Below are 116,365 nucleotides of genomic sequence, written 5' to 3' on the forward strand. Positions count from 1 at the left end.
ATTTAGTTTACTTGTTTTACACGCCATTAGACGTCGTACTTTGTGGTTTTTAGACGACGGTTTTAGTCCTTACCGACGTAATAGACAATTACCACGACGTTTATTATTTACCATCGTTTAATAATTTTAAGACGTCCATAATTCTTACATACCGTCTTATGTTATGCCTTACCACGACGTTTTGATTTAATTTTTTTACTTTCTGTACAATCTGTCTTATATATATATTTCTTTATTACTTAAAACAAAAATCTGGGGCTTTAGAAAATCAAGATGAAGAGAAGAAAGAAGAAAAAAAAGATGAAGAGAAGAAGGGAGAAAAAAAAAGATGAAGAGAAGAAGGAAGAAAAAAAAGAGAAAAAAGATGAAGACAAAAATGATGAAGAGAAGAACGAAGAAAAACAAGATGAAGAAAAGCATGACGAAGAGGTATATTCTCATAACTTTGCCTTTTTTATTTGTTTTTCACATTTCAGACGTCGATATTTTTCTTTAAACCGTCGTTTGTTTTCAAATTAGACGTCGGAATTTATTTTCTATGACGTAATAAATTATTTAAAACGACGGTTTTTTATTACCATCGTTTAAATTATTATCAGACGACGTTTTTTAATTTAAACCGTCGTTTTTATTGAATTACCACGTCATTTTATTTTGCTTTATTTCTTTAAACAGGGTAATGAAGTAGTTGATTATTCAAATGTGGAGGTGCCATCTTCCTTACAATCCCTTTGTCGTTATGTGGAAACGACACTAAAGCCGGGGAAGATCATGACCTTCAACATTGAGAAGGAGGTGTTTGGTGCAGATCGCAGTACCTTCGTCTTGCATGAAGATATTACACAGTTTGCAGGCATGGAAGAAATTGGGGCTACACAGTTTGCAGGCATGAAGATATTACACAGTTTACACAGTTTGTCCTTATCAAATATCAAACATTATAGCATAAGACGTCGGTGGTTTAATTATTGCGTCGTTTTAAACCTAAACCACGTCGTTCTTTTTTTACCGTCGTGATAAATTAGTTATAACGTCTGTTTCTATTTCAGTTCGTCGTGTGAAATTGTATAATACGTCGTTTGTTTATAAATAACCGTTGTTTGTTTTATATATTTAGGTGCTTATATGATCGTTTGAGAGAAGCAAATATGTGCAGCATGGTTGGCTTTATCGACTGCTCAAGTTAGTGCCAACGCTGGGTCACTAACTAATGATCACTAATTGTAGCCAATCAACTTCAGAAAACAAATGGTGAACAGATTTTCATAATGCCTTACAATCCAGGGTTAGTCTTCTTAAAAGGATTTTGTTTGTATGATTTTCACTAACTGACCACTTATAAAACTGTTTAACTAATTTTGTGTCGTTTGAAACATCTAACCACGTCGGTTATTTATTTATTGAGTCGCTTGAAACAACTAACCACGTCGGTAGTTAATTACCGTCGTGATAAATTTATAATGACGTCGATGGCTACGTTATTACGTCGTGTGAAACTATATAATACGCGGTTTTTATAAATAACCGTCGCTTGTTTTCTTGCACTGACTTTTATATTAACCGTCGTTTTATTTTAATTTTGTGCAGCCGTCATTGGGTCTTGCTGATTGTGAGAGCAAAGAGGGAAACCGTCTATTTTCTGGATCCTCTGCCGAAATCGTGGTTGATGAGGAGGGCAAAACATCGTGAACAGTGCTTTAAAAATTTATAATTCCCACATAGGCGACCAGGCCGTAAAGCACCAATTTGGAAAACTCGCCAGCACACCAAAGCAACCCAGCAGTGTCGAATGCGGGTATTATGTGATGCGCTTCATGAGGGACATCATCATGGATCGCTTCCTTGGAGTTTGAGAAGAAGGTAAGAAGAAAATTTTCAGAAACATTTTATGTGGTTTTTTGTATTATCAACGACGGTCCTTTAAAATTACCGTCGTTGAATCGATAGACTACGTCGGTTATGAAAAAAAGCGTCGTCTGTGACTGAATTTCTTTTTATTTTGTAAAGCTTAATAATCATTGTTTATGGATTGCAGTTTGCCAAGGGAAAAGAGCAAGCGCCATACCCCCAAGCAGCCATTGATGAAGTCCGGAATGAATGGGCAGAGTTTGTTTGCCTTCATATGGAATAGAGGATTTTTGGAACACTTGATATTTTTATATGTACTAATTTTGTCTATAATATATAATGTACAAATTTTGTCTATAATATACATCCTTTTTTTCCCTGAAAATTTGTTGAGGTTTTCATAATATAAAAGAAAAAACAAATTGCGTAACCGACGTGTAATAACTTTCCAACGACATAATTATGTAAAAAACCACGTAGAAATGATATTTAGACGTGATATACCGTTTGTACGTACATGGGACGTCGTTTTAGTGAACATTTCGCCATGGTTTCGCTTTTAAACGATGCCCTTTGAACAAGTAAGTCGTTTATTATATAATTTAGAGTTTAGGGTTTAGGTTAATACTTTTTAACGACGGTGATTCAGTTGTGGAATATGTATTTTACGTCGGATGGTGAAACATCCGCCATGGTTTCTCTTTTAAATGACGTCCTTTTTACAAGTGAGTCGTTTATTATTATTTACAACGTCGTGGTTTGTTGTTGATAAAAGAATATTTTATTATTTTTAATTCAAAATAAATTTAAAATAAATCCAAAAAATGCAACTTCAACTCCTATGAAGTCATTGATATATTTTCTTCCCCCTAAACCTCAAAAAAATGCAGTTTGAGTAATAAAAGTTTAAAATGACCACCCAAAATTAAATTGTTTTGATGAGTCATAACATCACTTATATAGTTTGATGGTTTAGGGTTTAGGGTTTGGGGTTTAGGGTTGTTATTTATTAGGGTTTAGGGTTAAAGTATAATTTTTGGGGTTTAGGGTTTATGTTTGTTATATATTAGGCTGTAAAACAATAAAAAATTTATAAAATTAAATTTTACAAATATATAATTTAGGGTTTGAAAGTTTAGGGTATTACTTTTAACGACGGTGATTAAGTCGTGGAATATTGAGTTTACGTCGGATAGTGAAAAATCCGACATAGTTTCTCTTTTAAACGACGTTTTTTTTACACGTGAGTCGTTTATTATAATTTACAACGTCGTTAGTTACTTAACCCCGCCGTTGTTTGTTGTTGATATAAGAATATTTTATTATTTTTAATTCAAAATTTTAAAAATAAATTTAAAATAAATCCAAAAAATTCAACTTCAACTCCTATGAAGTCATTGATATATTTTCTTCCCCCTAAACCCCAAAAAAATGCAGTTTGAGTAATAAAAGTTTAAAATGACCAACCAAAATAAAATTGTTTTGATGAGTCATAACATCACTTATATAGTTTGATGGTTTAGGGTTTAGGGTTGTTATTTATTAGGGTTTAGGGTTAAAGTATAATTTTTGGGGTTTAGGGTTTATGTTTGTTATATATTAGGCTGTAAAACCATAAACAATTTTATAAAATTAAATTTTACAAATATATAATTTATGGTTTTAAAGTTTAGGGTATTACTTTTAACAACAGTGATTAAGTCGTGGAATATTGAGTTTACGTCGGATAGTGAAAAATCCGACATGGTTTCTCTTTTAAACGACGTTTTTTTACACGTGAGTCATTTATTATAATTTACAACGTCGTTAGTTACTTAACCCCGCCGTGGTTTGTTGTTGATATAAGAATATTTTATTATTTTTAATTCAAAATTTTAAAAATAAATTTAAAATAAATCCAAAAAATTCAACTTCAACTCCTATGAAGTCATTGATATATTTTCTTCCCCCTAAACCCCAAAAAAATGCAGTTTGAGTAATAAAAGTTTAAAATGACCAACCAAAATAAAATTGTTTTGATGAGTCATAACATCACTTATATAGTTTGAGGTTTAGGGTTTAGGGTTGTTATTTATTAGGGTTTAGGGTTAAAGTATAATTTTTGGGGTTTAGGGTTTATGTTTGTTATATATTAGGCTGTAAAACCATAAACAATTTTATAAAATTAAATTTTACAAATATATAATTTATGGTTTTAAAGTTTAGGGTATTACTTTTAACGACGGTTATTGAGTCGTGGAATATTGACTTTACGTCGTATGGTGAAAAATCCGTCATGGTTTCTCTTTTAAACGACGTTTTGTTTACACGTGAGTCGTTTATTGTTATTTACAACGTCGTTAATTACTTAACCCCGACGTGGTTTTCATAGTTTTGACGACTTCTGTTTGATTTTGCGTCGTACATAGTTTTACCACGACGTCCTTAATGTAATAAGCGTCATGTTTAATGTGAAATTTTAACGACGTTTGTTTTTTCGGTCGATGTTTTAAAGAGCGCGCTTTCTTAAAATATTCGCGGGACCTAAAATTTTCAGATTTGGCTCTTAGTTTTATACTTCTAACCCTGAACCCTAAAATTTTCAGATTTCGCGCAACATAACATTTCGCTCTCTCACTTCATCTCTAATTCAAAGTTGGGCTCTCCAGGCTGTGTCAAATCCAATTTGGTCATAATCTGTGAGCTCTGCCAACCTGTAAGTACAAACCCTCTCTTCCCCTTGTAAATTCATTGAATGATATTACGTTGTTTTGTTAAAGGGTTTTAGATATATGTTTTGCGATCTGTTAATAATGTTGTTGGAGGTATGGATTCATGGATTTTCTGTTTAATGTTTTCTGGATCACTCTCTGTTATGTTGAATAGGGAATTGATTTCATTTTGTCGGATCTTTTAATCACTCTCTGTTATGTTGAATTGGGAATGGATTTATTGTTTTCATGCTTAGTATATGTTGGTTTCATGTATATGTTGGTTTCATGCTTGGTTTCATGTATATGTTGTGTTCTTAATAGGGTTTTGGGATCTTGAAAATAAACTGGATATCGACGCGTTTTCAGGCATACGACGACGGTTTTTACTTTAAACCATCGTTTTTATTACTTATACACGACGGTGTTATTTAACTACCGTCGTGGTTATAATTAGACGACGTTTGTTGAAAATCCGTCGTCTATATATGTCAAATACGTCTGTTTTTGTTTAAAAACCGTCGTCTCTGTTGTATACTACTTGCTATTAGACTTTATATAATCTGCTATAGTGATGGTCATTGCTTGTCTTTTCACTTTATTATATATAATAGGGTATAGTGTCGGAGATGGATAACTCATGGATGCACTCGGATAGAAGATCGAAGGCATATGAGTTAGGGGTGGAAGCATTTTTGAACTTTTCTGTAGAAAATCTTCTAACTACAACACATATCCGTTGTCCATGTGTTGAATGTGTTAATTTGAAATTGTTTGGGGTTGGAATTATAAGGGATCACTTATACTTTAATAGAGTTGACCAAAGCTATAAGAATTGGACATTTCACGGAGAACCTTGGGAAGCAACTACTAATGCTAGTAGAAATGTTGAAGAAGATGATGACCATAGTAGATACAGTTTTGTGTCCAAGAAATAGAGATGGATGATAATGATTTTGGTGATGTTGGATCCGATCCTTATGAGTTTGCCAATGTGATTGGGGATGGAGATCAACCATTGTACCCTGGTTGTAGAAAGTACACGAAGTTATCGGCATTAGTGAAGTTGTATAATTTGAAGGCAAAACATGGGATGAGTGATGTCTGTTTGAATTATTGATACTTCAAGGCGATTTGCTTCCAGAATGAAATACAATACCGGCCTCTATGTATGAGGCAAAAAAGACTTTGTGTGCATTGGGGCTAAGTTATGAGAAAATGCACGCATGCCCGATGATTGCATCTTGTATAGGAAGGAGTATGAGGATTTAACTCATTGTCCTACTTGTGGTATCTCAAAGTGGAAGGAAGGCAAAGATTCAATCTTGAAAGAGGGTGTGCCAGCGAAGGTGGTGTGGTATTTTCCTCCAATTCCAAAGTTTAAAAGGATGTTTCGATCACATGAGACCGCTAAGAGTTTGACTTGGCATGCTGCTAGAAAATCAATTGACGGTTATATGTCTCATCCGGCGGATTCCCCGTCTTGGAAACTTCTTGATGATAAATGGCCCGAGTTTGGTAATGAGCCGAGAAACTTGAGATTGGCTCTTTCATCTGATGGATTCAATCCCCACAGTTCTCTAAGTAGCAGATATAGTTGCTGGCCAGTTATCTTAGTTACATATAATCTCCCTCCATGGCTGTGCATGAAACGAAAGTTCATAATGTTGACCTTATTGATTTCCGGTCCTAAACAGCCCGGAAATGATATAGATGTCTACTTGGAGCCTTTGATTGATGATTTAACATCTTTGTGGGATGGGATTGGAGGAGTGTATGATGCACATAATAGAGAATACTTTACACTCAGAGCTGCATTAATGTGGACAATTAATGATTTCCCCGCCTATGGAAACTTATTTGGTTGTGTTGTTAAAGGATATAAAGCTTGTCCAATATGCGGCGATGATACACCTAGTCACAGGTTGAAAAATGGCCACAAAATTTGTTACATTGAGCATAGAAAATGGTTACCAATCAATCATCCATATAGGAGGCAACGTGCAGCTTTTAATGGGAAACCTGAATATGGCACGCCTCTGAGCCATTAACCGGAGAAGAAGTGCTGCATATGGTTGAAGATGGTGACAGAGTTTGTTGGAAGAAGAAATCAATATTCTTTGATCTCGAGTATTGGAAATACCTTCCTGTGAGGCATGTCCTAGATGTTATGCACATTGAGAAGAATGTTTGCGATAGTATCATTGGTACATTGCTGGAGATCCCTGGAAAAAATAAAGATGGGATTGCTGCTCGATTAGATTTATTGAACATGGGGGTCAAAACTGATTTGCAACCCGAGTATGGAGAAAGACGTACTCGTTTGCCTCCCGGGCCTTGGAATTTGTCAAGAGCAGAGAAGAGAGAGGTTTGCAATTCTTTCTATGGTATGAAGGTCCCTGAAGGTTATTCTTCAAATATAAAAAATCTTGTATCTTTACAAGATTCAAGACTTCTTGGCCTTAAATCACATGATTGTCATACCTTAATGCAACAATTGCTCCCTGTGGCAATTCGTTCTGTTTTGGAGAAGCCTGCAAGGTATGCAATAACTCGTTTGTGCTTCTTCTTCAATGCTATATGTGCAAAGACTGTTGATGTTTCCAAGCTAGATAAGTTGGAATAAGATGTAGTAGTTACTTTGTGTTTGCTTGAGAAGTACTTTCCCCCTTCATTCTTTGATATCATGGTTCATCTAGTAGTACATCTTGTTAGAGAAGTTCGTCTATGTGGGCCAGTATATTTTAGATGGATGTATCCGTTTGAAAGATATATGAAAGTGCTAAAGGGGTATGTTTAGAATCGTACTCGTCCCGAAGGTTGCATTGCTGAGCGGTATATAACTGAAGAAGCTGTAGAGTTTTGTACCGAGCATTTATCTGATGTTAGTACAGTTGGAGTGCCTTCAAGCCAAAAGATGGGAGTTTCAAAGCCATTATCAGGTTGCACAGTGAGCGTAGTTGATCGGGACTGTTGCAACCAAGCACATCTATATGTCTTGGAGAATACGGAGGAAGTCCTACCTTATATCGAGTACGTATGAGTTTTATTCTTTAAGTTTCCATTTTAAATTATTTCTTATGTTTATCTTATATGTTTGGGACCGTAATACTTGAATTTTGTGTGTCATGTAGGCAACATATGATCCACATCAAGACCGCTTATCCAAAATTTAGAAAAAGAACAAAGTGGTTGTAGGATAAGCACAATAGCACTTTCATTCAATGGCTACGCTTCAAGATATATGTTATTGAATAACATATTGGACTTTTAATTTTCTTCTTTCTATGTTAGATTGAATTAAGTTATGATTAATTTGCAGGTTCAAAGTGAACTTAATGAAGAAGACAATCATGGCGTGTCAGAAAATTTAAGGTGGCTAGCAGCTGGTCCAAACATGGCAGTGCCATTATATAGGAGCTATCTCATTAAAGGTATTAAATTCAACATCAAGGCACAAGATGATGTGCGGACAACTCAAAATAGTGGAGTTTATTTACTTGCACATACTATGCAAGTTGCTAGTGCCAAGGATAAAAACCCAATTCTCTCAAATATGGGTTTCTATGGTGTCATTCAAGAAATTTGGGACCTTGACTACCAAAAGTTTACAATCCCAGTCTTTAGGTGTGATTGGATTGATAATACTTCTGGTCTTGTAGTGGACGAACTTGGATTTACCCTTGTAGATTTGAGTAAAATTGGACATAGGAATGACCAATTTGTTTTGGCTTCTCAAGTCAAACAAGTATTTTTTGTTGACGACCCGATGCATCGTGGTTGGTCGGTAGTGTTATCAATGCCTAATAGAGAATATAATGATGTTATTGGTGATGATGTCTTAGGTGATGTGAGAATTGAGTGTGAGCCATTTACTATAGGGATGCCAAATGTTAACACATTTGATGAAGTGGTGGTTGAGTTAGGGAGTCAAAATATTCGAGATGAGTGTGAAGATATATGGGTTGAATGATGCTTTATGTAATTGGCAGTGTATGACATTAATTTTGTAATATATTGTAATGTGATTTCTTCACTTTCATTATACAGGTTTTGGCCACAAAACAATCAGTACAAAAATTACTGGTTTCAGATTACAATCACGACGGTTTTGATAAAATGTGAAAAACAAACGTCTGTTCTAATAAATAACGACGTTTTGGAGCATTCAACGACCGCAATATATTTACCGACGTCTTAAAGCAACGTAACAATGAAGAACCACGACGCTATTGTGAAACAGTTATCCAGGATAACACGTCGGACAAGCATAAAGAACCGCCATGTAATTCAAAATAACACGACTCCAATCCCATAATACCGACGTCTAAAAGACAAGAACTTTAACCTGAACGTTACAAAAGACGACGTCGTCATGAATTTACCACGTCGTATGTTCTTTCATAAACGAAGTGGAAAAAGATGAATTCACGACGGTATTTGAAGTCCATTAAATTTGTTGACGTTAAGATATATGAATTAGACGACGTTAATTTTTTTAATGAAGACGTATAAATTATTAAACACGACGGTCTTTTTCATGGTAACGACGTTGTATATAGACGACAACGTCGTCCTTATAAATTACTGTGTCGTAATTAATGACCCCATCATTTTTTCCACGTCGTTTATTTTCAAAATATGACGTATAAATTCTGTAATACGGCTCTCATTTATTTGGAACCGACGTTGTTTATTCATTTCAACGTCGTCTCTGTAAATACATGCGTCGTAAGTAATGACCCTGACATCTATTTCCACGTCATAATTCATAGAAAAATCGAAGTGGAAAATTTATTTTACGACGGTATTTGAAGTCCATTAAATTTGTCGACATTAAGATATATGAATTAGACGACGTTAATTTTTTTAATGAAGACGTATAAATTATTAAACACGACGGTCTTTTTCATGGTAACGACGTTGTATATAGACGACAACGTCGTCCTTATAAATTACTGTGTCGTAATTAATGACCTCATCATTTTTTCCACGTCGTTTATTTTCAAAATATGACGTATAAATTCTGTAATACGGCTCTCATTTATTTGGAACCAACGTTGTTTATTCATTTCAACGTCGTCTCTGTAAATACATGTGTCGTAAGTAATGACCCTGACATCTATTTCCACGTCATAATTCATAGAAAAATCGAAGTGAAAAATTTATTTTATGACGGTTAAGTTTTAGTTCTCGTCGTTGTATGTTTATCTTGCGGCCATATTCTGTTAATATATGTCATATGTTTCCTTTTTAACGACGTTTTTTTGTTGGAGTTGGTCGTCTATTCTCATCCTCGATGTTTTTTTATGTCTTTTTGCAGCACAAAGACGTCGGTTTTGATTTTTTGGTGACGTTTTTTGTTTTAACAACGACGGTTATTCACCGTCGTGGTTTTGTTATGGAAAAGATGTCGGTGGATTCCACGACCATTTGAAAACAGAATACACGACGGTGAATTCCCGTCGTGTTTTTCCTTTTTTGTAGTAGTGCTTGGATTTGAATCTGTGGCATGGGCTTGGACCTCTGAGGTTTGACTGGCATCTGGTGAAACATTGTAACATCCGGAATTATAGTATTGATTGAAAATAATCTTCCGATATTGAGTGACTTGAAAACCCAATGACTCTACCCGTATCCTTAAGGTTAATTAAGATATATATATATATATATATATATATTGTTTGGGCCTAGTTGAAATTTGATCAGGTCAGGCCCGAGATCCGACAATTAAATTAATTGTGAGCCCAAGCTATATTCCAATGGGCCTAATCAATAAGGTTGGATAGAAGCCCAAAATCATAAATGTGGCAAAATATCTACACGTGGTGGAATATATCAATCTAGCCAAACACATCAATATGGCCGAGAGCATAAAAGTGCTCAAGAGCCTATATGCGGCCGAAAGTGTAGATACGGTGGAATGACTAAAGGCAGCTGAATACATAAAATCAGACAATGCTTAAATAAGGAGAGAGAGATAATCCGTAGGAGGATTTTCTCATTGGTTACAATTCAAATATAGGAGGAATTATGCCAACTTGATGGTCAACCGAAGTTATTGTGGGAGAGCTCAAGATGGAAGGAAAATCAAATCAAATATTATTATTCAAAATTAAATCACCTGCATGAGACAAGGGATTGAAGACATTCTGGAGCAATTATGATTGATTAATTTGAAGGCTAATGGACGACCGACCAAGTTGAGGCGCACCGAAGCCCCTATAAATGCTAAGCTTATGAAAGAGATGAAGAAACCCCTGAAACAACATACAACTTGTCATTTTACATTCTCTTCAATTGCTATCGTAGGAGTAGCATAATGTAGCCCTAGCCTAGTTCTTATTTTTTTTGCTCTAGTCTCCGTAGATTTCAATTATCCCTTTACATTCTTGTTCTTATTTTTCAATTCTATTTTAATTACAATAACTTCAATTCATGTTATCTTTATTGTTCTTCGTAATCTAGTTTACTTTCCGCCCTTTATTTTACGCACTCGCATTTCAATTATTTAATTTATGCAAAATGAACAATTGATGACACGTATCGACTTTGCACCAATAGAAATCAACAAAACCGGAGTTTCTATGTTCTCCATTGCTTTATTTTGGCTATTTCTCATATCGGGTATGTTGGTCACATCTGACGGAACTACGCTTATCTTTGGCACAGAGCATTTTGATCTCACAGCTGATCCACCAACATGCTCCCCAAGCAATTTTGATGCAGACCAATTCTCAACACCTGGCATATACCTAAGTGATCATTAGACAATTAGCTAGTCTTGTATAAGAGCAACTCCACCCATTTGCCCTTAGCCATGGCAAGGGGGGGAGCTAGGGCTGCCACTATTCACGCGAATAGTGGTTGCCCTTGCAAAATCCGAATTTTGTGTTTCCACCCGTTGCCCTTGCTAAGGGCAGTTACTATTCATTTTTTTGTTTTATTCACAACTTTTTTTACCTCAATAATTAATTTGGATAATATTTTCGGATAAGATTTTCGGGTTCCTACGTGTCAATACTATTCATATCTCATAATCGGATAAAATTTTCAATTTCAAATTTCAGATAAATTATTATAAAAAAAAAGGCTGGTATTTATAGAAAAAAATTCATTAATTTTTGGGTATTTTTAAAAAAATTTCCGAATTTTTTCCAGTATTTTATTGCAAAAAATTGGCTGCCGTTGGATTGGAGGAAAAATCGATCGGAGAGCCAGACGACGCCACGTGGCAACAGGAAAAAATCAAATCGCCGAGTCGTGGCGTTCTTGTAGCGATCTTGTAGCGTTCATCAGAGTGCATCAGAAGCGCTGATAACCCCCTCGCTTTGGACCTCGGGTAAGACTTGCCTTGGGCGGCCAGGAGGTGGGTCCCACACCCCCGGGCTGCTCCGAAAGCCATTTTTTCCCCTAGCCTTGGGTCAGAGTGGAACCGCTCTAAGCACTGATAAATCACACAGATGCCACCCAGGCGGTTCATATGTTAAATAAATATCATGCATATATTCATTTTTATGTAGGCTACAACGTATATGTATACTGTCAACTCAGTTCCCAAGGTTAACAAAAGTGTAAATACATTCAACTATTTTTTCCTTTTCAAAAATATACAAAAAGATGATGATTTTCACAGATAATTTACAATTAAATACCCAAATATTTTAACCCTAAATCAAATTAGTGGTATAGAAATTGAATTTTCAAAAAACATATAAAATAATTCTAAGAGAAGGAATGACAGTTGTTACCTATGGAATGGAGGAAGGGAGGCTCTCATGGACAGAGAGCGTGACCGAGAGAGAGAGAGAGAGAGAGAGTCGTCGAGGCCAAAACTAGTCAACAGAAAAACAGATCACGATCCCAAACAATAACAAACGCTGAAATATCCCACACTACTCAATAAAAATTGTCCACACGAAGGATTTCTTTCCGCATAAATGCATTACGCACAAAAACACCTGCACATCATCAGGAAATAGACTGAACCAAACAAGTTCACTAATAATTAATAAACAAAACTACTAACATACATTCATTTTTATGTAGGCTACAACGTTTATTTATACTGTCAGCTCAGTTCTCAAGGTTAACAAAAGTGTAAATACATTCAATTATATTATACAATAAATTCAACTATTTTTCCCTTTTCAAAAATATAAAAAAAGATGATGATTTTCACAGATAATTTACCCAAATATTTTAACTCTAAATCAAATTAGGGATATAGAATTGAATTTTCAAAAAACATATAAAATAATTATAAGAGAAGAAAGGACAGTTGTGTAAGACCCGTGTCTTGGGGAAACAAGAACGGTGAGCAATCCCACATCGCTCGGGGAGGGAAAGGTGATGTGCTTAAATGTGTGGGCACTTCTCTTCCTAGCACGAGGCCTTTTGGGAGCTCACGGCATTCTTAGGAACTCCGGTTAAGCGAGTTGGAGGCTAGAGCAATCCCGGATGGGTGACCCCGGAAGTTGCTCGTGAGCTCCCGAAACAAAATCGTGCGGGCTGGTGAGAATGTAGCCAGCCCAGAGCGGACAATATCGTGCTAGGGGAGTCGGGCCGTGACAAGTTGTTACCTATGGAATGGAGGAAGGGAGGCTCTCATGGACAGAGAGCATGAGACCGAGCGAGCCAATGTGTGTGTGTGTGTGTGTGTGTGTGAGAGAGAGAGAGAGAGAGAGAGAGAGAGAGAGAGACAACAAGAGATAGAGCGAGAGAGAGCCGTCGAGGCCAAAACTAGTCAATGGAAAAACATATCACAATCCCAAACAACAACAAACGCTGAAATTTTAAATTCTGTCATTTATAAATTCCTTTGTACTTTTAAATGTCATCATCCAAACGCATTGTAAATCAAACTATACTTAAATGCGTATAGAAGAAAGAGATTCCAATCTAGACCACCTTATTATTAGAATGTTGCTAAACGAACCTTAAAATTAACTGAGTACACCATATAATCTAAGTTAACCCTAATATTTTAATCAAAATGTAAAATTAACTAAGTACACCCTATTTAACTACCAAAAATAGCCCTAGGTACAACACCCTAATACCAATCATAAACCAGGTTTCTCTTTTTACATGAATTTGTGCTCTCTTTTTCAGATTTTGGGTTTCATCAAAATCTTTAATTTCGTAATACCAATCCTAAACTAGTACTGGCTGTGTTATTTGTGAGCACCAAACAATATGAATACGTCTGATAAGGGTTGAATATAGTGAGCAAGGTGTACTTATTAAAATTTTATTTGTTTCACAATTCAATATATCTTTTTTGGTCATTTTATATTAGGGTAAATTAGTAATTCAATAAATAGTTTGGTAGTAGGGTGCACTCAGTTAATTATAGGGTTCGTTTAGTAGCACTCTATTATTATGAATTTTAGAAGTTAAATCATAAAAATAATAATAATAAATTGAAGAAAATGACATGCGATAGCATATGAAAGGCACTCCGTCAGGGTTTATCACGTCTGGCCTTATAAGATAGGGACATGTTCATTTATATTTTTTTATCTTACAAAATTTAGAAAATAAATAAATAAAATCAGGAAAAAAAAACATTGAATGGGAAAAGAATGACGCGTTTGCATAATATTTAGGCTTAAGTGCTACAATGCCCAAACATTGGTCAATTCTCACTTTACCCCTGGAAGTTAAAGTGACTCACTTTGCCTCCTTGACCAAGGTTTGATGTTCCACAATGCTCCCTACCACAATTCCATCCAAAAATCATTAAGTTTGATGACGTGGCAGGGGTGTTTTAGTAATTTTGTATACCTAAGTTTTTTATTCAAATTTGAGTGGGTAATGTGGCAAAGTGGAGCCCACCTCCATCATGGATAAAAAAAATTAATAAAAAATTAAAATACAAACATAAAATTTAAAACTTTAAAAAATTGATCTCTCTCTCTCTCTCTCTCTCTCTTGAAAGCTGATTAATGGGTATGGAGTTTGGGGTTTTGTGGGAGTGGGGTAGAAAAAACAAAGGGAGGGATTTTTGGGATGGATGGGTTGTTTTGATTTTTGGGTTGTTGTTTTAATTTTTGCCGAAGGGTGGGTTTTTGATTTTTGGGTTGTTTTCATTTTTGCTGAGGTTCTGTCCAGGGAGAATGGGTTACTGGGGGCGATGGGTTTTTGAGTTCTACGAAGGGAGGGGGTGGGTTGCAGGTTCTCACCCGCTTCCCGTGTAATCTCTCTCTCTCTGTGAAATAATTGGGCAAAAATAAAACTAAATGCATACGAAACTCCAATTCTCAATTTGTGCATTGATCCTTCTTATCTTTTTGGCTGCAGAGGGTGCAACTTGAGAGTGGAAAATTCAATGTTTTCCAACTCCTCCTTTAGGCCACAGGTTACAAATTGTTGTCATTTCTCAGTGTGTTTTTTTAGCTTTCTTCCCAATTTGGTTTTAATTATAAACATTTTGCAGGTAACTTCCGGAATGCAAAAAATGGCAGTAGTTGGCGAATGTAGTGCCGAAGGAAATTGGTACGAAAGAGAAAACTCCAATTGACTGCTTGCGTAATCTTTCTTGTTAATAGTGTGAATTATATGACAAAACAAAGAAATTTAATTTGGGAACCCAATTTTAGAGTTTTCACATGTCTAAATTGAAGTGTTTTTGTAAGTGAAAGCTCATCATGAAAAAGGTATAGAGTTATGTAAGTTATCGTAAACTCATGTTTTCATACTCTCTCTCTCCCTAAACCCAGCTTTTGGATGCACAGTTCTGCTTCTAATTGAAGCTTAATATGATTTGGAAATTAGATTCTTTAAAGTGGGTTTTTCTTCAGGGTATTCTGAAAGCAAAACCCAACAATCTCAGCTACATTTTTTTGAAAGAATTACATAAATTGGTGGTATGTTTCTGCTATTGAGTCAAATTTTGTTTTTGGTTTTTCCTAGTAGGTAGTAGTTTCTATGACGTGGCTCTTTTGCTATGCAATCATCACGCTTCTGGTTTGTAATCTTGAATACTCCATGATTTTAATTAACATTGGCAATTGGAAAAACTGGCTATGGTTTTCTTGTGCAATCGTTTTAGGAAGGTGAATTCCCAATGTGGTTTTTTCAAGGGCTTTCAAGAGACCAACTCAATCACTTGAAAAGCTAATGGATGTTATGAGGGAAAAGCTTCCTAACACAATGGTTGCTGTTCGTATATCCGGGATGGAGCTCAGTGTCTTGGGTTGACATTACCATTTCAAAGATTGTATTGCTAAATCTGTAAGTGTATGGTTCAAATGCGATTGGTATTGGTTGCTATGATTGCCATAACTGCTATATATTGGTTGCTCTGGCTAAGGATTCAGGAAAAGAGAAATTAAGAAAAGTGCATTTTTGTTACACTGAAATATGTGTTTTGAGATACCATCACAGTGTTTAAATAATCTCTCTCTACCTCCCTCGCATTTGCAGGAAGGGGTATGCTCACTTGGACTTTTCATGCATACTTGGTGAGATTCTCACCTTCTTCTGAGAGCCTAATATTTAGGGGCTAACATTTGTGTACTCGACAAGTTAAAATTGAGCTAAACGTATTACAAAATATTTTAGGTAAAGTGTTTTCCTTGCTTATGTTTCTTTTTTGAGATCTTATTTCTTATTTATGTGACATGTAGTCTTGGTTAGAGAAAATAGATGATATGACATTTAATTTTCTATAGCTTTTAGGTACTAGTAGATTATCCGTATTGTCATGCAAATGAACATACACACAAAAGAGGCCCTCTAGCCAAAAAGAGGAAATTTGGTGATCTTTGCATACATTATAAGAGTGTGAGCCAATGAGCCTTCTAGTAAAAACAACAAAGTTAAAAACCAAAAGAAGGGCGGAATGCAATTGCATATTGTAAACTAAGAATTGCAAACAGACATTACGAAATTGCATAAATATATATATGAAATTGCATATTGTAAAATGAGAATTGCACATAGATGCTACAAAATTGCATACAAGTATATGCATATGCATATTATAAACTGAGAATTGCACACATGTGCTATCAAATATGCGATATATGCCCAAAAACCATTAAACATGGCTAAATTGTTGATTTAGTCCTTGAACTTGTACTCAATTTTCAATTTATCTCATGACATTTTTTTATAAAATTAAGGATATGAATTTGTCTTTATCGCCAATATCTTCCCTGCCGTTTAATTACCTAATATTTTGTCCAATATGTCACTAAATATGAGGGCAAATTGGTCATTTCATACGTTAAACATAATTGAATTATGTAAAATAAAATAATATGAAAGGATGTTAAATATATGCCCTAAAGCCAAACATGTGATGTTGCTTTCTTTTCTGGATATTTCACCATCATTTATGGGTAAAATCGTTGTTTTCAACTATGATATTTAGTCTAAAATCATAATAGCACAACAATCATTGGAATATGGTTCGTATCAGGGCTATGCAATGAGACTCGATATAAGAAGACTTCTCATACTTCCACTTCATGTCATAAACATTCATGATCATATATTATCAATTGGGCATTGATCATAATCGAAAAAGTCCAATTTTCTTTTTCGTCAATTCAATGTGGCTTAATCAATCGACCATTAAGTAATAATTTTTGTTGAAAGTTTTTAAATTTATATTTGTATCAACAATCATATGTTTGATATTATTGATTTTTTTTCAATTAACAATATAGTAATAATTGGAGACAATCAACAAAGTTCAATTTTATTCCCAATAGTTCATTGGGTTAAATTAGTAGTAAATCACGAAAGTTATATTGAGTAATTTATGCCAACAAACCTACCTAAAGAAAGCTAAGCAACTCGTTCGTTGGGTAAATGATGTTGCCCATTGACCACATTACCCAACGAACTCCATGATTTACTCAACAAACATGGTATTTTACTTTGAGGAAGTAAGGAGTGCGTTCGTTGAATAAAATTGGCCATTCCTCATGAAATTGGACCCAACTAACTTACTTTTTCAAACAAATGGGCTATTTGTTCACGCGAACGCAAGGGTTGCGTTCATTGAGTAAAGTTGACCGTTCTCCAGAAAAATGAGTCTAACTAACTTACTTTTTAAACAAACGGGCTATTTGTTCTTGTGTTTGTTGACTAAAGTTGCCCGTTCTTCGGAAAAATGGGCCCCACTAACTTACTTTTTCAAACAAACGGGATATATCTTCACGCAAACGCAAAGATTGTGTTCGTTGAGTAAAGTTGCTCGTTCCCTGAAAAAATAGACCAAACTAACTTACTTTATCAAACAAACGGGCTATTTGTTCACGCGAATGCAGGGGTTGCGTTCGTTGAGTAAAGTTGCTCGTTTCCCGAAAAAATGGGCTCAATTAACTTACTTTTTCAAACAAACGGGCTATTTGTTCACGTGAACGCAATGGGCTTCGTTTGTTGAGTAAAGTTGCTTATTCCCCGGAAAAATGGGCCCAACTAACTTACTTTTTCAAACAAACGGGCTATTTGTTCATGCAAACGCATGAGTTGTGTTGTTGAGTAAAGTTGCCCGTTCTCTGGAAAAAAAGGCCCAACTAACTTACTTTTTCAAACAAACGGACTATTTATTCACGTCAACGCAGAGGTTATGTTCGTTGAGTAAAGTTGCCCGTTCCTCGAAAAAATGGTCCCAACTAACTTACTTTTTCAAACAAACGGGCAATTTGTTCACGCGAATGCAAGAGTTGCGTTCGTTGAGTAAAATTTCCTGTTCTTCGGAAAAATGGGCCCAACTAACTTACTTTTTCAAACAAGCGAGCTATTTGTTCATGCAAATGCAGAGACTGCGTTCGTTGAGTAAAGTTGCCCGTTCCACGGAAAAATAGACCCAACTAACTTACTTTTTCAAACAAACGGGCTAAAATACCCCTGCCACGTCATCAAACTTAACAGACTTTTGAATGGAGTTAACGGTAGGGGCAATGTGGAACATCCAACCTTGGTCAAGGGGGCAAAGTGGGTCATTTTAACTTTCAGAGGATAAAGTGAGAATTGACCAATGTTTCAAGGGGGGCACTGTAGCACTTAAGCCTAATATTTATCGGAACTTCAATACTATAATCTTGTGTCATATGGACTTTTCTCGGATATTTTCACTTTTCCTCCTTGGATTTTCTTTCGTACACGTCAGTCCCACTGCCATGGCAGGAGGAATTCAGAATCATTATTGAAAAGCAATTCAGATGCATTAGTGTTTCGGTTGCCCACCCCTACCTAACGTTAAGAGTTTGTTACAACATTTTCAACGGCATTAGTTATGTCATGTGGTCGGTATGGGTGCATAATTCAAATGACAGGAGGTTTCTTTTCTGGTGTTGGAAGGACAATATTTGCATTTGATTATGTTTAGTTGAAAGTATTTTTTTGGAACTCAAAAACTGAAAAAAAATAGAGATATATTTATGTTATACTTATCTCCTATTTCTTCGGGTGAATATCTAATATTTATCTAATGTAAACAGAAAATCCTTTGTGACCAAGCAGCTGGTGAATATATAACCACCCTTCTATTCCTCACTAAAGATCAAGAGAAAGTGTTGAATTTGAATTAGAGGAATATTAGCGATGAAGAAATCAATGTCAGTGCAAGTATGTTTCACTTTCATCAGGGTTCTGAAAGTCTTGTCTCCTCCTACTCCTCCTCCGCTTCCACTGCTCGCAAGAAGATTCATGGCTTCCAACTCCAAGGGTGACAATGACATGGCCAAGAACATCTCCTCCATCTCCCCTATTTCCTACGGTGATCCCTGCCATGATCTGTTCTTCCACGTGAAATCACCAGACAACGTCGTACGACTGTGTCTCCTACCACCAGATCCCAGTGATGAAGAGCGGGAGCAGCAGAACAAGGCCACCATAAACTATCTGAAGCAACTGCTGCCGGTGGCCTGGTCCCACAATTCCCTAACCACCCTCAAGCTCATCTTCAATCTCAACTCTCTCAAGAGTCCTGGCGAAAAATATTTTCCGGCAGCCTTCTACGCGGCCACAATCTGGCTCCACCACAACCACCCCAAGACGCTATTATGCAACATCCCCTCCTTTGCCGGCTCCGGCTCCTTCTACCTCTCGATAGCTCGTTTGTGGGACCTTGTCGAGATTCTCTACGGCCTTCTTCTAGAACAAGGAGAAGAAGACTCTGCGGCGCAGAGGCTCCACCGTGACGCGCACTATAAGTTGTTGCACGACCGGGTTATGGAGGTCTTGGCGGAGGAGTTGAAGTCTGATATTGACAAATTGAAGCAGCACAGGCTGGGGATGGAATTGGAATCTGAAGATAATGATAAAGAAGATGGTACTGCTCTGCTTCTCGTTAGCCAGGCTGCAGAATGTTGCACTCCCAGCAGCCCTGAACAAGTCCGGGCTACCCGCACCGTTTTGTTGTTTGAAAGCCTTGGGAGGAGGCTTTTCCCGCCAGAATCAGATCAATCAGAAGAATGGGAACGGCTTAGGAAGGAGTTTTTGGAGCCCTTGACGGAGTATAGTCGTCAACGCATGCATCTTTATATCAATGATATGCCCTGTGTGATCAAGAAGTACTTGGAGGAGGTGAAAGCAGGCGGCAGCATCATAAAGTCGGATGCATTGCTTCCAAATGATATCGTAAGTTATGTAAAAGATAAGGATGTTGGGGAAGCAGCTGAGATTCAATGGAAGGCAATGATGGAGAACATATACCAGGGGGAGGAGAACAAATTTAAGAACTGCTTGGCAGTTTGTAACATCACCTACGCCATGAGCGCAGCACCAACCACAGAATTGGCGGCAAGTTTGGGAATTTTGGTGTCTGAATTGAGTGAAGAGCCGGCATGGAAAGGAAAGGTGATCACTCTGGGTCCATTGCCTGATAAGCTGCCGCTGCTGCATTGGATACAAGGCAATGATCTCAAGTCCAGGTACGACTTTGTGGTCAGGACATGCAGCAACAGCGAGAGCCAGGGTGTTGATTTTGATCAGGTGTGTGATTTGATTCTGGAAGTGGCTGTGAATAATAACTTGAAGGCGGAGCAGATGATCAAGAAGGTGTTTGTGTTCACCGACTCCGTAAGATTTGGTGGCTGCAGCACATCCTGGAAGACTCTGTATGAGGCAAAACGCAGCAAGTTTAAGGAGCAAGGTTACGGGGATGATGCGATGCCACACATTTTGTTTTGGAATATTTGGGACATAGCGGGGTTTATGCATCGTGTAGAAGAACCTCATCCAGGAGTGACCCTCTTGAGAGGAAACTCGAAGACATTGATCAAGTCCTTCTTGGATAACGGTGGGGAAATTGGCCGGCATCAGATCCTGGAAGCAGCCATTGCCAACAAAGAGTATCAAACTCTCTCTGTGATCGACTGAACGTAAACTGAGATTGATTGAGATCAAGATCAAGATCACATCCATTTTGGAGGAATAGGACTTGGTGATGTGATAGTTTTAGTAATCTTTTAATGTTATTTGCTTTATGCCTGTCTGTCTTACCCTAGCCTATGCTTAGCTACTAGATTTGGATTCTGTTTAACAAAATGGTTATCTGGCAACAGAGGCACTGTTTTTTTCAATAAAAATTTAAAATTAGACCTACTGTAATTCTGTACCAGTTTTGTGTTGGCGCATAGTTTCACTTGAATTGGTCGTCTTGTCTTACAATTTACAAAAGATATTTTTTGCACTGCATAATATATTCTCCCCCCTGCCATGTTTTTTGTACAAAAGATGCAGCTTTTCAGTCATAAAAAGCTACAGTCCTGAGTTGTTGTTTTTTTTTTTTTTTTTGGGGTCAAAACAGTCCTGAGTTGATTGTACACTCAAATTTAGAAGAATCATACAGTGTTAGGTGATTTATTTTTCAAAACAATTCCTTATGTTTATTTTTCAGAAGACCCATTTCTCTTCTGGTTAGTTTTTTGTTTGTGCAGTTATATTACGTGAGGAGCTGTCTTAGGCTAGTTTATAGTGCTTGGTTATGACATATACTAAACATCTTCATCATTTTGATATCTTGTATGATGCACGACTATATGGTATTGTGCTTATAATTCCAAAATATTTGTGCAATTACTAACTCATGCAAAGAGGTAAACTGCTTAATCTATACTTCATCTCAGCATAAAATATTAAGAAGTTATTGGTTGAGAAGTTAATAAAAATGTTTTACAAGTACATACTTGTCATAGCCAGTAAATATCAAAATCATCTTGGCTTGCATTCACTAAATGGTTTTGTGTTTTAGCATCTATACATGCAGCTATGGAAGATCAAAGCTCACTATTCTGCATGCGTGGGGGGCCGTCGATTTTCGTTTGGGAAGGCGCGCTGCAAATCCAGCCGCCCTTTTGGTCTTTTGTTCCTACTTATCTTGCGTTCCCTTTTTTTGACTTCAGTTAAATTGGACATTTTAAGAACTATTTTCTTCACATAATTATGTTTATCACATGTCACATCCACCCATTGGTCTCTGCAAGGGTCTGAACTCATGTTCCAACCCCATTTGACATCTCTCACTGAATTTCCTGGTGAAAGTTTGTCCATGAATTGCACCAACACTTGCTTGAGTTGCTTTAAGTCTTGATCTTCTGAATTAGCCATTGGAAAGATGAGAAATATCAAAATGGCCAGTACCCAAGTGGGAAAACGATTCATTTTTTCTTATTTTTATGTACAAGTAGAGTTTTTCGTGGACAATGGTTACGTGGTTTTGGTTTCCGCTTTATGAAGTGGGCTTCATTGATGGAAGTTGCAAAACAAGAAGAAAGTAGCAATGTTGAAGTTTGTTTCTGGAATATGACTTGGTGCCAATTGGCTGATACAGACACAGAGTTTGAAGTATTCTTTATGGTTAAGGTTATAACTTATGTACCATGGGGAGCTTGCAGAATGAGCCTCACACCGCACTATAGCCTGTAACAATTCTGAAAAAATAAGTGGAGCCATTGGGAATTTGCGTGTGGTTATAGATTTTCTGTGTGGCTGATTTTTTATTTTTTATTTTTTTTGTTCTGTTCGTAATTATCTTGCCTTCCCTTTTCGGAGAGCAAGTAAGACTCTGTGCCTATTTGTTGAAGGTGGCTTGTCCTTGAATATGGGTACCAGATCTTATGATTTAGTTTCTTTAGTCTTCAAAACTCACTAGCATTGTTGTCACTTGCTTTGTTGACATTTTTTTTTCCATTTATTTGTGCAAGTGTATCTACAACGATGATCCTAACACCTGGACCTGTCATTGATTTTCTAATAACCAACTAGGATGTACGAGAAGCTCGCTACATTGACTGGGTTAAGGTAAAAAAGAAAACTGCTAAATTATATAGGGAAATGTCCCCCACTACCACCCATTTGCTAATATTAACTAAAAATACCACCCCTTCCCAATTTTTGTAAAACTAAAACCTATAAATATGAAATTATTGTCCTCCTATTGCTGATTTATCACAAGTTCATCAATTTTGGTCTCTCTTAGCTCACGCAGCTCTCTCTCTCTCTCTCTCTCTCTCTCTGCACAGCTCTCTTTCTCTTTGGTATATGTCTATCGCAGCTCTCTGTCTCTCTTGGCTCTCTCTCTCTGTAGCACAACTCTCTGTCTCTGTCTTTGCTCTCTTTCTCATACCGCAGCTCTTTCTCTCTCTAGATTCGTTATGTCTGTTTCTCCCCATATTCGGTCTTGCTCTCTGTTTGGAATCGCGAACCCCTACCTTTAGGTATGTCTTCTGAATAGCTGCTTGCAACCGTGAAGCTCTAGTGGATTGCCGACCTCGAAAAGGTAGTGTTGATGGTTATTTTCTTTTAATATCAGTGGGATTATGTGAAATGGGTTACATTTTGATTGTTTGGGTTTGTGTTAAATTTGTTTTGGCTTTAATTGCTTTGGGTTAGGTTTTGTTGAATATCCATGCTGATTCATCTGGGTTTGTACCAATTGCACTTAGATTGGTCTGGATATGTGAATCTTGAAACTTGGGATTTTCCATTTGATGTAGTAGATCTGTATAGTGTGATTCTGATGTGTTACACCAGTGTTCCTCTTATTTTACTGTCGTATTGTTGTTATGTTGCTGTTATATTGCCATTATATTGCTGTTATATTGCGGTTATATTGCTGCTATATTGTATGGTTATTGTGGTTATATTGCTGTTATATTGTATGGTTATTGTGGTTATATTGTGTTAATGAACTGTTGTTTTGTCATGGTCAGAAATGGAGACAATTGTTATTCTCGTGTGCTACAATGGAAAATGGGTCACCTCGAAGAAGATGTGCAAATACGAAGGGGGTGACTCAAAAGGCTTAATAGTTCCACGGACCATCAAATTTGCTGAACTGTTGGACCGTGTGCATCAAATTGGTAATACAAACAGCAGGGAAGACAAGGTTTGCTTAAAATTCTCAGTTTTGGTGGCCTCGAATGAGTGGAAGCACATAAAGATTGAGGATGATGATGATGTCAATTTTTTTATGAAGTACAATTCTGAGGTAACACCTTCAAAACTAGCTCCCTTACTCGTGAGTATAGAAGATAAAGGACTCACAAATGATGTAGTTGATAGTATGCATATCACGACAAATAGTAGTCGGATGGGTCGTTCTTCAGTCGCCATTGTTGAAAGCAATGAAGTAAGTTGGAATAATACAAATGGCAATGATGTGGGAGGTGAAGTAGGGACAGATTTTATGGATATGATTGATTTTAGCGAGGTGGAGGACATGCATGGTGGTGATAATGGTACTGAAAGAAATGAAGTGTCAGTGTACTCTGCCCCTCCTATTTTGGGCTGCTTGAACACATCTGCCCAACTGCCAATAATGCGTTTAGGAGGAGAATCTGAACCCATTCGTGAACATTATTGGAATCAAATAGGTGAACAGAACCGGTACAATGAAGCCGGTGTAAATGATGGGGAAGCATATTTGGATAGCGGGTGTTCGCGAAGTGATTGGAATCCGAAAATTACAGTTGGGCAAATTTTCTCTAGTAAGAAAGCATTGTTGACGGAGTTACAGTTGACGGCAATAAGAGGCCACTTCGAATTTAAGGTGCAATTCTCCTGCACAAAGAGGTTGCTTGTGGTTTGTTGTCAACGTCCATGCCCATGGCGGGTCCGAGCATCGAGATTTGGAGAATACAGCTTCATGATTGTGAGGTGTACAACTGTCCATGAATGTGATTTGAGGTTCATAAGTGACAACCATCGTCAAGCAACCGCAGCACTTGTAGCCACTTCATGTAAAAGGAAGTTGAAGGATTCTCGGACAATATACACACCAAGTGACATTATGAGAGATGTGAAACACAACTTTGGTTTAAGAATCCATTATTCGAAAGCTTGGAAAGCAAGGGAGTTAGCTCTATTGTCCATTAGAGGATCAGCGGAGGAGGCATATTATATTCTTCCAGCTTATTGCTATGAATTGGAGCGTATGAATCCCGGCACAAAAACACACATCCAAACTGATGAGAACAATCACTTTGTGTATTTATTTATGGCGGTTGGCGCATGTATTAGAGGGTTTTGTTCTTCCATGCGCCCAGTGATAGCTGTGGATGCCACTCATTTAAAATCCAAGTACAAGGGTGTTATGTTTGTAGCAAATGCATTCGATGGTAATCGAAATATATATCCTCTTGCTTTTGGGATCGGGGATTTGGAGACGGATGCATCATGGCATTGGTTTTTCACTAAACTTCATGAAGCCATTGGTGAGTGTCCCAATCTTGTTATTATTTCTGATCGAAATGTTAGCATACAGAATGTGTGGAACAAAGTTTTTCCAACTGCGCAACATGGCATATGCTTTTATCATATGAAGGGGAACATGAAACGCACTTGCAAGTTGAAAAAGCGTGATCCAATACTTATGCACTTTGAGCAGGCTGCGAAATCTTATTCCATTGCTGAATTTGATTGTCATTTTCGCAAGATCAAGCGAAAGGAACATGTTGCTCAATATCTTGAAGAGGCAGGGTTACATAAGTGGTCTAGAGCTCACATGGATGGACGCCGCTACAATGTAATGACAACAAATATTGCGGAGTCAATCAACTCAGTCCTTAGGTTTGCAAGGACACTGCCAGTGGTTCATTTGATAGGGGAAATTATGAATCTCCTTGTCAAATGGTTCACCGAACGTCGTGAGTTGGCTTTGAAGTGCACAACAACATTGTGCCCCAATTTTGGAGAGAAGAAGTTGAGGAACAGGTTGGAGGATGCTGCAACGATGAATGTGGTTAAAGTGAATAATGCACAGTTTAATGTTTTGGACGGTCATATGGATGGCCTCGTAGATTTGACGAACAACACTTGCAGTTGTAGAAAGTTTCAGCTTGAGCAGCTACCTTGCAAGCATGTAGTTGCAGTTTGCCGCTTCTTGAAAGTAAATGTATACTCAAAGGCTTCTCGGTATTACACTCGGAAAACCTGGATGGATGCTTATTCGGATAGCATCTACCCGATACAGCCTCACGGAATGTGGGATATTCCTGAAGATGTTCGAAGTCGAGTTGTGCTGCCTCCCATTGCAAGGGTCATGCCAGGCAGATGAAAGAAGATAAGAATTCCCTCGCAAGGAGAGGGCACCATTAGAAGAAAGTGCTCAAGGTGTGGTTCCGCAGGCCACAATAAAAGCACCTGTAAAAACACTATTCCAGTGCGCAATGTATCTTAGACAATATGATTTCTGTTGCTTTGGTAGATCATGTCAACTTTACTTTTATTTGTGGTGGGTTTCGTGTTATGTTGAATGGGAATTCTTTTACATTTGCATAATTTGGGTTGCATTGCTACAGCATGCTGTATTGCGTCCAGATTGCCATTATATTGTACTTTTATTGCAATGGTATTACTTCCATATTGCTATTATAATTTGAGTGCGAAATTAAAGGGCCTGGAATGTAATTCCAAATGGATCCAAAACATTCAAGTTCTTTGAATTCCTTTATGACACAGTTACCGTGATACTCCGACTATACCTTCTTTTGTGATTACAAATTCGGCCGATGCATAGGCCACATGTGGGGCAAATACAAGGTGAAATGTCCTATGTGTTTGACTACATATCGTTGTTGAAGGAGCATTACGAATGTTAACCCCAATAGATTGCTCATGTCCAATGGATAATTTAGGGGTTGAAAGAGGAAGGAGCACGAGGTTTTGGGGTTGTCATGTTTCTGTAATTTAGGGGATGTGATGGTGCTACAAGGCATGCATTATATATATAGAGTTCATTTTGAAGGTCTGTAATGTAGGTCATATGTCTTTTAAGGGATGTATAATTCATCCTTTTTCCAGGTTGTAATTACTTTTATTTTTTGTATTTTTGTATTTTTTTGGACCAAATAATTTTAAAAACATTCTGATGACTACGTACTGTAATATGATCATATTGTAACCCTATCACTACTCTATTGCACCCTTATTGACATAATATTGCCATTATACGCATGTTTATTGCATAGTTATTGCTGCTATATCGCCACTCAACTGGACACCGATAAACTGTATACGCACAAAAACAAAAAGAGGCATCATCATTCCATAAAATCCTATTTCCAAACTTACATAATACAACAACATTCGACCAAAAAAAAACATAATACAACAACAGGCCACCCCATCGTTACATAATACAAAAAGAGGCGACCTCATAGTTTCATTTCCCTGCTATTGACAAATTCGAAGTTGCATACTCTTCAAGTGCGGCGACCACGAACCCATGAAATTCATGACCCCGGCCACAGTCATGTTGTCCCAGTTTCCTGCGGATCCACTATTTTTGCAAACTTACGAAATAGTTCGAATCAACTTGGCCATTTCTTCTGATTCCTTGAATACCATAATTGCAGTGGCAGGGGCAATTTCAATTTTTCCTTTCATTGCCTTTATATGTAGGAGATGCATGCGGGCATGATAACGAGAGCGAATTGTGCGGTTTTTTATGACACCCCATCTAGCTTGGCCCTCCACAATTTTTGAAACTATGTCTGCATGGAGATTTTTCCAAAACATTGTATTGCCTCGACATTGCTGCATGCCATGGACCAAGTCTGCAGTGAGTGAATTGGGTGACTTGCCTTCTGTTTCAATCTTCCCTCCTTCAGTAATTGAAAGCGTTTGGTTTGGTGTGAGGTTATGATCCATGGTCTTCGATATTTATTGTAGGCTGCTGTATGACTTAATTGGAAATAAAGGGGTCTCAATGCGATGGAAGTGAGGCTGATGGGGAAGGTAATGGCTGCAGTTAATGTGATGGAAGTTTTCACCTTCCATTCAGCTAGGTTGATTAATATAGGCAGCCTTTTCAGCATGGAGTAATTGACAGAGTTATTGGCGGGAGGAATGAGGGGGAGTAATTGGCGGGAGGGATTGGCGGGAGGGATTGGAGGGATTGGCGGGAGTCTTAGGCGGGATAGTCTTGGCGGGAGTTATTACCCAGTTCACTGTATGACTTTTTCTAATATATTTCTATTTTGGATGTTCCGAACTTGGTAATTTTCCCATTATGTAATTCAAATAAGGGATTTGCCTATTTGCCTAATTGACCAACTCATTCAAATTGACCAATATGGTTATTGTCTTATTTCTCATTTCAGCAATCTCAATTCGTTTCCATGTTTCCATTTTTCATATTTTCCTATTTTCCATGTGTCATCCAATTTTTCATTATTTTTGCCTATTTTTCCTATTTCCCATTTTCGTATTTTGCAATTTCCCAAGTTTCCTTTTATACTATTTCCAGTTTTCCAATCTTTTCAATGTTCCTATTTTCCCATTATGTAATTAAAATAAGTTGCCTACTTTGCCTAATTGAGAAAGTAAATAAAATTGTCCAATATGGTAATTGTTTTATTTCCCATTTCCACAATTTCAATTCGTTTCCAATTTGCCTATTTTCCACGTGTCCCTGTTTCCTATTTCCATTTATCCAATTTTCAGTTTTTGTCCAATTATCCAATTTGCTTGTTTCCAATTGCCCTATTTTCTAAGTTTCCTTTTTTTCCTATTTCCAATTTTCCAATTTGCTAACTTTCCTTTTGTTCTATTTCCAATTTTGCTATTTTCAAAGTTGCCTTATTTCCTAATTTCCAATTATCCAGTTATCCAATAGTCCAATTTTCCAATTATCCAATTTTCAATTTTCCAATTTGCGAATTTGCCTATTTTCCAAGTGTCCTTTTTTCCTATTTCCTATTTCGATTTTTCGAATTTTCCTTTTTTCGAATTTTCATGTTTTCAGAGTTTCCTTTTTTGCCTTTTGCCTATTTTCCAAGTTTCCTTTTGTTCAATTTCCAATTTTCCAATTTTCCAAGAGTCTTTATTTTCCAATGACCCAATTTTTGAAGTGTCCTTTTTGGCTTTTTCCAAATTTCCAAGTGTCCTTTTATCCTATTTCCTAGTTTCCTGTTTCTAATTTTCCTTTTTTCCTATTTCCACTTTTCCAAAATTCCAAGCTTCCATTTTTTTGTATTTTCGTATTTTCATATTTCCGATTTTCCAAATTTCCAAATTTCCAAATTTCCAAATTTCCAAATTTCCAAATTCCCAATTTTCCAATTTTCCTTTTGTTCTATTTCCAATTTTCCAAGTTTCCTTATTTCTCATTTTCCAAGTTTGCACTTTTGCTAATTTGCTATTTTGCTATGTTCCAATTTTCTTTTCTGAAATTCGCAATAAATGCTTAGTTACATAGTCCTAGTTTGGGTTCAAATCCACACTTTCCAATTTCCCATGAAGGTTAGCTTTTTTCCGTTTGTCAGCCCATTTAATTGTTGTTAATGTAATGCTTTGTACTCTGTGAATTACAGCCAACGAGTTAATTGTCTCCTTTGCAATCCCATCAATTGAATGCACCACCTAAATACCGAATGTACTTAATATCAATTCCTACATATAACTCAAGCTTCCTATCAATAATTGCAACTTAGCCAACTTCTTCAACCTCAGAAAGGTAATGAGTCGTACTCAAATGCAAACATTCAGTCGCCAGGTGTGAATTGTCCCCATCAATAGTTCAAGATGTCGGATGTACGCCCTCCAAACGAGCATGGCAGTTACCCGGGGGACCAGCCATGGCATGTGCCATTCCCATCTCCACCTCCGACTCCCAATCATGATCCCACTTCATCTGGAAGTGAGGCTGAGAGCAGTGATCCGCTTGACAAAATCTCAGCCGTCAAGCACGACCTCCAATATTTGTCTAAGGCAACAGATTGGTGGGAGACTAAATGTGATATTCATGGCCAAGTTATGGGAAATTTGGCCAACAAGTTGAACAAAGCATATGCTGGAGAAGTGAAGCAAACTTTAAAAGCAAACAGTCGGAGCAAAGAGTTAGAGTCGTTGAAGTTGAAATTGGAAGAGATAAAGAAAAATGCCGTCGATAAATTCACCAAATCTGAAGAATATAACCATGAAATGGTTGAATGTTTCAACAACGGCTTCGAAATGTTCCGAGATTATGCGTCGGTCATCTCACCAGACTACAATTGGAGTGAAATTGATGTACCTGTGTTTGGCAGTCTTGAATATGGGTGCTTTGAGGGAATGGCTCATCATAGCCTCGTGCATGCAGCGAGGAGAAAGCCCAAAGACATTGATCTTTTCATGGACCTGTAGTAAGGGTAAGTGCTGCTGCAGTTCATCTCACCCGAGTACATGGATCTTTTGGTGCCTTCGTTTTTCCTTCGCGGAATAGGATTGTTAAGGTTCGGATGCGATTTGGTTTGCATGTGTCAAATGTAGTCGTACTTTTTGGATGTGTGTGTATTGTATGTAGATTCACTTCATATTGCTGTTATATTGCGTGTATATTGCTTAATATTGCCTTCGTATTGTATACATATTGCATGTATATTGTTTAATATTGCCTTCATATTGTATACATATTGTATGTATATTGCCACCCTATGAGAAGTATATTGTGATCATATCCATATGGTATTGTACTTATATTGCTTTAATATTGCCTCTACAGTGAAGTATATTGGCCTAATATTGCTATTACATCGTATGTCAATGCCATTTGGTCTAATAACAGTCTCCATTTCGTTCAAAGTAATCCTCAATTCAAATATCACGGACAGGACAATTGTTATCCATCCTTATATTACCATGAATTGATGTTTCCTTTTGAAATGATAGTTGGAGTTGCACATCGATTCATATTCAAAAGGAAAGTAATTCTCTCCCTCAATGAATCGTCCTTCAAAAGAAGGCAGCTTTGAAATATTGGGTAAAAAATGCAAGAGCCACGGTAAATTCATTGGGCTCAAACCACATCTTACAAAACCAGGATGATTTTTGGCATGCTTGAAAAGAAGGGTCAAATACAATAGAAAAGAAAATCCATTCAAGCTTGGCCAATGGAATGCACAATAACCCTTTTACATCTCCTTCCAACACCAGTGTTTTGCCTGCTTTAGGGTGCCATAAACATGTTTTCTTCCCCTGACTTTAACTAAATGAACTTTAGTTTAATTACTTGTAAGCTCCAGCTAGGTCCTTCTGTTTTCTCTTCTTCCTCTTCTTCTTCTCATGACTCTTAAGAGGCAGTTTGATGTAAAGAAATCCTAAGATTTCCATGTGATGCACACGCAATTGGAATAAATAAACAATAACAAATAAAGGGATCAGTTCATTAGTGGTTACATTTAATCTTATCTATGACAAATGTAAGAAGAAAAATACAAATTTTTTTCAAGTCTCATCGGATGGTACCGTAGACCTCTAGCTCCATGCGGAATTTGACAGAAGAAAACTGATTCCGAATCTTTCATATTTGTAACCACTTTGCTTCTTCTCCGAGCAGGAAACAAAAATAATAATAATAATAATAATAATAATAATAAACGGTGTGATTTCAATTATTTCAAAACATGTATGTCAAAACCGTTTGTTTGACATTATAAGGGCATCTCTCACAGAATTAAGGCCATAAAAGAAACTAAACATGCTATAAAGTCCACATTAATATTTACTTCATCTCCATAATCATAATATTGGGGGAAAAAACCACGGACAAATACATGAAATGTAAACCAACTCGGTACTGACTCTGAGATTGTGTACATACAACTTGGAACACCCAAACCAATTCAAGCTAAGCCATCTCATACGTATGCCTACATCAAATAACAGTGTATGGTCATCTTCTTTAGAATATTGCAATCAACACTTGGTTCAGACGGACCTGCAAAAACAACTGGCACACACATATGACACACATAGATAGAGTTTATGAATGGGAGTTCCAGAATTAAGACCTCTGTTAATTTGTAACTGCCACCGAGTCTGTTCATAGTGCCAAATGCAGCTATCTTGCACACAGATATGACAAGCCAAAAGAAAACAAGCAAAGTAACAAAGAAAATAGAGGATGGTGACTACAACAACAGGGTTGGTACAAGCATTAAACAAAAACAAATAACTGAAAACCAAAAATAGGCACTGCAATGGAACTACTGTCTCAAACAAACTCAGTCATCCAATTGTTGGATATAATCAAAGAAATTACTCAAAGTTTCTCCTCAAACTCGGATAGTGGGGTCATTTGCTCCTTCAAACCCTTCCTCTTACGGATATCTGTCACAAGTTCTGAAGCCTGGGATCCAGCTTCCAATGGATCGACATCATCATCTACCAATGATCAAAGACACATTGTGGGAAGGCCTGCCAAGTCGAAGCCCTCATTGACCAGAGAACCCAAAACATGCAATGACGGGTAGGTATGCCTTCATATTGTATGCAGTGGAGTACCAGGCCTCTGCATTTCAAACACGTGCCCACGTTTCGATTAAGAACACCGTAGATACCACTAACGATGCTCTGGAGCTTGATTTCAACAAGATATACTGAGTTCAAGGAGGCTTGGCTTGGCAGGTGGTGGGAAGCATAGATGAGTGTCCTAGCGGTGGGAATGACCTGACCACCTCCTCTGTGGATGGCATCAGCATGAAGAACCACATCACACACTTCAAAGCAAATACCCCTCATGAAGACATTTACCTCATAAATATGCCTCCCCCTTAACCCCTCTATTGCAAGCTTCAGTCGGTAATATTTGATCTTCGGTCAATTTTATGCACCGAAAGCCCAGGAGATGCTCGATGAATTGAACGGTCATGATTCCGCAAGACGTACTGTGAGGCCAATAAGTTGGGAAATTACAACTGCATTTATGTAAAATTTTGAAAAAATGAACTAAATTCACAATTCTTACCCATCTCGTTGTTGTGGCACACCTCCAATGATGCAAACTGAGAAAGGCGTAAACCTCGACATCTGCAGCCCCTTTTGCTTCACCTCTTCAACCTCAGAATCTTCATAAAACTTCATATTGTACAGCACTCGTGCAAGCGTATCGCTAACAGGTTGCGAAGTGTAACCACTTCGAAGATTTGGTATAATCAACATATGAGTCATACATTGCAGTATGTCGGACGAAATCAATTTCGATTGCAACCCAATGGGACTCTCGAAGATTATATGGAAAATACACTTTGCGGACTTTTTTCCAAGCTTGGGCATACCCGTGTTGCCACGTACCGTGCACAAAGTGATGTACATTCTTCAGCTTGTTGGCTGGAAGGTCACTGGTGTTTGAAGCTGCTGCCTTCTTCGATCCACGTGTCTTGCCAGTCGCTTTTAACGGCTCTAGAAATTGCTGCAGACATTGAAATGAAACCATATGACATAATGACGAAGGAAAGCAAATGAAGCAGTGAATGTAACATGGTAAAAAGTGTACCTGCAAGGCATAATCTGCCGTTGTCCAGATCGGTTCCAAATAGCAACGGATGAGAGAGTTGCCGTTTCCGGATAAGAAAGGTTGCCATTTCAGTGCTGATTGACATATAATATCAGCACATTTTCAGACAATTGTACACTTAAAAAAGGTGAGAAAACAATTGAATGATCATAATAAAGTAGAGATTTGTGTATTCTTACCCTTGAGCTAATCCATGCCGTTTCATCGATGAGTTTGTAGAAAAAATCAGCGCCCACTGAAAATGCTTCAAGCTGCACCTGCACACTAGAAAAGGCAAACTTGGAACGGTTACGTTTGTACTCATCTCATAAATCTGACTTTGTTGATGACAAATATACACATGCATATTAATAGGATGACAATTGGATTTCGAAGGTCAAGAATGCGAACCTGATATCGTTTTTCCAGGCAGTGCAAAAATCTATTACTGCCTTCACATCTTCAATGGGCAGCGGTTTTGATGGATCAAAACATGGCGGGGTTGCAGTCGCATCCGACACACTCATTGTCCTCTTCTTCCTCAAAGGATCAGTAAATGGACTTAATAATGTCCGGGCGGGCGCTCTCTGACAGCTTTACCTTCCACTTCTTTTTTTTCAACACTCAAACTACCTTCTTCATCAGCAGCCATACTAATTGTAGGTATACTTGGAGGATTCATCGGACCTCCCGATGGCACTCTGTCAGCTATTTTCCAATCTTCTAACAAAAACATAAGTATTTGGCAGATTTCGTCACACCCGGCCACATCTTCCGGGGTAGGCAGCTTCTCGGATTGTGCATGCGCAGCTTCATGCACTTGTAAGTCAGGAACTGGAGTGACCATGGCTGCGGAAGGTTCGGCTCCATCACTGGGGACTTGTGTTGCCATTGCTGCCGATTTTGTGGGCGGAGTGACATTGTCATGTAATGGCGACAATTCATTGTCACCTCCTTCATTCATATGAGGAGTATCGAGGTCCTCATGTCCTTCCCCAGCTTCTTTCACCCCACCATCTTGTTTTCGCAGCTGCTCTAGCTCCAGCTTAAAATAATGCTCCATTGATGCCACTGTGTTGCGCAAATCCTCCACACACTTGTTATTTCTTTCAACTTTGGATGACTCCCTCCGTACCATTTCTTCCAACTCATGCACTCTGTTGTGAAGCGCTCGATTTGAACTGGCAACTTTGGCGAATTCATCCTTCATCCTTTCAAAGTCACGCTTCAAAGTGCGTAACTCAGTGGACGCCATTTTACCCTGCATTCAGTTATAATGCAAGTGTTACAATATTTCCAAAATATATCGGAACAAAACAACAGTTCATTTCCTATTGTATTATGACATATATATTGGAATATTGGAAAATAGGTAATGCTTGCCTTAGAAGACGACGGAAGGCTAGCAGTTTCTTCAATGTCCTCATCTTTTTCTTCTACAGAGGCAGACGTGCTGGTTTTTTGTTCAGCGTCATCGCCAACCAACTCAACAAGTTCTTGATGTTATCAACACTGTCACCCCAAGTCCAATACGCTTGCTGCTTGTCAATTACAGATGGCCGGATAAGTTGCACATCAACCTGCAATTTACGCAGACAATAGAAATATCAGTAAACTTATAAAATTATATTTTCATATGCCTAAGATTATCATTACAAACTGAACTAACCTCACGGTTTTCGAAGACTTGGCTCATGAGCTCATAAAAACGCGGCAAAGTGTTGCTCCTCCAATGTAGTATACGAGGGATGTAGGCATTATGTTCGTGCACCACCAAATGTAGTGCAGCCAACGCTGGAAATACCTCATAAGCCCAAATCTGGTTTGAGGAAGAAAAGCCTTAGAGATCACATGCTATAACCTTAAATAGGGCATGAAAAGCCAAGAATACAATAAAGAGAAATAATTAGCATGTATTAATTGCAGTCTAAACCTTGCCCTATGATTGACAAAAGTTAAACGAAATACAGCCATCTAGAGATGCATAGAGGCTAAAAGTGGTTCGGGCCACATTAGTCATTAGTCTAAGAGCATTCAACACAAATCAGGAAAAACAGATTATTTCCTAATATCCAATATCCCCCACTTACATAAAGGGGTGAAAATGTAAACTTGTTTTTCTGACAACTTATTTCTATAATGAGGTCATTAGTGTTAACTTAGGGTTGTTGATAGAAAAACACGGGGCTCATCATCAATATTAATGATATAATATTCAGCAAAAACAGAATAATATTACTAATTAAATAAAATAAAACCTTCTGTCCATTTTCTATTCTTGAATTCCCTTCTACCCCTGACCCCCTCCCTTGAATGTTTCTCCCCTTTCCCATCAATTTTTTAACTTTGCAAATTATTATATTTCTTTGTAGAATTCTTTTTTTAAATACCACAGCCGCCCAGAACAGCCACCCAATTTGCTCTCTCTCTCTCTCTCTCTCTCTCTCTCTCTCTCTCTCTCTCTCTCTCACACAAAATATCTATCAACACACACACACACACAAACACAATATCATTAGTCAAAAGAATCTATCAAAAAACAATAACAGTGGACAGAGTTCCTTTTATTCGTCTTCATCCTTCAACAACTAAACCAATCAATCCCCCAAATAAGTAATAATTACAGAAAATAAACATGAACAAATGATGTTTTAGCTCCTCCAATGCAGCTCTCAATTTCTCTCTCTCTCTCTCTCTCTCTCTCTCTCTCTCTCTCTCTCTCTCTCTCCATTACTGTTTTAGAACCCATTACTGTAAACAAATGATATTTAACTTCAACAGGAATCGAAATGTGCTCACCTGAAGTGCAAAGGCAAAACCCTTTAGGTGGTACTCTCTTGGTCTACCGGTTGCCGTTGTCTTTACTTGCTTTTCAGATTTTTTGTTTTCGAAGCTTTTTTGGGCCCTTTCACTCACTGTAATCTGCACACAGTGCCCTCAGTGATGGCGCATTTGTCTTCGCATAAGACACAGCACCCCATGGATATTTACCAAAATCTTCAAGGTCTTCCGCCAACTTCAAATATCGCATGTCAATGTGGACATGTTTTTCACTGCCCAACAGCACAAACACAGCGAAGTATACAAAGCCGAGCTTCAATGCATCATCCGCATCAGCGCATCGCGGAAGGCTTTTTCTAATTCCAACAGGCTCACTGTTTTATTGTTGCCAAAATACTTCCTTTTCAATGAGCAGTTGTCATTACTGGGAATCGGAATAAAGGGAAGGTTTCCAAACCTTAGCCCTGTGACGACGCAAAATTGCTGGGGTGTGAATTGGATCACCTTATTGCCAACAATGAATTTGATCCCGTTCACTTGGGAAACAGTCTTCGGATCAGCTTTCCTCAGCAACAATCCGTGTACAATTGGCGACGTCCACTTCAGGTCCTCGATGAGTAGGAGATGCCCAAAACAACTCTGTTCGAAGGTTCGTAGCTGTTGCTCACTGAATTTCTCTTTTATCGTACTTATTGCACTCTTTGTATGGGATAGCGCCAATGCTTTTCCTTGGAACTTTTCTTCCTCTCCAATCATCAACTTAATTGGCGAAACCATGTTTCCCTGCACGGCATTATTATTAAAAAAAATTCAGTCCGTTGCAATCTGGACAATAACAAGCAATACACAATTCAACGGCCTATTATAGGATATTAAGTGAAAATTAAACACAAATTACAGCACATGAACCACAATAAATTCCCACACTAAATATGCATCATAAAATGAAACTGAAAACACGCATCACAAACGAACCAATCCTACATGACAAATAGCAACTTGAGGCACTTCGTCATCCATAGCATGAAAATCAATCAGACCAATAGAAGTTTCATCCAAGCATGAAGTAATTCACAGTTAAAATACAGAAATTTGCAATCTCTCTAATTACTAAACTTCACAAAATCAGTCACAGGTTAGTGAAATTATCCTTTTCAAATGAAAACCGTACAAAAAGACAAACTAGTCAATAACAAATACAAAACCTACCTTAGAATCACTCGTTTTGCACACAGACCCGAATTGGAAATCGCAGAAACACCTAAACAAAAGCTGGAATTCATGCTGTGAGAGGATTGAGAATGAGGAGGAAGTATGTGAAAAAGTCGAACCGAAACCAAGAATTTGGGTTTTGAGGCCCTGAAAGAGCAGAGAAGAAGAGAAAGGCGTCCATTGAAAACATGAAAAGAGAGGGAACGAGAGATTGTTGAAGGGAGAGAGCATTTAACGAAGCAACCCTCTCTTTCACCTTCAAGAACCCCCTCAACAAACCCTAACATTGACTACAAAGAGAGAAAGAGAGAGTGCCATTATATTTTCCCACTTCCTTCTTTTATATTTTCTCTTCACAAGGCTTCCTAAAAAATGCCATTAAACTACTTGTCTCTCACTCAGTTTTTCATGTGTCCTTCAAATTACTTGTCTCTCACTCCAATTTCTGTCTCACAAGGATTTAAGTCTTTACCTTACATGATCATTGACAATTAACTAAATATCTACACACACATCTCCAAACACCAGATAATCATCACAGCTGAAGCTACAATAGGAATGTGCAGTAGCAGAAGCCTAATTCAGAACAATTCAACAAGAAGACATCAGGAAACAATTTATTGACTTCAACGTATAATGTCATGGAACATCCTATCAATTAGTGGCAACCACAATCATGACTCCAATATGCCCTCCTTTCAAATGTAAGGAAATTAATGAAATTGGCACCATCCCTTCAGTTTTTCCTTAACAAAATCAGAGGTTTGTATGTATTGTATGTGTTATCAATATCAAAGATAAATGAATAAATAAACCATCAAAACTGTAAAAAATGTTTCTTACACATGTACAATTCAAAAATTAAAAGTTCACCTCATAAACAGAGTTGTCTAACTATCCATACACAAAAAAGACAAGCAAAAGCTTAAAGAGTTAGCTTATAGCAAAATCCATGGCCCCATTTCTCTAAACCACACCTGCTGGTGGCATGTTCCCATCTTCACTCATTTCCCACTTTGTTTTAAGCATACAATGATCAAGCACAAAACAGCAAACTTTTAAAGAACTCATATTACACCACATATGGTTCCTTGCCCTTTGTTTAGACATTGAATATTCATCCCCAAACTGAAATTCCAAATAATCACAAGAGAATATGAAAAACATAGAGAACTTATCCAATATGCAAGCCCTTAAGTTAGCAAACAGAGTTAAAGCAAAACCAATTTTAGTGAAACCCCTAAACCCTATACCCATTTCAGAAAACCCACTAAACCAATTTCAGAGAAACCCCCAAACCCTAAACCAATTTCAAACAACCCCGTCAACCAATTTCAAACAACCCCGTCAACCAATTTCAAACAAACCCATAAACCCTAAGCCGTAAAAGAATTCGATGAGCGATGCACATTTCTTTGTGAATGATGGCGTTGTTCTTGATGCACTGATTTATTTGGGAGAGGAAGGCAGACGACGAGAGATGAGAGAGTTAGAGTGAGAGGCGAGAGAGTTAGAGTGAGAGGCGAGAGAGTGAGAGCAGAGTGACCAGAGAGTGAAGATGAAGAGACTGAGCGACGGAGAGCTGATGGGCGGGAGGTCAATTTCAGAAAATGTGTTAGGAGAGCAATAAGGGTACAATAATTTTCTATTTATAGTTGATAGTTATAAAAAAAATTGGGAAGGGATGGTATTTTTAGTTAAACTTATTAAAGGGGTGGCACTGAGGGTCATTTCCCAATTATATATATACTAAAATTGAGTCCACGAATTCACTGTTCATAGACTGTAGCTTAGGAATAGTGAAGTGACGATTTTGCCCTTTATTGAATTTTTCCTTATGTTCCCTTTTTGCCCCTTTCCATTTGCATCTCTTTCAATTAGAACATTTCGTTCGCTCTCAGCTTTCCAGTCCGTTTCGAACCAGTTGGTTGGGGGCAGCCATGGAAGATCAGAGCTCACTGTTCTGCATGCGTGGGGGGCCGTCGATTTAGGTTTGGGGAGGCGCACTGCAAATCCAGCCGCCCTTTTGGTCTTTATCTCATCGGTTCTTCTCTCAGATGTTGCGTTCGTGTGTTGCCGTTCCAGATGCGCTTCATTCTTCTTCTCATCGCACGGGTTTAGCTCAAAGGATTTCTGGGTTTCATAAAAAAAAAAGGTTGGTTTTAACGTTCTTTTGGTTTTCTAGGTTGGTTTATTCATTTGTCATGTCGAAAATTGAGAAGTAAATCAGGAATTGAGTTTGGTTTGTTGTTACAGGGAGGAAGATCTAAGGAAAAAGAACTGGAGTAATCAATATGAGAACCCCCAGTATGCTCATCAATCTGGTAATTGATGTCTGTGTGGTTGATATTCTGTTTGCGTGTGGTTATAGACTCCTCCTTTTTTTTTCTTTTTTTCTTTTTATGACTCCAAATCAGAATTATAACTCTAATAGATGTTATAGATTTTCTGTTTGCGTGTGTGGTTATAGATTTTCTGTTTCAATAGTACTCTGATATATATATTTTTTTATGTTTAACTACGAGTTTGTCATACATATGTGTGTTTAATGTCATGAAGAGGTCTTTGCAAGTAAGACTTTGTAATTATTTGTTGAATGTTATGTTTCTTCTCTTGCTTGGCCTCTCCTTTAGAAGTAGTTTATGGGCACAAACCACCAAAGCTTAGTTACTGTGTTATTGGGTCAAGCTCTATACCACAGGTTGACAAGAGCTAAGGAATTGATTCCATTTTAAAGTAGTTGTGTCACAATTACATGAAGCTCAAGGCACATGAAATTTTGCAGATAAGAAGCGGTGAGATAGCATTTTTCTGGTTGGAGATTAGGTCTATTTCTCTGCCTACACCCACATAGAGATAGCATTTTTCTGGTTGGAGATTAGGTCTATTTCTCTGCCTACACCCACATAGCCAATGCTGTTACGCTTTCACCTTGAGGTTACAGCCCTTTTTAGATTTTGGAAAGAATTGGAGCACTGGCTTACAAACTAAAAATTCCTGCTTCAACCAAACTAAAGACTGTTTGAGGGTGAGATATGCAATTGCAACTGTGGGTTTCATTGTTACTTATTATTAACTATACAAATCAAGGAAACAAATAAGTTTTCAGCATCTGTTATTTCCATTGCCATGTAGTCTAATACGAATTAAACTGTAGTTACGCATATTATTTATTATATATTTCATACTATTCATATATGACCATGCCTAATTGGATTCATGGATACATATTGTTCATCGTTTAAGGATGGATATTATTATCATTTAAGTTCTTCAACTCTATAGGCTATATGATGAACAATAATCTAATTGATTTGAAGGTAAATTGTTAGGATATAGAAATTTTCTGGTGTAATATCTATATAAATTGTTAGTTTTAAAGGTACTGCACTCCTTCCCCAACTCTCTTGTGTATCGTCATATATAAAATCACCGGCTTATTTGAGTTGCTTTACCTATTTATCCTATGATTGTGCCCCCTTTTTTTTAAAATTAAAAAAAAGAAAAACCTGGCTTCTTGAACTGAACTATGGGAATTTTTTTTTTAATAAATTTTTTTTCCAGAGTAGTGCTGAAGTCTGTTTTTTGACATGGTTCCTTAACTTCAAATGCAATGAAATTTTGATGTGATGAAGTTTTATGTTTCTATTTCTGATCTGGAAAGTTTCGCACTATTTTGACTCACACTGAATTTTTAGTGAATTTCCCAAGTTGAAGTGTTCCTGCCCAAACTGTTTAACAAAATATTTATTTGGTCATCTTTGATTAACTGGAAAACTACTTCATACCCTTTTTGTTGAATTGTGTTTTATGCTTAGCAATGGTTGAAGACCAAATTGAAGTGCCTCGAAAATTATCTTCAAGACTTCTAGTTTTTCACTAGGATCATCCTCTGTTAGCTTGTGTTTTCACTTTTAAAGAATTTTTCATGTTATTTTATTTCAATTCAATCCTCTTTTTCTACATTTAGATCTCTTTTTATTTCAATTCTTCATTGTATTCTAGTGGCACTTGGTAATGTTTATGCAGGCATGTGATCTAAATTCCATTTTCCTTTTATGAAATTCAGGGTTTATTATGATGGGGTTTCTAAATATAGTTTGGATGATGCAACTGTTTCTTTCACAAGATGCAAAGATTTTCTTTATGGCTGGAAATGCCATGAATGTAGGTATGTTTTCCCAATGAGCGCGAGGGGTTGATAATTCTGATCTTGTTTTGATGTTCTTTTCCTAATTAGATTAGATCTTGCTGTTAGTTAAAGTTGCAAGCTCTGAGTTTGGTATCATCTTTTGACCATATAGTTTTTGGTTAGGGGTGGTTTGCATTCTTTCCTTGTTATTGCATTCTTGATACCCTCAGGTTCAGACATACTACAGCAGGTTGAGGCTACTAAGCTATAGAGGTGCAGACATACTATTACTACAGCAGATCTGTAAACACCTAGATGGCAGCTGAATGTGGAGACCAAGTACAAATTGTGGAAGGTACAACTATAGGTTAATGCTTTGGATATGGTATTTTGTAATTATAGGTTAATGCTATGGATATGGTATTTTGTATGGATATAGTAGGAATCAAGATTGGTAAACAATGTAATTACTTTTGAATCTTCAAGTTTTATGATATAAACTATTATGGTTGTTTTTCTAGTTAAAATCGTTGTAGAGCTGTTGAAAACTAAAAAAAAAAAACGAAGGGTCAATAATATTTGTAGAAAGTCAAACTATTTGTTGGCTTTTCACTTCAGCATAAGCACAAAAAACGAATGCGTAAACCATAATTTGCAACAGCAATGGCATATTTTTTGAAGTGGTAAGTCAGAACACGCTTTAGTATAAACAAAACTATTGATGCTATAATTAGTATTTAGCATCAGTTTTAATATATTCCCTGATGCTATTCAAGGTTTAAGGCATCGGAGGTCAACGCTTTTTTGGCACATGGTAACAACTTACGCATCGGTGATTATAAAATACTGAAGTTGTAAATAATCTTTAGCGACGGATAATATCCGAAGCGTATGACTATACCTTTTGCATCGGGTCCCAATACTTCGGTTTTGGGGTACCTTTATCAACGGATATTATCTGAAGCTAAAGGTCAATTTTCACGTAGTGTAGGTTAGACTGAGTTGAATGACAAAGTCGGCCTTTTTTTAGTTGTGTTACATTCTTAATTTTGAATTATAAATTATTTTTTATAGAGAGTAGCATAATATGTATAGATTGGTTTGAGGCCCTAGGCGGTTGCTTGCCTGCTTATGCCCAAGGCCTTCTGTGGCATTATCTCTTCGTTTGCTGAGGGTTCGTCCATTCCTCAATTATCAAGTTTTTCTCTCATCTCAATGGTCATGGGTTTTCTTTTTCATTTTAATTTTGATGGGTGAGGCTGGATTTATTAGTAGGGTCTCAATTTTACATCGCTTCCTTGTCAAGGCTGGATTTATTAGTAGGGTTTCATTGTTACTTATTATTAACTATACAAATCAAGGAAACAAATAAGTTTTCAGCATCTGTAATTTCCATTGCCCTGTAGTCTAATACGAATTAAACTGTAGTTACTCATATTATTTATTATATATTTCATACTATTCATATATGACCATGCCTAATTGGATTCATGGATACATATTGTTCATCGTTTAAGGATGGATATTATTGTCATTTAAGTTCTTCAACTCTATAGGCTATATGATGAAGAATAATATAATTGGTTTGAGTAGGAACCCATCCACAAAAGAGCGTTTACTTCCTATTTGTAAGGTTTCTCATTTTCTTATATAAAAACAAAACTGCTATATTTCTAGTCCGCGGATACTTTTAACGAAAATTCTGTGGTGCATCGGCTGTACTGGTGCAGCCAGTTATCCAAGGGCCAGTATTGCATTTTAAAAATGAAGGGCTAAGATTGAATGACCTGAAGACTTGTTGTGCCCTTTGTTATTAAATTTCACGTGACATACACGTGACTGAGAAAACAAGTAAAAGGCTTCAACGAAAGCGTGGAAGCCCTCGCATGCACTGGAGCTGCTTATCTCTTCAATCCATCTCTCTCTCTTGGAAATCCAATCCTCATCTATGTCCCCAAATCAGAATCTGGGAGTCTCACCTCTGCCGACGCCGAGATGCAACAGTCATCGGACATCCACGCAAGGTTTGCCGGCTTAGTTGTCTTCTTTTTCCATCGGTTCAATTCAGAAGATTACTCGGTTTTTGTCTTTGAAGAATCTTTATCAAGAAGCTTGGAAGCAATTGGGTTTTGGGGTTGATACATCTGGCAGATCACCACATGCTCTCCATTTGTTTGCTGAAATGTCACACTCATGTTGGGTATGCAATGGCGGTACTGCACTTCTTGATTTTGATCTTGGCTGCCATATGGGCATTCGAGACAATGGTGGTGGTGAGTTTCTCACGAGTTGCTTCATTGGAGGGTTCATGACAGAGAGCTTCGCCAGGACTTGTACTTGCTTTGTTTTGTTCCTGTTCAAGAAGCCTCTACGCCAACTCAAAAATTGCTCAAGGTTATGGTGATACAGGGCTTTGTCAAGAATTGTTCAGTTGTCATTTTCCTTGATTCTGGTAGTTCACGAAATTTCATTGGTTTGGCACTATTCAAGTGGTTAGGGTCCAGGATTATGATTTTGTCCACACTGTTTTTACTCTTCCGTTGGGTAATTGCATTCTTGATTTTGACCTTGGCTACCGTCCGGGCATACGTGACCAAGGTGGTGGATTTGAAGTTGATAATGGGCATACTGGAAAAGAAGAAAATTTCTGCAAGGTTTATGGCTATGAGCTTGAGTCGTTGAGAGCTTTACTTCTTTCTCCCAGGGCTCATTCCAAAGGACTTGGAGCCATTGATGTGTTAGTGAGCTTTCCAATAATTGGGGAGTTTTATGTGGGTGGGCTGCCAATCCAGCAGCAGTGAGACCATGAGTATTGTTTGGTTCAGCATCTTTGTAATTGCATGCTCTGATGGTGGCCTTGTTCAAGCCAACCAGTTGATATATTGCTACAACAATATGAGTTCAATGGCACACATCCATCACTGAAATGGCAGCAACTTGTTGGTTCGAATTCCAGAATTTCATCCTTGAGGACAAGGATTGTTTTTGTGGGGAGGGTAGATAGGAATCTCTATATAAGCTGGAACTAGGGTTAGTTGTTAACCATTAGTTAGGCTATGTTTAGTTGACAGTTGGTTAGGTTAACTCTATATTAACTAAGTGAGTCTGTATTTGAGGGAGTTAGTTGAGAAATTGTATCTTGTTCTTTGTGAAAGAAATAATATCATTGTTCTTGAGATATTGAGTTAAGGTAGAAGGCAGGTACTATCAATTTATACCTAAACCTAAACCTAAGATCGAAGTGGAGGATAACGCAGGGGCCAACGCACAACGATGGCTTCCTGCACACTAGGCTTCACTTTCTCACCTGCTTCCCGTGTAATCTCTCTCTCTCTGTGAAATAATTGGGCAAAAATAAAACTAAATGCATACGAAACTCCAATTCTCAATTTGTGCATTGATCCTTCTTATCTTTTTGGCTGCAGAGGGTGCAACTTGAGAGTGGAAAATTCAATGTTTTCCAACTCCTCCTTTAGGCCACAGGTTACAAATTGTTGTCATTTCTCAGTGTGTTTTTTTAGCTTTCTTCCCAATTTGGTTTTAATTATAAACATTTTGCAGGTAACTTCCGGAATGCAAAAAATGGCAGTAGTTGGCGAATGTAGTGCCGAAGGAAATTGGTACGAAAGAGAAAACTCCAATTGACTGCTTGCGTAATCTTTCTTGTTAATAGTGTGAATTATATGACAAAACAAAGAAATTTAATTTGGGAACCCAATTTTAGAGTTTTCACATGTCTAAATTGAAGTGTTTTTGTAAGTGAAAGCTCATCATGAAAAAGGTATAGAGTTATGTAAGTTATCGTAAACTCATGTTTTCATACTCTCTCTCTCCCTAAACCCAGCTTTTGGATGCACAGTTCTGCTTCTAATTGAAGCTTAATATGATTTGGAAATTAGATTCTTTAAAGTGGGTTTTTCTTCAGGGTATTCTGAAAGCAAAACCCAACAATCTCAGCTACATTTTTTTGAAAGAATTACATAAATTGGTGGTATGTTTCTGCTATTGAGTCAAATTTTGTTTTTGGTTTTTCCTAGTAGGTAGTAGTTTCTATGACGTGGCTCTTTTGCTATGCAATCATCACGCTTCTGGTTTGTAATCTTGAATACTCCATGATTTTAATTAACATTGGCAATTGGAAAAACTGGCTATGGTTTTCTTGTGCAATCGTTTTAGGAAGGTGAATTCCCAATGTGGTTTTTTCAAGGGCTTTCAAGAGACCAACTCAATCACTTGAAAAGCTAATGGATGTTATGAGGGAAAAGCTTCCTAACACAATGGTTGCTGTTCGTATATCCGGGATGGAGCTCAGTGTCTTGGGTTGACATTACCATTTCAAAGATTGTATTGCTAAATCTGTAAGTGTATGGTTCAAATGCGATTGGTATTGGTTGCTATGATTGCCATAACTGCTATATATTGGTTGCTCTGGCTAAGGATTCAGGAAAAGAGAAATTAAGAAAAGTGCATTTTTGTTACACTGAAATATGTGTTTTGAGATACCATCACAGTGTTTAAATAATCTCTCTCTACCTCCCTCGCATTTGCAGGAAGGGGTATGCTCACTTGGACTTTTCATGCATACTTGGTGAGATTCTCACCTTCTTCTGAGAGCCTAATATTTAGGGGCTAACATTTGTGTACTCGACAAGTTAAAATTGAGCTAAACGTATTACAAAATATTTTAGGTAAAGTGTTTTCCTTGCTTATGTTTCTTTTTTGAGATCTTATTTCTTATTTATGTGACATGTAGTCTTGGTTAGAGAAAATAGATGATATGACATTTAATTTTCTATAGCTTTTAGGTACTAGTAGATTATCCGTATTGTCATGCAAATGAACATACACACAAAAGAGGCCCTCTAGCCAAAAAGAGGAAATTTGGTGATCTTTGCATACATTATAAGAGTGTGAGCCAATGAGCCTTCTAGTAAAAACAACAAAGTTAAAAACCAAAAGAAGGGCGGAATGCAATTGCATATTGTAAACTAAGAATTGCAAACAGACATTACGAAATTGCATAAATATATATATGAAATTGCATATTGTAAAATGAGAATTGCACATAGATGCTACAAAATTGCATACAAGTATATGCATATGCATATTATAAACTGAGAATTGCACACATGTGCTATCAAATATGCGATATATGCCCAAAAACCATTAAACATGGCTAAATTGTTGATTTAGTCCTTGAACTTGTACTCAATTTTCAATTTATCTCATGACATTTTTTTATAAAATTAAGGATATGAATTTGTCTTTATCGCCAATATCTTCCCTGCCGTTTAATTACCTAATATTTTGTCCAATATGTCACTAAATATGAGGGCAAATTGGTCATTTCATACGTTAAACATAATTGAATTATGTAAAATAAAATAATATGAAAGGATGTTAAATATATGCCCTAAAGCCAAACATGTGATGTTGCTTTCTTTTCTGGATATTTCACCATCATTTATGGGTAAAATCGTTGTTTTCAACTATGATATTTAGTCTAAAATCATAATAGCACAACAATCATTGGAATATGGTTCGTATCAGGGCTATGCAATGAGACTCGATATAAGAAGACTTCTCATACTTCCACTTCATGTCATAAACATTCATGATCATATATTATCAATTGGGCATTGATCATAATCGAAAAAGTCCAATTTTCTTTTTCGTCAATTCAATGTGGCTTAATCAATCGACCATTAAGTAATAATTTTTGTTGAAAGTTTTTAAATTTATATTTGTATCAACAATCATATGTTTGATATTATTGATTTTTTTTCAATTAACAATATAGTAATAATTGGAGACAATCAACAAAGTTCAATTTTATTCCCAATAGTTCATTGGGTTAAATTAGTAGTAAATCACGAAAGTTATATTGAGTAATTTATGCCAACAAACCTACCTAAAGAAAGCTAAGCAACTCGTTCGTTGGGTAAATGATGTTGCCCATTGACCACATTACCCAACGAACTCCATGATTTACTCAACAAACATGGTATTTTACTTTGAGGAAGTAAGGAGTGCGTTCGTTGAATAAAATTGGCCATTCCTCATGAAATTGGACCCAACTAACTTACTTTTTCAAACAAATGGGCTATTTGTTCACGCGAACGCAAGGGTTGCGTTCATTGAGTAAAGTTGACCGTTCTCCAGAAAAATGAGTCTAACTAACTTACTTTTTAAACAAACGGGCTATTTGTTCTTGTGTTTGTTGACTAAAGTTGCCCGTTCTTCGGAAAAATGGGCCCCACTAACTTACTTTTTCAAACAAACGGGATATATCTTCACGCAAACGCAAAGATTGTGTTCGTTGAGTAAAGTTGCTCGTTCCCTGAAAAAATAGACCAAACTAACTTACTTTATCAAACAAACGGGCTATTTGTTCACGCGAATGCAGGGGTTGCGTTCGTTGAGTAAAGTTGCTCGTTTCCCGAAAAAATGGGCTCAATTAACTTACTTTTTCAAACAAACGGGCTATTTGTTCACGTGAACGCAATGGGCTTCGTTTGTTGAGTAAAGTTGCTTATTCCCCGGAAAAATGGGCCCAACTAACTTACTTTTTCAAACAAACGGGCTATTTGTTCATGCAAACGCATGAGTTGTGTTGTTGAGTAAAGTTGCCCGTTCTCTGGAAAAAAAGGCCCAACTAACTTACTTTTTCAAACAAACGGACTATTTATTCACGTCAACGCAGAGGTTATGTTCGTTGAGTAAAGTTGCCCGTTCCTCGAAAAAATGGTCCCAACTAACTTACTTTTTCAAACAAACGGGCAATTTGTTCACGCGAATGCAAGAGTTGCGTTCGTTGAGTAAAATTTCCTGTTCTTCGGAAAAATGGGCCCAACTAACTTACTTTTTCAAACAAGCGAGCTATTTGTTCATGCAAATGCAGAGACTGCGTTCGTTGAGTAAAGTTGCCCGTTCCACGGAAAAATAGACCCAACTAACTTACTTTTTCAAACAAACGGGCTAAAATACCCCTGCCACGTCATCAAACTTAACAGACTTTTGAATGGAGTTAACGGTAGGGGCAATGTGGAACATCCAACCTTGGTCAAGGGGGCAAAGTGGGTCATTTTAACTTTCAGAGGATAAAGTGAGAATTGACCAATGTTTCAAGGGGGGCACTGTAGCACTTAAGCCTAATATTTATCGGAACTTCAATACTATAATCTTGTGTCATATGGACTTTTCTCGGATATTTTCACTTTTCCTCCTTGGATTTTCTTTCGTACACGTCAGTCCCACTGCCATGGCAGGAGGAATTCAGAATCATTATTGAAAAGCAATTCAGATGCATTAGTGTTTCGGTTGCCCACCCCTACCTAACGTTAAGAGTTTGTTACAACATTTTCAACGGCATTAGTTATGTCATGTGGTCGGTATGGGTGCATAATTCAAATGACAGGAGGTTTCTTTTCTGGTGTTGGAAGGACAATATTTGCATTTGATTATGTTTAGTTGAAAGTATTTTTTTGGAACTCAAAAACTGAAAAAAAATAGAGATATATTTATGTTATACTTATCTCCTATTTCTTCGGGTGAATATCTAATATTTATCTAATGTAAACAGAAAATCCTTTGTGACCAAGCAGCTGGTGAATATATAACCACCCTTCTATTCCTCACTAAAGATCAAGAGAAAGTGTTGAATTTGAATTAGAGGAATATTAGCGATGAAGAAATCAATGTCAGTGCAAGTATGTTTCACTTTCATCAGGGTTCTGAAAGTCTTGTCTCCTCCTACTCCTCCTCCGCTTCCACTGCTCGCAAGAAGATTCATGGCTTCCAACTCCAAGGGTGACAATGACATGGCCAAGAACATCTCCTCCATCTCCCCTATTTCCTACGGTGATCCCTGCCATGATCTGTTCTTCCACGTGAAATCACCAGACAACGTCGTACGACTGTGTCTCCTACCACCAGATCCCAGTGATGAAGAGCGGGAGCAGCAGAACAAGGCCACCATAAACTATCTGAAGCAACTGCTGCCGGTGGCCTGGTCCCACAATTCCCTAACCACCCTCAAGCTCATCTTCAATCTCAACTCTCTCAAGAGTCCTGGCGAAAAATATTTTCCGGCAGCCTTCTACGCGGCCACAATCTGGCTCCACCACAACCACCCCAAGACGCTATTATGCAACATCCCCTCCTTTGCCGGCTCCGGCTCCTTCTACCTCTCGATAGCTCGTTTGTGGGACCTTGTCGAGATTCTCTACGGCCTTCTTCTAGAACAAGGAGAAGAAGACTCTGCGGCGCAGAGGCTCCACCGTGACGCGCACTATAAGTTGTTGCACGACCGGGTTATGGAGGTCTTGGCGGAGGAGTTGAAGTCTGATATTGACAAATTGAAGCAGCACAGGCTGGGGATGGAATTGGAATCTGAAGATAATGATAAAGAAGATGGTACTGCTCTGCTTCTCGTTAGCCAGGCTGCAGAATGTTGCACTCCCAGCAGCCCTGAACAAGTCCGGGCTACCCGCACCGTTTTGTTGTTTGAAAGCCTTGGGAGGAGGCTTTTCCCGCCAGAATCAGATCAATCAGAAGAATGGGAACGGCTTAGGAAGGAGTTTTTGGAGCCCTTGACGGAGTATAGTCGTCAACGCATGCATCTTTATATCAATGATATGCCCTGTGTGATCAAGAAGTACTTGGAGGAGGTGAAAGCAGGCGGCAGCATCATAAAGTCGGATGCATTGCTTCCAAATGATATCGTAAGTTATGTAAAAGATAAGGATGTTGGGGAAGCAGCTGAGATTCAATGGAAGGCAATGATGGAGAACATATACCAGGGGGAGGAGAACAAATTTAAGAACTGCTTGGCAGTTTGTAACATCACCTACGCCATGAGCGCAGCACCAACCACAGAATTGGCGGCAAGTTTGGGAATTTTGGTGTCTGAATTGAGTGAAGAGCCGGCATGGAAAGGAAAGGTGATCACTCTGGGTCCATTGCCTGATAAGCTGCCGCTGCTGCATTGGATACAAGGCAATGATCTCAAGTCCAGGTACGACTTTGTGGTCAGGACATGCAGCAACAGCGAGAGCCAGGGTGTTGATTTTGATCAGGTGTGTGATTTGATTCTGGAAGTGGCTGTGAATAATAACTTGAAGGCGGAGCAGATGATCAAGAAGGTGTTTGTGTTCACCGACTCCGTAAGATTTGGTGGCTGCAGCACATCCTGGAAGACTCTGTATGAGGCAAAACGCAGCAAGTTTAAGGAGCAAGGTTACGGGGATGATGCGATGCCACACATTTTGTTTTGGAATATTTGGGACATAGCGGGGTTTATGCATCGTGTAGAAGAACCTCATCCAGGAGTGACCCTCTTGAGAGGAAACTCGAAGACATTGATCAAGTCCTTCTTGGATAACGGTGGGGAAATTGGCCGGCATCAGATCCTGGAAGCAGCCATTGCCAACAAAGAGTATCAAACTCTCTCTGTGATCGACTGAACGTAAACTGAGATTGATTGAGATCAAGATCAAGATCACATCCATTTTGGAGGAATAGGACTTGGTGATGTGATAGTTTTAGTAATCTTTTAATGTTATTTGCTTTATGCCTGTCTGTCTTACCCTAGCCTATGCTTAGCTACTAGATTTGGATTCTGTTTAACAAAATGGTTATCTGGCAACAGAGGCACTGTTTTTTTCAATAAAAATTTAAAATTAGACCTACTGTAATTCTGTACCAGTTTTGTGTTGGCGCATAGTTTCACTTGAATTGGTCGTCTTGTCTTACAATTTACAAAAGATATTTTTTGCACTGCATAATATATTCTCCCCCCTGCCATGTTTTTTGTACAAAAGATGCAGCTTTTCAGTCATAAAAAGCTACAGTCCTGAGTTGTTGTTTTTTTTTTTTTTTTTTTTTTTTTGGGGTCAAAACAGTCCTGAGTTGATTGTACACTCAAATTTAGAAGAATCATACAGTGTTAGGTGATTTATTTTTCAAAACAATTCCTTATGTTTATTTTTCAGAAGACCCATTTCTCTTCTGGTTAGTTTTTTGTTTGTGCAGTTATATTACGTGAGGAGCTGTCTTAGGCTAGTTTATAGTGCTTGGTTATGACATATACTAAACATCTTCATCATTTTGATATCTTGTATGATGCACGACTATATGGTATTGTGCTTATAATTCCAAAATATTTGTGCAATTACTAACTCATGCAAAGAGGTAAACTGCTTAATCTATACTTCATCTCAGCATAAAATATTAAGAAGTTATTGGTTGAGAAGTTAATAAAAATGTTTTACAAGTACATACTTGTCATAGCCAGTAAATATCAAAATCATCTTGGCTTGCATTCACTAAATGGTTTTGTGTTTTAGCATCTATACATGCAGCTATGGAAGATCAAAGCTCACTATTCTGCATGCGTGGGGGGCCGTCGATTTTCGTTTGGGAAGGCGCGCTGCAAATCCAGCCGCCCTTTTGGTCTTTTGTTCCTACTTATCTTGCGTTCCCTTTTTTTGACTTCAGTTAAATTGGACATTTTAAGAACTATTTTCTTCACATAATTATGTTTATCACATGTCACATCCACCCATTGGTCTCTGCAAGGGTCTGAACTCATGTTCCAACCCCATTTGACATCTCTCACTGAATTTCCTGGTGAAAGTTTGTCCATGAATTGCACCAACACTTGCTTGAGTTGCTTTAAGTCTTGATCTTCTGAATTAGCCATTGGAAAGATGAGAAATATCAAAATGGCCAGTACCCAAGTGGGAAAACGATTCATTTTTTCTTATTTTTATGTACAAGTAGAGTTTTTCGTGGACAATGGTTACGTGGTTTTGGTTTCCGCTTTATGAAGTGGGCTTCATTGATGGAAGTTGCAAAACAAGAAGAAAGTAGCAATGTTGAAGTTTGTTTCTGGAATATGACTTGGTGCCAATTGGCTGATACAGACACAGAGTTTGAAGTATTCTTTATGGTTAAGGTTATAACTTATGTACCATGGGGAGCTTGCAGAATGAGCCTCACACCGCACTATAGCCTGTAACAATTCTGAAAAAATAAGTGGAGCCATTGGGAATTTGCGTGTGGTTATAGATTTTCTGTGTGGCTGATTTTTTATTTTTTATTTTTTTTGTTCTGTTCGTAATTATCTTGCCTTCCCTTTTCGGAGAGCAAGTAAGACTCTGTGCCTATTTGTTGAAGGTGGCTTGTCCTTGAATATGGGTACCAGATCTTATGATTTAGTTTCTTTAGTCTTCAAAACTCACTAGCATTGTTGTCACTTGCTTTGTTGACATTTTTTTTTCCATTTATTTGTGCAAGTGTATCTACAACGATGATCCTAACACCTGGACCTGTCATTGATTTTCTAATAACCAACTAGGATGTACGAGAAGCTCGCTACATTGACTGGGTTAAGGTAAAAAAGAAAACTGCTAAATTATATAGGGAAATGTCCCCCACTACCACCCATTTGCTAATATTAACTAAAAATACCACCCCTTCCCAATTTTTGTAAAACTAAAACCTATAAATATGAAATTATTGTCCTCCTATTGCTGATTTATCACAAGTTCATCAATTTTGGTCTCTCTTAGCTCACGCAGCTCTCTCTCTCTCTCTCTCTCTCTCTCTGCACAGCTCTCTTTCTCTTTGGTATATGTCTATCGCAGCTCTCTGTCTCTCTTGGCTCTCTCTCTCTGTAGCACAACTCTCTGTCTCTGTCTTTGCTCTCTTTCTCATACCGCAGCTCTTTCTCTCTCTAGATTCGTTATGTCTGTTTCTCCCCATATTCGGTCTTGCTCTCTGTTTGGAATCGCGAACCCCTACCTTTAGGTATGTCTTCTGAATAGCTGCTTGCAACCGTGAAGCTCTAGTGGATTGCCGACCTCGAAAAGGTAGTGTTGATGGTTATTTTCTTTTAATATCAGTGGGATTATGTGAAATGGGTTACATTTTGATTGTTTGGGTTTGTGTTAAATTTGTTTTGGCTTTAATTGCTTTGGGTTAGGTTTTGTTGAATATCCATGCTGATTCATCTGGGTTTGTACCAATTGCACTTAGATTGGTCTGGATATGTGAATCTTGAAACTTGGGATTTTCCATTTGATGTAGTAGATCTGTATAGTGTGATTCTGATGTGTTACACCAGTGTTCCTCTTATTTTACTGTCGTATTGTTGTTATGTTGCTGTTATATTGCCATTATATTGCTGTTATATTGCGGTTATATTGCTGCTATATTGTATGGTTATTGTGGTTATATTGCTGTTATATTGTATGGTTATTGTGGTTATATTGTGTTAATGAACTGTTGTTTTGTCATGGTCAGAAATGGAGACAATTGTTATTCTCGTGTGCTACAATGGAAAATGGGTCACCTCGAAGAAGATGTGCAAATACGAAGGGGGTGACTCAAAAGGCTTAATAGTTCCACGGACCATCAAATTTGCTGAACTGTTGGACCGTGTGCATCAAATTGGTAATACAAACAGCAGGGAAGACAAGGTTTGCTTAAAATTCTCAGTTTTGGTGGCCTCGAATGAGTGGAAGCACATAAAGATTGAGGATGATGATGATGTCAATTTTTTTATGAAGTACAATTCTGAGGTAACACCTTCAAAACTAGCTCCCTTACTCGTGAGTATAGAAGATAAAGGACTCACAAATGATGTAGTTGATAGTATGCATATCACGACAAATAGTAGTCGGATGGGTCGTTCTTCAGTCGCCATTGTTGAAAGCAATGAAGTAAGTTGGAATAATACAAATGGCAATGATGTGGGAGGTGAAGTAGGGACAGATTTTATGGATATGATTGATTTTAGCGAGGTGGAGGACATGCATGGTGGTGATAATGGTACTGAAAGAAATGAAGTGTCAGTGTACTCTGCCCCTCCTATTTTGGGCTGCTTGAACACATCTGCCCAACTGCCAATAATGCGTTTAGGAGGAGAATCTGAACCCATTCGTGAACATTATTGGAATCAAATAGGTGAACAGAACCGGTACAATGAAGCCGGTGTAAATGATGGGGAAGCATATTTGGATAGCGGGTGTTCGCGAAGTGATTGGAATCCGAAAATTACAGTTGGGCAAATTTTCTCTAGTAAGAAAGCATTGTTGACGGAGTTACAGTTGACGGCAATAAGAGGCCACTTCGAATTTAAGGTGCAATTCTCCTGCACAAAGAGGTTGCTTGTGGTTTGTTGTCAACGTCCATGCCCATGGCGGGTCCGAGCATCGAGATTTGGAGAATACAGCTTCATGATTGTGAGGTGTACAACTGTCCATGAATGTGATTTGAGGTTCATAAGTGACAACCATCGTCAAGCAACCGCAGCACTTGTAGCCACTTCATGTAAAAGGAAGTTGAAGGATTCTCGGACAATATACACACCAAGTGACATTATGAGAGATGTGAAACACAACTTTGGTTTAAGAATCCATTATTCGAAAGCTTGGAAAGCAAGGGAGTTAGCTCTATTGTCCATTAGAGGATCAGCGGAGGAGGCATATTATATTCTTCCAGCTTATTGCTATGAATTGGAGCGTATGAATCCCGGCACAAAAACACACATCCAAACTGATGAGAACAATCACTTTGTGTATTTATTTATGGCGGTTGGCGCATGTATTAGAGGGTTTTGTTCTTCCATGCGCCCAGTGATAGCTGTGGATGCCACTCATTTAAAATCCAAGTACAAGGGTGTTATGTTTGTAGCAAATGCATTCGATGGTAATCGAAATATATATCCTCTTGCTTTTGGGATCGGGGATTTGGAGACGGATGCATCATGGCATTGGTTTTTCACTAAACTTCATGAAGCCATTGGTGAGTGTCCCAATCTTGTTATTATTTCTGATCGAAATGTTAGCATACAGAATGTGTGGAACAAAGTTTTTCCAACTGCGCAACATGGCATATGCTTTTATCATATGAAGGGGAACATGAAACGCACTTGCAAGTTGAAAAAGCGTGATCCAATACTTATGCACTTTGAGCAGGCTGCGAAATCTTATTCCATTGCTGAATTTGATTGTCATTTTCGCAAGATCAAGCGAAAGGAACATGTTGCTCAATATCTTGAAGAGGCAGGGTTACATAAGTGGTCTAGAGCTCACATGGATGGACGCCGCTACAATGTAATGACAACAAATATTGCGGAGTCAATCAACTCAGTCCTTAGGTTTGCAAGGACACTGCCAGTGGTTCATTTGATAGGGGAAATTATGAATCTCCTTGTCAAATGGTTCACCGAACGTCGTGAGTTGGCTTTGAAGTGCACAACAACATTGTGCCCCAATTTTGGAGAGAAGAAGTTGAGGAACAGGTTGGAGGATGCTGCAACGATGAATGTGGTTAAAGTGAATAATGCACAGTTTAATGTTTTGGACGGTCATATGGATGGCCTCGTAGATTTGACGAACAACACTTGCAGTTGTAGAAAGTTTCAGCTTGAGCAGCTACCTTGCAAGCATGTAGTTGCAGTTTGCCGCTTCTTGAAAGTAAATGTATACTCAAAGGCTTCTCGGTATTACACTCGGAAAACCTGGATGGATGCTTATTCGGATAGCATCTACCCGATACAGCCTCACGGAATGTGGGATATTCCTGAAGATGTTCGAAGTCGAGTTGTGCTGCCTCCCATTGCAAGGGTCATGCCAGGCAGATGAAAGAAGATAAGAATTCCCTCGCAAGGAGAGGGCACCATTAGAAGAAAGTGCTCAAGGTGTGGTTCCGCAGGCCACAATAAAAGCACCTGTAAAAACACTATTCCAGTGCGCAATGTATCTTAGACAATATGATTTCTGTTGCTTTGGTAGATCATGTCAACTTTACTTTTATTTGTGGTGGGTTTCGTGTTATGTTGAATGGGAATTCTTTTACATTTGCATAATTTGGGTTGCATTGCTACAGCATGCTGTATTAAATCGTCCAGATTGCCATTATATTGTACTTTTATTGCAATGGTATTACTTCCATATTGCTATTATAATTTGAGTGCGAAATTAAAGGGCCTGGAATGTAATTCCAAATGGATCCAAAACATTCAAGTTCTTTGAATTCCTTTATGACACAGTTACCGTGATACTCCGACTATACCTTCTTTTGTGATTACAAATTCGGCCGATGCATAGGCCACATGTGGGGCAAATACAAGGTGAAATGTCCTATGTGTTTGACTACATATCGTTGTTGAAGGAGCATTACGAATGTTAACCCCAATAGATTGCTCATGTCCAATGGATAATTTAGGGGTTGAAAGAGGAAGGAGCACGAGGTTTTGGGGTGTCGTGTTTCTGTAATTTAGGGGATGTGATGGTGCTACAAGGCATGCATTATATATATAGAGTTCATTTTGAAGGTCTGTAATGTAGGTCATATGTCTTTTAAGGGATGTATAATTCATCCTTTTTCCAGGTTGTAATTACTTTTATTTTTTGTATTTTTGTATTTTTTTGGACCAAATAATTTTAAAAACATTCTGATGACTACGTACTGTAATATGATCATATTGTAACCCTATCACTACTCTATTGCACCCTTATTGACATAATATTGCCATTATACGCATGTTTATTGCATAGTTATTGCTGCTATATCGCCACTCAACTGGACACCGATAAACTGTATACGCACAAAAACAAAAAGAGGCATCATCATTCCATAAAATCCTATTTCCAAACTTACATAATACAACAACATTCGACCAAAAAAAAAAACATAATACAACAACAGGCCACCCCATCGTTACATAATACAAAAAGAGGCGACCTCATAGTTTCATTTCCCTGCTATTGACAAATTCGAAGTTGCATACTCTTCAAGTGCGGCGACCACAACCCATGAAATTCATGACCCCGGCCACAGTCATGTTGTCCCAGTTTCCTGCCGGATCCACTATTTTTGCAAACTTACGAAATAGTTCGAATCCGCTTTCCACTTCTTGTTGCTTCAACTTGGCCATTTCTTCTGATTCCTTGAATACCATAATTGCAGTGGCAGGGGCAATTTCAATTTTTCCTTTCATTGCCTTTATATGTAGGAGATGCATGCGGGCATGATAACGAGAGCGAATTGTGCGGTTTTTTATGACACCTCATCTAGCTTGGCCCTCCACAATTTTTGAAACTATGTCTGCATGGAGATTTTTCCAAAACATTGTATTGCCTCGACATTGCTGCATGCCATGGACCAAGTCTGCAGTGAGTGAATTGGGTGACTTGCCTTCTGTTTCAATCTTCCCTCCTTCAGTAATTGAAAGCGTTTGGTTTGGTGTGAGGTTATGATCCATGGTCTTCGATATTTATTGTAGGCTGCTGTATGACTTAATTGGAAATAAAGGGGTCTCAATGCGATGGAAGTGAGGCTGATGGGGAAGGTAATGGCTGCAGTTAATGTGATGGAAGTTTTCACCTTCCATTCAGCTAGGTTGATTAATATAGGCAGCCTTTTCAGCATGGAGTAATTGACAGAGTTATTGGCGGGAGGAATGAGGGGGAGTAATTGGCGGGAGGGATTGGCGGGAGTCTTAGGCGGGATAGTCTTGGGCGGGAGTTATTACCCAGTTCACTGTATGACTTTTTCTAATATATTTCTATTTTGGATGTTCCGAACTTGGTAATTTTCCCATTATGTAATTCAAATAAGGGATTTGCCTATTTGCCTAATTGACCAACTCATTCAAATTGACCAATATGGTTATTGTCTTATTTCTCATTTCAGCAATCTCAATTCGTTTCCATGTTTCCATTTTTCATATTTTCCTATTTTCCATGTGTCATCCAATTTTTCATTATTTTTGCCTATTTTTCCTATTTCCCATTTTCGTATTTTGCAATTTCCCAAGTTTCCTTTTATACTATTTCCAGTTTTCCAATCTTTTCAATGTTCCTATTTTCCCATTATGTAATTAAAATAAGTTGCCTACTTTGCCTAATTGAGAAAGTAAATAAAATTGTCCAATATGGTAATTGTTTTATTTCCCATTTCCACAATTTCAATTCGTTTCCAATTTGCCTATTTTCCACGTGTCCCTGTTTCCTATTTCCATTTATCCAATTTTCAGTTTTTGTCCAATTATCCAATTTGCTTGTTTCCAATTGCCCTATTTTCTAAGTTTCCTTTTTTTCCTATTTCCAATTTTCCAATTTGCTAACTTTCCTTTTGTTCTATTTCCAATTTTGCTATTTTCAAAGTTGCCTTATTTCCTAATTTCCAATTATCCAGTTATCCAATAGTCCAATTTTCCAATTATCCAATTTTCAATTTTCCAATTTGCGAATTTGCCTATTTTCCAAGTGTCCTTTTTTCCTATTTCCTATTTCGATTTTTTGATTTTTCGAATTTTCCTTTTTTCGAATTTTCATGTTTTCAGAGTTTCCTTTTTTGCCTTTTGCCTATTTTCCAAGTTTCCTTTTGTTCAATTTCCAATTTTCCAATTTTCCAAGAGTCTTTATTTTCCAATGACCCAATTTTTGAAGTGTCCTTTTTGGCTTTTTCCAAATTTCCAAGTGTCCTTTTATCCTATTTCCTAGTTTCCTGTTTCTAATTTTCCTTTTTTCCTATTTCCACTTTTCCAAAATTCCAAGCTTCCATTTTTTTGTATTTTCGTATTTTCATATTTCCGATTTTCCAAATTTCCAAATTCCCAATTTTCCAATTTTCCTTTTGTTCTATTTCCAATTTTCCAAGTTTCCTTATTTCTCATTTTCCAAGTTTGCACTTTTGCTAATTTGCTATTTTGCTATGTTCCAATTTTCTTTTCTGAAATTCGCAATAAATGCTTAGTTACATAGTCCTAGTTTGGGTTCAAATCCACACTTTCCAATTTCCCATGAAGGTTAGCTTTTTTCCGTTTGTCAGCCCATTTAATTGTTGTTAATGTAATCTTTGTCTTCTGTGAATTACAGCCAACGAGTTAATTGTCTCCTTTGCAATCCCATCAATTGAATGCACCACCTAAATACCGAATGTACTTAATATCAATTCCTACATATAACTCAAGCTTCCTATCAATAATTGCAACTTAGCCAACTTCTTCAACCTCAGAAAGGTAATGAGTCGTACTCAAATGCAAACATTCAGTCGCCAGGTGTGAATTGTCCCCATCAATAGTTCAAGATGTCGGATGTACGCCCTCCAAACGAGCATGGCAGTTACCCGGGGGACCAGCCATGGCATGTGCCATTCCCATCTCCACCTCCGACTCCCAATCATGATCCCACTTCATCTGGAAGTGAGGTGAGAGCGAGTGATCCGCTTGACAAAATCTCAGCCGTCAAGCACGACCTCCAATATTTGTCTAAGGCAACAGATTGGTGGGAGACTAAATGTGATATTCATGGCCAAGTTATGGGAAATTTGGCCAACAAGTTGAACAAAGCATATGCTGGAGAAGTGAAGCAAACTTTAAAAGCAAACAGTCGGAGCAAAGAGTTAGAGTCGTTGAAGTTGAAATTGGAAGAGATAAAGAAAAATGCCGTCGATAAATTCACCAAATCTGAAGAATATAACCATGAAATGGTTGAATGTTTCAACAACGGCTTCGAAATGTTCCGAGATTATGCGTCGGTCATCTCACCATACTACAATTGGAGTGAAATTGATGTACCAGGTGTCCGCAGGTGCTGAATATGGGTCTTGAGGGAATGGCTCATCATAGCCTCGTGCATGCAGCGAGGAGAAAGCCCAAAGACATTGATCTTTTCATGGACCTGTAGTAAGGGTAAGTGCTGCTGCAGTTCATCTCACCCGAGTACATGGATCTTTTGGTGCCTTCGTTTTTCCTTCGCGGAATAGGATTGTTAAGGTTCGGATGCGATTTGGTTTGCATGTGTCAAATGTAGTCGTACTTTTTGGATGTGTGTGTATTGTATGTAGATTCACTTCATATTGCTGTTATATTGCGTGTATATTGCTTAATATTGCCTTGGTATTGTAGACATATTGCATGTATATTGCTTAATATTGCCTTCGTATTGTATACATATTGCATGTATATTGTTTAATATTGCCTTCGTATTGTATACATATTGTATGTATATTGCCACCCTATGAGAAGTATATTGTGATCATATCCCTATGGTATTGTACTTATATTGCTTTAATATTGCCTCTACAGTGAAGTATATTGGCCTGATATTGCTATTACATCGTATGTCAATGCCATTTGGTCTAATAACAGTCTCCATTTCGTTCAAAGTAATCCTCAATTCAAATATCACGGACAGGACAATTGTTATCCATCCTTATATTACCATGAATTGATGTTTCCTTTTGAAATGATAGTTGGAGTTGCACATCGATTCATATTCAAAAGGAAAGTAATTCTCTCCCTCAATGAATCGTCCTTCAAAAGAAGGCAGCTTTGAAATATTGGGTAAAAAATGCAAGAGCCACGGTAAATTCATTGGGCTCAAACCACATCTTACAAAACCAGGATGATTTTTGGCATGCTTGAAAAGAAGGGTCAAATACAATAGAAAAGAAAATCCATTCAAGCTTGGCCAATGGAATGCACAATAACCCTTTTACATCTCCTTCCAACACCAGTGTTTTGCCTGCTTTAGGGTGCCATAAACATGTTTTCTTCCCCTGACTTTAACTAAATGAACTTTAGTTTAATTACTTGTAAGCTCCAGCTAGGTCCTTCTTTTTCTCTTCTTCCTCTTCTTCTTCTCATGACTCTTAAGAGGCAGTTTGATGTAAAGAAATCCTAAGATTTCCATGTGATGCACACGCAATTGGAATAAATAAACAATAACAAATAAAGGGATCAGTTCATTAGTGGTTACATTTAATCTTATCTATGACAAATGTAAGAAGAAAAATACAAAAAAAATTTCAAGTCTCATCGGATGGTACCGTAGACCTCTAGCTCCATGCGGAATTTGACAGAAGAAAACTGATTCCGAATCTTTCATATTTGTAACCACTTTGCTTCTTCTCCGAGCAGGAAACAAAAATAATAATAATAATAATAATAATAATAATAAACGGTGTGATTTCAATTATTTCAAAACATGTATGTCAAAACCGTTTGTTTGACATTATAAGGGCATCTCTCACAGAATTAAGGCCATAAAAGAAACTAAACATGCTATAAAGTCCACATTAATATTTACTTCATCTCCATAATCATAATATTGGGGGAAAAAACCACGGACAAATACATGAAATGTAAACCAACTCGGTACTGACTCTGAGATTGTGTACATACAACTTGGAACACCCAAACCAATTCAAGCTAAGCCATCTCATACGTATGCCTACATCAAATAACAGTGTATGGTCATCTTCTTTAGAATATTGCAATCAACACTTGGTTGAGACGGACCTGCAAAAACAACTGGCACACACATATGACACACATAGATAGAGTTTATGAATGGGAGTTCCAGAATTAAGACCTCTGTTAATTTGTAACTGCCACCGAGTCTGTTCATAGTGCCAAATGCAGCTATCTTGCACACAGATATGACAAGCCAAAAGAAAACAAGCAAAGTAACAAAGAAAATAGAGGATGGTGACTACAACAACAGGGTTGGTACAAGCATTAAACAAAAACAAATAACTGAAAACCAAAAATAGGCACTGCAATGGAACTACTGTCTCAAACAAACTCAGTCATCCAATTGTTGGATATAATCAAAGAAATTACTCAAAGTTTCTCCTCAAACTCGGATAGTGGGGTCATTTGCTCCTTCAAACCCTTCCTCTTACGGATATCTATCACAAGTTCTGAAGCACTGGGATCCAGCTTCCAATGGATCGACATCATCATCTACCAATGATCAAAGACACATTGTGGGAAGGCACTGCCCTGAAGTCGAAGCCCTCATTGACCAGAGAACCCAAAACATGCAATGACGGGTAGGTATGCCTTCATATTGTATGCAGTGGAGTACCAGGCCTCTGCATTTCCTGAAACACGTGCCCACGTTTCGATTAAGAACACCGTAGATACCACTAACCTGCTCTGGAGCTTGATTTCAACAAGATATACTGAGTTCAAGGAGGCTTGGCTTGGCAGTGGTGGGAAGCATAGATGAGTGTCCTAGCGGTGGGAATGACCTGACCACCTCCTCTGTGGATGGCATCAGCATGAAGAACCACATCACACACTTCAAAGCAAATACCCCTCATGAAGACATTTACCTCATAAATATGCCTCCCCCTTAACCCCTCTATTGCAAGCTTCAGTCGGTAATATTTGATCTTCGACTGGTCAATTTTATGCACAAAGCCCGGCGAGATGCTCGATGAATTGAACGGTCATGATTCCGCAAGACGTACTGTGAGGCCAATAAGTTGGGAAATTACAACTGCATTTATGTAAAATTTTGAAAAAATGAACTAAATTCACAATTCTTACCCATCTCGTTGTTGTGGCACACCTCCAATGATGCAAACTGAGAAAGGCGTAAACCTCGACATCTGCAGCCCCTTTTGCTTCACCTCTTCAACCTCAGAATCTTCATAAAACTTCATATTGTACAGCACTCGTGCAAGCGTATCGCTAACAGGTTGCAGAAGTGTAACCAGCCGAAGATTTGGTATAATCAACATATGAGTCATACACAGTTGCAGTATGTCGGACGAAATCAATTTCGATTGCAACCCAATGGGACTCTCGAAGATTATATGGAAAATACACTTTGCGGACTTTTTTCCAAGCTTGGGCATACCCGTGTTGCCACGTACCGTGCACAAAGTGATGTACATTCTTCAGCTTGTTGGTGGAAGGTCACGGTGTTTGAAGCTGCTGCCTTCTTCGATCCACGTGTCTTGCCAGTCGCTTTTAACGGCTCTAGAAATTGCTGCAGACATTGAAATGAAACCATATGACATAATGACGAAGGAAAGCAAATGAAGCAGTGAATGTAACATGGTAAAAAGTGTACCTGCAAGGCATAATCTGCCGTTGTCCAGTCGGTTCCAAATAGCAACGGATGAGAGAGTTGCCGTTTCCGGATAAGAAAGGTTGCCATTTCAGTCTTGACAGTTGACATATAATATCAGCACATTTTCAGACAATTGTACACTTAAAAAAGGTGAGAAAACAATTGAATGATCATAATAAAGTAGAGATTTGTGTATTCTTACCCTTGAGCTAATCCATGCCGTTTCATCGATGAGTTTGTAGAAAAAATCAGCGCCCACTGAAAATGCTTCAAGCTGCACCTGCACACTAGAAAAGGCAAACTTGGAACGGTTACGTTTGTACTCATCTCATAAATCTGACTTTGTTGATGACAAATATACACATGCATATTAATAGGATGACAATTGGATTTCGAAGGTCAAGAATGCGAACCTGATATCGTTTTTCCAGGCAGTGCAAAAATCTATTACTGCCTTCACATCTTCAATGGGCAGCGGTTTTGATGGATCAAAACATGGCGGGGTTGCAGTCGCATCCGACACACTCATTGTCCTCTTCTTCCTCAAAGGATCAGTAAATGGACTTAATAATGTCCGGGCGGGCGCTCATCTCTGACCTTTACCTTCCACTTCTTTTTTTTCAACACTCAAACTACCTTCTTCATCAGCAGCCATACTAATTGTAGGTATACTTGGAGGATTCATCGGACCTCCCGATGGCACTCTGTCAGCTATTTTCCAATCTTCTAACAAAAACATAAGTATTTGGCAGATTTCGTCACACCCGGCCACATCTTCCGGGGTAGGCAGCTTCTCGGATTGTGCATGCGCAGCTGCTTCATGCACTTGTAAGTCAGGAACTGGAGTGACCATGGCTGCGGAAGGTTCGGCTCCATCACTGGGGACTTGTGTTGCCATTGCTGCCGATTTTGTGGGCGGAGTGACATTGTCATGTAATGGCGACAATTCATTGTCACCTCCTTCATTCATATGAGGAGTATCGAGGTCCTCATGTCCTTCCCCAGCTTCTTTCACCCCACCATCTTGTTTTCGCAGCTGCTCTAGCTCCAGCTTAAAATAATGCTCCATTGATGCCACTGTGTTGCGCAAATCCTCCACACACTTGTTATTTCTTTCAACTTTGGATGACTCCCTCCGTACCATTTCTTCCAACTCATGCACTCTGTTGTGAAGCGCTCGATTTGAACTGGCAACTTTGGCGAATTCATCCTTCATCCTTTCAAAGTCACGCTTCAAAGTGCGTAACTCAGTGGACGCCATTTTACCCTGCATTCAGTTATAATGCAAGTGTTACAATATTTCCAAAATATATCGGAACAAAACAACAGTTCATTTCCTATTGTATTATGACATATATATTGGAATATTGGAAAATAGGTAATGCTTGCCTTAGAAGACGACGGAAGGCTAGCAGTTTCTTCAATGTCCTCATCTTTTTCTTCTACAGAGGCAGACGTGCTGGTTTTTTGTTCAGCGTCATCGCCAACCAACTCAACAAGTTCTTGATGTTATCAACACTTTGTCACCCCAAGTCAATCGCTGCTGCTTGTCAATTACAGATGGCCGGATAAGTTGCACATCAACCTGCAATTTACGCAGACAATAGAAATATCAGTAAACTTATAAAATTATATTTTCATATGCCTAAGATTATCATTACAAACTGAACTAACCTCACGGTTTTCGAAGACTTGGCTCATGAGCTCATAAAAACGCGGCAAAGTGTTGCTCCTCCAATGTAGTATACGAGGGATGTAGGCATTATGTTCGTGCACCACCAAATGTAGTGCAGCCAACGCTGGAAATACCTCATAAGCCCAAATCTGGTTTGAGGAAGAAAAGCCTTAGAGATCACATGCTATAACCTTAAATAGGGCATGAAAAGCCAAGAATACAATAAAGAGAAATAATTAGCATGTATTAATTGCAGTCTAAACCTTGCCCTATGATTGACAAAAGTTAAACGAAATACAGCCATCTAGAGATGCATAGAGGCTAAAAGTGGTTCGGGCCACATTAGTCATTAGTCTAAGAGCATTCAACACAAATCAGGAAAAACAGATTATTTCCTAATATCCAATATCCCCCACTTACATAAAGGGGTGAAAATGTAAACTTGTTTTTCTGACAACTTATTTCTATAATGAGGTCATTAGTGTTAACTTAGGGTTGTTGATAGAAAAACACGGGGCTCATCATCAATATTAATGATATAATATTCAGCAAAAACAGAATAATATTACTAATTAAATAAAATAAAACCTTCTGTCCATTTTCTATTCTTGAATTCCCTTCTACCCCTGACCCCCTCCCTTGAATGTTTCTCCCCTTTCCCATCAATTTTTTAACTTTGCAAATTATTATATTTCTTTGTAGAATTCTTTTTTTAAATACCACAGCCGCCCAGAACAGCCACCCAATTTGCTCTCTCTCTCTCTCTCTCTCTCTCTCTCTCACACAAAATATCTATCAACACACACACACACACAAACACAATATCATTAGTCAAAAGAATCTATCAAAAAACAATAACAGTGGACAGAGTTCCTTTTATTCGTCTTCATCCTTCAACAACTAAACCAATCAATCCCCCAAATAAGTAATAATTACAGAAAATAAACATGAACAAATGATGTTTTAGCTCCTCCAATGCAGCTCTCAATTTCTCTCTCTCTCTCTCTCTCTCTCTCCCCCATTACTGTTTTAGAACCCATTACTGTAAACAAATGATATTTAACTTCAACAGGAATCGAAATGTGCTCACCTGAAGTGCAAAGGCAAAACCCTTTAGGTGGTACTCTCTTGGTCTACCGGTTGCCGTTGTCTTTACTTGCTTTTCAGATTTTTTTGTTTTCGAAGCTTTTTGGGCCCTTTCACTCACTGTAATCTGCACACAGTGCCCTCAGTGATGGCGCATTTGTCTTCGCATAAGACACAGCACCCCATGGATATTTACCAAAATCTTCAAGGTCTTCCGCCAACTTCAAATATCGCATGTCAATGTGGACATGTTTTTCACTGCCCAACAGCACAAACACAAAGTATACAAAGCCGAGCTTCAATGCATCATCCGCATCAGCGCGATCGCGGAAGGCTTTTTCTAATTCCAACAGGCTCACTGTTTTATTGTTGCCAAAATACTTCCTTTTCAATGAGCAGATTGTCATTCTGGGAATCGGAATAAAGGGAAGGTTTCCAAACCTTAGCCCTGTGACGACGCAAAATTGCTGGGGTGTGAATTGGATCACCTTATTGCCAACAATGAATTTGATCCCGTTCACTTGGGAAACAGTCTTCGGATCAGCTTTCCTCAGCAACAATCCGTGTACAATTGGCGACGTCCACTTCAGGTCCTCGATGAGTAGGAGATGCCCAAAACAACTCTGTTCGAAGGTTCGTAGCTGTTGCTCACTGAATTTCTCTTTTATCGTACTTATTGCACTCTTTGTATGGGATAGCGCCAATGCTTTTCCTTGGAACTTTTCTTCCTCTCCAATCATCAACTTAATTGGCGAAACCATGTTTCCCTGCACGGCATTATTATTAAAAAAAATTCAGTCCGTTGCAATCTGGACAATAACAAGCAATACACAATTCAACGGCCTATTATAGGATATTAAGTGAAAATTAAACACAAATTACAGCACATGAACCACAATAAATTCCCACACTAAATATGCATCATAAAATGAAACTGAAAACACGCATCACAAACGAACCAATCCTACATGACAAATAGCAACTTGAGGCACTTCGTCATCCATAGCATGAAAATCAATCAGACCAATAGAAGTTTCATCCAAGCATGAAGTAATTCACAGTTAAAATACAGAAATTTGCAATCTCTCTAATTACTAAACTTCACAAAATCAGTCACAGGTTAGTGAAATTATCCTTTTCAAATGAAAACCGTACAAAAAGACAAACTAGTCAATAACAAATACAAAACCTACCTTAGAATCACTCGTTTTGCACACAGACCCGAATTGGAAATCGCAGAAACACCTAAACAAAAGCTGGAATTCATGCGTGAGAGGATTGAGAATGAGGAGGAAGTATGTGAAAAAGTCGAACCGAAACCAAGAATTTGGGTTTTGAGGCCCTGAAAGAGCAGAGAAGAAGAGAAAGGCGTCCATTGAAAACATGAAAAGAGAGGGAACGAGAGATTGTTGAAGGGAGAGAGCATTTAACGAAGCAACCCTCTCTTTCACCTTCAAGAACCCCCTCAACAAACCCTAACATTGACTACAAAGAGAGAAAGAGAGAGTGCCATTATATTTTCCCACTTCCTTCTTTTATATTTTCTCTTCACAAGGCTTCCTAAAAAATGCCATTAAACTACTTGTCTCTCACTCAGTTTTTCATGTGTCCTTCAAATTACTTGTCTCTCACTCCAATTTCTGTCTCACAAGGATTTAAGTCTTTACCTTACATGATCATTGACAATTAACTAAATATCTACACACACATCTCCAAACACCAGATAATCATCACAGCTGAAGCTACAATAGGAATGTGCAGTAGCAGAAGCCTAATTCAGAACAATTCAACAAGAAGACATCAGGAAACAATTTATTGACTTCAACGTATAATGTCATGGAACATCCTATCAATTAGTGGCAACCACAATCATGACTCCAATATGCCCTCCTTTCAAATGTAAGGAAATTAATGAAATTGGCACCATCCCTTCAGTTTTTCCTTAACAAAATCAGAGGTTTGTATGTATTGTATGTGTTATCAATATCAAAGATAAATGAATAAATAAACCATCAAAACTGTAAAAAATGTTTCTTACACATGTATAATTCAAAAATTAAAAGTTCACCTCATAAACAGAGTTGTCTAACTATCCATACACAAAAAAGACAAGCAAAAGCTTAAAGAGTTAGCTTATAGCAAAATCCATGGCCCCATTTCTCTAAACCACACCTGCTGGTGGCATGTTCCCATCTTCACTCATTTCCCACTTTGTTTTAAGCATACAATGATCAAGCACAAAACAGCAAACTTTTAAAGAACTCATATTACACCACATATGGTTCCTTGCCCTTTGTTTAGACATTGAATATTCATCCCCAAACTGAAATTCCAAATAATCACAAGAGAATATGAAAAACATAGAGAACTTATCCAATATGCAAGCCCTTAAGTTAGCAAACAGAGTTAAAGCAAAACCAATTTTAGTGAAACCCCTAAACCCTATACCCATTTCAGAAAACCCACTAAACCAATTTCAGAGAAACCCCCAAACCCTAAACCAATTTCAAACAACCCCGTCAACCAATTTCAAACAACCCCGTCAACCAATTTCAAACAAACCCATAAACCCTAAGCCGTAAAAGAATTCGATGAGCGATGACATTTCTTTGTGAATGATGGCGTTGTTCTTCGATGCATGATTTATTTGGGAGAGGAAGGCAGACGAGAGATGAGAGAGTTAGAGCTGAGAGACGAGAGAGTTAGAGCTGAGAGACGAGAGAGTGAGAGCGAGTGACCAGAGAGTGAAGATGAAGAGACGAGCGACGGAGAGCTGATGGGCGGGAGGTCAATTTCAGAAAATGTGTTAGGAGAGCAATAAGGGTACAATAATTTTCTATTTATAGTTGATAGTTATAAAAAAATTGGGAAGGGATGGTATTTTTAGTTAAACTTATTAAAGGGGTGGCACTGAGGGTCATTTCCCAATTATATATATACTAAAATTGAGTCCACGAATTCACTGTTCATAGACTGTAGCTTAGGAATAGTGAAGTGACGATTTTGCCCTTTATTGAATTTTTCCTTATGTTCCCTTTTTGCCCCTTTCCATTTGCATCTCTTTCAATTAGAACATTTCGTTCGCTCTCAGCTTTCCAGTCCGTTTCGAACCAGTTGGTTGGGGGCAGCCATGGAAGATCAGAGCTCACTGTTCTGCATGCGTGGGGGGCCGTCGATTTAGGTTTGGGGAGGCGCACTGCAAATCCAGCCGCCCTTTTGGTCTTTATCTCATCGGTTCTTCTCTCAGATGTTGCGTTCGTGTGTTGCCGTTCCAGATGCGCTTCATTCTTCTTCTCATCGCACGGGTTTAGCTCAAAGGATTTCTGGGTTTCATAAAAAAAAAAGGTTGGTTTTAACGTTCTTTTGGTTTTCTAGGTTGGTTTATTCATTTGTCATGTCGAAAATTGAGAAGTAAATCAGGAATTGAGTTTGGTTTGTTGTTACAGGGAGGAAGATCTAAGGAAAAAGAACTGGAGTAATCAATATGAGAACCCCCAGTATGCTCATCAATCTGGTAATTGATGTCTGTGTGGTTGATATTCTGTTTGCGTGTGGTTATAGACTCCTCCTTTTTTTTTCTTTTTTTCTTTTTATGACTCCAAATCAGAATTATAACTCTAATAGATGTTATAGATTTTCTGTTTGCGTGTGTGGTTATAGATTTTCTGTTTCAATAGTACTCTGATATATATATTTTTTTATGTTTAACTACGAGTTTGTCATACATATGTGTGTTTAATGTCATGAAGAGGTCTTTGCAAGTAAGACTTTGTAATTATTTGTTGAATGTTATGTTTCTTCTCTTGCTTGGCCTCTCCTTTAGAAGTAGTTTATGGGCACAAACCACCAAAGCTTAGTTACTGTGTTATTGGGTCAAGCTCTATACCACAGGTTGACAAGAGCTAAGGAATTGATTCCATTTTAAAGTAGTTGTGTCACAATTACATGAAGCTCAAGGCACATGAAATTTTGCAGATAAGAAGCGGTGAGATAGCGTTTTTCTGGTTGGAGATTAGGTCTATTTCTCTGCCTACACCCACATAGCCAATGCTGTTACGCTTTCACCTTGAGGTTACAGCCCTTTTTAGATTTTGGAAAGAATTGGAGCACTGGCTTACAAACTAAAAATTCCTGCTTCAACCAAACTAAAGACTGTTTGAGGGTGAGATATGCAATTGCAACTGTGGGTTTCATTGTTACTTATTATTAACTATACAAATCAAGGAAACAAATAAGTTTTCAGCATCTGTTATTTCCATTGCCATGTAGTCTAATACGAATTAAACTGTAGTTACGCATATTATTTATTATATATTTCATACTATTCATATATGACCATGCCTAATTGGATTCATGGATACATATTGTTCATCGTTTAAGGATGGATATTATTATCATTTAAGTTCTTCAACTCTATAGGCTATATGATGAACAATAATCTAATTGATTTGAAGGTAAATTGTTAGGATATAGAAATTTTCTGGTGTAATATCTATATAAATTGTTAGTTTTAAAGGTACTGCACTCCTTCCCCAACTCTCTTGTGTATCGTCATATATAAAATCACCGGCTTATTTGAGTTGCTTTACCTATTTATCCTATGATTGTGCCCCCTTTTTTTTAAAATTAAAAAAAAGAAAAACCTGGCTTCTTGAACTGAACTATGGGAATTTTTTTTTTAATAAATTTTTTTTCCAGAGTAGTGCTGAAGTCTGTTTTTTGACATGGTTCCTTAACTTCAAATGCAATGAAATTTTGATGTGATGAAGTTTTATGTTTCTATTTCTGATCTGGAAAGTTTCGCACTATTTTGACTCACACTGAATTTTTAGTGAATTTCCCAAGTTGAAGTGTTCCTGCCCAAACTGTTTAACAAAATATTTATTTGGTCATCTTTGATTAACTGGAAAACTACTTCATACCCTTTTTGTTGAATTGTGTTTTATGCTTAGCAATGGTTGAAGACCAAATTGAAGTGCCTCGAAAATTATCTTCAAGACTTCTAGTTTTTCACTAGGATCATCCTCTGTTAGCTTGTGTTTTCACTTTTAAAGAATTTTTCATGTTATTTTATTTCAATTCAATCCTCTTTTTCTACATTTAGATCTCTTTTTATTTCAATTCTTCATTGTATTCTAGTGGCACTTGGTAATGTTTATGCAGGCATGTGATCTAAATTCCATTTTCCTTTTATGAAATTCAGGGTTTATTATGATGGGGTTTCTAAATATAGTTTGGATGATGCAACTGTTTCTTTCACAAGATGCAAAGATTTTCTTTATGGCTGGAAATGCCATGAATGTAGGTATGTTTTCCCAATGAGCGCGAGGGGTTGATAATTCTGATCTTGTTTTGATGTTCTTTTCCTAATTAGATTAGATCTTGCTGTTAGCTAAAGTTGCAAGCTCTGAGTTTGGTATCATCTTTTGACCATATAGTTTTTGGTTAGGGGTGGTTTGCATTCTTTCCTTGTTATTGCATTCTTGATACCCTCAGGTTCAGACATACTACAGCAGGTTGAGGCTACTAAGCTATAGAGGTGCAGACATACTATTACTACAGCAGATCTGTAAACACCTAGATGGCAGCTGAATGTGGAGACCAAGTACAAATTGTGGAAGGTACAACTATAGGTTAATGCTTTGGATATGGTATTTTGTAATTATAGGTTAATGCTATGGATATGGTATTTTGTATGGATATAGTAGGAATCAAGATTGGTAAACAATGTAATTACTTTTGAATCTTCAAGTTTTATGATATAAACTATTATGGTTGTTTTTCTAGTTAAAATCGTTGTAGAGCTGTTGAAAACTAAAAAAAAAAAACGAAGGGTCAATAATATTTGTAGAAAGTCAAACTATTTGTTGGCTTTTCACTTCAGCATAAGCACAAAAAACGAATGCGTAAACCATAATTTGCAACAGCAATGGCATATTTTTTGAAGTGGTAAGTCAGAACACGCTTTAGTATAAACAAAACTATTGATGCTATAATTAGTATTTAGCATCAGTTTTAATATATTCCCTGATGCTATTCAAGGTTTAAGGCATCGGAGGTCAACGCTTTTTTGGCACATGGTAACAACTTACGCATCGGTGATTATAAAATACTGAAGTTGTAAATAATCTTTAGCGACGGATAATATCCGAAGCGTATGACTATACCTTTTGCATCGGGTCCCAATACTTCGGTTTTGGGGTACCTTTATCAACGGATATTATCTGAAGCTAAAGGTCAATTTTCACGTAGTGTAGGTTAGACTGAGTTGAATGACAAAGTCGGCCTTTTTTTAGTTGTGTTACATTCTTAATTTTGAATTATAAATTATTTTTTATAGAGAGTAGCATAATATGTATAGATTGGTTTGAGGCCCTAGGCGGTTGCTTGCCTGCTTATGCCCAAGGCCTTCTGTGGCATTATCTCTTCGTTTGCTGAGGGTTCGTCCATTCCTCAATTATCAAGTTTTTCTCTCATCTCAATGGTCATGGGTTTTCTTTTTCATTTTAATTTTGATGGGTGAGGCTGGATTTATTAGTAGGGTCTCAATTTTACATCGCTTCCTTGTCAAGGCTGGATTTATTAGTAGGGTTTCATTGTTACTTATTATTAACTATACAAATCAAGGAAACAAATAAGTTTTCAGCATCTGTAATTTCCATTGCCCTGTAGTCTAATACGAATTAAACTGTAGTTACTCATATTATTTATTATATATTTCATACTATTCATATATGACCATGCCTAATTGGATTCATGGATACATATTGTTCATCGTTTAAGGATGGATATTATTGTCATTTAAGTTCTTCAACTCTATAGGCTATATGATGAAGAATAATATAATTGGTTTGAGTAGGAACCCATCCACAAAAGAGCGTTTACTTCCTATTTGTAAGGTTTCTCATTTTCTTATATAAAAACAAAACTGCTATATTTCTAGTCCGCAGATACTTTTAACGAAAATTCTGTGGTGCATCGGCTGTACTGGTGCAGCCAGTTATCCAAGGGCCAGTATTGCATTTTAAAAATGAAGGGCTAAGATTGAATGACCTGAAGACTTGTTGTGCCCTTTGTTATTAAATTTCACGTGACATACACGTGACTGAGAAAACAAGTAAAAGGCTTCAACGAAAGCGTGGAAGCCCTCGCATGCACTGGAGCTGCTTATCTCTTCAATCCATCTCTCTCTCTTGGAAATCCAATCCTCATCTATGTCCCCAAATCAGAATCTGGGAGTCTCACCTCTGCCGACGCCGAGATGCAACAGTCATCGGACATCCACGCAAGGTTTGCCGGCTTAGTTGTCTTCTTTTTCCATCGGTTCAATTCAGAAGATTACTCGGTTTTTGTCTTTGAAGAATCTTTATCAAGAAGCTTGGAAGCAATTGGGTTTTGGGGTTGATACATCTGGCAGATCACCACATGCTCTCCATTTGTTTGCTGAAATGTCACACTCATGTTGGGTATGCAATGGCGGTACTGCACTTCTTGATTTTGATCTTGGCTGCCATATGGGCATTCGAGACAATGGTGGTGGTGAGTTTCTCACGAGTTGCTTCATTGGAGGGTTCATGACAGAGAGCTTCGCCAGGACTTGTACTTGCTTTGTTTTGTTCCTGTTCAAGAAGCCTCTACGCCAACTCAAAAATTGCTCAAGGTTATGGTGATACAGGGCTTTGTCAAGAATTGTTCAGTTGTCATTTTCCTTGATTCTGGTAGTTCACGAAATTTCATTGGTTTGGCACTATTCAAGTGGTTAGGGTCCAGGATTATGATTTTGTCCACACTGTTTTTACTCTTCCGTTGGGTAATTGCATTCTTGATTTTGACCTTGGCTACCGTCCGGGCATACGTGACCAAGGTGGTGGATTTGAAGTTGATAATGGGCATACTGGAAAAGAAGAAAATTTCTGCAAGGTTTATGGCTATGAGCTTGAGTCGTTGAGAGCTTTACTTCTTTCTCCCAGGGCTCATTCCAAAGGACTTGGAGCCATTGATGTGTTAGTGAGCTTTCCAATAATTGGGGAGTTTTATGTGGGTGGGCTGCCAATCCAGCAGCAGTGAGACCATGAGTATTGTTTGGTTCAGCATCTTTGTAATTGCATGCTCTGATGGTGGCCTTGTTCAAGCCAACCAGTTGATATATTGCTACAACAATATGAGTTCAATGGCACACATCCATCACTGAAATGGCAGCAACTTGTTGGTTCGAATTCCAGAATTTCATCCTTGAGGACAAGGATTGTTTTTGTGGGGAGGGTAGATAGGAATCTCTATATAAGCTGGAACTAGGGTTAGTTGTTAACCATTAGTTAGGCTATGTTTAGTTGACAGTTGGTTAGGTTAACTCTATATTAACTAAGTGAGTCTGTATTTGAGGGAGTTAGTTGAGAAATTGTATCTTGTTCTTTGTGAAAGAAATAATATCATTGTTCTTGAGATATTGAGTTAAGGTAGAAGGCAGGTACTATCAATTTATACCTAAACCTAAACCTAAGATCGAAGTGGAGGATAACGCAGGGGCCAACGCACAACGATGGCTTCCTGCACACTAGGCTTCACTTTCTCACCTGCTTCCCGTGTAATCTCTCTCTCTCTGTGAAATAATTGGGCAAAAATAAAACTAAATGCATACGAAACTCCAATTCTCAATTTGTGCATTGATCCTTCTTATCTTTTTGGCTGCAGAGGGTGCAACTTGAGAGTGGAAAATTCAATGTTTTCCAACTCCTCCTTTAGGCCACAGGTTACAAATTGTTGTCATTTCTCAGTGTGTTTTTTTAGCTTTCTTCCCAATTTGGTTTTAATTATAAACATTTTGCAGGTAACTTCCGGAATGCAAAAAATGGCAGTAGTTGGCGAATGTAGTGCCGAAGGAAATTGGTACGAAAGAGAAAACTCCAATTGACTGCTTGCGTAATCTTTCTTGTTAATAGTGTGAATTATATGACAAAACAAAGAAATTTAATTTGGGAACCCAATTTTAGAGTTTTCACATGTCTAAATTGAAGTGTTTTTGTAAGTGAAAGCTCATCATGAAAAAGGTATAGAGTTATGTAAGTTATCGTAAACTCATGTTTTCATACTCTCTCTCTCCCTAAACCCAGCTTTTGGATGCACAGTTCTGCTTCTAATTGAAGCTTAATATGATTTGGAAATTAGATTCTTTAAAGTGGGTTTTTCTTCAGGGTATTCTGAAAGCAAAACCCAACAATCTCAGCTACATTTTTTTGAAAGAATTACATAAATTGGTGGTATGTTTCTGCTATTGAGTCAAATTTTGTTTTTGGTTTTTCCTAGTAGGTAGTAGTTTCTATGACGTGGCTCTTTTGCTATGCAATCATCACGCTTCTGGTTTGTAATCTTGAATACTCCATGATTTTAATTAACATTGGCAATTGGAAAAACTGGCTATGGTTTTCTTGTGCAATCGTTTTAGGAAGGTGAATTCCCAATGTGGTTTTTTCAAGGGCTTTCAAGAGACCAACTCAATCACTTGAAAAGCTAATGGATGTTATGAGGGAAAAGCTTCCTAACACAATGGTTGCTGTTCGTATATCCGGGATGGAGCTCAGTGTCTTGGGTTGACATTACCATTTCAAAGATTGTATTGCTAAATCTGTAAGTGTATGGTTCAAATGCGATTGGTATTGGTTGCTATGATTGCCATAACTGCTATATATTGGTTGCTCTGGCTAAGGATTCAGGAAAAGAGAAATTAAGAAAAGTGCATTTTTGTTACACTGAAATATGTGTTTTGAGATACCATCACAGTGTTTAAATAATCTCTCTCTACCTCCCTCGCATTTGCAGGAAGGGGTATGCTCACTTGGACTTTTCATGCATACTTGGTGAGATTCTCACCTTCTTCTGAGAGCCTAATATTTAGGGGCTAACATTTGTGTACTCGACAAGTTAAAATTGAGCTAAACGTATTACAAAATATTTTAGGTAAAGTGTTTTCCTTGCTTATGTTTCTTTTTTGAGATCTTATTTCTTATTTATGTGACATGTAGTCTTGGTTAGAGAAAATAGATGATATGACATTTAATTTTCTATAGCTTTTAGGTACTAGTAGATTATCCGTATTGTCATGCAAATGAACATACACACAAAAGAGGCCCTCTAGCCAAAAAGAGGAAATTTGGTGATCTTTGCATACATTATAAGAGTGTGAGCCAATGAGCCTTCTAGTAAAAACAACAAAGTTAAAAACCAAAAGAAGGGCGGAATGCAATTGCATATTGTAAACTAAGAATTGCAAACAGACATTACGAAATTGCATAAATATATATATGAAATTGCATATTGTAAAATGAGAATTGCACATAGATGCTACAAAATTGCATACAAGTATATGCATATGCATATTATAAACTGAGAATTGCACACATGTGCTATCAAATATGCGATATATGCCCAAAAACCATTAAACATGGCTAAATTGTTGATTTAGTCCTTGAACTTGTACTCAATTTTCAATTTATCTCATGACATTTTTTTATAAAATTAAGGATATGAATTTGTCTTTATCGCCAATATCTTCCCTGCCGTTTAATTACCTAATATTTTGTCCAATATGTCACTAAATATGAGGGCAAATTGGTCATTTCATACGTTAAACATAATTGAATTATGTAAAATAAAATAATATGAAAGGATGTTAAATATATGCCCTAAAGCCAAACATGTGATGGTGCTTTCTTTTCTGGATATTTCACCATCATTTATGGGTAAAATCGTTGTTTTCAACTATGATATTTAGTCTAAAATCATAATAGCACAACAATCATTGGAATATGGTTCGTATCAGGGCTATGCAATGAGACTCGATATAAGAAGACTTCTCATACTTCCACTTCATGTCATAAACATTCATGATCATATATTATCAATTGGGCATTGATCATAATCGAAAAAGTCCAATTTTCTTTTTCGTCAATTCAATGTGGCTTAATCAATCGACCATTAAGTAATAATTTTTGTTGAAAGTTTTTAAATTTATATTTGTATCAACAATCATATGTTTGATATTATTGATTTTTTTTCAATTAACAATATAGTAATAATTGGAGACAATCAACAAAGTTCAATTTTATTCCCAATAGTTCATTGGGTTAAATTAGTAGTAAATCACGAAAGTTATATTGAGTAATTTATGCCAACAAACCTACCTAAAGAAAGCTAAGCAACTCGTTCGTTGGGTAAATGATGTTGCCCATTGACCACATTACCCAACGAACTCCATGATTTACTCAACAAACATGGTATTTTACTTTGAGGAAGTAAGGAGTGCGTTCGTTGAATAAAATTGGCCATTTCTCATGAAATTGGACCCAACTAACTTACTTTTTCAAACAAATGGGCTATTTGTTCACGCGAACGCAAGGGTTGCGTTCATTGAGTAAAGTTGACCGTTCTCCAGAAAAATGAGTCTAACTAACTTACTTTTTAAACAAACGGGCTATTTGTTCTTGTGTTTGTTGACTAAAGTTGCCCGTTCTTCGGAAAAATGGGCCCCACTAACTTACTTTTTCAAACAAACGGGATATATCTTCACGCAAACGCAAAGATTGTGTTCGTTGAGTAAAGTTGCTCGTTCCCTGAAAAAATAGACCAAACTAACTTACTTTATCAAACAAACGGGCTATTTGTTCACGCGAATGCAGGGGTTGCGTTCGTTGAGTAAAGTTGCTCGTTTCCCGAAAAAATGGGCTCAATTAACTTACTTTTTCAAACAAGCGGGCTATTTGTTCACGTGAACGCAATGGGCTTCGTTTGTTGAGTAAAGTTGCTTATTCCCCGGAAAAATGGGCCCAACTAACTTACTTTTTCAAACAAACGGGCTATTTGTTCATGCAAACGCATGAGTTGTGTTGTTGAGTAAAGTTGCCCGTTCTCTGGAAAAAAAGGCCCAACTAACTTACTTTTTCAAACAAACGGACTATTTATTCACGTCAACGCAGAGGTTATGTTCGTTGAGTAAAGTTGCCCGTTCCTCGAAAAAATGGTCCCAACTAACTTACTTTTTCAAACAAACGGGCAATTTGTTCACGCGAATGCAAGAGTTGCGTTCGTTGAGTAAAATTTCCTGTTCTTCGGAAAAATGGGCCCAACTAACTTACTTTTTCAAACAAGCGAGCTATTTGTTCATGCAAATGCAGAGACTGCGTTCGTTGAGTAAAGTTGCCCGTTCCACGGAAAAATAGACCCAACTAACTTACTTTTTCAAACAAACGGGCTAAAATACCCCTGCCACGTCATCAAACTTAACAGACTTTTGAATGGAGTTAACGGTAGGGGCAATGTGGAACATCCAACCTTGGTCAAGGGGGCAAAGTGGGTCATTTTAACTTTCAGAGGATAAAGTGAGAATTGACCAATGTTTCAAGGGGGGCACTGTAGCACTTAAGCCTAATATTTATCGGAACTTCAATACTATAATCTTGTGTCATATGGACTTTTCTCGGATATTTTCACTTTTCCTCCTTGGATTTTCTTTCGTACACGTCAGTCCCACTGCCATGGCAGGAGGAATTCAGAATCATTATTGAAAAGCAATTCAGATGCATTAGTGTTTCGGTTGCCCACCCCTACCTAACGTTAAGAGTTTGTTACAACATTTTCAACGGCATTAGTTATGTCATGTGGTCGGTATGGGTGCATAATTCAAATGACAGGAGGTTTCTTTTCTGGTGTTGGAAGGACAATATTTGCATTTGATTATGTTTAGTTGAAAGTATTTTTTTGGAACTCAAAAACTGAAAAAAAATAGAGATATATTTATGTTATACTTATCTCCTATTTCTTCGGGTGAATATCTAATATTTATCTAATGTAAACAGAAAATCCTTTGTGACCAAGCAGCTGGTGAATATATAACCACCCTTCTATTCCTCACTAAAGATCAAGAGAAAGTGTTGAATTTGAATTAGAGGAATATTAGCGATGAAGAAATCAATGTCAGTGCAAGTATGTTTCACTTTCATCAGGGTTCTGAAAGTCTTGTCTCCTCCTACTCCTCCTCCGCTTCCACTGCTCGCAAGAAGATTCATGGCTTCCAACTCCAAGGGTGACAATGACATGGCCAAGAACATCTCCTCCATCTCCCCTATTTCCTACGGTGATCCCTGCCATGATCTGTTCTTCCACGTGAAATCACCAGACAACGTCGTACGACTGTGTCTCCTACCACCAGATCCCAGTGATGAAGAGCGGGAGCAGCAGAACAAGGCCACCATAAACTATCTGAAGCAACTGCTGCCGGTGGCCTGGTCCCACAATTCCCTAACCACCCTCAAGCTCATCTTCAATCTCAACTCTCTCAAGAGTCCTGGCGAAAAATATTTTCCGGCAGCCTTCTACGCGGCCACAATCTGGCTCCACCACAACCACCCCAAGACGCTATTATGCAACATCCCCTCCTTTGCCGGCTCCGGCTCCTTCTACCTCTCGATAGCTCGTTTGTGGGACCTTGTCGAGATTCTCTACGGCCTTCTTCTAGAACAAGGAGAAGAAGACTCTGCGGCGCAGAGGCTCCACCGTGACGCGCACTATAAGTTGTTGCACGACCGGGTTATGGAGGTCTTGGCGGAGGAGTTGAAGTCTGATATTGACAAATTGAAGCAGCACAGGCTGGGGATGGAATTGGAATCTGAAGATAATGATAAAGAAGATGGTACTGCTCTGCTTCTCGTTAGCCAGGCTGCAGAATGTTGCACTCCCAGCAGCCCTGAACAAGTCCGGGCTACCCGCACCGTTTTGTTGTTTGAAAGCCTTGGGAGGAGGCTTTTCCCGCCAGAATCAGATCAATCAGAAGAATGGGAACGGCTTAGGAAGGAGTTTTTGGAGCCCTTGACGGAGTATAGTCGTCAACGCATGCATCTTTATATCAATGATATGCCCTGTGTGATCAAGAAGTACTTGGAGGAGGTGAAAGCAGGCGGCAGCATCATAAAGTCGGATGCATTGCTTCCAAATGATATCGTAAGTTATGTAAAAGATAAGGATGTTGGGGAAGCAGCTGAGATTCAATGGAAGGCAATGATGGAGAACATATACCAGGGGGAGGAGAACAAATTTAAGAACTGCTTGGCAGTTTGTAACATCACCTACGCCATGAGCGCAGCACCAACCACAGAATTGGCGGCAAGTTTGGGAATTTTGGTGTCTGAATTGAGTGAAGAGCCGGCATGGAAAGGAAAGGTGATCACTCTGGGTCCATTGCCTGATAAGCTGCCGCTGCTGCATTGGATACAAGGCAATGATCTCAAGTCCAGGTACGACTTTGTGGTCAGGACATGCAGCAACAGCGAGAGCCAGGGTGTTGATTTTGATCAGGTGTGTGATTTGATTCTGGAAGTGGCTGTGAATAATAACTTGAAGGCGGAGCAGATGATCAAGAAGGTGTTTGTGTTCACCGACTCCGTAAGATTTGGTGGCTGCAGCACATCCTGGAAGACTCTGTATGAGGCAAAACGCAGCAAGTTTAAGGAGCAAGGTTACGGGGATGATGCGATGCCACACATTTTGTTTTGGAATATTTGGGACATAGCGGGGTTTATGCATCGTGTAGAAGAACCTCATCCAGGAGTGACCCTCTTGAGAGGAAACTCGAAGACATTGATCAAGTCCTTCTTGGATAACGGTGGGGAAATTGGCCGGCATCAGATCCTGGAAGCAGCCATTGCCAACAAAGAGTATCAAACTCTCTCTGTGATCGACTGAACGTAAACTGAGATTGATTGAGATCAAGATCAAGATCACATCCATTTTGGAGGAATAGGACTTGGTGATGTGATAGTTTTAGTAATCTTTTAATGTTATTTGCTTTATGCCTGTCTGTCTTACCCTAGCCTATGCTTAGCTACTAGATTTGGATTCTGTTTAACAAAATGGTTATCTGGCAACAGAGGCACTGTTTTTTTCAATAAAAATTTAAAATTAGACCTACTGTAATTCTGTACCAGTTTTGTGTTGGCGCATAGTTTCACTTGAATTGGTCGTCTTGTCTTACAATTTACAAAAGATATTTTTTGCACTGCATAATATATTCTCCCCCCTGCCATGTTTTTTGTACAAAAGATGCAGCTTTTCAGTCATAAAAAGCTACAGTCCTGAGTTGTTGTTTTTTTTTTTTTTTTTTGGGGTCAAAACAGTCCTGAGTTGATTGTACACTCAAATTTAGAAGAATCATACAGTGTTAGGTGATTTATTTTTCAAAACAATTCCTTATGTTTATTTTTCAGAAGACCCATTTCTCTTCTGGTTAGTTTTTTGTTTGTGCAGTTATATTACGTGAGGAGCTGTCTTAGGCTAGTTTATAGTGCTTGGTTATGACATATACTAAACATCTTCATCATTTTGATATCTTGTATGATGCACGACTATATGGTATTGTGCTTATAATTCCAAAATATTTGTGCAATTACTAACTCATGCAAAGAGGTAAACTGCTTAATCTATACTTCATCTCAGCATAAAATATTAAGAAGTTATTGGTTGAGAAGTTAATAAAAATGTTTTACAAGTACATACTTGTCATAGCCAGTAAATATCAAAATCATCTTGGCTTGCATTCACTAAATGGTTTTGTGTTTTAGCATCTATACATGCAGCTATGGAAGATCAAAGCTCACTATTCTGCATGCGTGGGGGGCCGTCGATTTTCGTTTGGGAAGGCGCGCTGCAAATCCAGCCGCCCTTTTGGTCTTTTGTTCCTACTTATCTTGCGTTCCCTTTTTTTGACTTCAGTTAAATTGGACATTTTAAGAACTATTTTCTTCACATAATTATGTTTATCACATGTCACATCCACCCATTGGTCTCTGCAAGGGTCTGAACTCATGTTCCAACCCCATTTGACATCTCTCACTGAATTTCCTGGTGAAAGTTTGTCCATGAATTGCACCAACACTTGCTTGAGTTGCTTTAAGTCTTGATCTTCTGAATTAGCCATTGGAAAGATGAGAAATATCAAAATGGCCAGTACCCAAGTGGGAAAACGATTCATTTTTTCTTATTTTTATGTACAAGTAGAGTTTTTCGTGGACAATGGTTACGTGGTTTTGGTTTCCGCTTTATGAAGTGGGCTTCATTGATGGAAGTTGCAAAACAAGAAGAAAGTAGCAATGTTGAAGTTTGTTTCTGGAATATGACTTGGTGCCAATTGGCTCATACAGACACAGAGTTTGAAGTATTCTTTATGGTTAAGGTTATAACTTATACTCCTCATAACATTTTATACTCCTTCTCACAACATTACATACTAAAAAGTTAGAGTAACAAGTAAACCTGACATACATTTGATTGAAAATTCATACTAGTCCATACATTTTCTTCCAAGGGGCAGCTCATCTTGGGACACTTTTCCATACCACGGAGAGTTGTATAGTAAAACAAAGTTTGAAGTCAATACCTGGCTTTGAACCAGATAACAATTTCATAACAAAAACAAGTAATCAACCAACCAAGAACCTCAGTAAAACTTGAAAAAGAAGAACAAAAAACATTCAGAAATACAAATGAACCACGATCAAATTCCAGAGGAACTGTTTTTTTCAATCAAAAAAATTAGACCAACTGTAATTCCATGGCTTCTCATTCAATTTTGCAAACAAAATATCTTCGTATAATATAAGTCAAAACATTAAATTCAATATATTTCTTATAAATATGATGGCCACAAGTCCAAAGATATTGATATATGGCATTAACAGGTCCTCATTGCTCCGTGGGAATTCTTTAGGGCCTGTTTGGTATTCAACTTGAATCCAACTTTTTAAACTCAAAAACAGAATTTGAGTCCAAAACAAAGAAAACCTGTTTGGTAGTCCTATTTTTAAAAACTCAAACTCAAGAACAACTAAAAACACCCTAAGTATTAAAAACAAAACAAAAAATTTTATGGCAGAGCCCTCAGTATTACATTTCCCTTGTAGGGTTGTAGACACAGTTCGGGTGAACTAAGCGAGTATATTTCATAAATCGAGCTCATTCTCTCCAGCTTGCTCTCCGACAGGTGGAGATGGTAAAGGTGGAGGTGGTGATAGGGTTGGAGATGGTGGTGGAGATGGAGGTGGTGGATTTGCCCCCCATCTCGAAACGCGACCTCTCATCCTAACACGTTGAGGAGGCATGATTCTATACGAAGGAAACAATAGAACCTCGATACCAAGTGATAGGACCATGAATTCTCTCGGAATCCGGACGAATCCGTCATATTTCCGACATCTTATCGATGCCGGGCCCACTTAATTTATAATCAAATATATTGATACACAATTTTTGTTTAATATATTTATACAGTACTCACTCATCAATTAAACAATGGTCTTTATTATACTGCTACTTTTTTTTTTAGAAATTCTAGGATTGCATTCATAATTCAGCCAAAAAAGCCATTAGCCACAAGGGGCCAAAACAAACTAGCCACAAAGGGCAATTACAATAACAGAGCGGTCGAACAACAAAATTAAGACAATCTGGTGCGCCTCCACTAACGATCATGCAGGATCGAATAAATCTGTAGCATAGGCATCCCAACTAAGATTGCAAACTCAGAATAATCAAAAATAGACAAAGCTTGAAAAAACCAAGCCATAACAATACAAATAAAACTCTCACAAATGAGAGATAAAAAGCTCTCACAAAAGAGAGGTGAAAAGCTCTCACAAAAGGAGAGATGAAAACTCACAGAGAACCTACAGAGTCTCTGTGACTTATTCCGAACATAAAGAAACCGCAAAAAAGATGGTGGTAGAGATCCAACGTCAAAACGCAGGTAGAGATCCAACGCTGAGACGCAATCGCCTATGATAGTTGGAGGAAAATCAGAACAAAACTTTGTGACTGATGATACAATCTTGCTACTTAGGTACAATCTTGTTTGATTGTCCATGATAATAAAACTTTGTGATAAATAAAAAAATCAAATAGAAACTAGAATCTTTATATTTATATGAATTCATCACGTTTGTTAATTGTATATTAATAAACGATTGTAGACTGGACTCCAACAGATACACTACGTTAATTAGCTAAAGTACAATGCCAAAAGCCTTCCTTGACGTTGTGAGCTTGTGAAAAGCTAATCTTCAGGGAAACAGCAGTTATATTAGGGAGACGGACACTGAAGCAAGTATTATGAAAGTGTAACGTTCACGTTTCAACATTTTAAATAAGTTTGGTCCCGAAACGCTAAAAGAGGTACCAAGTTTGAATCTCCTCTATCCCATAAATAAATAAATAAGGAGTTTGATGCTGAAGAATGTAAGTCATCTTTAGCTATAAAATCTTTTTTTTTTTGGTTTTGTTTTTATGTTCAAGGACTGATGAAAAAAGTCATTTTCCAGCTCTCGCAAAGTTATTACTCATACAGTACCAGGAATGGTTTTAGTACAGATTTAATTCACATTTAATTTACAGCAAAAACAGATGGAAGTGGTGAAACTGACGTGTGCAAAGCTTAAATTGTCAGGGAGTTTAGTGTACATTGCGATTGATTAAGCCTTCGAATATAGCATATAAATCCTTGTTATCTGGGCCAAATATCTCATCAGCCTTCTGCAGAGTCTCCTGAAATTTTGCAAGTTTACAGATAACATGTAAATAGCAAACCAAATCATCGACACCGAGGGAGAGAGGGAGGGAGGAGGGAAGGGAACACAAACCTCCTTTGTTTGCTTGTGGCCATTTAGCTCCTTAACATTAGCCAGAAATGCACCAAACTGCTCGTAAGACAAACGACTCCTGAGGGCAACAAAGAGAAAAAAAAAAATCGGACAGTGGGAATTTTAGTCCTTAAGATTTGCTAGAACTCACCAAATTTCTCATAAGACAAATGATTTCTGATGCCAATAAGAGGGAAAACAAAATAACCAGACAACAAAATTTCTTATTCAACTAGCCGGGAAATTAATTTTTAACTTGGATGCAGGCAATAATCGGATTTTCTATATATGGTTCTTTCCATCAGACCCAGATTCCAAACTCAATAAGTGTCTTTACCTGACTTGGCGGAAAAATTCTTTCCCGTCCACCCGAGTTCTTCCTAAAACAATTCAAGAGAGAATTAAGAACATTAGAAGAACACACATCGAATAACAGGAGCAGTTCTCAATAACGGCAGTTTCTGCTTTCTAAGTGAAATGTGACTAAACATTTTCTACAAAGGGTCTCTCGAGCTAACCATATTCAGAGCTGTGATGGCTTGAAGGCATAGAAGATCTGTCATCAAACATGCCTCTTGAGGTGGCGAATGACATGGAGTGCCGCTTAGGGGACACAGGTTTCGATGTTCTTGTTGGGGATGTGGATGCAGAATAGACTGGAGGAGAACCAGGAGGAGTGAGCCGAGGTGTGCTAGTTTGGGATGCTAACAGGAGGCCCGGTGATATGCGAGGTCTTTCAGCTGCCATTGCAATGATAAGAAGCAACAAATACAACAATGTTAAAAATTGGCATGCCAAGTTGAAGGTTTAATAATGCGTTCTCTAGCTTAACAATTCACACTTATGGCTAAAGAAGCTTCCTCACTATATGGCATACATGGAAGCATTTTCTATGACTAAGATTTGTATTCGAATCATACCTTCTGTGTCACGATTCTCCGAAAATATGCTTCCTGTTTCAGAGTACTGGCTACGGATTGAAGATGCCCTCGAAGGTGGCAATGTGGCAAATGTGGCATCACCTTCTGAAACTACTATCACATTATGATTTTATTTTGCATTGGCATTTAAGTGAGAAACCAAAACATAGAGCATAAGCAGTTGGCCGAAAAGAAAAATCAAAACCATATGCTAAAGGCTAAGATAGTAAGATGAGGTCACATTCAACAAGTAACGAACAACAAAGTTCTACTGCGCACATTACTTATAATGAGAAATGTTCGGCCTATTAGCCATCTTGATTTATAGTCTAACAATATAACATGTCATGCCGTGGTACAAAAATTAATTAATCTACTTATGAAAATTGAAAATTATAAAATAAAATTAGCTTAGCAAACCTCCAACTTCAGCTTGTGGTTTAGAAGATAAGTTCTCTTGGGTTTGTATCTTAGGCTTAGCAACAGCCTCCGCAGCTCCGGTCTGTTCCAATGTGTGCCACAAATTCAATCCAAGTTATCAAATTAATTAACAACAAAAGTGTAATCCAAGTCTCAGAGAATCAGCCTCGCAAAACAAAATTACTCACAGAATTTTCGTCCTCCTCTTCAAGTGATCGCATAAGCGTCTTTCTGAACACCTCCAACTGCGCACATTAGCAACCACACTAAGCTTAGCCAAAACGACACCGTTTTAGCTTCCCCAACGTGAATTTCAAAATTGAGTTACCTTTGAGACATCTCTGTTCAGCTTCCTCACAGTGTTGGCGAGCAAGGCCTTCTCTTTCACCAAGCCCTCCTGCAATTCCAGAACCAAGTCAATACGAATTGATTAAAATTGAACCGGGTTGAGATTCATGGGCCGGGTCGGACCTTCTCCTGGCCGGCGAGGGCGAGTTTATCGGCGGTCTCGGAGAGCGAGGCGTGGAGGGACTCAACCTGCGCCTGGAGCTCGGCGATGAGCTGGTCCTTCTCGGCGAGCTTGGCGCGCAGAGCGTACGACTCTGATTCCAGGGCAGAGACGCGTGTCGAGAGCGCAACGGAAGTGATTTTGCGGGCCACATCGAGCTGCTCGAAAGGATCCGACGGCAGTACTTGCAACACTTCCTCGGGGAGATCGAAGTTCGAACCACCCGATTCCTTCGCAAGCATTTCTCGCCTTTCTCTCTCTTGGTTTTCCTTCTTTTTTTTTTTCCCCCTTTTTTTGTATTTAATTTTTTTCAACCTTTTTTGGTTTTTTATTCAGAGGTTGTTATACTCTACGGCATATAACCAAAATGCTTTTTTTTTTCCTTTTTTTTTCTTTTTTTTTTTGGTTGGTATATTTTCTGATTGGAAGGAAACATGTGGCTTGTGATTGGATAGGATTTTGAGAAAAAAAAAAAGACAAACAACAGCAGAATCTGGACAAGGCCTAGTGGTTTTGGGCCTAATGGTACAAACCCATTTTTGAAACAAGTAATGGGCCTTTGTGAGGCAAAGCTAAGCGTCGTCGTTTTATGTGGTGGTGATGGAAGGGAAAGGGAACAGGTGGATGTGAATTGTGATTGATTACAGGCCAACCAAATTCAGATTATTCTTGTGGTCTGGTGCTATAAAAATTAGATAATGAAGATGGTGAAATTTGGCCATACTTTGTCGGCTTCCTCGTATTTGGTCAATTGCCTTGTATAAAGGGGTTGGTGACATTTAGAGGTCGGTGCCAAAAACTATACGTGAAATTCTACAATATGCCCTAATTAAAAATGATGTGATATGGGGAAGATGAAGTATTTTTAAAATATATAGTTAGATATGTTGAGTTACTTGGGTATAAATGCTCTTGTTCGCAAGGTGATAATACAGTGACTCGTCATTAATCATTAAAGTGTTAATCGTGAATACATGTAACAAGAATATCTATGGAAGTGCCTAAATAGATACAACACACATTTCAATTAGGAAAATTTTAGGTGATCAGGACCAAGTAAGATCGAGACTGAGTACAATTCCACCCTTAAGAAAGGGTTTGTTATATCTAATATATTGAACAATTTTCCAATTTAATGAGTTTAACGTTGTTATATTCGTTAAACACAAGACATTATAGTTAGTTCAGTATAATAGATCATTTCATGTCTAGTATCAAACCGTCAAACAAGGTCAAAAGGACTGTGAATCCTTCAAAAGAAAAGTAAAAAACAAAGAAAACGGTTCGTGCTTGAATAGGAAGATAGAAAACAGACAATGGCCAGCCACTTTTGACTGCAACGCGTTCCTTCCTACCGACCTTCACAAAACTCTATCAGAAGCCACAAAATAATAATGGTTGTGTTGAAATGTTATAAAATTCAAAGTCATGAAGCGAGTCAGAGGTCACTGAAAGTGACCAGAGAAACAATAAATTAAGTTAACCCAAGGGAGGGGACAGACATATATATAATTGGCTGATCAATCAAGTTAGGTCAACTGTTCAACTCCCATGGTGGAAGGAAGCAACATGACCAAGACTCCAAAGCAGCAGTTCCATTTCTCAGGTGTGACCAAACCATCTTTGAATGAAAAGCAATGAATTTGATTTTCATTTTCATTTTGGGAAGATGTTTCCACTACAATTTCCCAAATGGTATAACAAACGGTGTAAAATTATTTGAGAGCTTTGCTTTGAGCTGCGCAAATTAATTTATAATCCAATATGTTGTTACACAAATTTTGTTTAATACATTTATACAGTACTCACTCATCATTAAACTTCCCGAGCTCCAAAAGTGAGATGTATTGTTATGCCATCTTGATGTACAATGTGCTCGCTGGCCTGAAAGTACCATTAACATCCATACAAGCTTTAGTTTTTTAAACGAGCACGGCCTAATTTGCAAAGCAATGCAGGTTCATACTTTAGCGGGAATATGTTGAATCTCCCCATTCAAAAGCATAAGTAATTTTAACAAGATTTATAAATCTTTATCAGATTAAATAACATGTATGTGTATAATACATCTTTATTAGAACCTATTCGAATGCATTCTAATGTTTCCAAAACATAAATACCCGTTATGTATGGCTAAAAAATACAAACTACACAACTATTAATATGTAGAAAAGAAAATGTCACATAAGTGTCTGGTAAAAATCCATTTCATTTCCAGTAAATATCTATTTAGTTTCCTCCAACATCTTATATAAGTAATTAATAGTGCGTGCTAAATATTTTCAGATGCTTAAAACTTCTTCATTTATGGTTCATTATCATTGTAAATCAGACATGTTCATTCCAAATTAAAGCTAAAAGAAATGAGATTTATGCTCATAACAAATCATGAAAAATAGCTGCTTATCTTATACATATTCAAATATTCCTATGTCATTTCTTTGGAATGAGCCCGGGACCCTTCTTTTGTTTGGTTACACAAGAATCTTGTGTACGGGGTCATACATAATTTCTCCATGATGTTCAAATATTTGTTTAATCTTTAACACCTAATACCTACTATGATTATGTGCAACAGATTTTCTAATTTGAAGGGTTAGGTGTTTTAATTTTTACTGGCTTCTATGTTCCTTGGTATTTTTCCTATTAATTGCTAACTCATGTTTCGTGGTGCCCTATGTAGATAAAACTATCATTGACAACAAAATCTTGTGAGACTTCTCTTGACATTCAGAATGATGACTGTACAAAAGCTATACATAGCTAGTCCATGTGGAAGTCAATTAGGTCCCGTTTGGTTTATGGAAAAGGAGACTTGGGGATGGAAAATCAATTGCTTTCCCTTGTTGGGTAAATCTTGGCATGGAAAATCATTGCCTTGCACATGGGAAAGTAGGAGGGAAGTGAAGCCCTCCTCCCCCCTTGGGTTTTGTTTTCCTCATCATGGAAAAGTTTGGGAAAATGAGCCAACATTAAATACCCATTTTTCATGACCATATTGTCCCCATTAACAATTTAGAATTACAATATAGCATTAAATGCAATTTTTTTTTTCCATATAAGTATAATTGGAAAATTAAACAAATTTTGTTTTACATTCCTACACAAACCAAACATGTGAAAGGAAATAAAGTGGTATTTCTTGATTACTTTCCTATAATTACTAAACATGGTAAAGGAATCTTAATTTCCCTTCCCTTGGGAAATGACTAGGGAAGTGATTTCCCCTCAAATTTGTTCCGTGAACCAAACGGAGCCTACAAATAATGATTTAGCATATATCATCCATGGTGATCATCGATCCTGAATGTAAAATACTATGCATTTATCAGTATTTCATTAACCATTCAAATAATTTAACCGGTTAGAATATGGCACGTTAAATCTATTTAAAATTGTTTTGTCTATATAAAACAATATTGGAGAAGGGAGAGATTCGAACATTGAACCTCGTGTGTATATAGGTAATTGTTCTTAACCAATTAAGTTACAAACCCCTTACATAAAGAAACTTTAATTTGCACTCCTATGGAGGAAGCAACATGACCAAGACACATCCAAAGCAGTTCCATTTCTCGGGTATGACCAAACCATCTCTAAACTGAATGAAAGCGATGAACACATGAACGTGTAAAATCTTCCATGATTCTTCAGGTAACCTTTAGCTTTATGAAATAAAACAAAAAACTTTAATTGTAGTTTATGTATGATTTTCATTTTGCGAAATTACTAAAATGAAAACAATATAGTTTTATTTCAATAACAAACAGTCTAAAATAATAATTTTATTTGAAAGAATTTATATAATTTTTTTTATAAAAAAAGAGTACACATATTGGAGACATTGGACATGATAGCATGATTGCTCCCTTGCACTTCTTTATGAAAATAATATTTAAATTTTGACCCCACAATTAAAAAAGCTTCCCTTCTTTTTCTTTTTCTTCTTCTTTTCTTTTAGTGGATAATTATTATACCAGAAAAATCAATTGCACAAACACAGCAATTGGCAGGGGAAAAAGAAAAAGGTACAAAAAACAAACAGTAATTAAAGTCATGGATGAAAGCTTGATGGGATGGTAAAGTTTTTGAGATATTATTGCAGGTAGGAGGAGAGATAATGGTGTATTTTGTTGGCAGGCACTGAAACTAAGAATCATTCAAATCTAACCTCAAGATTTCCTAATTATTCTTTATTATCTTAACACAGAGTTTTTTAGTAATTAAACACAAGCTGATTACATGTCTCAGTTGGAGTAGCAGGACAGAGATGTGGTAGAATCCTTGACTGAATCAATACATAATAATATCATAAAATAAAAATATATATTTTATTATTTTTATTATAAAGAAAACAAAATCTGATGCAGATTCTTTGATGATTTATCACTTTAAAAAAGAAAGAATGCCTTTATTTAAGGTGCTGATTAAAATAGATAAATGCCATGTTAGTGGGGTTTAAAATAATCATGGAGGTGGCAAAGGGAATTGTTGTTTACAATGTTCTAGAAATAATAAATAATAAAAAAACAAATAATTATCATAATACCATGAACAATGCCATGTGGAGCGTTCTAATTATTATTCAGTACAGAGTACAAACTCTGAGTTTAGAGCATTTGCTTTGCAAAATTCCTTAATTTATTATTGTATTTGGGGTGGGGGGACAATTTTGATTCTTTATCAGTCTCTCAACTACCCAAATTGTGAGGAGTTGTTTGTTTATGAAATATAATTTAATTAATTTCTCCATGACACAATTGGAACTAAAATAACTCTACAAAATGTAGCAAAAACCAATGTTGTTTTCTTCAAGGATTATGCACTATATAAGTATACCACATTTATTGATCATCTCTATAATATGGGTGAGTCCCGTATATATTGGTGGGGTGCACCTATATTAGAGAGGTGGTCAGTTAAAATAGTACAAATAGCATTATTGATAGGTTTATTGAGATAATTTAATACACTTTCAATCAACCTCGTGATTTACACCTTTATTGTTTAGTGAGATAAGATTCTTAGCATTCCCATTTAATGTATTCTCACAGGTTAATTTATGACATAAGGAGCATGGTTGGGAAATTAAGAGGTTGGTTAAAGCAATTAAGGTGTAAATCACGATGTTGATGAAAGGGATTATATAAGGGAACAAAATATGTTTAGCTTTCTATGCTTAAGACAAAATTCGAAGGAACAAATCTCAAGAGATTAAAGGTCAGATTTCACATCTTAATCATATATAGTTAATATTCTAACAATGTTGTAATACTACATGAGGTGATATTGATATATTTTTTATTCATTCAGGAGACGAGAGAACAATAACTGAACTCTAACTATAACAGTTAAAAATAAGTGCTCGAATAAAATATTTAGTAATAGTACAATTTTGATTAATAGTTGAGAGCAAAAATATTACACGTGGCATCCTTAGTGCAACATTATTTATTTAAACTATGTGTTTTCCTTTCATAGTTTTATTTATTTATATATATTATAAATAGTTTACTTTTATTATGTCACCATTCTTCCTATTCATGTTTATCATCAATTTGTTGAGTTATTGTTCTGTGTTTCTCTATAATCTTTGCTTATTTGGTAAGGTTATTCAACTTGGATGCTTCGCTTAGTCATTGTCATTGTCATCTTAGTTGAACCAAAATTTGGGATCAACAACGATGTTATAACTTATATGTTCATATAAAACAATAGGTGTTTTTAAAACCACATTCCTTTTTCTTTTCCGTTCCATAATACACCCTTGAATTATATTAAAAAAATCAAAATTTTCTCTCAACAACTTTTTCTGGTTGCCAAAGTTATAAATGGAGGGGGGTTTCTTCACACACACGAAGCAAAAAAGCTATAAGAATTTGAATATAAAATCATTGGTTTACAAGTCAATGCCCTTTTTCATTATGTTAAATTCCGTATAATTTTGGTCAACAAAAACAAACATGCCTCTTCAATCTTCAATTTTCATTACACCTTCCTTACTAGCTCCTGCGTGTAAAACAAGAAGGAAATGATAATCAAACTCTTTGAATGATTACACCTTTAAAAATAAAAAAATCATCCAACTAACCCAAACCCAAATAAAATACGTAACCAATCACAAGACCTAAACAACTTTATAAACAAAACTAGCCTCTCTTCATGCGCCTCCGTGCATGCGAGAGACTTTTTTTTAATAAAATTTTTAAATTTATTTTAGAATTAAAAAAGATAATGGATAGTTGTGTTCTATAAAAATAAGATCCATTATCTGATTTTTATTTTAATATGAAAAAGTGTGAATTTACCATATTATCCTAATTTAATTAATAATTTCAATTCTTAATGTTTGCATTAACCAAGGGTATTTTATGGTATTTTAAATGTTTCATCATTTTCTACATTTTGTTTTATATATACTAGTCTCTCCACATGCGCTTCTGCGCATGCAAGAGGCTTTATTTTTATTTTTATTTTAAATTTGTTTTAAAATTAAAAAAGATAATATGTAGTTGTGTTTCATGAAAATAGGATCTATTATCTGATTTGTCTTTTTAATTTTAATTTTTTAATATGAAAAACTGTGAATTTACCATATTATCCTCATTTAATTAATAATTTTAATTCTTAATGTTTACATTAACTAAAAATATTTTATAGTATTTTAAATATTTCATTATTCTTTACCTTTTACTTTATATATATAGATGTATATATAAATTAACGAATAATAACAATAATAATGCCATCATCTCCAAGAGTCCAAAACAATACATTTTTTAAATCAGACATTAACATTTCGCTTTTATGACACTCACAAGGCAACCACAAAAAAAAAATCTCGGTCCACACCATAACCGTGACGCCGTTACCGATAACGGAAACCAGACAAGGAAACCTAACGACTCTGTTAAAACAGACATTGATTGGGTCCCACTTCGGGGTGGGCCGAAAGACCTAGTCAGCTTTTCAGCCGAATGACTTTGAAAATGAAAACGTGGCGGCCTCACGCGTTGAGTAGCGAAGGTGGGTAGGACCTTTCGCTCGCTCGTTATCTTCGTCTTTGCTTGTATATAAACACCCCCTCCATTTCTCACAACACCCACGAAACACAAGAAACGGATTTAGAGAGGGGAAATTTCCAACAGTGCGGAAAACACCAAAAAAACACAACCTCCTTCTTCTCCCCCCCATGTGAGGTAGAAGAAGAGGCCAAAAAAGAAAAAAAAACAAAAAAAAAACTAGCGTTTTTCTCTTTCGTTTTTTCAATTTTAGGGATTTTGATTTTTTTGATTTTTAGTTATTATGGGGACTGAGATATTGAGGCCTCAGGATTGTCTGATCGAACGGATCAGAGTCCCTCCGGCGTCGTTTGTGCGCCGGAAGAGTTATTATGGCAACCCCGTACCTAACCAGAATTACGTTTCTAACCCTAGACCTAGAAAACAGGTGGTGCGCTCCGACCCGAGGAGGATCCACGTGCAGCCGGCGGTGGTCTCCAAGAGATCCAGCTCCGAAGACCTTCGGGGCTTCAAGATGGAGAAAGTCACGATCTTGAGGCGCGGCGAGTCGCTGGATTCGAAGAGGAAAGGAAATAACGGTGGATTGGTCGTGACCGGGACCGAGAGGTTGGGACCCGACCCAGAAATGGTGCCGAAGCAGGTGCGGATCGTGGATCTGAAGTCTCCGGTGGAGGGAAAGACCGACATGTACGCCGGATCGGCGTTCGCGGTGTCGCCGGAGCCCAGTGAGCTCCCGCTGCCGTCGTTTTCGAAGAAGAAGCAGGTATCGAAGGTCGTCGACGGTGACTCGGCGACTCGAGACCTGCGGCGGTTGCTCCGGTTGGATTGAAAAGAGAAGATCCGGATCCGAGGGCCCGAAGAAGGCCCCGACTGGATCTGGATCCGAAAAACGGTTCTGTCCTTTGTCGTCTCAGTTTTCGAGGTAGGATCTGTCCGTGATTTTTTTAAACGGCGGTTGATCTTGAAATCTGGAAGAAGACGGGGGCGAATTAGTAATTTATCTAAAGTTTGTCACTTGGTTGGTGTAGCTAATCTTATCAGCTTGTTATGGGAAATATTGTGGGGTTGTTAATGAAGAATTATGTGGTATATTGGTAAATTTAAAGTTAGGATGGGGTGGAAAAGGGGAGATGGAAGAAGAAAAAAAGGTGGGAAATGATGGGGGGTTTGATTTGTTATATTTGGGAATTGGGATGGTTTGGTGTTATTTAGTGAGTTTGATGTGATTTGTAGGTTGGGCGGTAAAATGTTGAATGTTTTTCTGCTCTGTTGGGAATTTGTTCAGTGGGTTTTATGTATAATGTATTGTAAAGAGAGATAAAATTTGGGCAGAAGAAGAATTCTTAATTTTATCTTTTCATTTTAAACTTGTGTTTTTCCAATTTTTTTGGCCCTGCAACTACTTTGAGTTCCTCACAAAACAGACTAGAAACCCGAAATCCCAAACATAAAGATCATATTTTAAAGAAGACAAGGGAGATCATTACAGCAAAGTCACAGATTCCATTGAGTAGGGACTCTTTTTCTTGTTTTTTTTAATAGGCTAAATTAGTTTCTGTGAATTAATCTAATCTACGAAGAGAGAGATCATAACTTGGGTCTAGGGGACAAGACTCGGACTCACTGCTCTAATTATTCTCGTCAATTGGTTTAATTCACATCTGATTGTTCTGGTCAATTGGTCTAATCCATATCTGCTATGCAATGGACTCTTGAATGAAATAGTCGATTGGTCTAATCTGATTGTTCTAGTCGATTGGTCTAATCCACATATGCTATGCAATGGACTCTTGAATGAAATAGTCGATTGGTCTAATCCACATATGATTGTTCTGGTCGATAGGTCTAATCCACATCTGCTCTGCAATGGACTCTTGAATGAAATAGAAGGAAAAGAAGGAAACTTGGGGGCCATGAGAGCCACATCTTCCAAATATCAGAATCTGAAGTCAAAGTCCACATCCATTGCCCAGGCAAACTTTTCCAGGAGGGATTTGTTGAATATCTGTGCCAATTGAAAATGGTCACGCATATAGCATGAACCAGCTTATACAAACCAAACCAATTAGCAAATCTTTTAACAAAACCCTACCTTCTCAAGTGGAACTTCATGTCGCTTGCACCATGCAACAGTGATTCTGGGGTCAAGATAGTTGGTCTTGGACGTTCCTAATGCCACTGTTTTCAGATCCTCTTTGGTTCTCATGTCTACTTCCATTTTTTCAATCTTTTCTGTCGTTTTAGCTATCTTCTTCTCCAACCTGTGTCAATCAAAAAATACCATGAAAGGCCATATCCAGACATGATGAAAACGAAGCAGACAAATGAAGTAAACTTACGCTTCCGGGGTCAAGTTTCTCTTTCGCTTCCCATCGGCATCTTCCAGCGGAGGCTTTCCCTTTCTGGCCCTGTCCAAATCTGTTTTCAGCTCTTTCAGGGTGCCCTACAACCCCGAAAAGAGAATGAGTTCCAGAGCAAGAAATAGGCATGCATTTCAAATACCATGAGTTTATAAACCTACTCAGTTTAGGTGATTACCTGAAGGCCACCAATCTTCCCCATTAACTTAGACATCTGTGCACCGTGAGACTTTGAGACAGTACGTTGATGATTACAAATGATGGCAACCTGCAACGAAAATTATAGATTGCACTTAGTCAAAAGGAGCATTACTCTCATTAAAAAAAAAGGAGCATTACTATAAACTTAGTACAAATTCTCAAGGGATTGACTGCTATACCTCTTTGTTTGCGTGCTGATAAACAACAAGTTTCTCTGAAACATCTCCCTCTTTGGTTTCCTTGTTCAACTGCCGTCAGGCCAAGAAAAAATATAAGGAAAAAAAATCATCATAAAAGGAAATGGAAACAGAGAGAGGGGCAGGAGATTAACTTACTATGTTATCCAATGTGATCTATGCATTGTAGGTACGGAAAACTTTGGCTGTAAGGCCAGGCATCAGTTCTTTCAGATGGGGGTTCAATTTACTGGTATCCAACTTGTCAAAAAGATCATCATTGCCACGCTTCCCTAAAGCAAATAGAAAACAGAACAAAGTCGAACACATTCATAGGCTTCAATTACCAGAAAAAGAAGAAGGAAATAGGCTGAAATTATAATGCCACCAACTCACCAGCCTGGAACTGTATGATTGCTTTGTAAACAGGAACCTCAACTTCAACAGTATTTTCATATCTGATTGAATCTTTACCAAGGAAGTTGAACTGAGATTATAAACAACAGAGTTGACTGGTTATTTACTGGTGATAAATACATTGACAGACTACCTGCAATGACTTAAAAAATTTCTATAACAGCAGCAAGGCATTACCTCCAAGGAGTTAGGGGCAATTGCTTTTACATTCTCTACTTTTAAAGTGCAGCAACCAACAGTATCGGCTTCATCATCCTCCTGCAGTAGATCGATCAATAAAAAACAATCATAAACAGTCCTGTCCACTTCTTTGTGGACAAATGGTTCGAAACTTTGAATTGCATGCTTGCTCTACCTTTTCATTGCCGGCCCTGAGAGCAAGTTTATCGATGAGATAGGTAGCAACTGCTATCTGCCGCTTTGCGCCATCTTTACTTGTAAAATCCTTAGTGTATGCAGCCCTGATGTTTCCTATGTAGTCCTGCACTCAAAATAGCAGGGTTTTCATCAATATGATGGCAAGCATCTTCTATGTTATCCGAAAAAACTACTATCTTCAAAAGTTTAAGGGCATGTTCCCATCTAAAACACCTTCAGCATCCTTGCTTTCTCATATTTCTCCTTGTCACTTTGCCCCTTCAAGGAACTACTAGGTGACAGAAACACGTATTTGAATAACTTTTGGTTGATTGGATCGTTCCAGAATGCTAACCATGTAACCATATTGTCATGCCTTACTTCTTTCCAGCTGCATCGATCAAATGCATTGATTTAAACTCCAAATCAGTTAATGAAAAGAAAAAACTATCATAACTTTGGAAGTAAATGAGTTCTGTTGTTTTAACAAAACCTTCCACCAGAGATGGGACATTCTGGAATCGGGGCATCCTTTCCTATATTGATCGTAACATCGCTTGGACGAATCCGCCTTTTCAGCTTTCCCAACTGATACCATATATAACAAGAATTAACGGCAACATATGCAAAGAAAACTCAGAATCAGTGTAAACACTTCAACAGATAGCCACCACCTATCAAACTATCTCATCATCGACAAAACTGAAATCTGTATCACAGAGAGAAAAAAGAAGAAGTTATCAAACAACCTTTGGATGCTCCCCACGGCCTCAGAATAATCCAGGTGGTTCAACTCTGAAGTTTCCAACCTGTATTAAGATTGACACCAGAAATCACAAGGCAAACTACTCATTTAATGATAAAATGCAAAGAACAGAGCTAAGCTACTATCATTTAAACAACATATTAATTGACATAGCATATCTACCATATTCACAATCATCAGAAAAGCGCCATAAAATTGGTAGATAATTGCAGATGGGCTAACCAGATTGCAAACTAGGTTACAGGGGAAAAAGCAATCAAAAAGCTAGAGATAACCTTCTCTTTTACACCATCAACAATAGCCCACATATACTTCTCCTCTTGTTTCAGTTTCTCTTCCTGCAAGGCCTTCTTGTCCTGCATCAACACATACTCCTTAAAAATTTTGCAACAACAAGGAGGTATAAGGAAAAACAATGAATTAGAGCTAGCTACCAACTTACTTCCTTACTCAGCTGTTTCTTTTTCTCCTTTTCATTCTGATACCAATCATATATTGGGGTAAAATCACAAGCATCCAATTTCTGAATTACATGCCTCTTCCCAAGCAACTTTTGCCAATCATTCCAGAAATTGTTTCTGAATGTTTTTTTCTGCACATATTCTGTGTCCTTCATCACGGCATACATCGTCGCAACCTGCACTTATAAACTTAAATCATCAAGAAATTAGAACATACAACAAAGCAAGTATATATAGATCGTTGAGAGAGTGAGACAGGGACCTCCTCTTGTTCAGGAGTCAAGTTGACTGGCTTCCCATTGTAGAGCATCTTTACACCATGAGGCTTGTATGGAGGTGGGAAGATGACACCATTGTGAACTAAAGTAGCCCATTTTTCCTGCCCATCATTGGAGCTTGGCACCACGTTTGTCGATTTAGAATACTTAGAAAAATTCAACCTTTTTTGTCCTTCTTGATCGTTTTCTTGATTGAAGATGAACCCACTTTTGTTACCTTTTTTGGCTTTGTCAATGCCACAGATGATTTATTATCTGACCTGACTTTCTTAGCTCGATCGGCAATTGTAATGAAGTCATCATCCTCCTCTTCCTTCGCTTCTTTTTTGGCTGACACCTGCTTGTTCTTTGCAGAAGTAGAAGAATCCGGAACTTTTGGTCTTTTAACTGAAGACTGCTCAGAGACATTGGCCTCATCTAGAGGCCTCTTACCAGAGACCGGAGAAGAAGTTTTCTTCTGAGGTTTCGGCTTCATTCGAAGCCTTGATGATAACGGTTTGTCATCCTCTTCCGAATCAATAGAAGTCTTACTTTCTTCTTCAGCAGTGGCAGGCTTAATCTGTTCTGATAGCTGTTCTGACTGACCCTCTAATGCAGCTGATGCTTTTGAATTGGATACTGGTGAGGTCCTGGCAGATGAAGTTGAAGCTTCTGGGCTTGATAATGGAGATTTTACTGGTGATGATTTGGTTGATGGTACCATCTTACCCTTTTGCAACACTTGAGTTTGGACCTTGTCTATTTAGATGCATGCAATCCTTGTTGTCTTCTGTATAAGTTTTCTTTATATTATCAAAAATTCAATTTGATATATATATATATATATATATACAGAATTGAGGATCAAATAATTTTATTTGAGTTTATAATTTTTTCCAATTATCCAAACCATCTATCGTTTAGGTCTTCATTCATAGATCATCCTTACAAAAATTAGACAAATGAAACCGTTTGACATCCAATTGTGTCATACAAAATCAATGAACATTCTTCAAGAAAGTACTAAAATTTCAATAACTCAATTGAATGGTCAAATGATATCGGATTCAAGTGATTTTTGTAGAGATGATCTTTGAATGTGTATCTACAAAATAGACGGTTTGGATTAGTGAAATACAATCCTAAACTTATTTGAGGATCCTCAAAATATATATATATATATATAGAAAGAGACTGCGTAGATAACGAGATCAGATAAATGTTGCAGGGAATGTAACCCTAAATTCCAAACACCATAATCGTAAGAGAATCAGAGAGGATATCATAAGCATATAATGGAATGCACAGAGATCAAACCCTAATGGGGCAAAAGCAAAAGAAAGAGTCCTAAGGAAAGGCGTACTTGTTTGTCAAGGAATAAATTGAACTTGCAGCTTCTGATCTCTAAAGTTCAGCACAAATATGAAAGTAGGGTGTGAATATTGAACAAGGATAAAAGACAGCATTAACAATTTATCAAATTAAAACCGTTACTTAAAACACACATACAACAACAGGAAACATAAATTAAATGTTCTCCTACTTTCTGAAAAAAAAGAAAAAAAAAATTGGTTTCCTATTTTTAAGGGAGTCCCATGTTTACTTTTTTTAAAATAATTAAAAAGAAAAAATGGTAAAGCAGAACGGGGGTTTCAACTTGAGACTATTGGTCTGCAAGTCAGGACCTTTTTATTGGATTAGACCCGGTTGAAAAAAAGAGTTAAAACAATAATAGTAACTAACTGAAAAAATTAGAGCAAGTTAGGATTGGGCCATAGAGCCTAGGTAACGGTTTTTAGGTTAGGTTGGGCTTATGTTTACAAACCTACTTGTAAAATACAAATTCTATTATTTCAAATTCATCTATGATATAAGTCAAAGAGTCACAAATGGTCCGTGCGATTTGAGGAAACTGTAACTCTAGGTATTGCAATTTGAATTTTGTTGATTTTACTCATGTTATTTACTTTCGTTACTGATTTAAGACAAATATCCCATTTCCGCCGATTTTTATAACTTGGGTGACTTGTAGTCCGTGCAACCAACTCCCGCATCATGCATCAACAGACCTAAACATGTGAATTTTCAATGTGCAACCACGCATTAAGCTCAATCACATGAATACGTCATATTAGATTCAGAGCATGCAAACCCCAAAATTAATTGACCATTAATAAAGAGGCTCAATATATTGTTATGTGAGGCTTAGAATTCTAGATATGAGATTCTCTGCTCTCAAAACAAAGGATACACATAGCCCAAATTAGTCTAAGAGCATCCACAATCATGCTCTTTATTTTTTAGTTAAATTTTAGCTAAAAACATATAAAAGTTATTTTAGGAGCTCTCTATAAAATTTAAACTTCAATTATGTTCTCTAGTTTAGGAAGTCATAAATGCTATAACTTTTTTTTGATTGGTCAATCTCTATTAAAAAATAAAATAAAAAATAGTTAGCATTAAATAAGAGTTTGAAATACTCATTAAATAAAGCAGCATTAAATTATAGGAAGCCACTAGGAGTCTTTTCTCTCTCCTCAAATTTAGGAGCTCCTAGAGGTCTTCCTATTTTAGGAGGTGGATAAGGAGCATGGTTGGAGTTGTATTTTTACAATTCCTCCTTAAAATTTATCTAAGGAGGTGGTTTAAGGAACCCATTATGGATGCTCTAACTAGCTTAAGTAAACATCAGCAACAGTAGTCCATCTGATTAGTCTAAGTGACATCACTTGATAATAATTGGGAGAAATGTACCAAATTTAGCAACTTCCTTATGGGCCTAAAGTTCATAGGCAAGCAAAAAAGTGGGTAATTTTAACCGAATTTAATTTTGGCTTCCTGCTTACTCCAAAACCCGTAAGTTTGCATTTTGCTAGTCTAACAACAACATTAGTCGAGCATTACTTCATGCACTGCCCAAAAAGGATAAAATATATTAAATTAAATCATCACGAAAATGAGTAAAGTTCTAACACAAGGAGAGAAACTTATTTATGTGTTGGTATTCCTAGTCAATCACATATGATCATTTATTTTAAGCTTATTTACTGTAGTCTCCTTGAATTGCTTCAACAAAATTTCCATTTAGATAGCCTTCAAAACTGTTTCCTTTGCCCTAGCCTCAATCCTTTTGGTTTCTTCTCTCACTGCCTCCATAATACTTTCCTTAAATTTGTCAATAAATTTTACTCTTTGCTATCTCGGCAAATTGAAGAATTGAGTTGGGGAAACCCCAACTCCAACACCTTTGACTCTCTCACCATGCTCAGGGGTTCCCAAAGTCAAGGTCAAAATATCGTTGCTCCTATAGACAGTCAGAGTGCCCTCGGAGACTTGTTTTTTTAAATCATCCTATAAGAGAGAGAGAGAGAGAGAGAGAGAGAGAGAGAGAGAGAGAGAGAGAGAGAGAGATGTTAGTGAGTGAACAGATCGTATAACAAATAAAATAAACAACTAAATAAAAAATACTAACCGACGTGGTAAATCAGTGAAGACGACGAGTTATTTAAAAAACTGATGCAGTAATTCATTTTACAAGTCGGTAATAAATTACCGTCGTTGTGTATGCATTCTAACGTCAGTGCATGAAAAAACCGTTGTATAATTGACATCCAGAGAAAAAAAAAATATTAACCAAAATATTCATGGATTTCCAGAAATAGTGTACAAATCAATTGCACAGAGAGAGAGAGAGAGAAACTGTCGTGCTAATTCAATACAGACGTCGGTTTTGAAAAATACTACCGTCATATCAATTTTAAAATGGTAGTAAATAAAAATCGTCGTGGTGTTTCATGTCTAACGACGGTTACTAAAACGAATGACGTCTAAATGAATATGAAGAAAGTTTAAAACTTTAATTTAAAATGTTAACTCAGAAATATAAATTGTCATGATAATTCAATACAGACATCGGTTTCATAAAAATACTTACGCGTTATATCATTTTTAAACGGCGGTAAATACAAACCGCCATGGTGTTTTATGTCTAACGACGGTTACTAAAACGAACGACGTCTAAATGAAAAATAAAACCTCTGTTTTACAAATTTAGAAAAGAGTCAGTGAGACTTACGATTAATTTTGTCTTCTCTGCAACCTTTGGATTAGGGATGTTTCCCTATTTATCTTCTCTTGCCTTCTTCCATAGTACATAACGATCGATTTCTTCATCGGGTATGATTTCTTTCAATTGGTCCTCCAAACCAACATACCCTTTTCGAGACAACCTATGGTTGTACTCGCATTTTTCCTTTCTCTGTGACTGCTTAGAATGCACAGCCTCAAAATCTGAGGATAACCTTGAAGTTGTAAAAGCATCCCATTGCGATTTCTCTATGAAGTTATAAAGCTGATGAGGTTTTTTTAACTTCTAATTCTCATTTGTGAATGAAAGGATAAACTGGCTAGTTAAGTTTGAAATCATTCCATTTTTTGGCGGCAGACGACATCACCATCTTCTTGCCCCATTCCTTAACAACATAAACCATTTGAACAGCTTCCCAAATCTGCTCGTTCAGGTCCTTGGGCAATTGAGTCCATTTCTTGCCTATAAGAGGGACTCTGGTGCGTGCCAAAACACCAATGTAACTTTGCATCTCACAAGAGGGACTCGGTTTTGTCTTGTATGTCATTCTCACACCACGTCAAATACAAGACAAAACCGTTGTCCTCACACGACATGATACTGAGGGACTAGTTATTTTATTCAAACCAGTGAAAGATTTTGTCCTTTTGAAAGGAGTCTTGTTTCCAGACTCGTTCTTAAAAAAAAAAAAAAACTTCAAATGATATTGAAAATAGAAAAAGAGAGTGAGAAAATACATTTGGCTTGCAAAGAAAGTTTTCTTTGGAAGTAAACTTTGGAGTTTTGGAGATGAAGACGAGGAAGATGAAGAGAGAATTAGACATGCAGCTTTTTGGAAATGAGAGGAAAACTGGTGGAAAACTGAAATTTTTTATCAGTTAGAGAGCATAAAATTTTAGGTTAGGTGACGAAAAAGTTTTTATATTGTTCCAAAGATCAATACAACGACGGTTCTGACAAAAACCACTCTAGTATGTTCTTACCACGACGTTATGGTAGTAGAAACCGACGTGGTTAGTAATAAAGCCAATTGACTTTTTGTATTCCGAAAACGACGTGGTCCTCTAGGCACTACATGTCAAAAGTTTACTTTTGAAGAAGTGATATTATAAGTTACCACGTCATCATTTTATGCATAATCGACGTTGTTTGTTATAAAGTCGATGAATTTAGTTACCAAACCAATGTGGTTATTTTATTTATACGACCACAATTTATTACTCACTGACGTGAATTATTTTAATTAGATGTCACTACTTGTAATAGAACCGACGTGGATAGTGAAGATTATTTGTATAAATATGGTTTTTTCACACGTTCTTTCACTTTCAGTTTTCAATTAGGGTTCCAACTTCTTCTTGCCCTTGGCTCTGTCTCGCATTTTGGGAGGCAATAGTTTGGATGTTGATGTGTGTGCGCGTTTGTGTATCTAAAAGACACAAACACACACACATATCATCAACTTCTAAAAAATTGTCTTTCTGAAAGCAAATGTTTTGGATGTTGATGTGTGGCTGCCATCTTCAAGTTTTAGAGGCAAATTTTTTGGATTTTGACGTGTATGTGCCTTTGTGTATCTCAAAGACACAAAGATACATACATCGTCTACTTCTAAAAAATTGTCTCTCTCACATTAGTGATTCGATTATGATGAGGAACAGAATTCCCAATGGTAAGATTTCATTCTAATTTTCTTGTTAAGATGGGTTTCTATATAAACGGTCATGGTTTTTACAATTCTTGTCATTCTGTTGATCTACCGTCATAGGCTACACAAAACCTAGAAATAAATCTTTAAAAAGAAATAAAAATTTAGACGTCGATTTACAGATAAGGTCACACGTATAAAGCAAATAAATACGACAATATTTTTAAGTTCACGACGTGGTAAAATAATATTATACGTCGTTAATTGAATAAAACGACATGGTTAGTACAATTGACCCGGATAGTAGAGTAATAGATACCTTCATAGTACACTTCGAATAAAATGTCGATAAATTTATCTTTACTGTTGTGGTACATTGACTTAATACGCCGACATTTTGTAATATACTGATGTGGATTTCTTTGAAATTATACGACACTGGCTAAGAATATTTGGTCGTGTTTATTTAGGAGTAAACATGGCGGTTGTTGTTGAAAACCGTCGTCTTTACCTTCGTTGGTGGCTTCATAGCTGTTGTCGTTGTTTTTGGACTCAGAGTTTAACTCTGAAGAAAACCTTTTCAATAAGACGATGCTTTTTTAATTTGGTGCGTTGTTTTTTAAAAACATCCATGCGAATCTCCATTTTTTAGGTGTTTAAGTTATTCATCCACGACGGTTTTATATTACCGTTGTCTTTTCAAACACAACGACGGTTTTTTGACCTACCATCATTGTTTTCTGATCGTCTTTTTCACTTTTTGTAATAGTGTTTATTTTAATTTTATCACATGATAGTATATAATTAGTTGATTAGTTTAGAATACAACCTTGGTGGTGTCCCGTTACATATAAATTGTTCTAATCTGTCTCTATATGCACGGCATTAACCCAAAAAAGAAAAGTATCTCCATGCCACGGCATGATATTGTGATTCCACACATGTGCAACATCTAAAATATGTTGATTCCGTACTAAAAAAGATAATACACATATGTTGATTCGTTGCCCAAACAAAGAGTTTTTATTTTATTTTTTTAAGACGACCATGGCATGGTTGTTCCGGACTTGTTTAAGACGAAATATGTTGATTCCGGACTTGTTTAAGACGACCATGGCATGGTTGTTCAACTTTTTTTTTTCTTCCTTAATTTATTTATTGTAGTAGATAGTATACATACATCACTCTATATTTTATATTAGGAGGAATATTAACGTACGTTGATTCCTTGCCCAAAGAAACAAAGTTTTTTTTTTGTTTTTGAAATATTGGATTAAGACTGACCATGGCATGATTGTTCAACATTTTTTTCCTTTATTTGTTTATTATATTCTATATCAGGAGGTTAGGTGAGTGTCAACAATAGATTTATGTAGATCCCACAAGTCCATGGAAAAGTCTTGGGTTATTGCATGAGGCAACAAACTCATTAGACCATCTCCAACCATGAGGGCCAAACCCAAATTTTAGGATTATAGCCCCAAAAACCTTCTCCAACCATGTATAATGAGGGGTGGTAATTTGGGTCAGACTGAAATCTTGGGTGGAATTTGGCCCAACTTTCCAGTCCGGGTGGAATTTCTGTGGGCCCCAAGTCGGAGCCAACTTGTGCAGCATGTGAAGGAATGACAAGACAGAGCAAATTTGCTGGACACGTGGAAGGCTCACATCAAAGGGACGTTGGAATCCAACAGCTCCCTTTGAAAACCAATTATGCATCTACTTGTTCTTTTTTTAATTCTTTATATAATCTTTTGGTGCCACCAAATGCAATGGTCACACCTCTTGTGAGGACTATGCGGTAGCGTTACTTATAATTTTCTCCCGCTCACATGCCGACCATTTATGTAATAGTCACTCGCGATTGATAAACGTTTGATCCGTGACATAATTCGTTATGTTAGTCAGTTAACCCTACCAAAGTGTTTGAATTGTAATTCATTTCTACAGTTGATTAGTGATCTGACTAATGGCAACTTGCATTGGTGCGATTAATAGTATATAGGTTTATTGTATAGTTTGACACGTTTAATTATTGTCAATAAGCCATATGCATGCATTACAATATCAAATAATGTATTGTTTATTAAGAGCTCGTTTGTGACTTCTTTTTTAGGAAGCACTTCTGCTCATAAGCGCTTCTAACAAAAGCGTTTTTATTATAAAGTTGTTGAAAATTTCATAAAAAATTGACGTGCTTCTTGAAAAAGCACTTGGGAGTGCTTCTTGAAGAAGTACATGGCAGATGTTTTTCTAGAAAGCGTTTCTATGGCCCAGAAGAACTAAATTTTTCCGTCAAATGCCATTAGAAGCGCTTTGGGTTGTTAGAAAGCGCTTTTAGTCCTTCCAGAAGCACTCTCAAATGTGTCCTAAGCAAATAATCCTACTCTTACCACATTTATATATCACATTTCTATACCACATTATATAACAGATAAAGTGGACACCACATCAATTAAAATTAATTTAACATTTTCTTTTCTTTTATGATTTATTGATACTTTTTAATTGATATGGTTGTCTACTTCATCTGCCACATAAGATGGTATGAGAATGTAGTATACAAATGTGATAAAAGTAATATTACTCTTATTAAACAGCCGTTGTATCTAGATCATATATGATTAGAGGCCATTGATAATAAATCAAATCTCTTATATAAAGAGTTCGTTAAAAAGTAGATTGTCTTTTGTTATAATACGATTTCGTAGGATTGAAACATAGACAATACAACTTAATTTCTCTATAGATATGACATGTTATGCATGCTAATTACATGCATTAATCATCCGATTTTGCGATTATTATTATACAAAGATCATTGTGAAATAAAAGGAAATTTTTTTGGCAAAAAAAAAAAAAAAAGTAAAAGGAAAATTTAAGGAGTAAATGTGTACCATTACTAATTTTCCAAATACAGTTATGCTTTTTGTGAAATAATTACATGAGGCATATATAAGGGATTATGTATTATAATATATATAGGTACATAAAATCCTCAATGTTTTAGCCCTCCTCCTAAGAAAAAACCTCTCTAGCCACACATACCTTGACCACCCCTCTCCTCTCTTTGATGCACAAATCCCCCTCCCCTCTTCTACTTTTATCTCATTCCCACAAGAAAGACTTTCATGAAACGGGAATAACACTATTTTGCTATCCTCAACCAATAACACTATGACACGCGTTGAAACTAAGTTTTTCTCCCATCCCTCACCTCCTCTCCCTTCTTACTTGCCCCTCTCTTACATCCCTCTCCTTTTTAATTTTACACACACACATATATATATATATATATTATATGTTGTAGACATAGGGTTCTAGCTTTTGATTTGTTTGTGGATGACGTGGCTACCTTTGTTGGTTGTTTTGTAAATCTCAGGTTCCAGCTTTTGATTTACTTAATGTGTTAATAATTTTTGTTTGTAATAAGTACATCAACTCTTTTTGAGTTTGTTTAGTATATTATTGCTTCTCTCAATAGAAAAGGTCCTTAAAAAAAAAAACACAAAAATGGAGTAGTAGTTTTGTGAGTTGTGGTCTATGCTGGACTTTTGCAGGCTTGCGAGTTTTTTGTCAGAATTTATTTGGCCCTCTATGGCAATTTGTGGAGGTACACTTGTGTGCATTTTGTTGGTGGAGTCTTTTGTATTTGGATTAACCATTTGTGGTAATTGCGCTTATGTATTTATAATAACCTTAAGTTGTTATCTGACTATTGTGGTTGATGACCTTTGTACCTAAATTATAAATACAATCTATCGTCTTTATTTTAAAAAATAAAAAATAAAATCCTCAATTTATGATTCACTACACACGTTTTATTAAAACATATATTTGTACTTATCTTGCTGATGGTCTTTCTTTTATCATGGTCTTTGGAGTACCAGCCAATTCAACAATATGTTATGTTCCTCTAAGCTTTGTATTAGAAACGAAGTCCGCCCTTTCTAAAATAAAGCGACTTGAAAGCAAGTGCTCTCTTCCCTCACATAAACAAACCAATTCCCTCACTTTCTCTATAAATACAAGACATATTTTTTATACAAGAACCACAACACACAACACAAAAAGAAAACTTTTAAACTCCCTCAAGAACACATTAATTCCCAAATGAGGGATTCTACAACCAACAAGAAAACTGCAAGCGACACAGCATTTACAGGAGCAGGCAACCTCATCAAGGTTGAAATTCACTAGAATGGCCAACTGATCTGTTTCTTAATACTCAAACACCACGGCAGGATTAAAATAATGTAACAATCCTGTAAGCAAAAATTTCAGAATACGCAGCAGAATAAATTCAAATAAAAATGCAAACAATTGCACAAGGGACACACGATATGTTGACGTAGTTAAAAACCTCAAGATGAGGAAAACAACTGCGGGCACTATGCCGGAGAACAAATCACTATGAGAAAGAATACAAAAAGGTCTTACAAGTCTCAACTCACAAGACTAACACTCACAAGGCAGACTTGCCTACTCGCCTTTGCTACTCAACCCAACCAGCGATCTTGTCTTCCTTCGTCAACAAGAGATGACACAACTCTGGTCTCGGCTGCTCACACCTTAAGGCACGATTGTTGATCACCAACATGCATAATGCTCATGAACTCACACATATATGAAAAGAAGATTATTTAATCACTCATGGAGGCTAACAAGGAACAGCCACACTTGAGTTTTCAATATGAACTCTCAAAAACCTCTCTACAAATATTTTGTCGTTCTTTCTCTTTTCAACGTTGCAGACCACCAAACAAAACGACTAAGTTCCTTTCTTGTATTACATGCTTAAAACTAGGTCAGAGACCGAAAAAGGCTTTAGCAAAAATGGGCTTTTTAACAGATAAATTATTTCTTTAAAATAAATAAAGCCACTTAATTAAAAACCCAGCCGTAAAGACAAAAGAACCCTTTTGCTTAAATAAGCACCAAACTAAAGAATATAAAACCATCATTAAAAACTCACTTATGTCTGGTGCTGGATTATGTAAGACTGAAATCATATATCAGTCTTATAATCTGACAGCCACTTTTGATGATCTTGTAAATATGCAAATATGAATGCATGGATGCAAAACATACCTTGGCATTTTCTCTGAGCCACACTGATCCAGGATAGCAGAATGTCACTTGAAAACTGTAGGTTACACTCAAAGACCTACTCTATGTTTTTGTAACAGGAAATTGCCAATATATCAAAAATTGGTCCTAACAAAGGTCCTCCCGACTGGCACCGTCTTCTTCTTCCAGTTCCTCAACCCTATCTTGACCAACAATGGCCACTGCGCCGTCTTCAACAAATCCCTAAGCGCCATTCTCATCGCCATTTCCGGCTTGTCTTGCTTTTTTGCTTCCTTCACTGATAGTTACCCTGGCAGTGATGGAAAAACCCACTATGGGTTTGCAACAAGAACGGGTATTTGGCCCTCAAAAAATTCTGACTATGTGGACTTGCCTACTTATAAGCTTGTCCTTGATTGTGTTTGCAGTTGTATCACTTTTGGACACCAACAGTGTCAGGTGCTTCTATCCAGTGGTTTGAGTCCAGGGAGAAGGTTTTGCTGCAGGCGTTACTCTTGTCATCGGTGCAGTTTCCAGTGCTATTTTTGTTATGTTCCCTTGTAGTCGCCATGGAATTGGATACCCCTCCTCAAGTTCTACTTCTTCACAAGACTTAGAGAAATCCTGAAGGAATTGAAGTATCTGTGCTTCTTGTTGAATTATAAGTCTGTATCTGATTAGTATTAGTGTAATAAGATGAACTTTATGTGTGTATTCACTTGAGCATATCTGCCAAGTGTGAGGTCAAAATAGTCATATGTGGTGACTTTAGTTTTTGGTAAGATGGATAGCTGAGATCCATTCTTACATACAGACAAAATATATACAAATCGTCTTGCACACAGACTTGGTGTGTAAGCAGAGTACTTTTCTCATTCTATCTGATTCTTCTATTATTCTCTTACAAAACCATTCGCAAAAACCCAAAGCAAGAATACTGAAACTCTAACATGGCCTCAGAGCTAGGTTCGATCATCCGAGCTTGGGCGTAAATCTGTGAACCTATTGAGCTGAATTGAAGCTCGATGGAAGCTGCCAGAGACCTATTATCATCTGAGAAGAGGAATCAACCCATTCAGACCAAAGATGTCCGGATCCGGAGGCTCCGAAGTGAGAACTCCAATTTTCTTCGGTAAGAACTACGAGTTCTCTAGAATCAAGATGATGACGATTTTCAAATCCCATGGGTTGTGAAATTTGGTAGATAAGGGAGTTAAAACTTCTGATTCAGAGAAGAAGAAGGTCTGAAGAATCATCGGAGGATGATGTTGATGGAAAAATGGCTGCTGTGTTGATGCAAGGCGCAAAGGCTTTGGGAATCATTCGAATGCAGTCTTGGATCAAATCTTCCCTCGAATCGCCAATGCTGAGTCAGCGAAGATGGCATGGGATTTGTTGTACGGAGAATATCACGGTGGTGATCAGGTACGATCTGTGAAATTGCAAAATCTGAGACACGAATTCAAATATGCTAGAATGCGTGATGATGAAACCTTGTCTGGGTGTCTTACTAGCCTAAATGAGTTGATAAATCAGATGAAAACGTTTGGTGAAATTCTGCCTAATGCAAGACTTGTGCAGAAAGTTCTGATTAGTCTTAGTAATCCATATGATCCTATCTGTCTTGTAATTGAGAATACGAAGAATATAGAGACTGTTGAATTACAGGAGATCCTTGCTATCCTTAAAAGCCAGGAACAACGTTTTGATATGCACATTGTTGATGCTAATGATAAGGCATTTGCCTCATTCTCTGTGAGCTCAAAAGGACAACAAAACAGGAGAAATTCTCAGTCCAGTGGCTGAAGTCTCAAAGAATTGGAATCCTAAGGGGAAACCATGGGAGTTAAAAGGAAAGACACATCGAATAACACTGCACTATATCACAGCTTCAATTCATCACACCAGCAAATCAAGAAGTGTAAGCCTCAATGCAAAGTGTGCTCAAAGTACCATTTTGGAGAATGCAGATAAAAAGGCAAGCCAAAGTGCTACAATTGTGACAGATTTGGTCACTTGGCTAGAGAATGTACTGCAGCTAAAACAGTGCAAAAGGCAAACAATGCTAGTCAATTGGAGAGTTTCACTAAAACACCCAAAATGGGGTCTGAAATTATAAAAAAACCCAAGCACTATTTAAACATATAAACACACCCAAAACCCATCATTACACACACTCAAAACCCATTTATAAACACACCCAAAAAGTTGACTTTGGGGTTGATTTTGGGTGTGTTTCTATGTTTAAATAGTGCTTGGGTTTTTTTATAAATACATGTCTAAGATTGAGTTTATTTATAAATTTGTATTTATTTTATGCAAATAGCACAGTCACATGACTAAGGGTGAATGGAGAATGGTACATCGATAGTGGTTGTAGCAATCACATGACAGGGAATATAGAATTGCTTGTTGATGTAAGAACCAACATAGCTGGCAAAGTTCAAATGCTGACTGGAGATCTTGTGAATGTAGCTGGAATGGGCTCATTGGTGATTGATACAAATAAGGGCAGAAAGTATGTTAGAAAAGTAATGTATCTGCCTGGTTTAAAAGAAAATTTGCTAAGTGTAGGTCAAATGGATGAGCATGGATATTTCTTGGTGTTTGGTGGTGGAATGTGCAATGTGTATGATGGTCCATCACTGGAAAGCTTGGTTATGAAAGTGAAGAAAAAAGTGAATAGATGCTATCCATTGGCTTTATTATCTGAGAACCAAGTGGTTTTAAAAGCTAGTGTCACTCATTCTACTGAGACTTGGCACAAGAGACTTGGACGCTTACACTTTGGTGGTCTCAAACAATTGAGGGACAAGGAAATGGTGCATGGGTTGCCTCACTACAATAGAGTATGCGAAGGCTGCCAATTTGGAAAACAACATAGATAAGAATTTCCAAGAAATCAAGCGTAAAGAGCAACTGCTCCACTTGAACTGGTTCACGTTGATCTATGTGGACCTATGAGGAATGATTCAATTGCTGAAAATAAGTATTTCATGCTGTTGATAGATGATTTCTCCAGAATGACTTGGGTTTATTTTCTGAGATATAAGTATGATGCATTCAATTGTTTTAGGAAATTCAAAGCTATGACAGAGTTACGAAGTGGATTCAAGATTAAGTGTCTGCGAAGTGATAGAGGAGGGGAGTTCAAGTCGTCTGAATTCGATCTATTCTGTGAAAAGGAAGGAATACAAAGGCAATTCACTCTTGCATATACTCCACAACAAAATGGAGTAGTGGAGAGGAAGAACAGAACGGTGATTGAGATGGCTAAATCCATGTTGCATGAGAAGAAAATGCCATATTTTCTCTGGGCAGAGGCAGTGCATACGTCAGTGTACATTTTAAATAGGTGTCCCACAAAGGCCTTGAACAACACCACACCTATTGAAGCCTATTCTGGAAGAAAACCAGGAATAGCACATCTGAAAGTATTTGGCTCACTATGCTATGTTCATATTCCAGTTGAATGCAGACATAAGCTTGAGCCTAAAAGCTTCAAGGGAGTATTTGTGGGTTATGCAACTTGTGAAAATGGCTATAGGGTATTTGATCCACTATCCAAGAAACTATTCTTGTCAAGAGACATTGTATTTGATGAAGAAGCTGCCTGGAATTGGGAAGAGAACTCAGAGTCAATATCCCCCAATGCTGGAAGCTTTATTCATGGTGACATAAGTACAGGAAGCAGTGATAGAATGGTGTTGTCTCCTACATCATCTACATTATCTCCACCTAGGAGAGTTCTTAGTATTGAAGACTCTGAAGTTCAATTCAAGTCACCTATCTCAGGTGAATCTGCAAGCATGTCAAACTTAAGTGAAGGGCATAATCAAGCATTTGATCATAAACCTTTGAAGTGGCGGAATCTGAATGAAGTGTTAGCTCAATGCAATATGTGCATTATGGATCCAGAGAAGTATGAGGATGCCAAACAAGACAAGTCTTGGTTAAAAGCTTTGGAGGATGAGCTGTTTATGATTGAAAAAAATGGCACATGGACACTTGTTGACAGACCAACTGAAAAACCTATAATAGGGTTCAAATGGGTCTACAAAACCAAGTTAAATCTTGATGGCACAGTGTTGAAGAATAAAGCAAGGCTGGTTGCAAAGGGCTATGCACAAAAGCCTGGTTTGGACTACAATGAGACTTATGCACCGGTTGCTAGGTTGGATACCATTAGAACCTTAATAGCCTTGGCTGCACAAAAGAGCTGGAAACTGTATCAGTTGGATGTGAAATCAGCTTTCTTGAATGGAGTTCTACAAGAAGAGGTTTATGTTGAGCAGCCGAAAGGTTTTGTAGTCAAAGGCAAGGAGGAAAAGGTGTACAAGCTTCATAAGGCTCTCTATGGCCTAAAACAAGCTCCGAGGGCTTGGTATGGAGAGATTGACAATTATTTCTCACAGCGTGGTTTCAAGAAGAGCTTGAGTGAACCAACTCTATACATAAAAGCAAGGGGAGAAGATATCTTGATTGTTTCTATCTATGTGGACGATATAGTCTACACTGGCAATTGCAAATCAATGCTGGAAGAGTTTAAGGAAGACATGAAAATGAAATATAAGATGACAGACTTGGGACTTCTTCACCACTTCCTCGGAATGGGAGTGATTCAAACTAACTCTAGCATCTTCATTCATCAGAAGAAGTATGCAAGTTCTTTACTGAGTCAGTTTGGATTAAATGAAGCAAAGACTGTCACAACTCCACTTGTAGCTACTGAGAAGTTATCTAAAGATGATGGAAGTGGATCTGCAAGTGAGGAAAAGTATAGAAGCATTGTGGGAAGTCTTCTATATCTCACTGCTACAAGGTTATTGGCAAGATTCATGCATTGCCCTACCAATAAACACTATGAAACTGCAAAAAGAGTACTCAGATACATCAAGGGAACTCTGGATTATGGCCTGGAGTATGTGAAGGGAAGGAAAGCTTGTTTAATAGGCTTTTGTGACAGCTATTGGGGTGGCTCATTGGAGGACAGCAAGAGTACATCAGGATATGCATTCTCATTTGGGAGTGGGGTGTTTTCTTGGGCTTAAGTCAAGCAAAACTGTGTTGCACTTTCAACTGCAGAAGCTGAATATATAAGCGCTTCAGAAGCCACAACTCAAGCAATATGGCTGAGGTTCGTTTTGGAAGATTTTGGAGAAATACAAACTGAAGCTACTCCTCTTCACTGTGATAACACTTCTGCCATTGCTATTACAAAGAATTCTGTGTTCCATCAAAAGACCAAGCACATTGACAGAAGGTATCATTTTATTAAGGATGCATTGCAGGAAGGAACCATTGATTTGGTGTATTGTCCCACTAAAGAGCAGGTAGCAGATATCTTCACAAAACCTTTGGCTAAGGATCGCTTCAGCTATCTCAGGAGTATGCTCGGAGTGAAATCAGCTCAAGACTTAAAGGGGAGTGTTGAATTATAAGTCTGTAGCTGATTAGTATTAGTGTAATAAGATGAACTTTATGTGTGTATTCACTTGAGCATATCTGCCAAGTGTGAGGTCAAAAGTGGTCATATGTGGTGACTTTAGTTTTTGGTCAGATGGATGGCTGAGATCCATTCTTACATACATACAAAATATATACAAATCGTCTTGCACACAGACTTGGTGTGTAAGCAGAGCACTTTTCTCATTCTATCTGATTCTTCTATTCTTCTATTACAAAACCATTCGCAAAAACCCAGCAAGAATACCAGAAACTCTAACACTTCTTTGTTTAATAAGTAGTCCTAATTTAGGACTCCTAAATATGACACTAGTGCTTGCTCACGCAAGTTTATGCTTTTCATTGTTTGTTTAGTTGTTTGTCTAAGTTTTTTTTTGGTAGTGATTTCAATTTTCGGAGCCTCTGCAATGGATGGCAAGGACGTGCACTTTTCAAGTAAGTGCACCTACCTCTGTCTCAATCTAGGTTTCAACAAAATAGATTGAGGATGTGGAAGGGGGTGGATTTATGGTATTGAGGAATCAATTGAATCCTCTATGGTCATGTAAGCCCAGAAAATATATGTTTTATTTCAGACAAAAGGGGGTATATTCAATTAAGAGTTTAAAATAGTTCAAAAGTCTAGATGTATTCAATTAAGATTTTAAAAAAGTTTGTAAAAATTTGGGTGTATTCAATTCAGATTTCTAGTAATTTTAAAAAAGTACATCGAAATCTAAGTGTATTTAATTATGACTTTTTAGAAGTCAAACAAAGTTTAGATGTATTCAAAAAGTTATTTATTTTGAAGGAATTAATGAGTTACTCGATTTTGTTAGAATTTAAAGTGAGTAAGTATAAAGAGAAACAGCCATGACAAATCTTATTTCAACCCTAAAAACGTGCTCTACGCTTTCCAGAATGTGTGTGCTTGTTAAGTGGAGATGAAAAAATTCTTCTTCTTTTTCTACGGTTTCATGTGTATGATCTTTGATACCCCTCTTCTTGCAATCGTATGGTTGATAGTCTTTCAATAGTTGTTGTACATAATACATCTATGTACAGAAGCATCCCAATTATTTTTTCTTCTTTTTTTTTGTTTTTTATTTCAGTTGTGGGTAACCATAGCGTCGTTTTCTGTACAGTATACACATGATGGCAAACCATAGCTAGATATATAGGTAACTAATTAAATATTTACTAGCTCCAGGATTAGATATATATTGTAAGCAAACCATAGCGTCGTTTTCCATGGCGTCGTTTTCCGTACATAATATCATATGCATATATAGTAAGCATTCCTTGTTTTTGGTTATGTACTTTCCTTCTTTATTTGTCTATTAGTTGTTGTTATTCGGTTTTGTTTATGTACAATATATATGTGTGATGTCAACAAATATATATAACAATGCATATATATATATATATATATATATATATATCTAGTCCACACCAAAACAAAAGGAAAAAAATAAGACACCTCCATTTCCAATTGGACTTGGTTAGATATATTTAATTAACTTTAACGAATGCCCTTTCATTTCT

General features: G+C 37.3%; 13 protein-coding genes, 4 long non-coding RNA genes and 4 pseudogenes across 56 annotated transcripts; 12 read left to right on the forward strand and 9 right to left on the reverse strand.

The window, feature by feature from the left end:
• The first annotated feature begins 14,506 nt into the window (after positions 1-14,506).
• On the forward strand, positions 14,507-16,229 carry LOC148920204 (uncharacterized). 10 transcript variants are annotated; one of them, XR_016123598.1, is made up of 5 exons: positions 14,515-14,736; positions 14,844-14,901; positions 14,980-15,038; positions 15,595-15,776; positions 15,969-16,229. It is a non-coding gene; the product is annotated as an uncharacterized LOC148920204 (long non-coding RNA). The 10 variants fall into 10 exon arrangements; XR_016123602.1 differs by having other exon boundaries at positions 14,606-14,736; positions 15,456-15,776; XR_016123605.1 differs by lacking the exon at positions 14,515-14,736 and adding an exon at positions 15,456-15,509 and having other exon boundaries at positions 14,743-14,901.
• Positions 16,230-18,880: 2,651 nt separating this feature from the next.
• LOC148920205 (uncharacterized) lies at positions 18,881-21,113 on the forward strand. The gene has a single exon (XM_089046937.1). It carries the CDS (start codon positions 19,104-19,106, stop codon positions 20,880-20,882), a length of 1,779 nt encoding a protein of 592 aa, XP_088903063.1. The 5' UTR covers positions 18,881-19,103; the 3' UTR covers positions 20,883-21,113.
• Positions 21,114-23,673: 2,560 nt separating this feature from the next.
• On the forward strand, positions 23,674-26,323 carry LOC103344535 (uncharacterized). The gene has a single exon (XM_089045642.1). The coding sequence runs from the start codon at positions 23,719-23,721 to the stop codon at positions 26,059-26,061; it is 2,343 nt and encodes a 780-aa protein (XP_088901768.1). The 5' UTR covers positions 23,674-23,718; the 3' UTR covers positions 26,062-26,323.
• A 3,208-nt stretch (positions 26,324-29,531) lies between these two features.
• LOC148920206 (uncharacterized) lies at positions 29,532-30,131 on the forward strand. The gene has a single exon (XM_089045643.1). The coding sequence runs from the start codon at positions 29,532-29,534 to the stop codon at positions 30,129-30,131; it is 600 nt and encodes a 199-aa protein (XP_088901769.1).
• Positions 30,132-31,974: 1,843 nt separating this feature from the next.
• On the reverse strand, positions 31,975-32,507 carry LOC148920207 (elongation factor 2 pseudogene; annotated as a pseudogene).
• On the reverse strand, positions 32,507-33,356 carry LOC148920208 (uncharacterized). The gene is made up of 3 exons (XR_016123985.1): positions 33,262-33,356; positions 32,734-33,177; positions 32,507-32,653 (listed from the first exon to the last, which is right to left on the reverse strand). It is a non-coding gene; the product is annotated as an uncharacterized LOC148920208 (long non-coding RNA).
• A 100-nt stretch (positions 33,357-33,456) lies between these two features.
• LOC148920209 (uncharacterized) lies at positions 33,457-37,140 on the reverse strand. Its single transcript, XR_016123984.1, has 5 exons — positions 36,061-37,140; positions 34,931-35,080; positions 34,645-34,841; positions 33,673-34,522; positions 33,457-33,546 (listed from the first exon to the last, which is right to left on the reverse strand). It is a non-coding gene; the product is annotated as an uncharacterized LOC148920209 (long non-coding RNA).
• A 1,981-nt stretch (positions 37,141-39,121) lies between these two features.
• LOC148920210 (uncharacterized) lies at positions 39,122-46,079 on the forward strand. 13 transcript variants are annotated; one of them, XR_016123974.1, is made up of 8 exons: positions 39,122-39,409; positions 39,511-39,578; positions 41,324-41,425; positions 41,617-41,741; positions 44,812-44,869; positions 44,948-45,006; positions 45,424-45,744; positions 45,937-46,079. XR_016123974.1 is itself a non-coding variant. In XM_089045644.1 (4 exons), exons 1-4 carry the CDS (start codon positions 39,312-39,314, stop codon positions 41,655-41,657), a joined length of 309 nt encoding a protein of 102 aa, XP_088901770.1. In that variant the 5' UTR covers positions 39,122-39,311; the 3' UTR covers positions 41,658-44,562. The 13 variants fall into 13 exon arrangements, 1 of the variants encoding a protein (XP_088901770.1); XR_016123975.1 differs by having other exon boundaries at positions 45,427-45,744; XR_016123976.1 differs by having other exon boundaries at positions 45,563-45,744.
• A 2,769-nt stretch (positions 46,080-48,848) lies between these two features.
• Positions 48,849-51,081, forward strand: LOC103322894 (uncharacterized). Its single transcript, XM_008224846.3, has one exon. It carries the CDS (start codon positions 49,072-49,074, stop codon positions 50,848-50,850), a length of 1,779 nt encoding a protein of 592 aa, XP_008223068.2. The 5' UTR covers positions 48,849-49,071; the 3' UTR covers positions 50,851-51,081.
• Positions 51,082-53,649: 2,568 nt separating this feature from the next.
• Positions 53,650-56,219, forward strand: LOC148920211 (uncharacterized). The gene has a single exon (XM_089046445.1). The coding sequence runs from the start codon at positions 53,695-53,697 to the stop codon at positions 56,035-56,037; it is 2,343 nt and encodes a 780-aa protein (XP_088902571.1). The 5' UTR covers positions 53,650-53,694; the 3' UTR covers positions 56,038-56,219.
• Positions 56,220-59,488: 3,269 nt separating this feature from the next.
• Positions 59,489-60,087, forward strand: LOC148920212 (uncharacterized; annotated as a pseudogene).
• A 1,907-nt stretch (positions 60,088-61,994) lies between these two features.
• LOC148920213 (elongation factor 2 pseudogene) lies at positions 61,995-62,586 on the reverse strand (annotated as a pseudogene).
• Positions 62,587-63,856: 1,270 nt separating this feature from the next.
• On the reverse strand, positions 63,857-64,769 carry LOC148920214 (uncharacterized). The gene is made up of 2 exons (XM_089044565.1): positions 64,660-64,769; positions 63,857-64,537 (listed from the first exon to the last, which is right to left on the reverse strand). The coding sequence occupies exon 2, from the start codon at positions 64,529-64,531 to the stop codon at positions 63,857-63,859; it is 675 nt and encodes a 224-aa protein (XP_088900691.1). The 5' UTR covers positions 64,532-64,537; positions 64,660-64,769.
• Positions 64,770-64,809: 40 nt separating this feature from the next.
• On the reverse strand, positions 64,810-66,146 carry LOC148920215 (uncharacterized). Its single transcript, XR_016124693.1, has 3 exons — positions 66,036-66,146; positions 64,945-65,094; positions 64,810-64,855 (listed from the first exon to the last, which is right to left on the reverse strand). It is a non-coding gene; the product is annotated as an uncharacterized LOC148920215 (long non-coding RNA).
• Positions 66,145-67,135, reverse strand: LOC148920216 (uncharacterized). Its single transcript, XM_089044566.1, has one exon. It carries the CDS (start codon positions 66,790-66,792, stop codon positions 66,145-66,147), a length of 648 nt encoding a protein of 215 aa, XP_088900692.1. The 5' UTR covers positions 66,793-67,135.
• A 1,953-nt stretch (positions 67,136-69,088) lies between these two features.
• LOC148920217 (uncharacterized) lies at positions 69,089-75,990 on the forward strand. Of its 15 annotated transcripts, none has more exons than XR_016123989.1 (8): positions 69,089-69,376; positions 69,478-69,545; positions 71,235-71,336; positions 71,528-71,652; positions 74,723-74,780; positions 74,859-74,917; positions 75,335-75,655; positions 75,848-75,990. XR_016123989.1 is itself a non-coding variant. In XM_089045645.1 (4 exons), the coding sequence occupies exons 1-4, from the start codon at positions 69,279-69,281 to the stop codon at positions 71,566-71,568; spliced, it is 309 nt and encodes a 102-aa protein (XP_088901771.1). In that variant the 5' UTR covers positions 69,089-69,278; the 3' UTR covers positions 71,569-74,473. The 15 variants fall into 15 exon arrangements, 1 of the variants encoding a protein (XP_088901771.1); XR_016123990.1 differs by having other exon boundaries at positions 75,338-75,655; XR_016123991.1 differs by having other exon boundaries at positions 75,474-75,655.
• A 2,769-nt stretch (positions 75,991-78,759) lies between these two features.
• On the forward strand, positions 78,760-80,992 carry LOC148920218 (uncharacterized). Its single transcript, XM_089046950.1, has one exon. The coding sequence runs from the start codon at positions 78,983-78,985 to the stop codon at positions 80,759-80,761; it is 1,779 nt and encodes a 592-aa protein (XP_088903076.1). The 5' UTR covers positions 78,760-78,982; the 3' UTR covers positions 80,762-80,992.
• A 3,387-nt stretch (positions 80,993-84,379) lies between these two features.
• LOC103322892 (PH-response transcription factor) lies at positions 84,380-86,881 on the reverse strand. 3 transcript variants are annotated; one of them, XM_008224845.3, is made up of 9 exons: positions 86,517-86,881; positions 86,374-86,442; positions 86,234-86,290; positions 86,046-86,127; positions 85,626-85,730; positions 85,224-85,445; positions 85,043-85,085; positions 84,706-84,784; positions 84,380-84,610 (listed from the first exon to the last, which is right to left on the reverse strand). In XM_008224845.3, the coding sequence occupies exons 1-9, from the start codon at positions 86,793-86,795 to the stop codon at positions 84,518-84,520; spliced, it is 1,029 nt and encodes a 342-aa protein (XP_008223067.2). In that variant the 5' UTR covers positions 86,796-86,881; the 3' UTR covers positions 84,380-84,517. The 3 variants fall into 3 exon arrangements, with proteins under 3 accessions (XP_008223067.2, XP_008223066.2, XP_008223065.2); XM_008224844.3 differs by having other exon boundaries at positions 85,626-85,736; XM_008224843.3 differs by having other exon boundaries at positions 85,626-85,739.
• A 6,759-nt stretch (positions 86,882-93,640) lies between these two features.
• Positions 93,641-94,942, forward strand: LOC103322891 (uncharacterized). Its single transcript, XM_008224842.3, has one exon. It carries the CDS (start codon positions 93,859-93,861, stop codon positions 94,402-94,404), a length of 546 nt encoding a protein of 181 aa, XP_008223064.2. The 5' UTR covers positions 93,641-93,858; the 3' UTR covers positions 94,405-94,942.
• A 387-nt stretch (positions 94,943-95,329) lies between these two features.
• Positions 95,330-98,468, reverse strand: LOC103322966 (DNA topoisomerase 1 beta-like). Of its 3 annotated transcripts, XM_089045304.1 has the most exons (14): positions 98,295-98,468; positions 98,128-98,208; positions 97,836-97,895; positions 97,580-97,674; positions 97,321-97,477; positions 97,085-97,210; positions 96,907-96,987; positions 96,709-96,799; positions 96,472-96,605; positions 96,316-96,384; positions 96,114-96,203; positions 95,915-96,018; positions 95,668-95,836; positions 95,330-95,580 (listed from the first exon to the last, which is right to left on the reverse strand). In XM_089045304.1, the coding sequence occupies exons 11-14, from the start codon at positions 96,147-96,149 to the stop codon at positions 95,512-95,514; spliced, it is 378 nt and encodes a 125-aa protein (XP_088901430.1). In that variant the 5' UTR covers positions 96,150-96,203; positions 96,316-96,384; positions 96,472-96,605; positions 96,709-96,799; positions 96,907-96,987; positions 97,085-97,210; positions 97,321-97,477; positions 97,580-97,674; positions 97,836-97,895; positions 98,128-98,208; positions 98,295-98,468; the 3' UTR covers positions 95,330-95,511. The 3 variants fall into 3 exon arrangements, 2 of the variants coding, with proteins under 2 accessions (XP_088901430.1, XP_088901431.1); XR_016123869.1 differs by lacking the exon at positions 95,330-95,580 and having other exon boundaries at positions 95,807-95,836; XM_089045305.1 differs by lacking the exons at positions 97,085-97,210; positions 97,321-97,477; positions 97,580-97,674; ... (1 more) ...; positions 98,128-98,208; positions 98,295-98,468 and having other exon boundaries at positions 96,907-97,072.
• A 9,950-nt stretch (positions 98,469-108,418) lies between these two features.
• Positions 108,419-110,003, forward strand: LOC148920219 (protein DMP2 pseudogene; annotated as a pseudogene).
• Positions 110,004-116,365: the final 6,362 nt, after the last annotated feature.

Source organism: Prunus mume, linkage group LG2, assembly GCF_029339155.1.
Source record: "Prunus mume cultivar Tortuosa linkage group LG2, ASM2933915v1, whole genome shotgun sequence".
In the NCBI taxonomy this organism is placed as follows: domain Eukaryota; kingdom Viridiplantae; phylum Streptophyta; class Magnoliopsida; order Rosales; family Rosaceae; genus Prunus; species Prunus mume.

Coding starts and splice junctions, on each gene's coding strand:
- LOC148920205 (XM_089046937.1), top strand. CDS start 19,104: ATGAAGAAATCAATGTCAGTGCAAGTATGTTTCACTTTCATCAGGGTT.
- LOC103344535 (XM_089045642.1), top strand. CDS start 23,719: ATGGAGACAATTGTTATTCTCGTGTGCTACAATGGAAAATGGGTCACC.
- LOC148920206 (XM_089045643.1), top strand. CDS start 29,532: ATGTCGGATGTACGCCCTCCAAACGAGCATGGCAGTTACCCGGGGGAC.
- LOC148920210 (XM_089045644.1), top strand. CDS start 39,312: ATGTTGCGTTCGTGTGTTGCCGTTCCAGATGCGCTTCATTCTTCTTCT. Junction 39,579..41,323: donor CCAGTATGCTCATCAATCTG/GTAATTGATGTC, acceptor TATGAAATTCAG/GGTTTATTATGATGGGGTTT. Junction 41,426..41,616: donor TGGAAATGCCATGAATGTAG/GTATGTTTTCCC, acceptor TGATACCCTCAG/GTTCAGACATACTACAGCAG.
- LOC103322894 (XM_008224846.3), top strand. CDS start 49,072: ATGAAGAAATCAATGTCAGTGCAAGTATGTTTCACTTTCATCAGGGTT.
- LOC148920211 (XM_089046445.1), top strand. CDS start 53,695: ATGGAGACAATTGTTATTCTCGTGTGCTACAATGGAAAATGGGTCACC.
- LOC148920214 (XM_089044565.1), bottom strand. CDS start 64,531: ATGGCGTCCACTGAGTTACGCACTTTGAAGCGTGACTTTGAAAGGATG.
- LOC148920216 (XM_089044566.1), bottom strand. CDS start 66,792: ATGGTTTCGCCAATTAAGTTGATGATTGGAGAGGAAGAAAAGTTCCAA.
- LOC148920217 (XM_089045645.1), top strand. CDS start 69,279: ATGTTGCGTTCGTGTGTTGCCGTTCCAGATGCGCTTCATTCTTCTTCT. Junction 69,377..69,477: donor GGGTTTCATAAAAAAAAAAG/GTTGGTTTTAAC, acceptor TTGTTGTTACAG/GGAGGAAGATCTAAGGAAAA. Junction 69,546..71,234: donor CCAGTATGCTCATCAATCTG/GTAATTGATGTC, acceptor TATGAAATTCAG/GGTTTATTATGATGGGGTTT.
- LOC148920218 (XM_089046950.1), top strand. CDS start 78,983: ATGAAGAAATCAATGTCAGTGCAAGTATGTTTCACTTTCATCAGGGTT.
- LOC103322892 (XM_008224843.3), bottom strand. CDS start 86,795: ATGCTTGCGAAGGAATCGGGTGGTTCGAACTTCGATCTCCCCGAGGAA. Junction 85,740..86,045: donor ACCACAAGCTGAAGTTGGAG/GTTTGCTAAGCT, acceptor ATAATGTGATAG/TAGTTTCAGAAGGTGATGCC. Junction 84,611..84,705: donor GCCACAAGCAAACAAAGGAG/GTTTGTGTTCCC, acceptor GCAAAATTTCAG/GAGACTCTGCAGAAGGCTGA.
- LOC103322891 (XM_008224842.3), top strand. CDS start 93,859: ATGGGGACTGAGATATTGAGGCCTCAGGATTGTCTGATCGAACGGATC.
- LOC103322966 (XM_089045304.1), bottom strand. CDS start 96,149: ATGTCTAAGTTAATGGGGAAGATTGGTGGCCTTCAG. Junction 95,837..95,914: donor AGAAACTTGACCCCGGAAGC/GTAAGTTTACTT, acceptor TGATTGACACAG/GTTGGAGAAGAAGATAGCTA. Junction 95,581..95,667: donor ATGAAGTTCCACTTGAGAAG/GTAGGGTTTTGT, acceptor CAATTGGCACAG/ATATTCAACAAATCCCTCCT.